Source organism: Gossypium arboreum, chromosome 13 (assembly GCF_025698485.1).
Source record: "Gossypium arboreum isolate Shixiya-1 chromosome 13, ASM2569848v2, whole genome shotgun sequence".
Taxonomy (NCBI): Eukaryota; Viridiplantae; Streptophyta; class Magnoliopsida; order Malvales; family Malvaceae; genus Gossypium; species Gossypium arboreum.
The window spans coordinates 37,023,572-37,167,750 of record NC_069082.1 but is presented as its reverse complement, the minus strand read 5'-3'; positions in this window follow the sequence as shown (position 1 = coordinate 37,167,750).

Genomic DNA, 144,179 nt, shown 5'->3' with positions numbered 1-144,179 from the left:
ACTCACATTTCCATATACATATTTTTTTCTAGAATTTTTGGTCGGGCCAATTAGTACAGTTTATTAGTTAAAGTCTCCCATGTGACAAGGGTCGACTACACTGACCTTCGCGCGTTACAACTTGAATATCTCTCTGTACAGGACTTCAATACTGATTCCGTTTGTTTCTATAGAAACTAGACTCAAATAGGAATCTATACATATATGGTATGACTCCTAATTATCCCTGGTTAATTTACAATGAATTTCCAAATTCGGAACAGGGGGTCCAGAAACCGTTCTGGCCCTGTCTCACAAAAACCTAAATATCTCTTAACATACAACTCATATGACCGTTTCGTTTCATCCATATGAAAGTAAATTCATCAAGGTTAATTTAAATAATTTATTCACTAATTTATTCCATTCCTGCTATTTTTAGTGATTTTTCACATCCACACCACTGCTGCTGACAGCATCTGTCTTTAAGGTAGACTTTACCTATTTCATAATTTCCATGATTCAATTGGCCCTTTTTGCATACATAGCACAAAGTGTGATCATGATTAACCATTCCAATGGCTAATCGTTTCAAAACAATTCCATACCTCATAATGGTCAACATACAAACGATTATAGTACTATGCTAGAAACGTATATAAGCCATTTTCGCATGGCTATCTAAGTTTACACAAAACTGAAAGGTACATGACCTACAACAAAAGGGTAGTCCTATACATGCCATTTCAAAGTTCAACCAAAATTTGTACCAAAAAGGGGGCTTTGATAGTGTGGATGACTTCGACTTCAATGATCCCGAATCCGATAGCTAATGAGCAAAATCTATAAAACAAAGAGCCAAAGCAACGGGGTAAGCATTTTAATGCTTAGTAAGTCTCAAGTAATGAAATCAGCTTTGACTAAAGTATTACATTCACATAGCTAAATGAATCACTTTAGTAATACACATTCTCATAATCATATACACACACAAGGTATCAACCTATCTAAGAGCCGAAAGTTCATTAGTCGATCGAACGAACACTATTTCAAACGAATCGACTTTTCCGATGCACATGTAAACATACCTTATCATATGGGTTTTTCGAGCGTATTAATTGAATTTATTACCGCACCAAAACGCTCACCTTCAAACCGAGCTTCTTGAATTTAGCGGATATAACCACAAGCACAATTGCCTTGGTCTTAACCCGGATTTTGTATCTTGCACAAATTGCCTTGGTCTTAGCCGGATATGACAACTTCATACGAATGCCTTGGTCTTAGCCGGATATAATCACTAGCATAAATGCCTTCGGGACTTAGCCCGGATATATTCACTAGCATAAATGCCTTCGGGACTTAGCCCGGGTATCATTCAAATGCTCATGTATACATATATCAATAATCACGACACATCTATATTTCATTTTCGTTACTAAGGCTCAAACACAAAATATTTATCAAACCTTTCCAATTTCGGCTCAATAGCCACACACAAAGAGCATGATTTCAATTAACTTTATAACTTAGTCCCTACGCACATTCGGCTGTCCGCCATAATATGACAAATCATTTCAATATAATTCAAGTAGGGTCATTACTCAAGACTTACTTGGACGTGGTCGGCGATTTAACGGCTACTCGACTACCTTTTCCTTCCCTTTATCGGATTTAGCTCCCTTTGCTCTTGAGCTTAATTTAACAAATAAATTGATTTAATCATTTGAGCATCGAAGAGGAATTCAAGGTACTTAGCCAATATATATACTCATTAGGCATCAAAGTCACATATGTACGAAATCATGAATCGAACTCAACACATTAGTTAATATTCCTCTTAGCGAATTTTCTAAGCCAAGAATAGGCATCAATATGCTTGCCTCTAACCGAATGCATGCACACCAATTCCCCTCATGTGGCGAATATGCATGTCCATGTTGAGGCCAATTATACACTTAATACCACACAAAACAGCATACATTTTACTAACTAACGATTCCATATTGTAACTCAATACGCATCAATCATTTACTTCATAACCAAACACCATCATATGTAATTATATGCCTTGAGATAGTATATATGTCATACCAATACATCATGTGCAAACATATATATATATATACATGCAAGAGCCGAATCATAAGGCTGATTATGACTATCTCATATATCTTCATTATGGCCAATGCTCCTTCTACACCATTTACCTTCACAAAGCATGAATTTCATCATCCAACTTACAAGCTTACAATGTCATGAAGTTTAAGCTCGTAGTATCTATCAAACTCTCACTCAAAATTGCTAAAAAGAATATTCAATAATCATTAATCCACCATCACATGCACCATTGCAAAGCTTCACTTTTAGCATGCAAATGACATCAACACAATCTCACCTTAGCCGAATATCATCTCCATGACATAGTAAGGATTTGAACCATGGCTAGTTAGAACTCAAGCTAACTACTAAAATATACATGAATCTCATGGCAAAACATCAAACTTACCTTAATAGTGACCTAGGATAGCCGAATGCTTCACTCCCTTCTTCCCTTTTTCCTTCAATTTTCGGCCAAAAGATGTTCAAGGATGAACACACACATTTCTTTTTCTTCTTTGTATTTTCTTCCTAGTTTTGGCTCAAAGAAAGGATGAACAAATTTTTTTTTCTTTCTTTTCCTTCAACTCACGGCAATGGGGGGATTACACCTTCTCTCCCTTTTTTTTTTTTTGAATTCTTTATTCCTCACCTTAGTTTAATTTTTCCTCCCATATTGCACCAACAAAACATGTCTATGACATGTTTTGCCCATCCTCCTTGTCATGGCCAGCCACCACTTATAAAAGGGGGTATTTGACATGCAAGACCATTGTTTTGCATGCATGCTTTAATTAGTCATCACACATTTCCTATCCTACTTTCAAAGTTCACTACTAGGTCCTTTTTAGTGAAATTCACATTTATGACCCTAAATCAAATCATCAAAAATGTCACACACAAATTAACACATATCATAGGCATCAAAATGAATATTAAATTATTTTATGCCTCGGTTTTGTGGTCCTGAAACCACTTCCCGACTAGGGTCAATTTTGGGCTGTCACACGGTGTTTGCTTGTCACCTATTTTAGGTTTCTTGGACTCAACTTTTTGCGTTTTCGGGACCGTCATCGAAGTCATCACACCGACTAGCAACTTTTTGGTATCTTCTTCTTAGATGGTCTAAGAGAACATTTCGGCATGTATAGGCTATTATGTTTGTTTGAACTTTGGTATGTAAAACTTTGGATAGCCATGCGAAAATGGCTTATATCGTTTTAGCATAGCACTATAATCGTTTGTATGTTGATCACTAAGAGGTATGGAAATGTTGGAAACGATTAGCCATTGGAAAGGTTAATCATGATTATACCTTGTGCTATGTATGCAAAAAGGGCTAATTGAATCATGGAAACTATGAAATAGGTAAAGTCTACCTTAAAGGCAGATGCTGACAGCAGCAGCGATGTGGATCTGAAAAATCACTAAAAATAATAGGAATGGAATTAAATAGTGAATAAATTATGTAAATTAACCTTGATGAATCTATTTTCATATGGAAGAAACGAAACGGTCATATGAGTTGTATGTTAAGAGATATTTGGGTTTTAGTGAAACAGGGCCAGAACGGTTTCTGGTTTCCCTGTTCCGACTTTGAAAATTCATTATAAATTAACCCGAGACATTTAGAAGTCATGCCATATATGTATAGATTCCTTTTTGAGTCTAATTTCTATAGAAACAAACAGAATCAGTATTGAATCCCTGTACAGGGAGATATCCAGGTCGTAATGCAGGAAGGTCAGTGTAGTCGTACCCTGGAACAGGGGAGAATTTAACTAATAAACTATACTAATTGGGCTGACCAAAAATTCTAGAAAAAAATTTGTAGATGGATATATGAGTCTAGTTTTAGGGAAAAATCACGAAACTGATTTTCGAGTTGTAGAACTCAAGATATGATTTTTAAGGTGACAGTGACACAGTTAGCCAGCTGTCTGGAAATTTTTTTTTATGAACGGTGAAATTAAGTGAACGAAGTCTGTTAACCCCTCGTGTCCAACCCCGGCGACGGTCTCGGGTACGGGGTGTTACAGCAAATATATACAAAATTTAATTGCTCCTTTAATGGAGATTTTTTATATTTAATTAGTATATTTCCAAAATTCCTCCATATTGAATGCCTATAATGCCTACGAATTCTTCAAAAAAAATTTACACTGTCAAACTCTCTGAAATCGAGTTATTTTGCTCTCAAAAATTCTTCTCTTTTCTTCTCAATATTTTCCAACATTCTGATAATAGAAGAAGGTTACGCTTGTTCATTGATCTCTGCAAAGGTGCTACTGCTTCAATCATCGTGTTGTTGTATCTTCGGAGACAATCGACCAACGTTTCTCCACAGTAAGAGTGGTCGAATCTGTCTTAAGAAAATTGTGTAAAACAGACCTCAACATCTACTAAAATCTGATTCTTTATTCGATTTCTGGTTTTCTAATCTTATTTATTGGTATTTTGTATTTGATATTTTAAATACAAACTATTTATTTTATTTTATTTTATATAAATAATTGTTTTATCCAACAATGGGCACATACAATTGAAATAACATCATTTCACCCTTGAGTTATGAATCAACCTCTTTAGAACTCTTAACTTCGCTGTTAAAAGACACCTTTAATGATCCGAGAAAAACAAGTCGCAAGGCATTCCTCAAACCAAATTGGAACTTCAATCACTAGACATATTCGCCAAATTTCTCTGGCTTCCAATATGCAAGCTAGATCCTTCACAATTAGTTCATCATTGCCATCCGTTTGCATACCCAACAGCTGCCCAATCTGCAACGTTTTCATCGCCTTTTTAAGATTACTTTTTTTTTTTCGATTTCTGAAGTCACTAACTAAAGTGACACATTAGCTACAAGACAACTCTCAACCTTCTTCTGCTCTTCACTTTTATCAACCTTAGACTTATGACCTTTCGATAACTTTTTCTTCTATTTTGTATTAACGACTTGCCCTTTCGGTTCGTTTAGGAGCTTCATCTTTCTAAATCTTCACGTTCCATTATTCGTCTCAATGTAGTTTGGGAAGAAGATGTCAAGATTATCCTTTCTACTCGTAGGAGACACAATCGTCCTAGCATCCTCATTCTCTACCAGTTTCCCCATCGACCCATTGCTATGGATCACAATATTACCCACATCCCGTAGCTCAGACCAGTTAACACCCAATAAAGGAACTGGACCCTTCACACCAGGCACATCTTCACTCCTCATTTAATCATGATCCATAACATAATCCATAGAGCTATCCACCAACTCCCCCTTATCATGAGTATGCCTATGTATATTTACTATTACATCTTCCACACCCTTCACTCTTAGCCAACTGAAGCCTCCCCTAGAATGCTATCCTCCTGACTAATAACGCCAAACCCATAAGTCTCATCATTAGCCTATCGTCTCTCATCAATTCTTATAAGCATCTTATTTTTCCCCGTGACAGCCGTGGATGAATAGTTGGTGAATGATTTTACCTTATAATTTCAAATATTTTTTCAAATGTTAAAGATTTGTTTCTAACTTGTTCTATCATGATGGTTTTGAGATTGAGAAGTGATGGCTAGCTATTACGCATTGGATCTTTGGACACTTTTGATGAATAGCTTAAGAAACTACTATCTTTTTAGTATGGGATTAAACCTATGAATTACTTCTATCATATCAAGCTTTTTGAGACTTTTGTACTTGGATATTTGGGAATTTCTTAAACAATAAGTATGAATATAGTGTTGCTGCACAAGAAGAATATGTATAGAAGTTTTCTAAACCTATAAATAGACGCAGTCTATACTCCTTATAATTATTAAAATTCAACATAGTGAATTTTTTTTTCTTCTACTCTTAGTTTTCTCCCAAAAGGGTTTTCACGTAAAATTTGTATGTTTTATTTTTCTCTTTTTTCTTTCTATTATCGACATTCTATTTTTACATATAGGTATATGGCAGATATTATACCCTAATCTCGAATTTAGAGGTTACAACTGCATAATCAACTTCATACCATCAACGGACTTATCACGTATTGTTAAACTAAATTGGTAAAAAAGGTGTTAGGAAACTTATTTGTGATGCATGACTGCTGAAAGGGCTAAGGAATGGGCGAGATGGGTTCCCATGGTCGAGCGGTGGTCATTCCTTGGCTAATTCAATCCCCTTGAAATAGTATATGGTTAGCGAACCCGATTGTATCTGCCACATTTGCCTAGCGATTCTAAGCTTGAAAGTGTAGATAGAAGCTTGGAAGCTCGTTAGGCAGCAATCAAATTGTTAAAGTTTCATCTTAATGGAGCCCAAAACTGGATAAAGTAGCAAGCAAACAAGGGCAGGACTGACAACAGACGCTTTGAAGTGGGAGATCTGGTCAATCTAAAAGTTACAGCCGTACAGACAAATATACTTGGTCAACAAATCCTGCCTTACACTTGATACGAGGTATTTCGGTTCATACAAAGATATCTGATACAGGCCTGTTCGGATTATGGGCTTAGGTACTTGAGTCCAAGCTGTTTTGGTTTTTTAAATTAAAACTTCATTAAGATTTCGAAATAAGAACAAAAAAGCAAATAGGAAAGGCAAACTAAACTCAAGCCTAAAGCCTTTCCACATTAGAACCTAGTTAAACATTGGCATTCAAGACAGGAAAAAGACATGTTCGGATAGTAACAAAAACAGACGGATTCACATGATCCAATGATGCCCGTGCAAGTGTATGGTGGACCCGGTTAGCAGTTGGTCGAACCCAGCAAAAAATAAGACTTTGAAAATGTATCTGCAAGCAATGACAGTCTTGGAGAAAAACCCCGAACTCAGACAAATTAAGAAAAGCCGTACGAAGCCCAATAAAAACCTCCATACAATCACCTTCGAGAATCACATGAGAGTAGCCTTCCGACTTGAGCCAAGAAAGAACCTCCCTCACCATAAACACTTCAGCTAGCGGAGTCCAAGTTGTTATTACTTGATAAGTAGGATTAGTTATGTAATTAATTTATGTTATTATTCTTAATTAGAGATGGGTTATGGTGTCACTGAAAAAGGGGAAAACATGCAAATTTAATTGTGGATATAATAATTTTAGGAACTGGATATCAGGTGAAAAATAATAATAATTTTAAGCCAGTCTTACCATACTTGTTCATCCATGTATAAACGCGAGGCTACATCTTCGAAATATGTCATTTGATAAATCCAAGGGTTAAGGTTTTGTTTCTCATTTTCAACATTTCTTTGGTATTTATAAGGATGAATTTGTAAGAACCTTTTTTAAATATAGAATTAAGGTATTTTTAATGTATGTTTTATTATTCATATAGATTAATCTTTTAAGAACTGTGATTACTCATTTAAATAATAATTTTTAAAAGTTTGTGACTCTTCCTTCAAATAAAAATATTTCTAAAATTTTAATTTCAGTTTTTTTTTAAATTCAGTACTTTTATTATTACACAATACTCTTTTTTTTCCTTCTTTTTATAAGTTACACCCTATACTTATCAGTAGTGGGGAAGAGAACTAAGAGTATGCAGGGCAAAAAAAAAAAAAAAAAAGCTTGTTATAATTATCATTGGATCTCGCATATTTCGCTTGATTTCCTCCTACGAAAATTAAAAATTAAATGTTACATTATCTCGAAAATCAATGTTGCATTGTTAATTTGATTCAAAATACTTTTCCTTTGTTCCAATATAGAAATGGTAAAAAAATAATTGAAGAAAAGCTAATTAAAAGAACAAGAAAAGCAAAGTTACATGCCTGATTGACTAAGATATTGCTTTCATATGAAATCACTATTGTGATTATTATTACATTCAGTTGGCATCAATTAACTACCTGTTTCATTAATATATTAATAGTTTCAACTTCATTGCATCGCGAACTCCTGCATTATTATTACATTCTTTTTGTTTCAGTTAACTACCTCTTTATTTAACATATTAGTCCACTCAAAATATATATTATATAGTAGTAGCGTCAGCTTCACGACATCAGATGCTTTATTTCCAAGTTTCTTGCATATGAATTTGTGATTTATTGGCATATTTCATTAAAATTTATTTTTAGATCATCTAAGCGGTGATGATAAGTCTACATGAAAAAGATTAATTAATATAAGTAATAAGTACAGTCGTATCTACATAAATCAGTAACAAATTTATTTTCTTCAAACAAAAACAATAAAAATAAATTAAAAATGAGTTTTATAAAATCAAAATTAAAATTAAACTAAAATCAATTTTAAATTGACAACTTAGATTGAAGAAAACAATTATTAAAAGATTTCAAAATATTAATGGGAAAAAACTCTAATCAGAGGTAAATCTCCGTTTGATTTATAAATTCGATCATCGACATAAATATTACTTCTATGTCTTTAATAAATTAATTCTAGTTGCTGACTCAGCGTAGGGTAACTAATCTCTCCTTACTTGTTTGGTAACCAAGAGACAGCTCGTTTGAAATTACTTCCTAACTAATAAATAATCTCAGTAACTCAACACCCAAGATTTAACTTACCAGCAGCATTAAGAATGTAAGAGGTCTAATTCTAACCAACAAACTCACCTCAGTGGGGTTCATTTAAGCTAGATCACACATCCACACTATATAAACTTAAACTATGACATAAATGAGTTATGCAGTTTGTCACTAATATTAGAAGAGATTAAACAATTACAGATTTAATTATTCCAATTGACATAACAATCATTCTAAGCTATTGACTACTTGTTAGACATTCAATAAGTCTGAGCAATTGTAATTAAAATAGAACATGCAGGAATATTAAAGAACAAAGAAGAATTAAAGCAATAAGTCTCACAAATTCATTAAAACAAAAATCACTAAAACCTTTGACTAGAAAATGGGAGTTTAGCAAGCCATAAAATCAAAAGAAGGCACAGTGAACAAAAAAAACTATTCGATCTCTAAATAGCCAACGGTCCTAATTCCCTCTCAAAATAAAGTATTTATAATATTTGTTCAACCCAAATTAGGTTACAGAAAGTTGAATTAGGTCGTAAAACTCTTAAATAACCAAAACACCCTTGAAATACAATCAAAGCATAGAATTTTGACGCAAAACAGAAGGAATCAACGTTGGAGCGCCAATATTGGTGCAGGGGTGCGCAACTTTTGGCGTTGGAGCGTCAGGTGACATGAGGGTTTCTATGAAGCTTGGCCACTTCTCACACTAGGGTGTTGGCTGAGGCGGGGGCATCACTACTCGCCCGCGAGGGCCTGAAAAGTTATGCCAGAGCTCCAAACTTCTCGTTTTCAGCTATGCCTTCCCTTGATTCTTTGTCTAATCCATCGATGGTCCCAAAACCTAAGCCTTAAGCTTTCATGAACCTATATCAAGTTCAAAAGCATCTAAATTAACAATTATCTAAAACTTCATAAAATAAAGGAAAACATTAAAATAGTAAATGAATACAATTGAGACTCGAAATAAATAATCTACACTACGATGCAATATTTCACCTAAGAATCATGGCAAATGCTAAAAATTTGGGTCCAAAATATGTACATTATGTGCACGTATTAGGCAACATTAAGATAGGTGGTACTTTTGCTACTTAGTTAAATATAAAATTATTTTTATCAAAATTAATAATTTAATTTAATCTTTATTAGTTTTTAATCTATCTATCTATAATTTATAAAAATACAAATTTTAAAAAAATTCAACTAATTAATACGATATTTGCTATTCATTATATAACTAAATTTGTCAATTTAAATATTTTTATTATTTATAAATAAAATTTTTGAGAGAATAAATGAAAATATTTGTTTAATAAATTCACTTGATAAAAGGATTCATAATAATCATATTTATAAATAAGAATTGTTATTTTATGTTTATATAATAATAAATAAAAGGTTACATTTTACATTGAACTACTTTATATTTAAATTATTATAATTTCATTAACTAAAATATTAATAGAAAATTATATTACTTTAGTTTTAAATAAAAATTTTATTATTTATATAATAAGTAATTTTGTGTTTCATATATAAGATGTTATAAATATTTTCTATAATCTAATCCAATGCAATACATTTTTCTATAATCAGTTTATTGAATATTAAGAAAATAAAACTGAAATTTGAATAGGGAGAGTAAAGTGTTTAATTTACAATATATCAATTTTTATAGTTTGTATAAATGCTTTTAACATTATATGTAACACTCAAACCCGACCTAGACATTATGACTGGATCTTGAGAAATTACACTAACTCGTTTAAAAACTTTCGATTTAATTAAATTTAGTGTGCGTTTCAAAAACATAAAATTCGGAAAAACTTTCACAAATATTCAGTAAAATTTAATTCCAAAATCACTTATCTCAAACCTAGAGTTTGAATTCGAAATAATGTGTTTTAAAAATATTAATGATGGCAAATCATTTCTAAAACTAAGTCAAACATTCATTAAAAACTATTTAATTATTTACATAAAAACACTTAAGTGATTATTTAATCTTTGTAGCAGAAATTTCTAGAGTGTTTGATTTTGAAAAACTAAATTTTTAGTTTGGTAAATCAAACAATTTTGCAGTTTAACATTAAAATACCAAAATCCAACAAACAACGCAAAAACCAAGGAGCAAAGCCCAAAACAAATTTAAAGTCCAAAAATATTAAAACATAAACCAACTTATGTATTTAACCGATAAAAAATTCTAGTTTCCGCACGCCATCCGGTCCTAAGTATGTAGTTCACCTGAAATTTATTAACAAATAAGTGAGCTAAAAGTCCAGTATGTCATTCAGCTCATAAAACAGAATTCCCTTATAACATACACAAACGTAAAAACCAACACAAAACTTTTTTTATAATGTTCACACATACAAATATCATATGAGAATGGCACAATACCAGAAGCATATATCAAGTCAGAATATCATATTTCCAGAACTTATATCATATCAAGACATCATATCATATCAGAACAAATTCTACCCCCATGCATTACACACCAATTCCATCCAACCAATCACACCAATAAGACTACATGAGTCCATCTATCCAATCACACTGCGTCATGATGGTATGCCACTTGTAATACCCTCAACCCATATCTGTCGCTAGAACAGAGTTATAGAGCATTACCGAAGTTTATAGAACAAATATAATTAATTCATGTCAGTTACTATTCATATCCGAATCCAATCATATTCAACCATAATGTCCCTTAAATGGACCCTCGAGGCCCAATTTATGCATTAGAAACAAGTTGGGACTAAATCAAAAATTCAAAAATTTTTTGCAAAATTTCAAAATTATTTTTAGATGCAGGGGACTCACGCCCGTGTGGGTAGGCCATGTGGCTTACACGGCCAAGTGACACACCCGTTTCTCAAGCCGTGTGGGCATTCGATGTGAGGTACATGACCGTGTCGTATCTCGTGCCTATACCCATGTTGTAACACCCCGTACCCGAGTCCGCTGCCGGAGTCGGACACGAGGGGTTAACGGCTTAAACCATTCACTTTCACAGTCCATTTTAAAAATTTTCCAGGCAGTTGGCTAACTGCGTCACTGTCACTTTAAAAATCATATCTTGAGTTCCAAGACTCGAAAACCAGTTTCGTAATTTTTCCCTGAAACTAGACTCATATATGCATCTACAAATTTTTTCTAGAATTATTGGTCAGGCCAATTAGTACAGTTTATTAGTTAAAGTCTCCCCTATTACAGGGTGTGACTACATTGACCTTCATACATTACGACCTGGATATCTCCCTGTACAGGGCTTCAATACTGATGTCGTTTGTTTCTATAGAAACTAGACTCAAAGAGGAATCTATACATATATGGCATGACTCCGAATTATCTCTGGTTAATTTACAATGAATTTCCAAAGTCGGAACAGGGAATCCAGAAACCGTTCTGGCCCTGTCTCACGAAAACTTAAATATCTCTTAACATACTGTTCATATGATCATTTCGTTACTTTCCTATGAAAATAGATTCACCAAGGTTCGACTACATAATTTATTCACTATTTAATTCCCTTTCTACTATTTTTAGTGATTTTTCACATTCACGTCACTGCTGCTACCAACATCTATTTTTAAGGTAAACTTTACCTATTTCATGATCCTCCATGGATCAACTAGAGTTTGTCATACATATACCAAAAGTGATCATGAATGACCATTCCCATGGCTAACCGTTACCAACATTTCCATACCTCTTGACAAACAACATACAAACAATTATAAAGCTATGATCAAAGTATATCTAAGCCATTTTCGCATGGCTATCCAAATTTACACAAAACTGAAGGGTACATGACCTACAACAAAAGGGTAGTCCTATACATTAACCAAGATATCCTCTCACTACTAGTCTATTCTATACATGCCATAAGATATTCCAAAACATAGCAGTACCAAACAAAGGATAGTGATAGTGTGACTAGTTCTTTGACGATCCCCGAGCACTGTAGCTTCCAAATGAGATCTATAAAACAGAGGAAACAAAGTACACGGAGTAAGCATTACAATGCTTAGTAAGTTTCAAGCAGTGTCAACAGATAACAATCAAGTTATAACATAGTTGTTCGTATTTTTATTTCACTCTTCCTTCGGTATACCACCCTTTATCCGAATATGCACATCTCATCATAATCATAGGAATAGTCTCATAGATTGCTCTCGTATACATCACATAACTACCTTATGGTTTAGTTTAAATCAAGCTCACATATAAACTTGGAGTACATACTGTTTAACCTTTCGCATTATGTATATTTATAAGCAATTCTTATTACGAAGTCTTACCCGGACATAATCTCCACACGTAGTCATCGGGTCTTACCGGTCATAATCTCCACACGTAGTCATCGGGTCTCACCGGAACATTTTCAAGTTTCATTTACATTTAATCACATGTTACAACATTCACATTAGCCATTCGGCTTTACCACATATGCATATCACACATATATTTTACATTAGCCATTAGGCCTTATCACATATATATACACTTTCACATTCACCACATCGGCCATTAGGCCTTATCACATATACATACACTTTCACATTCACCACATTGGCCATTAGGCCTTATTACATATACATACACTTTCACATTCATCACATCGGCCATTAGGCCTTATCACATATATACACTTTCACATTCATCACATTGGCCATACGGCCTTATCACACATATGCACTTTCACATTCATCACATTGGCCATTCGGCCTTATCACACATATATGTATATCATACATATTTCATATTTTTCCTGTACATCAATTTCAGCAATAGCTTATAAGCAACTCAAATAGTTTCATTGAAGTTTACAACAAAATCACATATTCACTACAAGCAGTTTTCCTGACCAACAGTCACTAAGTTGTTTATAACTGGAGCTACAAAACTGAAAATCAATTACCGTTAATTTTCCCCGAATGTAGACTCATGTATCTTTCACCCATAAAATTTTCAGAATTTTAGGTTTGGCCAATCAATACCAGATTTTTCTTAAAGTTTCCCCTGTTTCACTGTTTGACTAATCTGACCACTCTTCGCTACTGAATCAAATTTTTCATTGTACAGAATTCATAATGTGTTCTATTTGATTCCATTTGAAACTAGACTCATTAAGGAGTCTAAGCATATAAATCTTATCTTATAACCATTTTTGTACAAATTATAATGATTTTCCAAAAACAGAACAGGGGATTTTGGAGTCATTCCGACACTGTCCCGTACACTTTAAATATCTCTTTATAGGAAATTTCTTTGCTTCCACGGTCTCTTTTATAAGAAATTAGACCAACTAAGCTTCGATTACATATCTTGTTCAGCCTATAATTCCACACCAACAATTTATAGTGATTTTCTAAAATCACGTTACTGCTGCTGTCCAAAGCAAATTATTACAATTTGCTCTTAAATTTCCAAGTCCAAACACCTATGAACTTACCATTTGAGTTTAAGATATATCATGGCCACATCATATCTTATCAAATCAACTCATTATGTCCTATTATGATTGAATTTACTCAACGATTAATCGCTTAAAACTTACCTCGGAAGTGGTCGACGATTAGATGTCCACGGCTATTCGTTTACTTTCTCTTTTCCCCTATCCGACTTTGATCCTCTTTGCTCTTAAGCTTAAGTAAAACAATAGATTGCTTAAGTACTTAACTAATATTATTCACTTAATCACCATTCAAATTCAACTCAATCACAACACGGCCGAATACACACTTCTCCTACTTCCATTCTAAATAAAAGTTTATCGAGCTTCCATCTTCATTTAACTATGTACCATTTAGAACTATCAATACTTTACACCCTTTAACAAATTATAATCAATTGCCAAATGCATCTTTGACAATTTAAACCACACAACTCAATTTCTTACAATTTAAGCTTAGAAATTTCTATTCATGTAAATTTTAGCAACATGGAGTCCATTAAACACTCCAAAATTTCATTTGAACAACAATTGTTCAACCTTCTAGCAAAATTCCAATCTGGACAGCAAGCATTATTTTCTTTTATTTCAAGCATGCAGTAGACCAATTTCTCCACATTTTACAGCACATTCAAATCAGCATTTACATGCTGGAACAATTTGTTTTCAAGCTGAAATTTCCAGTAGTCGTTTATGCATTTAATTGTCAAATGGTTACGTCACTACTAACAATTGAAACTTAGTAAGATTAACATAATATTTTAGATATTAAACTCAATTTATCAACCCCTAATCGGCATGAAAATAGAACCATTAATTTGTTCAAATTTTGGACAGCATAACGAAGGCACAAAATTGGACGGTAGTAATTTTTTTTACAACTAATCTAAGAGCTTTTCTTTTCTACAACCCACATTCATGCCTTCCAACCACAATCCATCATCATTTTTCTTTAAAACAAAGTTAAAGATAGAGGAGAGCTTGGAAAACTTACCAACTTAGGATACAACTCCTAAACAAGCTAAATCCTTAGTTTCCTCCAACATGCAAGCTGTCTCCATTTTTCTTTTTGTTACAGCCCTCTTCTTCTTCTTCGATGGATTACCAAGTTACTTGAAATTTCAGCTACCTAACTAGCTAAAATCATAGTTTTTCCTCCTTCTTGCCATCTTCTAAGCTAAAAATTAAAGCAACCCAACTTTCTTCTCCCTCCCCCAAGTCACAACAATGGAGGAGCAAGGTGAGACAACTTTTTTTTTTTTTTTCATCACCCCTCTCTTTTCATTTCTTTAATACTAACCTCTTATTTTATTCTTTCTAACATAACACACTAACACAACATATTTCCAACATGTTTCCACCCATAGCATGGCCGGCCACTATGCTTAATTTTGGGTAATTTGCCATGCAAACCCATCTTTTTCACAACATGCATTATTAGGCCACTTTACAATTGCCTAGCACATTTCTAAATTTTCTCACATAAGTCCTATTTGATAAAATTCACTTACAATTAACAAAATTCAAACATGAAATTTTCACACATGCATATGTACATATAATGAGCAACAACTATAATGGTTAATTATTTTTATGACTCGGTTTTGTGGTCCCGAAACCACTTTCCGACTGGGGTCACTTTAGGGGTGTCACACATGTAACTCTCTGACTTGGGTCACTTGGCCAGCTACACGCCCGTGTGCTAAACCGTGTGGACAATTTTATTTTCAAAAATTAAGTGCAGGTTTTACATGGCCAAGACACACGCCCGTGTCTCTACCCGTCTGACCAATTCTGAGCATTTTGTGTCTCAATTTTTAATATGTAGGGGACACATGGCCAAACTACACGCCCATGCACATAGTTGTGTGTCACACATGATTGAGACACTCCCATGTGTCTATCCATATGGACGAAAATAAGCCCTTTTCCATGGCCACTTTTCTCATCCAAATTGTCTTCAACCTACATCAATACTTGCATATAAATACCAATCAATTCAAGACATTAAAACAAAGCCAACATTAACATTATGCATAATATATCATCACATGTATTTATGTATTCAAACTTGCCTTTTGTAAAACATATATTTTACCATATTTCAATCTAACCATACCAAGCACACATATATTAATCATTATATAACCTTATATATATACAGATAACACATACCATTACTACCCACTCCAATGGCTAGGTTACAAACAACCAATTATATGCCAACATTGGCCAAGATAGCTTATACATGCCATTATACCAAAATAAGTTGTTATTTATACCAAAACGAGCTGAAGGATTGTAACACCCCTAACCCGTAACCGTCGCTGGAATAGGTTAAAAGGCATTACCGAACTTATAACTCAAATCAAAACAATCATTTATCAAATGTCATCTCATTTCAATAATATCATTCATTCATATTCAATATTTACCCAAATCAAGCATACAAAGTCTTAATCATGTATTCGAGACTAAATCGTTAACATATTAAAACTTTCGAAACTTAGAAAAATTTCAACATTTCAAATGTCACACGCCCGTGTGAACAGGCCGTGTGCTTCACACGGCTAGTAAACACACCATGTCTTAGATCATGTAAAAATAGGGCATACATACTGACTTGTGTCACACGGCTGAGGACATGCTCGTGTGCCAGGCCATGGGAAAATTAGGGAGGTTATTGACTTGGGTCTGGGTCACACGGTCGACCACACGCCCATGTGCCAGCCCGTGTACCATACATGGCTAGTAGACATGCCCATGTGTCTAGGCCGTGTCAAACCTGTAGGGTGTACTGACTTTAATTCAAAAGGGTACCCCAAGGGACACACAGCCGTACAGCGTGATCGTGTGTCGCACTCGGCTGAGACACACACCCGTGTCCCTGCCCGTGTGGACAAAAATAGGCTATTTGCAAAGCCATTTTTCCACCTTAAAAACACAAGCATTTACAAGCATAATGACCACATTTTCTCAGCTCAATAGGCAGCCAAAATATTCATTTCAATACATGTAACACCCTGAACCCGAGACCGTTGCCGGTGTCGGACACGAGGGGTTAACAAGCCAAAACCACTTGTAGCACCGACCAACTTGACATTCCCAGGCAAGCTGGAAAACTGCGTCACTGTTGGCTTAAAAAGCATATCTCGAGTTACAAAACTCAGAAACTGATTCTGTAAATTTTCCCTGAATTTAGACTCATATATCCATCCCTGTATTTATTTCTAGAATTTTTGGTCGGGCCAATTGGTACAGTTTATTAGTTAAAGTCACCCATGTTACAGGGGTCGACTACACTGACCTTCGCGCGTTACAACTTGAATATCTCTCTGTACAGGGTTTAAATACTGATGCTGTTTATTTCTAATGAAACTAGACTCAAAAAGGAATCTTCACATATAAGGCATGACTTCTAATTCATTCTGGATAATTTATGGCAAATTTTCAAAGTCGCGACAGGGGACCCAGAAACTGTTCTGGCCCTGTCTCACGAGAACTTTAATAACTCTCGGTATACTGATCATATGATCGTTTCGTTACTTTCATATGAAAATAGACTCGTCAAGGTTCGATCACATAATTTATTCACTATTTAACACCATTCCTACAAATTTTGGTGATTTTCCCCATCCACGTCACTGCAGCTGGCAGCATCTGTTTTTAAGGTAGGCTTTACCTATATTGTAGTTCCCATGGATCAACTATAGTCTAGTCATACTTAGGTCCACATATGATCATATTTAGCCATTCCAATGGTTGATCATGTGACCAACACTCCCATTCCAATCCATAATCACATCATGAAACCATATATAATTACAAACCACAAATGGTCTAATTCCATACTCCACTATTACGAACCATTTTCGCATGGCCGTACACATATACAACACAAGTACTTAAAACAACCGAGGGTAGTCCTATACATGCCATATCCGAACTCAACTAAAGGAGTACCAAAAGGGGCTTTGATAGTGTGGTTGACTTCAACTTCTATGATCCCGAATCCGATCGCTAACGAGCAAAATCTATAAACAGAGAAACAAAGAAACGGAGTAAGCAATTTATGCTTAGTAAGTTTGAGCCATAATATACACACAACCAAAGCATAGCATTCAAGTAGCTAAACAATAATTCATATGCACAATTTCTCAAAGACATGCTTACTTCACAATCCCAACTCTTATTTTCATACACAAACAACGGCTTAGTTAAGGCCGATAGCTTGTTTATCATTGGGCGAATATTCATACGCACTTACTCATAGTGTGCAAAGCACACACAAAACATATCTTGTTGGGAATTTCACAAGTGCATTAACTGAAAATTTTCCAGCAGCTTATAAATTTCGAATCACATACCTTCGAGTTTAACCGGATATAGCTACTCGTTCAAACGCCTTGGACATAGCCCGGTTATGGTAACCCGCACAAATGCCTTCGGACTTAACCGGATATCACAACTCGCACAATTGCCTTGGGCTTAACCCGGATATCATAGCTCGCACAATTGCCTTGGGCTTAGCCCGATATCACAATCGCACAATTGCCTTGGGCTTAGCCCGATATCACTCGAACATTCATGCACATCTTTGTTTCATTTTCACAACAAAACTTTTATGCACAATTCACTTAACAAAAATATCATTTCGGCTCAATGGCCACATACAAAGGCACAATTTCGATTGCTTATTACTTCATTCAATCGAATCAAAATCTAAGTTTCGATACTCGAAAACTTACCTCGGATGTTGTCGAACGATTCGATGGCTATTCGACTACTTTTTCCTTCCCTTTATCGGATTTGGTCCCCTTGCTCTTGAGCTTAATTTAACAAATAATTTGATTCAATCATTTGAGTATCGAAAAGAAGAACTCAAGGCACTTAGCCCACATATATTCACTAGACATTAAAGTCACATAAGTACGAATTCATGAATCGACTCAACATACAAAGCCTTCAACATGCTTACTCATGGCGAACAACACAACCTCTTAGGTACTCATTCATGGCCGATTATGCATGTTGATGTTGAGGCCAATTACATGTTTAACACCACACATGAATGGCACACATTTTACTAGCTAATGCTTTACATATTGTAGCTCAATACTTATAATATAGCATCAAGCACTCATATGGCCGATTATACTTAGTCATTCTTGCACCAAATCAACAATAAATTCCAAGATTTTCACATCATATGTGTACTAGGCCGAATGTACTTGCAATTTCACAACCATTCTTCAACATTTTCTTCTTTAAACAAACATATTTATCACTTACTTCATAACCAAAACATCATGTGCAAACATATACACACATATAGGTGCAAGGCGAATCTCAAGGGGTTCATACCCATCCAAACACAAATTTTACCAATCAAGTAACAAGCATAAATCATGCTCATGAATGCACCATGGCGAATACATCACAACCATACCCTTTTAACTTTGGTCATGGTTAAACAAAGAATTCAATGTCCTACTCAAGAATACTAAAAAGAAATTTCAAGAGTAGTCAATCCTTCATTACATGCATCATCAACAAGCTTCACATTTAGCATGCAATGGCTTTGACACAATATCAACCTTGGCCAAACACCATTTTCATGGCATAACAAGGATTTGAATCATGGCTAACATGCACATCAAGTTAGCAACCAAAACAAACATGAATCTCATGACACAACCTCAAACATACCTTAATCTTGATGCAAGTATGACCAAATCTCCTTCTAGTTCTCTTCCAAGCCAAGCATGAAGCAAAACTCCTATCTTCTCCCTTAGTATTTTCGGCCAAGAAGGAAAGAACAAGGATGAACAATTTTTTTCTTGTTTTTCTTTCACATACACGGCAATGGGGGGGGGGAAATGCCACACTCACACACATTTTTTTTTCTCTTCTCTTCCCACAACTTAATTATTAAATCATTTCCCTCATCATCCATTAATAAAACATGTTTCAACATGTTTTCTTTGCCCATAACCCTTGTCATGGCCGGCCACTAAGCTTCCTTTTGGGGAAATTTGACATGCAAATCCCTTATTTTTGCATGCATGATTAACTAGTCATCACACATTTCCCCATCATACTTTCAAAGTTTACTACTAGGTCCTTTCTATTGAAATTCACCTTTATAACACTAAATCGAATCATCAAAAATGCCACACACAAATTAATACATATCATAGGCATCAAAATAAATTTTAAATTATTTTTATGCCTCGATTTTGTGGTCCCGAAACCACATCCCGACTAGGGTCAATTTTGGGCTATCACAACTCTCCCCCACTTAAGAAATTTTCGTCCCCGAAAATCTTACCGGTAAATAGGTTTGGTGTAACACCCCGAGCCCGAGACCATCGCCGGTGTCGGACGCGAGGGGTTGACGAGCTAAATCTTCTTAAAGTACCGACCAATTTGGCATTTCCAGACAGGCTGGAAAACTGCGTCACTGTCGCCTTAAAATCATATCTCGAGTTTCAAAACTCGAAAACTGATTCCGTAAATTTTCCTGAATTTAGACTCATATATCCTTCCATGGATTTATTTCTAGAATTTTGGTCAGGCCAATTGGTACAGTTTATTAGTTAAAGTCACCCATGTTACAGGGATCGACTGCTCTGACCTTCGCGTTACAACTTGAATATCTCTCTGTACAGGGCTTTAATACTGGTGCCGTTTGTTTCTAATGAAACTAGACTCAAAATGGAATCTTTAAATATAAGGCATGACTTCTAATTATTTCTGGATAATTTATAGAAAATTTTAAAGTCGCGACAGGGGACCCAGAAACCGTTCTGGCCCTGTCTCACAATAACTTTAATATCTCTTAACAAGTAACTCCTATGACCGTTTCGTTTCTTCCATATGAAAGTAGACTCATCAAGGTTCATTTACATAACTTATTCACTATTTAATACCATTCCTACAAATTTTGGTGATTTTTCAAAACCACACCACTGCTGCTGCCAGCATCTGTTTTCAAGGTAACCTTTACCTATTTCATGATTTCCACGATTCAATAGGCCCTTTTGCATACATAGCACAAGTGTGATCATGATTAACCATTCCAATGGCTAATCTTTTCAAAACCATTCCATACCCCATAATGATCATCATACAAACGATTATAGAATCATACTAACAACGTATCTAAGCCATTTTGCATGGCTATCCAAGCTTACATAAAACCGAAAGGTACATGACCTTCTACTGATGAGGGTAGTCCTATACATGCCATTTCAAAGTTCAACCAAAATTATACCCAAAATGGAGGCTTTGATAGTGTAGATGACTTCGACTTTAATAATCCCGAATCCGATCGCTAACGAGCAAAATCTATAAAACAGAGCCAAAGCAACGGGGTAAGCATTTTTATGCTTAGTAAGTCTCAAGCAATAAAATCAGCTTTAACTAAGGCATTACATTCACATAGCCAAATGAATCATTTCATTAATACACATTCACATAATCATACTTACTTCACACTTCATCATTGTATACTTTCACAAGATATCAACCAATTCAATAGCTGAAAATTCGTTAGTCGATTGAACGAGTGTTACTCAAACATATCGACTTTTCCAATGCACATATAAACATACCTTTTCCTTTGGGCTTTTCGAGCGTACTAATTAAATTTATTACAGCAACCAACGCTCACCTTCAGCCCAAGCTTCTTCGAATACACCGGATATAACCACATGCACGAATGCCTTGGTCTTAGCCCTGATAGAACGACTTGCACAAATGCCTTGGTATTAGCCCGATTTAACAACTTGCACGAATGCCTTGGTCTTAGCCCGGATGTGGTCACTAGCACAATGGCCTTGGGTCTTAACCCGGATATAATTACTAGCATAAATGTCTTCGGACTTAGCCGGATATCATTCAATTGCTCATGCACACACATACATCAATAATCATTACACATCCATGTTCCATTTTCGTTACTAAGGCTCAAACACAAACATATCACTTGCATAATCGCCGGGACTTAGCCCGGTATCATTCAAATACTCATACACACATAAGTCAATAATCATTACACATCCATATTTCATTTCACGTAATTCGAGTAGGGTCATTTCTTGAGGACTTACCTCGGATGTTGTCGAACGCAACCGACGGCTAATCGATCACTTTTTCCTTCCCTTATCCAATTGTGGCCCTCTAAGCTCTTGAGCTAATTCAAACAAATTCAATTCATTAAAGTCTCGCTTGCTAGCCTTGGCGAATACACATATCATTGACTCAACATCACATAACTAAGCACTTTAGTCAATTTTCTTTAATTACGCACACATTCGGCCTTAGCTCACAACAAGGTAGCCGATTACCTAAGTCAAGAATAGGCATCATTAAGCTTGCCTCTAACCGAATGCATGCACAATAATTCCCCCATGTGGCCGATTATATTTAGTCATACTTGCACAAAATCAACAATAAATTGCAAGATTTTCACATCATATGTGTACTAGGCCGATTGTACATGCAAATTTCACAACATTCTTCAACAAATTTCTTCTTTAAACAACATATTTATCACTTTCTTCATAATCAAAATATCATGTGCAATCATATATACACATATAGGTGCAAGGTCAATTTCAAGGTGTCCATAGCCATCCAAAACACAAATTTTACTAACATGCAAGAAGCATGAACCATGCTCACGAATGCATCATGGCGAATACATCACAATCATGCCCTTTCAACTTCAATCATGGTTAAACAAAAAGAAAACTCAATGTCTTACTCAAGATGGCTACAAAGAAATTTCAAGAGTAGAAAATCCATCATTGCATGCATCATTAGCAAGCTTCACATTTAGCATGCAATGGCTTTAACACAATAACAACTTTCGCCAAATACCATTCCCATGGCATAACAAGGATTTGAACCATGGCTAACATGAATATCAAGTTAGCAACTAAAACATGCATGAAACTCATAACACAACCTCATACATACCTTACTCTTGATGCAAGTTTAGCCAAATTTCCTTCTAGATCTCTTCTAAACAAAGAAAATGAAGCAAAAATCTCTTCTTCCTCTTAGTATTTTCGGCCAAAAAGGAGAGAACAAGGATGAACAAAATTTTTTTGTTTTCTTTCTTAGTTGCACGGCAATGGAGGGCATCCAGGCGCATCTTTTTTTTTTGTTCATTTCTTTAATGCTAATTCTTATTTTATTTCTTCATACATAACTCACTAACCAAACATGTTGGAAACATGTTTACCTTGCCCATCAACACCTACCTTGGCTGGCCACTATGCTTCTTTTGGGGAAATTTGACATACAAATCCCTTATTTTTGCATGCATAATCAACTAGTCATCCCACATCTTCCCATCATACTTTCAAAGTTTACTACTAGGCCCTTTCTAGTGAAATTCACATTTATAACACTAAATCAAATCATCAAAAATGTCACACACAATTTAACACATATCATAGGCATCAAAATAAATTTTAAATTATTTTTATGCCTCGGTTTTAATGGTCCCGAAACCACATTCCGACTAGGGTCAATTTTGGGCTGTCACAACTCTCCCCACTTAAGAAATTTTCGTCCCGAAAATCTTACCGGTAAATAGGGTTGGGTATCGCTCTTTCATAGAGTTCTCGGTTTCCCAAGTAGCTTCTTCTATCCCGTGTTTGAGCCATAACACTTTCACTAGCGGAACCCGCTTGTTTCGCAACTCTTTCACTTCACGTGATAGGATACGAATCGGTTCTTCCTCATAACTCATATTGGCTTGAATTTCAACCTCCGATGGACTAATCACGTGCGATGGATCAGATCTATAGCGTCGAAGCATCGAAACATGAAAGACATCGTGAATCCTTTCGAGTTCAGGGGGCAAAATTAGACGATATGCCACTGGACCGACTCGCTCGGATATCTCATATGGTCCAATGAACCTTGGGCTCAACTTGCCCTTACGGCCGAATCTGAGTATCTTTTTCCAAGGCGAAACCTTGAGAAACACTTTATCTCCCACGATACTCGATGTCCTTACGCTTCAGATCCGCGTCGACTTCGACGATCGGAGGCTATCTTCGACTTTCACGGATTACTTTCACTTTCTGCTCAAAGATCTCTAATCAAATCCACCCCGAAAATTTTGCTTTCACCTAGCTCAGTCCAAAACAATGGTGTATGGCATTTACGACCGTACAAAGCCTCGTAAGGTGCCATCCTAATACTTGATTGAAAACTATTGTTATAAGCGAATTCAATCAAAGGCAAATACCGTTCCCATGAACCATTGAAGTCGAGGATGCAACATCTCAACATATCCTCAAGTATCCGAATTATCCGCTCGGATTGACCATCGGTTTGGGGGTGAAAGGCGGTCTTTGAAATGCAACTTGGTACCCAAAGCTTCTTGCAACTTCTTCCAAAATCGCGAGGTAAATCTCGGATCTCTATCCACACGATAGAAATAGGCACCCGTGTAATCTCACAACTGAGAACGTACAATTCGGCTAATTTGTCCATTGAAAAATCCGTGCGTGCGGGGACAAAGTGAGCCGACTTAGTCAATCTATCTACAACAACCCAAATCGCATCCTTCTTACTCATCGACAATGGCGGTCCGGATCGAAGTCCATTGTGACTCGATCCCATTTCCACTCGGGTATCGTGATCACCAAGTAATCTCAAGGCACTTGATGTTCCGCTTTCACTTGTTGACATATTAAACACCTCGAAACAAAGTCTGAGATGTCTCGTTTCATACCATGCCACCAAAACCGACGTTTCAAATCGTTGTACATCTTCGTACTCCCGGGTGGATTGCCATTTGGCTACAATGGGCTTTGTTCGTAATTATCGGAATAAGTTTCAATTCTTTGGAACACACGACGACTTCGAACCTCAAACAATCGTCATCATCGATCCGAAACTCCGATTCCTTGTTCGAACACACTCGGCCGCTTTGCAACCAACTCATCGTCGACCTTCCGAGCCTCACAAATTTGATGTATCAATAATGGTTTGGCTTTCAATTCAGCTACTAACACGTTGTCGATCGAGCGGACAAGTGCACATTCATCGCTCAGAAGCGAATAATGATTTACGACTCAAGGCATCCGCAACCACATTCGCCTTTCCCGGTGATAGTCAATGACCAGCTCATAGTCCTTTAACGGCTCGAGCCAACGTCTTTGTCGCAGATTTAAGTCTCTTTGAGTCATCAAATATTTGAGACTTTTGTGATCCGAGTACACATGGCACCTCTCACCAAATAAGTAATGTCGCCAAATCTTTAAAGGCGAATCGATGGCGACCAATTCGAGATCATGGGTCGGATAATTTTTCTCATGTGGCTTTAATTGCCTCGACGCATAGGCCACAACTCGACCTTCTTGCATCAATACACAACCTAACCCAAGTAGGGAGGCGTCACTATAGATGACAAACTCTTTGCCAGATTCGGGTTGCACTTGAATTAAGGCTTCAGTTAAATAAGTTTTCAGTTGATCGAAACTCTTTTGACATTTCTCCGTCCATTCGAACTTAACATCCTTTTGGAGTAAGCCGTCATTGGCGTGGCTATCGTTGAGAAACCTTTACAAATCGTCGGTAATAACCAAGCAAGCCCCAAAAGCTCCGAACCTCGGTAATATTTCTCGAGGCTTCCAGCTTAAGTATGGCTGAAATTTTGTTCAGTCGACTCGAATGCCCGATGCGAGATATCACATGCCCCAAGCTAACCTCTCTTAACGAACTCACACTTGCTGAACTTAGCATATAATTGCTTATCCCGTAGAATTTGCAAAGCACTAACCTCGGTGTTCAAAGATGTTCGGTCTCATTTCTTGAATAGACCAAGATGTCATCAATGAATACGACTACGAACCGATCTAAATATGGTTTGAAGATCCGATTCATCAAATCCATAAATCTGGCGAGGGCATTAGTAAGTCCAAACGGCATCACTAGAAACTCGTAGTGACCATATCTCGCTCAAGGCGGTCTTGGAGTGCGTCCAGAATCTCGAATTCATGAATCGATAATAGCCCGATCTCAAATCTATTTTCGAGAACACTAAGGCTCCTTCAGTTGATCGAACAAGTCATCAATACGCTGATAACGGATATTTGTTCTTTATCGTCGCTTTATTAAGTCGACGATAGTCGATGCACAACCTCATGGTCCCATCCTTCTTTTCACAAACAACACCGGCGCACCCAAAGGCGAAAAACTTCGGCGGGCAAAACCTCTATCCACCAATTCTTGCAACCGAGCTTTCAACTCCTTTAATTCCGTCGATTGCCATACGATACGGAGCTATCGAAATTGGAGTGGTACCAGTACCAATTCAATGCCAAACTCTATTTCCCGAACAGGTGGTAAACCCAAATTCTTGTGGAAAACATCCGGGTATTCACAAACCACGCATCGATTCGGTTTCTTTTCGACTCCTTGTCATCGAGCACATACGCAAGGTACGCTTCGCACCTTTTCTTACATATTTCGGGCCAACATTGCGATATTACGGTGGCAACCCCTTTAAGTCCGTAGACTCAACCCGAATTATCTCGTTATTCGCGCACCTCAGATCGATAGTCTTGCTTTTGCAATTTACAACCGTATCGTGCTTGGTCAACCAATCCAAACCAAGAATAACGTCGAATTCATCGAACGGCAAAAGCATCAAGTCCGCCGGAGGGACTTTTCTTGCACACTTTGTTGACAAGCACGTAATGACCCAAGGGTTTGACACCGAATTACAAACTCAATAGACTCAATAGGCAAAGTCTTCTTGGATGCTAAGGTTTCACATATATAAGAATGAGTAGAACCAGGTCAATCAAAGCAATCACATTAGTATCGAAAAGAGTGAAAGTACGGTAATAACATCCGTAAGGCGGCATCCTCGGCGTGCGCATATGGCATAAGTCCTAGCAGAGTCTGAGCCTCGGGTCTCGTTGTAGCATCTCGACCCTCTCGACCGCCACTAGCATTGCCGCATTTACGGATGGCCTACCTCGGCGATGGTAGCACCGGGTTTCCACTTTGACTTACATTTTATTCAAGCAACCTCGGCGATCCTTGATAAAGTGGTCACCGATCCACACTTATAGCAGAGCGATCACGGAACCTCTGACTCCCGAATGCCATTTGCTACAATGCGAGACACTCCGCTCTCTCTCGGCGATCATTTCCACCATCAGCGATCGAAGTGACTCGTGTGGTCACAGGAGGTCGACCGCGATCTCGTCTAGAAAAGCCCGGCGCCTCTAGACCGCTCACATCATCTCGAAATCTCTTGATGCTGTTGAAGAGACTTTCCGAGGACCTTTTCGAATTCTCCGGTTCCCACATCAACTTTTGTTTCTCCTTCCTAAGCTCTTGACTTTACAAGCTCGCTCAACAAGTACTACTGAACTCTCGTATTTCGAGAATGCCAACGAACATCCTTATATCATCATTCAGCCCATCCTCGGCGTTTACATAATAGCTTGGACGAAATGCATTCTCGCGTCTGGCTAAGCCTCACAAATTTTCGTTCGTGATCGATGGCGACATAGAGCCTTGCTTAAGATCAAGAAATTCCTTTCGCTTCGGTCGATGAATCTCGGTGATATACTTTTTGAACTCGGTTTGAAAGAACTCCCAAGTCACTTGCTCTCTAGGCACCACAAGTCGAGTACTCCACCAATAGTAGGCGGAATCACGTAACAAGGAGATGGCACACTTTAAGCACTCATCGGTGTACAAGATAGCTCATCGAGCACCGGATAGTGTTGTCCAACCAAAATTCAGCTTGCTCGGCATCGTCATCATCCGTAGCTTTAAATTCAAGTGGCCCCATGTTTTCGAATCCTATCGATTGGGTGTTTACTTGACCTTATTTGGTCGATTCTGGGAGGTCTTGTAGGTCTTGGGGTTGCATTTGTCGGGAATGGAGGTTGTGGAGCAGTCGTGTTAGTTCGAATGTATTGGTTAAACCAATCATTCATCACACTATAAAAGGCTTGCCTAGCCTCATCATTCGGATTGCTGGCCATAGGTTGAGAGTCCGCGCGCTGTCCCTTCCATGGGAGCAGCGCCACACTCACCACATCATCGCTATTGCTCGGTTGGGATCGGGATCCATTGCTATAAACAAACACAAACTCAAATTGTCGAAATCACCACACTATCAATTCATCATTTAATGGCATGTATAGCTAGACCCCAAACATATCACGGTAGTCCTAGAATCGACTAAACCGTAGCTCGATACCAATAAATTGTAACACCCCGAGCCCGAGACCATCGCCGTGTCGGACGCGAGGGGTTGACGAGCTAAATCTTCTTAAAGTACCGACCAATTTGGCATTTCCAGACAGTGGAAAACTGCGTCCTTATCGCCTTAAAAATCATATCTCGAGTTTCAAAACTCAGAAACTGATTCCATAAATTTTCCCTGAATTTAGACTCATATATCCTTCCATGGATTTATTTATAGAATTTTTGGTCAGGCTAATTGGTACAGTTTATTAGTTAAATTCACCCATGTTACAGGGATCGACTGCTCTGACCTTCGCGCGTTACAACTTGAACATCTCTCTGTACAGGGCTTTAATACTGGTGCCGTTTGTTTCTAATGAAACTAGACTCAAAATGGAATCTTTACATATAAGGCATGACTTCTAATTATTTCTGGATAATTTATAGAAAATTTTTAAAGTCGCGACAGGGGACCCAGAAACCGTTCTGGCCCTGTCTCACAATAACTTTAATATCTCTTAACAAGTAACTCCTATGATCGTTTCGTTTCTTCCATATGAAAGTAGACTCATCAAGGTTCATTTACATAACTTATTCACTATTTAATACCATTCCTAAAAATTTTGGTGATTTTTCAAAACCACACCACTGCTGCTGCCAGCATCTGTTTTCAAGGTAACCTTTACCTATTTCATGATTTCCACGATTCAATAGGCCCTTTTTGCATACATAGCACAAGTGTGATCATGATTAACCATTCCAATGGCTAATCTTTTCAAAACCATTCCATACCCCATAATGATCATCATACAAATGATTATAGAATCATACTAACAACGTATCTAAGCCATTTTCGCATGGCTATCCAAGCTTACATAAAACCGAAAGGTACATGACCTTCTACAATAGGGTAGTCCTATACATGCCATGTGACAGCCCAAAATTGACCCTAGTCGGAAGGTGGTCTCGGGACCACAAAACCGAGGCATAAAAATAATTAAAAATTTATTTTGATGCCTATAATATGTGTGTGCTCATGTATGACATTTTATGATGATTGATTTAGTGTTATAAGGGTGAATTCCACAAGAAAGGACTTAGTAATGAACTTTGAAAGTATGATAGGAAATGTGTGATGACTAACTAAAGCATGCATGCAAAATAATGGACTTGCATGTCAAATTCCCCCTTTATAGGTGGTGGCGGCCATGACAAGGAGGATGGGCTAAACATGTCATGAAACATGTTTTGTTGGTGCATTAGGGTGAAATAATAAACAAAGGTGTATGGGTGATAAAAAATGAAAAAAAAAATGTGTGTGAGTGTGGTAATCCCCCATTGCCGTGAGTTGTAGAGAAGGAAAGAAAAAATTTTGTTCATCCTTTCTTTGAGCCAAAACTAAGGAAGAAAGAGGATTTTTGCTTCATGCTTGGTTTGGAAGAGATCTAGAAGGAGATTTGGCTAAGTTTGCATCAAGATTAAGGTATGTATGAGGTTGTGTTAGGAGTTTCATGCATGTTTTGGTTGCTAACTTGATGTGCATGTTAGCCATGGCTCAAATCTTTGTTAAGCCATGGAAATGGTATTTGGCCAAAGTTGTTATGGTGATAAAGCCATTGCATGCTAAGTGTGAAGCTTGATGATGATGCATGCAATGATGGATTGTCTACTCTTGAGTAAGATTTTGAGCTTTCTTTTGTTTTATCATGATTGAAGTTGAAAAGGAGCATGATTGTCATATTCGCCATGATGCATTCATGAGCATGGTTCATGCTTCTTGCATGTTAGTTAAAATTTGTGTTTTGGATGGCTATGGACACCTTGAAATTCGCCATGCTCATATATGTATATATATGTTTGCACATGATGTTTTGGTTATGAAGGAAGTGATGAATAAGTTTGTTTAAAGAAGAAGATGTTGAAGAATAATTGTGAAATTGTAAGCACATTCGGCCTAGCACACATATGGGTGCTTGATGCTATATTGTAAGTTTTGAGCTACAATATGCAAAGCATTAACTAGTAAAATGCATGCTGTTTTTGTGTGGTATTAAGTGCATAATTGGCCTCAACATGGACAAGTATATTCGGCCTTGGGTAGCCTATTGAAGGCCTTAGCTTTTCCTTGATGCTCGAATAAATTGCATTGAATTGCTTGATGTAGTATAAAATGTGCATGACCATTGTGTATTCAAGCTAAAGGGTGGCCATATGACCATTTAAATTCCTTGTCATATTCGCCATAAGCTAGCACAATGAGGTTTTGATAAATTGAATTTGTTTGAATTAGCTCAAGAGCTAAGAGGGCCACAATTGGACAAGGGAAGGAAAAAGTAATCGAATAGCCGTAAAAGCCGCTCGACAACATCCGAGGTAAGTCCTCAAGAAGTGACCTTACTTGAATTATGTGGAATGAAATATGGATGTATTGATTATTGATTTATGTGTATGAGTATTCGAATGATACCCGGCTAAGTCCCGGCGATTATGTTAGTGATTATAATTGTGTTTGAGCCTTAGTAACGAAAATAAATATGTATGTCCAATGATTATTGATGTATGTGTGCATGAGAAATTGAATGATATCCTGCTAAGCCCCAAGACAATTATGCTGGAAATTATAACCGGTTAAGACCGAAGGCAATTGTGCTAGTGGCTACATCCGGCTAAGACCAAGGCATTCGTGCGAAGTCATTCTATCCGGCTAAGACCAAGGCATTTGTGCAAATCATGATATCCGGGTTAAGTCCGTGAGGCCTTGGTGCGGTTACCATAACCGGCTATGTCCCAAGGCGATTGATCGAGTAGCGACATCCGGTTAAACTCCGGTATGTGATTTGAAAATTATAAGCTTGCTGGAAAATTTCAGCTAATGCACTTGTGAAATTTCCCAATGACAAGGTAAGTGCGGTGTGTGCTTTGCGCGCTAGGAGTAAGAGTGTGAATATCCGCTCCTATGATGGAACGAGTTATCGGCCTTAATGAAGCCGTTATTTGTGTATGAACATAAGAGTTGAGATGGTGAAGTAAGTATGATTATGTGAATGTGCATTAATGAAATGATGCATTTAACTATGTGAATGTATTGCTGTAATTAGAGTTGATTATATTCCTTGAGACTTACTAAGCATAAAAATGCTTACTCCGCTACTTTGGCTCTCGCTTTTCTAGATTTCGTCAAGCAATCGGATTTGAGATCGTTGAAGTCAAGTCATCCACACTATCAAGCCTCCATTTTGGTATAAATTTTGGTTGAACTTGAGATGGCATGTATAGGACTACCCCTTGTTTGTTAGATATGTTGTAATGTAAGTATGTACGGCCATGCGAAAATCGCTCGAAAGGGAAGCATGAACTTAGACTAATTGTGGGTTGTATGTATATATTTGGTGTCATGATGTGGCTATGGCTTGGAAATGGGAATGTTGGTCATATGATCAGCCATTGGCATGGTTAAAATGATCATATATGAACCTATGTATGGCAAGACTAGTTGAATCATGGAGACTACCAAATAGGTAAGTCCTACCTTAAAACAGATGCTGCCAGCTGCAGTGGCGTGAATGTGAAAAATCACCAAAATTCATAGGAATGGAATTAAATAGTGAATAAGCTATTTAAATGAACCTTGATGAGTCTATTTTCATATGGAAGAAACGAAATGGTCATAGGAGTTACAGGTTAAGAGATATTAAAGCTATTGTGAGACAGGGCCAGAATGGTTTCTGGGTTCCCTGTCGCAACTTTAAAATTCACTATAAATTATCCAAAAGAATTAGGAGACATACCTTATATGTACAGATTCCATTTTGAGTCTAATTTCATTAGAAAGAAACGAAACCAGCATTAAATCCCTGTACAGAGAGATATTCAAGTTATACCGCGCGAAGGTCAGAGCAGTCGATCCCTGTAACATAGGTAACTTTAACTAATAAACTGTACCAATTGGCCCGACCAAAAATCCTAGAAATAAATCCATGGATGGATATATGAGTCTAAATTCAGGGAAAATTTACGAAACCAGTTTCTGAGTTTTGAAACTCGAGATATGATTTTTAAGGCGACAGTGACGCAGTTTTCCAGCCTGACTGGAAATGTCAAATTGGTGGGCAAAAACATGTGAACTTGGCTTGTTAACCCCTCGGGTTTGGGGTGTTATAATTTTATTGGTATCAGAGCCACGGTTTAGTCGATTCTAGGACTACCGTGAGGTGTTTGGGGTCTAGCTATACATGCCATTAAATGATGAATCGATAGTGTGGTGATTTCTGACAATTTGACTTTGAGTTTGTTTATAGCAATGGATCCCGAACCCAACCGAGCAATAGCTGATGATGTGGAGAGTGTGGCGCCTACTCCCGCACAAGGGACAGCGCCATGACTCTCAACCTATGGCCAGCAATCCGAATGATGAGGCTAGGCAAGCCTTTTATAGTGTGATGAGCGAATGGTTTAATCAATACATTTGAACTAACACGGCTGTCCCACAACCTCCATTCCCGACAAATGCAACCCCAAGACCTACAATACCTCCGAGAATCGACCAAATAAGGTCAAGTAAGCCCCAGTCGATAGGATTCAAAACATGGGGCCACTGAATTTAAAGCTACGGATGATGATGATGCGAGCGAGCTGAATTTTGGTTGGACAACACTATCCGGTGCTCGATGAGCTATCTTGTACACCCGATGAGTGCTTAAAGTGTACCATCTCCTTGCTACGTGATTCCACCTACTATTGGTGGAGTACTCGACTTCATGGTACCTAGAGAGCAAGTGACTTGGGAATTCTTTCAAACCAAGTTCAAAAAAAAGTATATCGATCGAGATTCATTGACCAAAAGCGAAGGAATTTCTTGATCTTAAGCAAGGTTCTATGTCTACATCGACTATGAACGAAAATTCGTGAGGCTTAGCCGATACACGCGAGAATGCATTTCGTCAAAGCTATTATGTGTAAACGCCGAGGATAGGCTGAATGATGATATAAGGATGTTCGTTGGCATTCTCGAAATACGAGATCGTAGTACTTGTTGAGCGAGCTTGTAAAGTCGAAGAGCTTAGAAAGGAGAAACAAAAAGCTGATGTGGGAATTGGAGAATTCGAAGAGGTCCTCGGAAAGCCTCTTCAACAGCAATCAAGAGATTTCGAGATGATGTGAACCGGTCTAGAGGCGCTGGGCTTTTCTAGACGAGGACGCGATCGACCCCGTGACCACGAGTCACTTGATCGCCGATGGTGGAAATGATCGCCGAGAGAGGCGGAGTGTCAACATTGTGGCAAATGGCATTCGGGGAGCTGTTGGTTTCGTGATCGCTCCTGCTATAAGTGTGGATCGGCCGACCACTTTAGGAAGGATTGCCCGAGGATGCTTGAGCAGAATGTGAGTCGAGTGGAAACTCGGGTGCTACCATCGCTCGAGGTAGGCCACCTAGAAATATGGGCAATGTCGGTGGCGGTCGAGAGGATCTAGAGATGCTACCATCGATCCGAGGCTCGTGCTCTGCGAGGACTTATGCCATCGCGCACGCGAGGATCTGCCTCTCCGGATGTCATTACAGTGCTTTCACTCTTTTCAATACTAATGTGATTGCTTTGATTGACCCCGGTTCTACTCAATCTTATATATGTGAAACCTTAGCATCCAAAGAAGACTTTGCCCATTGAGTCTCATCGAGTTTGTAATTCGGTGTCAAACCCCTTAGGTCATTACGTGCTTGTCAACAAAGTGTGCAAGAAAAGTCCCCTAGTGTTCCGAGGTTCTTGTTTTCCGTGGACTTGATGCTTTTGCCGCTCGATGAGTTCGATGTTATTCTTGGTTTGGATTGGTTGACCATGCACGATGCAGCTTGTAAATTGCAAGAGCAAGACCATTGATTTGAGGTGCGAATAATAAAATAATTGGGTTGAGTCTACGGACTTAAAGGGGTTGCCACCGTAATATCGCCGATGTTGGCCCGTAAATATGTAAGAAAAGGTGTGAAGCGTACCTTGCGTGCGTGCTCGATGACAAGGAATCGAGAAGAAACCCGAATCGTGCCCGTGGTTTGTGAATACCGGATGTTTTCCCAAGAATTGCCGGGTTTACCACTGTCGGAAATAGAATTTGGCATCAAATTGGTACCGGTACCACTCCAATTTCGATAGCTCCGTGTCGTATGGCACCAACGGAATTAAAGGAGTTGAAAGTTCTGTTGCAAGAATTGGTGGATAGAGGTTTTGCTCGCCCGAGTTTTTCGCCTTGGGGTGCGCCAGTGTTGTTCGTGAAGAAGAAGGATGGAACCATGCTCATGAATGGTATGAAGCGAGACATCTCCGACTTTGTTTCGAGATGTTTAATATGTCAACAAGTGAAAGCGGAACATCAGGTGCCTTCAGGATTACTTCAGTCAATCACGATACCCGAGTGGAAATGGGATCGAGTCACAATGGACTTTGTATCCGGACTGCCATTGTCAGCAAGTAAGAAGGATGCGGTTTGGGTCGTGGTAGATCGATTGACTAAGTCGGCCCACTTTGTCCCCGCACGTACGGATTTTTCAATTGACAAATTAGCTGAATTGTACGTTTCTCAGATTGTGAGATTACATGGGGTGCCTATTTCCATCGTGTCGGATAGAGATCCGAGATTTACCTCGCGATTTTGGAAAAAGTTGCAAGAAGCTTTGGGTACCAAGTTGCATTTCAAGACCGCTTTTCACCCCCAAACCGATGGTCAATCCGGCGGATAATTCAGATACTTGAGGATATGTTAAGATGTTGCGTCCTCGAGTTTAGTGGTTTATGGGAACGGTATTTGCCGTTGATTGAATTCGCTTACAACAACAAATTTTCAATCAAGTATTAAGATGGCACCCTACGAGGCCTTGTACGGTCGTAAATGCCGTACACCATTGTTTTGGTGAGCTCGGTGAAAGCAAGATTTTCGGTGGATTTGATTAGGGATGCTGAATGAAAGTGAAAATAATCCGTGAAAGTTTGAAGATAGCCTCCGATCGTCGAAGTCGACGCGGACTGAAGCGTAAGGATATCGAGTATCGTGGGTGATAAAGTGTTTCTCAAGGTATCGCCTTGGAAAAAGATACTCGAGATTCTACCGTAAGGGCAAGTTGAGCCCGAGGTTCGTTGGGCCATATGAGATATCCGACCGAGTCAATCCAAAGGCATATCGTTTGATTTTGCCCCGAACTCGAAAAGGTTCACGATGTCTTTCACGTTTCGATGCTTGACGCTATAGATCCGATCCATCGCACGTGATTAGTCCATCGAAATTGAAATTCAAGCTAATATGAGTTATGAGGAAGAACCGATTCGTATCCTATCACGAGAAGTGAAAGAGTTGTGAAACAAGCGGGTTCGCTAGTAAAAGTGTTATGGCTCAAGCACGGGATAGAAGAAGCTACTTGGGAGACCGAGAACTCTATGAAAGAGCGATATCCAAACCTATTTACCGGTAAGATTTTCGGGGACGAAAATTTCTTAAGTGGGGGAGAGTTGTGACAGCCCAAAATTGACCCTAGTCGGAAGGTGGTCTCGGGACCACAAAACCGAGGCATAAAAATAATTAAAAATTTATTTTGATGCCTATAACATGTGTGTGCTCATGTGTGACATTTTATGATGATTGATTTAGTGTTATAAGGGTGAATTCCACAAGAAAGGACTTAGTAATGAACTTTGAAAGTATGATAGGGAAATGTGTGATGACTAATTAAAGCATGCATGCAAAATAATGGACTTGCATGTCAAATTCCCCTTTATAGGTGGTGGCGGCCATGACAAGGAGGATGGGCTAAACATGTCATGAAACATGTTTTGTTGGTGCATTAGGGTGAAATAATAAACAAAGGTGTATGGGTGATAAAAAATGAAAAAAAATGTGTGTGAGTGTGGTAATCCCCCATTGCCGTGAGTTGTAGAGAAGGAAAGAAAAAATTTTGTTCATCCTTTCTTTGAGCCAAAACTAAGGAAGAAGGAGGATTTTGCTTCATGCTTGGTTTGGAAGAGATCTAGAAGGAGATTTGGCTAAGTTTGCATCAAGATTAAGGTATGTATGAGGTTGTGTTAGGAGTTTCATGCATGTTTTGGTTGCTAACTTGATGTGCATGTTAGCCATGGCTCAAATCTTTGTTAAGCCATGGAAATGGTATTTGGCCAAAGTTGTTATGGTGATAAAGCCATTGCATGCTAAGTGTGAAGCTTGATGATGATGCATGCAATGATGGATTGTCTACTCTTGAGTAAGATTTTGAGCTTTCTTTTGTTTTATCATGATTGAAGTTGAAAAGGAGCATGATTGTCATATTCGCCATGATGCATTCATGAGCATGGTTCATGCTTCTTGCATGTTAGTTAAAATTTGTGTTTTGGATGGCTATGGACACCTTGAAATTCGCCATGCTCATATATGTGTATATATGTTTGCACATGATGTTTTGGTTATGAAGGAAGTGATGAATAAGTTTGTTTAAAGAAGAAGATGTTGAAGAATAATTGTGAAATTGTAAGCACATTATTACCTAGCACACATATGAGTGCTTGATGCTATATTGTAAGTTTTGAGCTACAATATGCAAAGCATTAACTAGTAAAATGCATGCTGTTTTTGTGTGGTATTAAGTGCATAATTGGCCTCAACATGGACAAGTATATTCGGCCTTGGGTAGCCTATTGAAGGCCTTAGCTTTTCCTTGATGCTCGAATAAATTGTATTGAATTGCTTGATGTAGTATAAAATATGCATGACCATTGTGTATTCAAGCTAAAGGGTGGCCATATGACCATTTAAATTCCTTGTCATATTCGCCATAAGCTAGCACAATGAGGTTTTGATAAATTGAATTTGTTTGAATTAGCTCAAGAGCTAAGAGGGCCACAATTGGACAAGGGAAGGAAAAAGTAATCGAATAGCCGAAGAGCCGTTCGACAACATCCGAGGTAAGTCCTCAAGAAGTGACCTTACTTGAATTATGTGGAATGAAATATGGATGTATTGATTATTGATTTATTTGTGTATGAGTATTCAATGATACCCGGGCTAAGTCCCAAGGCGATTATGTTAGTGATTATAATTGTGTTTGAGCCTTAGTAACGAAAATAAATATGTATGTCCAATGATTATTGATGTATGTGTACATGAGAAATTGAATGATATCCTGCTAAGCCCTCAAGACAATTATGCTGGAAATTATAACGGGTTAAGACCAAGGCAATTGTGCTAGTGGCTACATCCGGCTAAGACCAAAGGCATTCGTATGAAGTCATTCTATCCGGGCTAAGACCAAGGCATTTGTGCAAATCGTGATATCTCGGGTTAAGTCCCGTAGGCCTTGGTGCGGGTTACCATAACCGGGCTATGTCCCAAGGCGATTGATCGAGTAGCGACATCCGGTTAAACTCGAAGGTATGTGATTTGAAAATTATAAGCTTGCTGAAAAATTTCAGCTAATGCACTTGTGAAATTTCCCAATGACAAGGTAAGTGCGGTGTGTGCTTTGCGCGCTAGGAGTAAGAGCGTGTGAATATCCGCTCCTATGATGGAACGAGTTATCGGCCTTAATGAAGCCGTTATTTGTGTATGAACATAAGAGTTGGGATGGTGAAGTAAGTATGATTATGTGAATGTGCATTAATGAAATGATGCATTTAACTATGTGAATGTATTGCTGTAATTAGAGTTGATTATATTCCTTGAGACTTACTAAGCATAAAATGCTTACTCATTGCTTTGGCTCTCGGTTTTCTAGATTTCGCTCGATAGCAATCGGATTCGGGATCGTTGAAGTCGAAGTCATCCACACTATCAAGCCCCCATTTTGGTATAAATTCTTGGTTGAACTTGAAATGGCATGTATAGGACTACCCTTGTTGGTTTAAATATGTTATGATGTATATGTGTGCGGCCATGCGAAAATGGCTCGTAATAGTGAAGTATCAACTTAAACTATTTGCGGTTTGTATATATATATATGGTGTCATGATGTGACTATGAATTGGAAATGGGAATGTTGGTCACATGATCAGCCATTGGCATGGTTAAAATGATCATATGTGGACCTATGTAAGGCAAGACTAGTTGGTTCATGGAGACTACAAAATAGGTAAGACCTACCTTAAAAACAGATGCTGCCAGCTGCAGTAACGTGAATGTGAAAAATCACCAAAATTTGTAGGAATAGTATTAAATAGTGAATCAGCTATGTAAATGAACATTGATGAGTCTATTTTCATATGGAAGAAACGAAATGGTCATAGGAGTTACATGTTAAGAGATATTAAAGCTATTGTGAGACAGGGCCAGAACGGTTTCTGGGTTCCCTGTCGCAACTTTAAAAATTTACTATTAATTATCCAGAAAGAATTAGGAGACATACCTTATATGTAAAGATTCCATTTTGAGTCTAGTTTCATTAGAAATAAACGGCACCAGCATTAAAGCCCTGTACAGAGAGATATTCAAGTTATACCGCGCGAAGGTCAGAGCAGTCGATCCCTGTAACATGGGTGACTTTAACTAATAAACTGTACCAATTGCCCCGACCAAAAATTCTAGAAATAAATCCATGGATGGATATATGAGTCTAAATTCAGGGAAAATTTACGAAACCAGTTTCCAAGTTTTGAAACTCGAGATATGATTTTTAAGGCGACAGTGACGCAGTTTTTCCAGCCTGACTGGAAATGTCCAATGGATGGGCAAAACAAGTGAACTTGGCTTGCTAACCCCTCGTGTCCAACACCGGCGATGGTCTCGGGTTCTTGCATGTCAAATTCCCCCTTTTATAGGTGGTGGCCGGCCATGACAAGGGAGGATGGGCTAAACATGTCATGAAACATGTTTTGTTGGTGCATTAGGGTGAAATAATAAACAAAGGTGTATGGGTGATAAAAAATGAAAAAAAAAAATGTGTGTGTGTGGTAATCCCCCATTGCCGTGAGTTGTAGAGAAGGAAAGAAAAAATTTTGTTCATCCTTTCTTTGAGCCAAAACTAAGGAAGAAGGAGGATTTTGCTTCATGCTTGGTTTGGAAGAGATCTAGAAGGAGATTTGGCTAAGTTTGCATCAAGATTAAGGTATGTATGAGGTTGTGTTAGGAGTTTCATGCATGTTTTGGTTGCTAACTTGATGTGCATGTTAGCCATGGCTCAAATCTTTGTTAAGCCATGGTAATGGTATTTGGCCAAAGTTGTTATGGTGATAAAGCCATTGCATGCTAAGTGTGAAGCTTGATGATGATGCATGCAATGATGGATTGTCTACTCTTGAGTAAGATTTTGAGCTTTCTTTTGTTTTATCATGATTGAAGTTGAAAAGGAGCATGATTGTCATATTCGCCATGATGCATTCATGAGCATGGTTCATGCTTCTTGCATGTTAGTTAAAATTTGTGTTTTGGATGGCTATGGACACCTTGAAATTCGCCATGCTCATATATGTATATATATGTTTGCACATGATGTTTTGGTTATGAAGGAAGTGATGAATAAGTTTGTTTAAAGAAGAAGATGTTGAAGAATAATTGTGAAATTGTAAGCACATTCGCCTAGCACACATATGGGTGCTTGATGCTATATTGTAAGTTTTGAGCTACAATATGCAAAGCATTAACTAGTAAAATGCATGCTGTTTTGTGTGGTATTAAGTGCATAATTGGCCTCAACATGGACAAGTATATTCGCCTTGGGTAGCCTATTGAAGGCCTTAGCTTTTCCTTGATGCTCGAATAAATTGCATTGAATTGCTTGATGTAGTATAAAATGTGCATGACCATTGTGTATTCAAGCTAAAGGGTGGCCATATGACCATTTAAATTCCTTGTCATATTCGCCATAAGCTAGCACAATGAGGTTTTGATAAATTGAATTTGTTTGAATTAGCTCAAGAGCTAAGAGGGCCACAATTGGACAAGGGAAGGAAAAAGTAATCGAATAGCCGTAAAAGCCGTTCGACAACATCCGAGGTAAGTCCTCAAGAAGTGACCTTACTTGAATTATGTGGAATGAAATATGGATGTATTGATTATTGATTTATGTGTGTATGAGTATTCAATGATACCCGCTAAGTCCCAAAGGCGATTATGTTAGTGATTATAATTGTGTTTGAGCCTTAGTAACGAAAATAAATATGTATGTCCAATGATTATTGATGTATGTGTGCATGAGAAATTGAATGATATCCGGGCTAAGCCCGAAGACAATTATGCTGGAAATTATAACCGGGTTAAGACCGAAGGCAATTGTGCTAGTGGCTACATCCGGCTAAGACCAAGGCATTCGTGCGAAGTCATTCTATCCGGGCTAAGACCGAAGGCATTTGTGCAAATCGTGATATCCGGTTAAGTCCGTGAGGCCTTGGTGCGGGTTACCATAACCGGCTATGTCCCAAGGCGATTGATCGAGTAGCGACATCCGGTTAAACTCGAAGGTATGTGATTTGAAAATTATAAGCTTGCTGGAAAATTTCAGCTAATGCACTTGTGAAATTTCCCAATGACAAGGTAAGTGCGGTGTGTGCTTTATGCGCTAGGAGTAAGCGTGTGAATATCCGCCCTATGATGGAACGAGTTATCGGCCTTAATGAAGCCGTTATTTGTGTATGAACATAAGAGTTGAGATGGTGAAGTAAGTATGATTATGTGAATGTGCATTAATGAAATGATGCATTTAACTATGTGAATGTATTGCTGTAATTAGAGTTGATTATATTCCTTGAGACTTACTAAGCATAAAAATGCTTACTCGCTACTTTGGCTCTCGGTTTTCTAGATTTCGCTCAAGCAATCGGATTTGAGATCGTTGAAGTCAAGTCATCCACACTATCAAGCCTCCATTTTGGTATAAATTTTGGTTGAACTTGAGATGGCATGTATAGGACTACCCTTGTTTGTTAGATATGTTGTAATGTAAGTATGTACGGCCATGCGAAAATGGCTCGAAAAGGGAAGCATGAACTTAGACTAATTGTGGGTTGTATGTATATATTTGGTGTCATGATGTGGCTATGGCTTGAAATGGGAATGTTGGTCATATGATCAGCCATTGGCATGGTTAAAATGATCATATATGAACCTATGTATGGCAAGACTAGTTGAATCATGGAGACTACCAAATAGGTAAGTCCTACCTTAAAAACAGATGCTGCCAGCTGCAGTGGCGTGAATGTGAAAAATCACCAAAATTCATAGGAATGGAATTAAATAGTGAATAAGCTATTTAAATGAACCTTGATGAGTCTATTTTCATATGGAAGAAACGAAATGGTCATAGGAGTTACAGGTTAAGAGATATTAAAGCTATTGTGAGACAGGGCCAGAATGGTTTCTGGGTTCCCTGTCGCAACTTTAAAAATTCACTATAAATTATCCAAAAAGAATTAGGAGACATACCTTATATTTACAGATTCCATTTTGAGTCTAGTTTCATTAGAAATAAACGAAACCAGCATTAAATCCCTGTACAGAGAGATATTCAAGTTATACCGCGCGAAGGTCAGAGCAGTCGATCCCTGTAACATAGGTAACTTTAACTAATAAACTGTACCAATTGGCCCGACCAAAAATCCTAGAAATAAATCCATGGATGGATATATGAGTCTAAATTCAGGGAAAATTTACGAAACCAGTTTCCGAGTTTTGAAACTCGAGATATGATTTTTAAGGCGACAGTGACGCAGTTTTCCAGCCTGACTGGAAATGTCAAATTGGTGGGCAAAAACATGTGAACTTGGCTTGTTAACCCCTCGGGTCCGACACCGGCGATGGTCTCGGGTTTGGGGTGTTACATGCCATTTCAAAGTTCAACCAAAATTATACCCAAAATGGAGGCAATTGGTACAGTGTAGATGACTTCGACTTTAATGATCCCGAATCCGATCGCTAACGAGCAAAATCTATAAAACAGAGAGCCAAAGCAACGGGGTAAGCATTTTTATGCTTAGTAAGTCTCAAGCAATAAAATCAGCTTTAACTAAGGCATTACATTCACATAGCCAAATGAATCATTTCATTAATACACATTCACATAATCATACTTACTTCACACTTCATCATTGTATACTTTCACAAGATATCAACCAATTCAATAGCTGAAAATTCGTTAGTCGATTGAACGAGTGTTACTCAAACATATCGACTTTTCCAATGCACATATAAACATACCTTTTCCTTTGGGCTTTTCGGCGTACTAATTAAATTTATTACAGCAACCAACGCTCACCTTCAGCCCAAGCTTCTTGAATACACCGGATATAACCACATGCACGAATGCCTTGGTCTTAGCCCTGATAGAACGACTTGCACAAATGCCTTGGGTATTAGCCCGGATTTAACAACTTGCACGAATGCCTTGGTCTTAGCCCGGATGTGGTCACTAGCACAATGGCCTTGGTCTTAACCGGATATAATTACTAGCATAAATGTCTTGGGACTTAGCCGGATATCATTCAATTGCTCATGCACACACATACATCAATAATCATTACACATCCATGTTCCATTTTCGTTACTAAGGCTCAAACACAAACATATCACTTGCATAATCGCCTTGGGACTTAGCCCGGTATCATTCAAATACTCATACACACATAAATCAATAATCATTACACATCCATATTTCATTTCACATAATTCGAGTAGGGTCATTTCTTGAGGACTTACCTCGGATGTTGTCGAACGGCTTCGACGGCTAATCGATCACTTTTTCCTTCCCTTATCCAATTGTGGCCCTCTAAGCTCTTGAGCTAATTCAAACAAATTCAATTCATTAAAGTCTCGCCATAGCCTTGGCGAATACACATATCATTGACTCAACATCACATAACTAAGCACTTTAGTCAATTTTCTTTAATTACGCACACATTCTACTTAGCTCACAACAAGGTAGCCGATTACCTAAGTCAAGAAAAGGCATCATTAAGCTTGCCTCTAACCGAATGCATGCACAATAATTCCCCCATGTGGCCGATTATACTTAGTCATACTTGCACAAAATCAACAATAAATTGCAAGATTTTCACATCATATGTGTACTAGGCCGATTGTACATGCAAATTTCACAACATTCTTCAACAAATTTCTTCTTTAAACAACATATTTATCACTTTCTTCATAATCAAAATATCATGTGCAATCATATATACACATATAGGTGCAAGGCAATTTCAAGGTGTCCATAGCCATCCAAAACACAAATTTTACTAACATGCAAGAAGCATGAACCATGCTCATGAATGCATCATGGCCGAATACATCACAATCATGCCCCTTTCAACTTCAATCATGGTTAAACAAAAAGAAAACTCAATGTCTTACTCAAGATGGCTACAAAGAAATTTCAAGAGTAGAAAATCCATCATTGCATGCATCATTAGCAAGCTTCACATTTAGCATGCAATGGCTTTAACACAATAACAACTTTCGCCAAATACCATTCCCATGGCATAACAAGGATTTGAACCATGGCTAACATGAATATCAAGTTAGCAACTAAAACATGCATGAAACTCATAACACAACCTCATACATACCTTACTCTTGATGCAAGTTTAGCCAAATTTCCTTCTAGATCTCTTCTAAACAAAGAAAATGAAGCAAAAATCTCTTCTTCCTCTTAGTATTTTCGGCCAAAAAGGAGAGAACAAGGATGAACAAAATTTTTTGTTTTCTTTCTTAGTTGCACTAACAATGGGGGGCATCCATGCTCATCTTTTTTTTTTGTTCATTTCTTTAATGCTAATTCTTATTTTATTTCTTCATACATAACTCACTAACCAAACATGTTGGAAACATGTTTCCTTGCCCATCAACACCTACCTTGGCCGCCACTATGCTTCTTTTGGGGAAATTTGACATGCAAATCCCTTATTTTTGCATGCATGATCAACTAGTCATCCCACATCTTCCCATCATACTTTCAAAGTTTACTACTAGGCCCTTTCTAGTGAAATTCACATTTATAACACTAAATCAAATCATCAAAAATGTCACACACAATTTAACACATATCATAGGCATCAAAATAAATTTTAAATTATTTTTATGCCTCGGTTTTGTGGTCCCGAAACCACATTCCGACTAGGGTCAATTTTGGGCTGTCACATTTGGGTAACGCTCTTTCATAGAGCTCTTGGGTTCCCAAGTAGCTTCTTCCATCCCGTGTTTGAGCCATAACACTTTCACTAGTGGAACCCACTTGTTTCGCAACTCTTTCACTTCACGTGATAGGATACGAACCGGTTCTTCCTCATAACTCATATCGGATTGAATTTCAACCTCTGATAGACTAATTACGTGCGACGGATCAGATCTATAGCGTTGAAGCATCGAAACATGAAAGACATCGTGAATCTTTTCAAGTTCAGGGGGCAAAAATCAAACGATATGCAACTGGACCGACTCGCTCGGATATCTCATATGGCCCAATGAACCTCGGGCTCAACTTGCCCTTACGGCCGAATCTGAGTATCTTTTTCCAAGGTGAAACCTTGAGAAACACTTTATCTCCCACCTGATGCTCGATGTCTTTACGCTTCAGATCCGCGTACGAGTTAGAAGCTAAGTGAATTATGTAATTAAAGCTTAATGAGTCTAGTTTCAAATGAAATAAACGATAACATATTTTGAATTCTGTACAATGAGAAATTTGATTCGTAAAGAAGAGTGGTCAGATTAGTCAAACAGTGAAACATGAGAAACTTTGAGAAAAATCTGGTATTGATTGGTTAGACCAAAAATTATGAAAATTTTATGGATAGAAGATATATGAGTCTATTTTCAGGGAAAATTAACTGAACTTGATTTGGAGTTTTGTAGCTCCAGTTATAAATGATTTAGTGACTGTTGCTCAGGAAGACAGCTTGCAGTGAAATTTTGATTATGTGGTAAACATTGACAAAAAATTTGTTAATGAGTTGCTTATTGATTTCTTATAAGCTTACTATGATCTGTAGGTGTGGTTGGCCGAATATTGTAAGGGGTTAATATGTAGTTCGTGTTTGAATAGTTAGATTAACGTGTTAGTAATCCAATTGTAGGCAGTTCATGTGTGGATCTTGTCAAATATATCGTCAGCAAATGTGTGTGTAACTAACACCCTCTTATAGACTAGATCGGCAAAAGCCGAAAAGCCGATATTTTGAGATCTTGCGAGTGTGCTAATGCTCATGAGATTAATAGTTTGATGTATATGGTAAATTAAAGTGATAAGACTGCAGAGTGCGCGATTCCATGCATTTCGATGTTTTTGGGTTTAATGAGCCAAAAACGAGATAATGGGCCAACGGGCCCAAGTTGGTAAGAAAACGCGGTAAGTGTTTCTGATCGTACGTAAATGGCTATGTTATGTATGAAAACCTTAAGAATAGTGAAATTACTTGAACACCCCTATGTATGCAAAATTACCGTTATACCCCTAGGGTTATTTTTTTCTGAAAAGCATGATGTTTTGTTTCTGTATACGTATGCCATGACATATTGTTTCTGTTACATGGGGACATGGGTTATATTATGGAGGAAGCGTCCTGGTGGCTATGCCAGAAATATCTGATCTGGTGGCTCTACCACATATATCTGTTCTGGTGGCTCTGCCACGATTATCTATATCCGTGACTCACACATTATCTCGCTCTAATGACCATGCTGCAAATTCTGTGGTGTATAGCGGTTGGGTGGGTCGAGTTGTCTCCCCACACGGTGTAAGGTTGGTATGGGGGTGTATACAGTTTGATATGGTTGGGTTTGTAACACCCCGAACCCGAGACCATCGCCGGTGTCGGACACGAGGGGTTAACGAGACAAATCCTCTTAAAGTGCCGACCAATTTGGCCTTTCTAGACAGGCTGGAAAACTGCGTCACTGTCTCCTTAAAAATCATATCTCGAGTTTCAAAACTTGGAAACTGATTCCATAAATTTTCCCTAAATTTAGACTCATATATCCATCCATGGATTTATTTCTAGAATTTTTGGTCGGGCAAATTGGTACAGTTTATTAGTTAAAGTCACCCATGTTACAGGGGTCGACTACACTGACCTTCGCGCGTTACAACTTGAATATCTCTCTCTACAGGGCTTTAATACTGGTCCCGTTTGTTTCTAATGAAACTAGACTCAAAATGGAATCTTCACATATAAGGCATGACTTCTAATTCTTTCTGGATAATTTATAGTAAATTTTCAAAGTCGCGACAGGGGACCCAGAAACCGTCCTGGCCCTGTCTCACGAGAACATTAATATCTCTCGGTATACTGTTCATATGATCGTTTCGTTACTTTCATATGAAAATAGACTCGTCAAGGTTCGTTTAAATAACTTATTCACTATTTAATACCAATCCTACAAATTTTGGCGATTTTTCAAATCCGCACCACTGCTGCTGCCAGCATCTATTTTCAAGGTAAACTTTACCTATCTTGTGGTTTCCATGGGCCAACTAAAATTTTGACATACATAGGTCCACATATGATCATATTTAGCCATTCCAATGGCTGATCATGTAACCAACACTCTCATTCCAAACCATGATCACATCATGAAACCAAATATAATTACAAAGCACAAATGGTCAAATTCCATCCTCCACTTTTACGAACCATTTTCGCATGGCCGTACACATATACATCACAAGGAACTTAAAAACAATCGAGGGTAGTCCTATACATGCCATATCCAAAGTTCAACCAAAAGAGTACCAAAAAGGGGGTTTGATAGTGTGGATGACTTCACTTCAATGATCCCGAATCCGATCGCTAACAAGCAAAATCTATAAAACAGAGAAACAAAGGAACGGAGTAAGCAATTTATGCTTAGTAAGTTTCGAGCCATAATTTACACACAACCAAAGCATAGCATTCAAGTAGCTAAACAATAATTCATATGCACAATTTCTCAATGACATGCTTACTTCACAATCCCAACTCTTATATTCATATACAAATAACGGCTTAGTTAAGGCCGATAACTTGTTTATCATTGGAGCAAATATTCATACGCACTTACTCCTAGTGTGCAAAGCACACACAACACATACCTTGTTGTTGGGAATTTCACAAGTGCATTAACTGAAAATTTTCCAGCAAGCTTATAATTTTCAAATCACATACCTTCGAGTTTAACCGGATATAGCTACTGTTCAAACGCCGGGACATAGCCCGCTTATGGTAACCCGACAAATGCCTTCGGGACTTAACCCGGATATCACAACTCGCACAATTGCCTTGGGCTTAGCCCGATATCATAGCTCGCACCATTGCCTTGGGCTTAGCCCGATATCACAACTCGCACAATTGCCTTGGGCTTAGCCCTGATATCACAATTCGCACATTCATACACATCTTTGTTTCAATTTCATAACAAACTTTTATGCACAATTTACTTAATCAAGAATATCATTTCTACTCAATGGCCACATACAAGGGCACAATTTCGATTGCTTATTACTTCGTTCAATCGAATCAAAATCTAAGTTTCGATACTCAAAACTTACCTTGGAGATTATCGAGCGCTTCCAACGGCTATTCAATCACCTTTTCTTTTCCTTTATTGGAGCTAGTTCCCCTTTGCTCTTGAGCTTAATGTTAACAAATAAATTGATTTAATCGTTTTGAATATCAAAAGGGGAATCCAAGGTACTTAGCCTTTATAAGGCCGCACACACTTACATCCACATACTTAAGCTCAATAATTATAACATAGCATCAAGCACTCATATGGCCGATTATACTTAGTCATACTTGCACAAATCAACAATAAATTTCGAGATTTTCACACCATATAAGTACTAGGCGAATATACATGCAAGTTTCACAAACATTCTTCAACCATTTCTTCTTTAAACAAACATATTTATCATTTACTTCATAACCAAATCATCATGTGCAAACACATATACACATATAGGTGCAAGGTCAATTTCAAGGTGTTCATAACCATCCAAAACACAAATTTTAACTAACATGCAAGAAACATAAACCATGCTCATGAGCATGCCATGGCGAATACCTCACACACCATACTCCTTTTAAATTTTTGGTCATGGTTAAACAAAGGACTCAATGCCCTACTCAAGAATACTAAAAGAAATTTCAAGAGTAGTCAATCCATCATTACATGCATCATTAGCAAGCTTCACATTTAGCATGCAATGGCTTCAACACAATATCAACCTTGGCCAAATACCATTTCTATGGCATAACAAGGATTTGAACCATGGCTAGCATGAACATCAAGTTAGCAACTAAAACATGCATGAATCTCATGACACAACCTCATACATACCTTAATCTTGATGCAAGTATAGCCAATCTCCTTCTAGATCTCTTCTAAACCAAAAATGGAGCAAAAATCCTCCCTTTTCCTTAGTATTTTCGCCAAAGAAGTGAAAAATGGATGAACAAAATTTTTTTTCTTTCTTTCTCTACAACTCACGGCAAGGGGGGCATCCATGCTCATCTTTTTTTTTTTTTTTCTTTAATGCTAATTCTTATTTTATTTCTTCATACATAACTCACTAACCAAACATGTTGGAAACATGTTTCCTTGCCCATCAACACCTACCTTGGCCGGCCACTATGCTTCTTTTGGGAAATTTGACATGCAAATCCTTTATTTTTGCATGCATGATCAACTAGTCATCCCACATCTTCCCATCATACTTTCAAAGTTTACTACTAGGCCCTTTCTAGTGAAATTCACATTTATAACACTAAATCAAATCATCAAAAATGTCACACACAATTTAACACATATCATAGGCATCAAAATAAATTTTAAATTATTTTTATGCCTCGGTTTTGTGGTCCCGAAACCACATCTTGACTAGGGTCAATTTTGGGCTGTCACAACTCTCCCCCACTTAAGAAATTTTCGTCCCCGAAAATCTTACCGGTAAATAGGGTTGGGTATCGCTCTTTCATAGAGTTGTCGGTTTCCCAAGTAGCTTCTTCTATCCCGTGTTTGAGCCATAACACTTTCACTAGCGGAACCTGCTTGTTTTGCAACTCTTTCACTTCACGTGATAGGATACGAATCGGTTCTTCCTCATAACTCATATTGGATTGAATTTCAACCTCGATGGACTAATCACGCATGCGATGGATCAGATCTATAGCGTCGAAGCATCGAAACATGAAAGACATCGTGAATCTTTTCGAGTTCGGGGGCAAAATCAAACGATATGCAATCGACCGACTCGCTCGAATATCTCATATGGCCCAATGAACCTCGGGCTCAACTTGCCCTTACTACCGAATCTGAGTATCTTTTCCAAGGCGAAACCTTGGAAACACTTTATCCCCACCGATGCTCGATGTCTTTACGCTTCAGATCCGCGTCACGACTTCGACGGTCGAAGGCTATCTTCGAACTTTCACGGATTACTTTCACTTCATTCAAAGATCTCTAATCAAATCCACCCCAAAAATTTTGCTTTCACCGAGCTCACCAAAACAATGGTGTACGGCATTTACGAAACGTACAAAGCCTCATAGGGTGCCATCTTAATACTTGATTGAAAACTATTGTTGTAGCGAATTCAATCAAAGGCAAATACCGCTCCCATGAACCATCGAACTCGAGGATGCAACATCTCAACATATCCTCAAGTATTTGAATTATCCGCTCGGATTGACCATCGGTTTGGGGGTGAAAGGCGGTGCTGAAATGCAACTTGGTACCCAAAGCTTCTTGCAACTTCTTCCGTAATCGCGAGGTAAATCTCGAATCTCTATCCGACACGATGGAAATAGGCACCCGTGTAATCTCACAATCGAGAACGTACAATTCGGCTAGTTTGTCCATTGAAAAATCCGTGACGACGGGACAAAGTGAGCCGACTTAGTCAATCTATCTACCACGACCCAAACCGCATCCTTCTTACTCACGACAATGGCGGTCGGATGCAAAGTCCATTGTGACTCGATCCCATTTCCACTCGGGTATCGTGATCTGAAGTAATCCTGAAGGCACTTGATGTTCCGCTTTCACTTGTTGACATATTAAACATCTCGAAACAAAGTCGAGATGTCTCGTTTCATACCATGCCACCAAAACCGACGCTTTCAAATCGTTGTACATCTTCGTACTCCCGGTGGATTGCCATTCGGCTACAATGGGCTTCGTTCGAATTATCGAAATAAGTTCAATTCTTTGGAACACACCGACGACCCTGAACCTCAAACAATCATCATCATCGATCCAAACTCGGATTCCTTGTTCGAACACACTCAAATTGCTTTTGCAACCAACTCATCGTCGACTTTTTGAGCTTCACAAATTTGATGTATCAATAATGGTTTGGCTTTCAATTCAGCTACTAACACATTGTCGGATCGAACGGACAAGTGCACATTCATTGATCGTAAAGCTAATAATGATTTATGACTTAAGGCATTCGCAACCACATTCGCCTTTCCCGGGTGATAGTCAATGACCAGCTCATAATCCTTTAACAGCTCGAGCCAACGTCTTTGTCGCAGATTTAAGTCTCTTTGAGTCATCAAATATTTGAGACTTTTGTGATCCGAATACACATGGCACTTCTCACCAACTAAGTAATGTCGCCATATCTTTAAGGCGAATACGATGGCAGCCAATTCGAGATCATAGGTCGGATAATTTTTCTCATGTGGCTTTAATTGCCTCGACGCATAGGCCACAACTCGACCTTCTTGCATCAATACGCAACCTAACCCAAGTAGGGAGGCGTCACTATAGATGACAAACTCTTTGCCGATTCGGTTGCACTAGAATTGGGGCTTCATCAAATAAGTTTTCAGTTGATCGAAACTTTTCTCGACATTTCTCCGTCCATTCGAACTTAACATCCTTTTGGAGTAGCCGTCATTGGCGTGGCTATCGTTGAGAAACCTTTACAAATCGCGTCGGTAATAACCTAAGCCCCAAAAGCTCAAACCTCGGTAATATTTCTGAGGCTTCGATTAAGTATGGCTGAAATTTTGTTCTGCCCGACTCGAATACCCGTCGAGATACCACATGCCCCAAGAAGCTAACCTCTCTTAACCGAACTCACACTTGCTGAACTTTGCATATAATTGCTTATCCCGTAAAATTTGCAAAGACTAACCTCGGTGTTCAAAGATGTTCGGTCTCATTTCTTGAATAGACCAAGATGTCATCAATGAACACGACTACGAACCGATCCAAATATGGTCTGAAGATCCGATTCATCAAATCCATAAATACCGCAGGGGCATTAGTAAGCCCAAACGGCATCACTAGGAACTCGTAGTGACCATATCTCGTTCTGAAGGCAGTCTTGGGTACGTCCGAATCTCGAATTCGCAACTGATAATAGCCCGATCTCAAATCTATTTTCGAGAACACTGAGGCTCCCTTCAGTTGATCGAACAAATCGTCGATACGCGGTAACGGATATTTGTTCTTTATCGTCGCTTTATTAAGCTGACGATAGTCGATGCACAGCCTCATGGTTCCATCCTTCTTTTTCACAAACAACACTGGCGCACCCCAAGGTGAAAAACTCGGACGAGCAAAACCTCTATCCACCAATTCTTGCAACTGAGCTTTCAACTCCTTTAATTCCGTTGGTGCCATACGATACGGAGCTATCGAAATTGGAGTGGTACCAGGTACCAATTCGATGCCAAACTCTATTTCCCGAACAGGTGGTAAACCCGGCAATTCTTCAGGGAAAACATCCGGGTATTCACAAACCACTGGCACAGATTCGGGTTTCTTTTCTGACTCCTTGTCATCGAGCACATACGCAAGGTACGCTTCGCACCCTTTTCTTACATATTTCGACCAAGATTGCGATATTACGGTGGCAACCCTTTAAGTCCGTAGACTCAACCCGAATTATCTCGTTATTCGCGCACCTCAGATCGATAGTCTTGCTTTTGCAATTTACAATAGCATCGTGCATGGTCAACCAATCCAAACCAAGAATAACGTCGAATTCATCGAATGGTAAAAGCATCAAGTCCGCCGAAAAACAAGAACCTCGAAATACTAGGGGACTTTTCTTACACACTTTGTTGACAAGCACGTAATGACCCAAGGGGTTTGACACCCGAATTACAAACTCGATGAGACTCAATAGGCAAAGTCTTCTTTGGATGCTAAGGTTTCGCATATATAAGAATGAGTAGAACCGGGGTCAATCAAAGCAATCACATTAGTATCGAAAAGAGTGAAAGTACCAGTAATGACATCCGTGAGGCAAGATCCTCGCGTCTTGCGTATGGCATAAGTCCTAGCAGAGCACGAGCCTCGGGTCTTGTTGTAGCATCTCTCGACCCTCTCGACCGCCACTAGCATTGCTGTATTTGGATGGCCTACTTGACGAAAGGGTAGCACCCGGTTTCCACTCGACTTACATTTTGTTCAAGCAACCTCGGGCAATCCTTGATAAAGTGGTCGGTAGATCCACACTTATAGCGAGAGCGATCACGGAACCTCTGACTCCCGAATGCCATTTGCCACAATGTCGACACTCCATTCGGTTTCGACGATCATTCCCAACACCGAGACCGAAGTGCCTCGATACCCATTGTGGGTCGATCACGATCTCGTCTAAAAAGCCGAAGCGCCTCTAGACCGGCTCACATCTTCTCGAAATCTCTTGATGCTGTTGAAGAGACTTTCCGAGGACCTTTTCAAATTCTCCGGTTCCCACATCAACTTTTTGATTTTCCTTTCTAAGCTCTTCGGCTTTACAAGCTCGCTCAACAAGTACTACGAACTCTCGTATTTCGAGAATGCCAACAAACATCCTTATATCATCATTCAGCCCATCCTCGAAGCGTTTACACATAATAGCTTCGGACGAAACACATTCCCGAGCGTATCTACTGAGTCTAACAAATTTTCGCTCGTAGTCAGTAACGGACATAGAGCCTTGCTTAAGATCAAGAAATTCCTTTCGTTTTTGGTCGATGAATCTCTGACTGATATACTTCTTTCGGAACTCGGTTTGGAAAAACTCCCAAGTTACTTGCTCCCTAGGCACAACCGAAGTCAGAGTACTCCACCAATAGTAGGCGGAATCGCGTAGCAAGGAGATAGTACACTTTAAGCACTCATCGGGTGTACAAGATAGCTCATCGAGCACCCGGATAGTGTTGTCCAACCAAAATTCAGCTTGCTCGGCATCGTCGTCATCCGTAGCTTTAAATTCAATGGCCCCATGTTTTCGAATCCTGTCGACTGGGGGCTTACTTGACCTTATTTGGTCAGTTACTGGAGGTATTGTAGGTGCGGGGGTTGCGTTAGTCGGGAATGGAGGTTGTGGAACAGCCGTGTTAGTTCGAATGTATTGGTTGAACCAATCATTCATCACGCTATAAAAGGCTTGCCTAGCCTCATCATTCGGATTGCTGGCCATAGGTTGAGAGTCCGCCGCTGTCCCTTAGCGGGAGCAGGCGCCACACTCTCCACATCATCAGCTATTGCTCGGTTGGGATCGGGATCCATTGCTATAAACAAACACAAATTCAGAATGTCAGAAATCACCACACTATCAATTATCACTTAATGGCATGTATAGCTAGACCCCAAACATATCACGGTAGTCCTAGAATCGACTAAACCGTAGCTCTGATACCAATAAAATTGTAACACCCCGAACCCGAGACCATCGCCGGTGTCGGACACGAGGGGTTAACGAGACAAATCCTCTTAAAGTGCCGACCAATTTGGCCTTTCTAGACAGGCTGGAAAACTGCGTCACTGTCTCCTTAAAAATCATATCTCGAGTTTCAAAACTCGGAAACTGATTTTGTAAATTTTCCCTAAATTTAGACTCATATATCCATCCATGGATTTATTTCTAGAATTTTTGGTCGGGCAAATTAGTACAGTTTATTAGTTAAAGTCACCCATGTTACAGGGGTCGACTACACTGACCTTCGCGCGTTACAACTTGAATATCTCTCTCTACAGGGCTTTAATACTGGTCCCGTTTGTTTCTAATGAAACTAGACTCAAAATGGAATCTTCACATATAAGGCATGACTTCTAATTCTTTCTGGATAATTTATAGTAAATTTTCAAAGTCGCGACAGGGGACCCAGAAACCGTCCTGGCCCTGTCTCACGAGAACATTAATATCTCTCGGTATACTGTTCATATGATCATTTCGTTACTTTCATATGAAAATAGACTCGTCAAGGTTCGTTTACATAACTTATTCACTATTTAATACCAATCCTACAAATTTTGGCGATTTTTCAAATCCGCACCACTGCTGCTGCCAGCATCTATTTTCAAGGTAAACTTTACCTATCTTGTGGTTTCCATGGGCCAACTAAAATTTTGACATACATAGGTCCACATATGATCATATTTAGCCATTCCAATGGCTGATCATGTAACCAACACTCTCATTCCAAACCATAATCACATCATGAAACCAAATATAATTACAAAGCACAAATGGTCAAATTCCATCCTCCACTTTTACGAACCATTTTCGCATGGCCGTACACATATACATCACAAGGAACTTAAAAACAATCGAGGGTAGTCCTATACATGCCATATCCAAAGTTCAACCAAAAGAGTACCAAAAAGGGGGTTTGATAGTGTGGATGACTTCACTTCAATGATCCCGAATCCGATCGCTAACGAGCAAAATCTATAAAACAGAGAAACAAAGGAACGGAGTAAGCAATTTATGCTTAGTAAGTTTCGAGCCATAATTTACACACAACCAAAGCATAGTGTGACACCCCGAATGTGACCCTAGTCGGAGAGTGGTTTCGGGACCACGAAACCGAGTCACAAGAATAATTAAGTGTTATATTCCGTACTTATTGTATGTGGAATTGGTATGCGTAAATATTTCGTGTCTCGATTTTTATTAATTAGGTGCTAAATTATAAGAAAGGACTTAGTAGTGAACTTTGAAAGTACGATAGGGAAATAGGTGATGACTAATTAAAGCATGCATGCAAAATAATGGACTTGCATGTCAAATTCCCCCTTTCTACAAGTAATGGCCGGCCATGACAAAGAAATATGGGTCAAACATGTCATGAAACATGTTTTGTTGGGCATTAGGGAGAAATAGTAAACAAATAAGCATGGGTAAGAAAAGAATGAAAAAAAAATGTGTGTGAGAGTGGCATACCCCATTGCCGTGCAACCAAGAAGAGAGAAACAAAAAAAAAAATTTGTTCATGCTTGCTCTCTCCTTTTGGCGAAAATACTAAGAGGAAGAAGGGATTTTTTGCTTCATTTCCTTTGTTTAGAAGAGATCTAGAAGGTGATTTGGCTAAATTTGCATCAAGATTAAGGTATGTATGAGGTTGTGTTGGGAGTTTCATGCATGTTTTGGTTGCTAACTTGATGTGCATGTTAGCCATGGCTCAAATCTTTGGTATGCCATGGAAATGGTATTTGGCCAAAGTTGTTATAGTGATAAAGCCATTGCATGCTAAGTGTGAAGCTTGATGATGATGCATGCAATGATGGATTTTCTACTCATGAGTAAGATTTTGAGTTTTCTCTTTGTTTTATCATGATTAAAGTTGAAAAGGAGCATGATTGTCATACTTGGCCATGGTGCATTCTTGAGCATGATTCATGCTTCTTGCATGTTAGTTAAAAGTTTGTGTTTTGGATGGCTATGGACACCTTGAAAATTCGGCCATGCTCATATATGCATATATATGATTGCACATTATGTTTGGTTATGAACTAAGTGATGAATATATTGATTTAAAGAAGAAAATGTGGAAGAATGCTTGTGAAATTGCAAGCACAATTGCCTAGCACACATATAAGTGCTTGATGCTATATTATAAGTTTTGGGCCACAATGTGCAAAGCATAAATTAGTAGATTGCATGCTGTTTTGTGAGGTATTAAGTGCAAAATTGACCTCAACATGTACATGAATATTCGGCCTTGGGTAGCCTATTGAAGGCCTTAGCATTTCCTTGATGCTCAAATAAATTGTATTGAATTGCTTGATGTAGTATAAAATGTGCATGACCATTGTGTATTCAAGCTAAAGAGTGGCCATATGACCATTTAAAATCCTTGTCATATTCGGCCATAAGCAAGCACAATGAGGTTTTAATAAATTGAATTTGTTTGAATTAGCTCAAGAGCTAAGAGGGCCACAATTGGACAAGGGAAGGAAAAGGTGATCGAATAGCCGAAAAAGCCGTTCGACAACATCCGAGGTAAGTCCTCAAGAAGTGACCTTACTTGAATTATGTGAGATGAAATATGGATGTGTATGATTATTGATTATGTGTGTATGAGTATTTGAATTCCACCCGCTAAGTCCCAAGGCGAATATGCTAATGATATTAATTGCGTTTGAGCCTTAGTAACTAAAAATGAAATATGTATGTCCAATGATTATTGATGTATGTGTGCATGAGAAATTGAATGATATCCGGGCTAAGCCGAAGACAATTATGCTGAAATTATATCCGGTTAAGACCAAGGCAATTGTGCTAGTGGTTATATCCGGGCTAAGGCCGAAGGCATTCGTCTGAAGTTATTCTATCCGGGCTAAGACCAAGGCATTTGTGCACGTGATTATATCCGGTTATATTCGAAGAATCTTGGGCTGGAGGTGAGTGTTGGTTGCTGAAATGAATTTAATTAGTACACTCGGACAGCCCAAAGGATAAGGTACGTTATATGTGCATTGGAAAGTCGACGTGTTTGAGCAACATTCGCTCAATCGACTAATGAATTTCAGTTATTGAATTGATTGATGCTTTGCGAACTTATACAATGATGAAGTATGAAGTAAGAATGTGTATTAATGAAATGATGCATTTGGCTATGTGAATGTATTGCTGTAAATTATAGTTCATTATATTCCTTGAGACTTACTAAGCATAAAAATGCTTACCCGTTGCTTTGGCTCTTAGTTTTCTAGATTTCGCCGAGGCAATCGGATTTGGGATCGTTGAAGTCAAGTCATCCACACTATCAAGCCTCCATTTTGGTATAAATTTTGGTTGAACTTGAGATGGCATGTATAGGACTACCTCTTGTTTGTTAAATACGTTGTAATGTAAGTATGTATGGCCATGCGAAAATGGCTCGAAAAGGGAGCATGAACTTAGACTTATTGTGGGTTGTATGTATATATATTTGGGGTCATGATGTGGCTATGGTTTGGAAATGGGAATGTTGGTCATATGATCAGCCATTGGCATGGTTAAAATGATCATATATGAACCTATGTATGGCAAGATTAGTTGAATCATGGAGACTACCAAATAGGTAAGTCCTACCTTAAAACAGATGCTGCCAGCTGCAGTGGCGTGAATGTGAAAAATCACCATAATTCATAGGAATGGAATAAAATAGTGAATAAGCTATGTAAATGAACCTTGATGAGTCTATTTTCATATGGAAGAAACGAAACGGTCATAGGAGTTACAGGTTAAGAGATATTAAAGCTATTGTGAGACAGGGCCAGAATGGTTTCTGGGTTCCCTGTCGCAACTTTAAAATTCACTATAAATTATCCAAAAAGAATTAGGAGATATACCTTATATGTACAGATTCCATTTTGAGTCTAGTTTCATTAGAAACAAACGACACCAGCATTAAAGCCCTGTGCAGAGAGATATTCAAGTTATACCGCGCGAAGGTCAGAGCAGTCGATCCCTGTAACTTGGGTAACTTTAACTAATAAACTGTACCAATTGGCCCGACCAAAAATCCTAGAAATAAATCCATGGATGTATATATGAGTCTAAATTCAGGGAAAATTTACGAAACCAGTTTCCGAGTTTTGAAACTCGAGATATGATTTTAAGGCGACAGTGACGCAGTTTTCCAGCCTGACTGGAAATGTCAAATTGGTGGGCAAAAACATGTGAACTTGGTTTGTTAACCCTCGGGTCCGACACCGCGATGGTCTCGGGTTTGGGGTGTTACAATTTTATTGGTATCAGAGCCACGGTTTAGTCGATTCTAGGACTACCGTGATGTGTTTGGGGTCTAGCTATACATGCCATTAAATGATGAATCGATAGTGTGATGAATTCTGACAATTTGACTTCATGTTTGTTTATAGCAATGGATCCCAATCCCAACCGAAGCGATAGCTGATGATGTGGAGAGTGTGGCGCTGCTCGCGCAAGGGACAGCGCCATGGACTCTCAACCTATGGCCAGCAATCCTAATGACGAGGCTAAGCAAGCCTTTTATAGTGTGATGAACGAATGGTTTAATCAATACATTCGAACCAACACGGCTGTTCCACCACCTCCATTCCCGACGAATGCAACCCCCGCACCTACAATACCTCCGTGGTCGACCCAATAAGGTCGGGTAAGCCCCAATCGATAGGATTCAAAACATGGGGCCACTGAATTTAAGGCTACGGATGATGATGATGCCGGCGAGCTGAATTATGGTTAGATAACACTATCCGGTGCTTGATGAGCTATCCTGTACACCGATGAGTGCTTAAAGTGTACCATCTCCTTGCTACGCGAGTCCGCCTACTATTGGTGGAGTACTCGACTTCATGGTGCCTAGAGAGCAAGTGACTTGGGAATTCTTTCTAACCGAGTTCAAAAAGTATATCACGAGATTCATCGACCAAAAGCGGAGGAGTTCCTTGATCTTAAGCAAGGTTCTATGTCCGTTACCGACTCTGAACGAAAGTTTGTGAGGCTTAGCCGATCTGCGAGAATGCATTTCGTCCGGCTATTATGTGCAAACGCTTGAGGATGGGCTGAATGATGATATAAGGATGTTTGTTGGCATTCTCGAGATACGAGAGTTCGTAGTACTTGTTGAGCGAGCTTGTAAAGTCAAGAGCTTAGAAAGGAGAAACAAAAAGCTGATGTGGGATTGGAGAATTCGAAGAGGTCCTCGGAAAGTCTCTTCAACAAGCATCGAAGAGATTTGAGATGATGTGAGCAGTCTAGAGGCGTTTGGGATTTTCTAGACGAGGACGCGATCGACCCCTGTGACCACACGAGTCACCTCGATTGCTTGGTGGCGGAAATGATCGCCGAGAGGACGGAGTGTCCACATTGTGGCAAATGGCATTCGGGAGCTGTTGGTTTCGTGATCACTCTGCTATAAGTGTGTATCGGCCGACCATTTTATGAAGGATTGCCCGAGGATGCATGAGCAGAATGCAAGTCGAGTGCAAACCCGGTGCTACCATCGCTCGAGGTAGGCCACCTAGAAATATGGGCAATGTCGATGGCGGTCGAGAGGATCTAGAGATGCTACCATCGATCGAGGCTCGTGCTCTGCTAGGACTTATGCCATCTGCGCCGCCGAGGATCTTGCCTCTCCGGATGTTATTACCAGGTACTTTCACTCTTTTCAATACAAATGTAATTGCTTTGATTGACCTGGTTCTACTCATTCTTATATATGTGAAACCTTAGCATCCAAGAAGACTTTGCCCATTGAGTCTCATCGAGTTTGTAATTCGGTGTCAAACCCTTGGGTCATTACGTGCTTGTTAACAAAGTGTGCAAGAAAAGTCCCCTAGTGTTCCGAGGTTCTTGTTTTCCGTGGACTTAATGCTTTTGCCATTCGATGAGTTCGATGTTATTCTTGGTTTGGATTGGTTGACCATGCACGATGCGGTTGTAAATTGCAAGAGCAAGACTATCGATTTGAGGTGCGAATAATGAAATAATTCGGGTTGAGTCCACGGACTTAAAGGGGTTGCCACCGTAATATCGCCGATGTTGGCCCGAAATATGTAAGAAAAGGGTGCGGCGTACCTTGCGTACATACTCGATGACAAGGAATCGAGAAGAAACCCGAATCTGTGCTCGTGGTTTGTGAATACCGGATGTTTTCCCAGAAGAATTGCCGGTTTACCACTGCTCGAGAAATAGAATTTGGCATCGAATTGGTACCGGTACCACCCCAATTTCGATAGCTCCGTGTCGTATGGCACCAACGAATTGAAGGAGTTGAAAACTTCGGTTGCAAGAATTGGTGGATAGAGGTTTTGCTCGCCTGAGTTTTTCGCCTTGGGGTGCGCCGGTGTTGTTCGTGAAGAAGAAGGATGGAACCATGCGACTATGCATCGACTATCGTCGACAACAAAGCGACGATAAAGAACAAATATCCGTTGCCACGTATTGATGACTTGTTCGATCAATGAAGGGAGCCTCGGTGTTCTCGAAAATAGATTTGAGATCGGGCTACTATCAATTGCGAATCCGAGATTCGGCGTGCCCAAGACGCCTTGAGCGAGATATGGTCACTATGAGTTCTGGTGATGCCGTTTGGGCTCACTAATGCCCTACGGTATTTATGGATTTAATGAATCGAATCTTTAGACCATATTTGGATCGATTCGTAGTCGTGTTCATTGATGACATCTTGGTCTATTCAAGAAATGAGACCGAACATCTTGAACACCTGCGGTTAGTGCCGCAAATTTTACGGACAGACAATTATATGCTAAGTTCAAGCAAGTGTGAGTTCGGTTAAGAGAGGTAAGCTTCTTGGGTCATGTGGTATCAGCATCGGTATTCGAGTCGACCGAATAAAATTTCAGCCATACTAAATTGGAAGCCTCAGAAATATTCTTGAGGTTCAAGCTTTTGGGGCTTGCTTAGGTTACTCTTGACGATTTGTAAAGGCTTCTCAACGATAGCCACGCCGATGACGGCTACTCCAAAAGGATGTTAAGTTCAATGGACGAGAAATGCCAAAAAGCTTCGATCAATCGAAAACTTATTTGATGAAGCCCCAATTCTAGTGCAACCCGAGTCCCAAGGAGTTTGTCATCTATAGCGACGCCTCTCTACTTGGGTTAGGTTGCGTATTAATGCAAGAAGGTCGAGTTGTGGCCTATCGTCGAGGCAATTAAAGCCACATGAGAAAAATTATCCGACTCATGATCTCGAATTGGCGCCATCGTATTCGCCTTAAAGATTTGGCGACATTACTTATTTGGTGAAAGGTGCCATGTATACTCGGATCACAAAAGTCTCAGTATTTGATGACCCAACGAGACTTAAATCTGCGACAAAGACGTTGGCTCGAGCTGTTAAAGGATTATGAGCTGATCATTGACTATCACCGGAAAGGCGAATGTAGTTGCGGATGCCTTGAGTCGTAAATCGTTATTCACTTTACGACGATGAATGTGCACTTGTCTATCCGATCCGACAGGTGTGTTAGTGGCTGAAATGAAAGCCAAACCATTATTGACACACCAAATTCGAGAAGCTCGAAAGTCGATGACGAGTTGGTTGCAAAACGGCTGCGTGTGTTCAACAAGGACTCGGAGTTTCAAATCGACGATGACGATTGTTTGAGGTTCAAAAGTCGTCTGTGTCCCAAAGAATTGAACTCATTTCGATAATTCAATGAAGCCCATTGTAGCGAATGGCAATCCACCCGGGAGTACGAAGATGTACAATGATTTGAAACGTCGATTTTGGTGGCATGGTATGAAGCGAGACATCTCCGACTTTGTTTCAAGATGTTTAATATGTCAACAAGTGAAAGCGGAACATCGGTGCCTTGAGATTACTTCACCAATCACGATACCCGAGTGGAAATGGGATCGAGTCACAATGGACTTTGTATCCGACCGCCATTGTCGCAAGTAAGAAGGATGCGGTTTGGGTCGTGGTAGATCGATTGACTAAGTCGGCCCACTTTGTCCCCGTCGTCACGGATTTTTCAATGGACAAATTAGCGGAATTGTACGTTTCTCGATTGTGAAATTACACGGGTGCCTATTTCTATCGTGTCGGATAGAGATCCGAGATTTACCTCGCGGTTTTGGAAAAAGTTGCAAGAAGCTTTGGGTACCAAGTTGCATTTCAACGACCGCCTTTCACCCCAAACCGATGGTCAATCCGGCGGGTAATTCAGATACTTGAGGATATGTTAAGATGTTGCGTCCTCGAGTTTAGTGGTTCATGGGAGCGGTATTTGCCGTTGATTGAATTCGCTTACAACAACAACTTTCAATCGAGTATTAAGATGGCACCTACGAGGCTTTGTGCAGGCGTAAATGCCGTACACCATTGTTTTGGACCGAGCTTGGTGAAAGCAAGATTTTCGGTGGATTTGATTAGGGATGCCGAACGAAAAGTGAAAGTAATCCGTGAAAGTTTGAAGATAGCCTTCGATCGTCGAGTAAGTCGACGCGGATATGAAGCGTAAGGATATCGAGTATCAGGTGGGTGATAAAGTGTTCCTCAAGGTATCGCCTTGGAAAAAAATACTCAGGTTCGGCCGTAAGGGCAAGTTGAGCCCGAGGTTCATTGGGCCATATGAGATATCAGAGCGAGTCGGTCCAGTGGCATATCGTTTGATTTTGCCCCCTGAACTCAAAAAGGTTCACGATGTCTTCCACGTTTCGATGCTTCGACGTTATAGATCCGATCCATCGCACGTGATTAGTCCATCAGAAATTGAAATTCAAGCTAATATGAGTTATGAGGAAGAACCAATTCGTATCCTATCACGAGAAGTGAAAGAGTTGCGAAACAAGCGGGTTCCGCTAGTGAAAGTGTTATGGCTCAAGCACGGATAGAAGAAGCTACTTGGGAGACCGAGAACTCAATGAGAGAGCGATATCCGAACCTATTTACGGTAAGCTTTTCGGGACGAAAATCTCTTGAGTGGGGGAGAGTTGTGACACCCGAATGTGACCCTAGTCGGAGAGTGGTTTCGGACCACGAAACCGAGTCACAAGAATAATTAAGTGTTATATTCCGTACTTATTGTATGTGGAATTGGTATGCGTAAATATTTCGTGTCTCGATTTTTATTAATTAGGTGCTAAATTATAAGAAAGGACTTAGTAGTGAACTTTGAAAGTACGATAGGGAAATAGGTGATGACTAATTAAAGCATGCATGCAAAATAATGGACTTGCATGTCAAATTCCCCTTTCTACAAGTAATGGCCGCCATGACAAAGAATATGGGTCAAACATGTCATGAAACATGTTTTGTTGGGCATTAGGGAGAAATAGTAAACAAATAAGCATGGGTAAGAAAAGAATGAAAAAAAAAAAAAAATGTGTGTGAGAGAGTGGCATACCCCATTGCCGTGCAACCAAGAAGAGAGAAACAAAAAAAAAAAATTTGTTCATGCTTGCTCTCTCCCTTTTTGGCCGAAAATACTAAGAGGAAGAAGGGATTTTTTTGCTTCATTTCCTTTGTTTAGAAGAGATCTAGAAGGTGATTTGGCTAAATTTGCATCAAGATTAAGGTATGTATGAGGTTGTGTTGGGAGTTTCATGCATGTTTTGGTTGCTAACTTGATGTGCATGTTAGCCATGGCTCAAATCTTTGGTATGCCATGGAAATGGTATTTGGCCAAAGTTGTTATAGTGATAAAGCCATTGCATGCTAAGTGTGAAGCTTGATGATGATGCATGCAATGATGGATTTTCTACTCATGAGTAAGATTTTGAGTTTTCTCTTTGTTTTATCATGATTAAAGTTGAAAAGGAGCATGATTGTCATACTTGGCCATGGTGCATTCTTGAGCATGATTCATGCTTCTTGCATGTTAGTTAAAAGTTTGTGTTTTGGATGGCTATGGACACCTTGAAAATTCGCCATGCTCATATATGCATATATATGATTGCACATTATGTTTGGTTATGAACTAAGTGATGAATATATTGATTTAAAGAAGAAAATGTGGAAGAATGCTTGTGAAATTGCAAGCACAATTCGCCTAGCACACATATAAGTGCTTGATGCTATATTATAAGTTTTGGGCCACAATGTGCAAAGCATAAATTAGTAGATTGCATGCTGTTTTTGTGAGGTATTAAGTGCAAAATTGACCTCAACATGTACATGAATATTCGGCCTTGGGTAGCCTATTGAAGGCCTTAGCATTTCCTTGATGCTCAAATAAATTGTATTGAATTGCTTGATGTAGTATAAAATGTGCATGACCATTGTGTATTCAAGCTAAAGAGTGGCCATATGACCATTTAAAATCCTTGTCATATTCGCCATAAGCAAGCACAATGAGGTTTTAATAAATTGAATTTGTTTGAATTAGCTCAAGAGCTAAGAGGGCCACAATTGGACAAGGGAAGGAAAAGGTGATCGAATAGCGAAAAAGCCGTTCGACAACATCCGAGGTAAGTCCTCAAGAAGTGACCTTACTTGAATTATGTGAGATGAAATATGGATGTGTATGATTATTGATTATGTGTGTATGAGTATTTGAATTCCACCGGGCTAAGTCCCGAAGGCGAATATGCTAATGATATTAATTGCGTTTGAGCCTTAGTAACGAAAATGAAATATGTATGTCCAATGATTATTGATGTATGTGTGCATGAGAAATTGAATGATATCGGGCTAAGCCCAAGACAATTATGCTGGAAATTATATCCGGTTAAGACCGAAGGCAATTGTGCTAGTGGTTATATCCGGCTAAGGCCGAAGGCATTCGTATGAGTTATTCTATCCGGCTAAGACCAAGGCATTTGTGCACGTGATTATATCCGGTTATATTCGAAGAATCTTGGGCTGGAGGTGAGTGTTGGTTGCTGAAATGAATTTAATTAGTACACTCGGACAGCCCAAAGGATAAGGTACGTTATATGTGCATTGGAAAGTCGGCGTGTTTGAGCAACATTCGCTCAATCGACTAATGAATTTCAGTTATTGAATTGATTGATGCTTTGCGAACTTATACAATGATGAAGTATGAAGTAAGAATGTGTATTAATGAAATGATGCATTTGGCTATGTGAATGTATTGCTGTAAATTATAGTTCATTATATTCCTTGAGACTTACTAAGCATAAAAATGCTTACCCGTTGCTTTGGCTCTTAGTTTTCTAGATTTCGCTCGAGGCAATCGGATTTGGGATCGTTGAAGTCAAGTCATCCACACTATCAAGCCTCCATTTTGGTATAAATTTTGGTTGAACTTGAGATGGCATGTATAGGACTACCTCTTGTTTGTTAAATACGTTGTAATGTAAGTATGTATGGCCATGCGAAAATGGCTCGAAAGGGAGCATGAACTTAGACTTATTGTGGGTTGTATGTATATATATTTGGGGTCATGATGTGGCTATGGTTTGGAAATGGGAATGTTGGTCATATGATCAGCCATTGGCATGGTTAAAATGATCATATATGAACCTATGTATGGCAAGATTAGTTGAATCATGGAGACTACCAAATAGGTAAGTCCTACCTTAAAACAGATGCTGCCAGCTGCAGTGGCGTGAATGTGAAAATCACCATAATTCATAGGAATGGAATAAAATAGTGAATAAGCTATGTAAATGAACCTTGATGAGTCTATTTTCATATGGAAGAAACGAAACGGTCATAGGAGTTACAGGTTAAGAGATATTAAAGCTATTGTGAGACAGGGCCAGAATGGTTTCTGGGTTCCCTGTCGCAACTTTAAAATTCACTATAAATTATCCAAAAAGAATTAGGAGATATACCTTATATGTACAGATTCCATTTTGAGTCTAGTTTCATTAGAAACAAACGACACCAGCATTAAAGCCCTGTGCAGAGAGATATTCAAGTTATACCGCGCGAAGGTCAGAGCAGTCGATCCCTGTAACTTGGGTAACTTTAACTAATAAACTGTACCAATTGGCCCGACCAAAAATCCTAGAAATAAATCCATGGATGTATATATGAGTCTAAATTCAGGGAAAATTTACGAAACCAGTTTCCGAGTTTTGAAACTCGAGATATGATTTTTAAGGCGACAGTGACGCAGTTTTCCAGCCTGACTGGAAATGTCAAATTGGTGGGCAAAAACATGTGAACTTGGTTTGTTAACCCTCGGGTCCGACACCGGCGATGGTCTCGGGTTTGGGGTGTTACACATAGCATTCAAGTAGCTAAACAATAATTCATATGCACAATTTCTCAATGACATGCTTACTTCACAATCCCAACTCTTATATTCATATACAAATAACGGCTTAGTTAAGGCCGATACCTCGTTTATCATTGGAGCAAATATTCATACGCACTTACTCCTAGTGTGCAAAGCACACACAACACATACCTTGTTGTTGGGAATTTCACAAGTGCATTAACTGAAAATTTTCCAGCAAGCTTATAATTTTCAAATCACATACCTTCGAGTTTAACCGGATATAGCTACTGTTCAAACGCCGGGACATAGCCCGTTATGGTAACCCGCACAAATGCCTTCGGGACTTAACCGGATATCACAACTCGCACAATTGCCTTGGGCTTAGCCCGGATATCATAGCTCGCACCATTGCCTTGGGCTTAGCCCGATATCACAACTCGCACAATTGCCTTGGGCTTAGCCCGATATCACAATCGCACATTCATACACATCTTTGTTTCAATTTCATAACAAACTTTTATGCACAATTTACTTAATCAAGAATATCATTTCGGCTCAATGGCCACATACAAGGGCACAATTTCGATTGCTTATTACTTAGCTCAATCGAATCAAAATCTAAGTTTCGATACTCAAAACTTACCTTGGAGATTATCGGCGCTCCAACGGCTATTCAATCACCTTTTCTTTTCCTTTATTGGAGCTAGTTCCCTTTGCTCTTGAGCTTAATGTTAACAAATAAATTGATTTAATCGTTTTGAATATCAAAGGGAATCCAAGGTACTTAGCCTTTATAAGGCCGCATGCACTTACATCCACATACTTAAGCTCAATAATTATAACATAGCATCAAGCACTCATATGGCCGATTATACTTAGTCATACTTGCACAAATCAACAATAAATTTCGAGATTTTCACACCATATAAGTACTAGGCCGAATATACATGCAAGTTTCACAAACATTCTTCAACCATTTCTTCTTTAAACAAACATATTTATCATTTACTTCATAACCAAATCATCATGTGCAAACACATATACACATATAGGTGCAAGGCCGAATTTCAAGGTGTTCATAACCATCCAAAACACAAATTTTAACTAACATGCAAGAAACATAAACCATGCTCATGAGCATGCCATGGCCGAATACCTCACACACCATACTCCTTTTAAATTTTTGGTCATGGTTAAACAAAGGACTCAATGCCCTACTCAAGAATACTAAAAAGAAATTTCAAGAGTAGTCAATCCATCATTACATGCATCATTAGCAAGCTTCACATTTAGCATGCAATGGCTTCAACACAATATCAACCTTGGCCAAATACCATTTCTATGGCATAACAAGGATTTGAACCATGGCTAGCATGAACATCAAGTTAGCAACTAAAACATGCATGAATCTCATGACACAACCTCATACATACCTTAATCTTGATGCAAGTATAGCCAATCTCCTTCTAGATCTCTTCTAAACCAAAAAATGGAGCAAAAATCCTCCCTTTTTCCTTAGTATTTTCGGCCAAAGAAGTGAAAAATGGATGAACAAAATTTTTTTTCTTTCTTTCTCTACAACTCACGGCAAGGGGGGGCATCCATGCTCATCTTTTTTTTTTTGTTCATTTCTTTAATGCTAATTCTTATTTTATTTCTTCATACATAACTCACTAACCAAACATGTTGGAAACATGTTTCCCTTGCCCATCAACACCTACCTTGGCCGGCCACTATGCTTCTTTTGGGGAAATTTGACATGCAAATCCCTTATTTTTGCATGCATGATCAACTAGTCATCCCACATCTTCCCATCATACTTTCAAAGTTTACTACTAGGCCCATTTATAACACTAAATCAAATCATCAAAAATGTCACACACAATTTAACACATATCATAGGCATCAAAATAAATTTTAAATTATTTTTATGCCTCGGTTTTGTGGTCCCGAAACCACATCCCGACTAGGGTCAATTTTGGGCTGTCACATTTCTGCATAAACATGTAATATCTGTTCTGTTCTGTTATGGGCCTATGGGCTTTATTCTGAATTTATGTTCTGGGCTAAGGCAAACTTATTCTGTTTCTGTGGTTTGAGCTGATTTAGACTATGGTTGGGTTATTTTACACACTGAGTTTTCCCAAACTCACCCCTTATTTTTCATCCACGTAGGCAAACCCCAACCATAGTGGGCTTGGAGCTGTGAGGGAATTCGGAGTGGCCACACGTTCTGCAAATTCTTGTTTTCTTCCGGTTAATTGGGCATCTTTTCTTTTATTTTTATGATTTGGGTTTTAAGTTGTAATAAGGCCGCTTAATTATTTTTGATGGTTTTGATATGTTTTATTAAGATAGGTATTACTTATATTAACTGTTGGAACTGGATAGCTTTAGGGCACGTTTAAAAAAAAAACAGTAATTGATTTCAAAATAACACAACAACAAGCAAAGCTTCCGCAATGAAGATATTTTCCAAAATTAATCACTTTTCCTAAAAAGGACTTAATTAAATCGGTTTCCTAGAAATATACATGACGTTAAGGTGTGGCAATGGCGGTGTGCATGTCTAGGATTGGATCCAAGGAGCTTGGTATAGCAATCCGATGGACTCACCTTCTCTTTTTCGATTTCCTACCTGGTGCACAGCTTCCATTAACTTTAACCTATACTGAAATTATCTTTTAAAACACTTAGTAAGTTTTTCTAGATTAACAATATAAAATGTTTTGAACGCTTCGATGTGGCATGTCAGATTCGGCCATAACGTCTGGGCCGGGTTTGGGGTGTTACACAAGTAATTCACATAAATACCAAGAACATGGATGAGCTCATCATATAATAACTTATATATACATATGCTTTTCATATCATACTTCCATATTACATGTACATTTCCATGAAAAATCATTTCAAGTTCAGTTTAACTATGTCAGAACTTTATTCGTTGAATTTATTTGAAATATCGATGGATACGCTCATGTAATACACTTAAAGTGTACAAAACTAAAATTCCGTCAATTCATATCTAGGGGTAGCCATTAGGGCACATAATCAGAAAGCACTCTCTCGAGTCATATAACAGGATGCTTATGTGAGCCATGTAATAGGAAGCTTATCCGGGCTATAACAGGAAACTCATAAGAATTTAAAATAGGAAGCTCATTGAGCTTAACATGTAACTCTAAAGAGTTATTATCAAGAAGCTTCGGATAGCCATATAACTGGAAGTTTAAGTGAGCCATATTAGGATGCTCATAAAAAGCTGCGTTTTTCCGCAATATATGCAAGATCACAACCGATCATATAATAGGATGCTCACAAAGAGCTGTGGTAGTCTGCAACACATGTAGGATCACTACCAATTAGTATGCTCTCAGGAACCTTGTAACAGGAAGCTCGAGAGGGCTTATAACATGATGCTAGTAAGAGCTATAGTGTGTCCGCAACATATGCAGAACCACAACCAATACAGGAAAATCTTGTATCCATCGAATTTCCTTTATTCAAACGAAAATTAACACTTGTCAGACATTATCAGATATGTGATTTATGTTTATACATGGCAATCATACATTTCACAATCGTAACATTCAATTTAAACTTATAAACATACATTTTAGTTACACGAACTTACCTCGACACTTGTTCGTATTCGAGAATCTACTAATCTGATACCTTTTCTTTTCCTCGATCTGACTTCTTATTTGATCTTTCCGGATCTATATAAATGAACTTAATATAAATTTAATCCATTTCATACTTAATTTAACTCAATTCACATCCTAGGAAAAATTACCATTTTGCCCCTATACTTTCAATAAATGACAATTTTGTCCCAAGGCTCGGAAAATGAAATTCATACAATTTAATCCTTATTCCAAGCCTAACTAATTTTTACATATAACATTTACAGTCCATATATTTCATAAAAATAGAAATTTTCCATGAATTTTACATCCTTTCAATTTAGTCCAATTCACTTTACAAAAGTTGTTTATCTATCAACAACCTTTCAATTTCTACCATAAATTTCAAAATTTCAGCATGTACATCCATGGAAAATTTTAATACCTTGATAAATTTGCAAATTGATCCCCAAAAATAGATAGATTAGGTTGTTACAATCTTGGAAATGTAAAAATTACTAAAAACAGGACATGATTACTTACACAATTAAGCTTGCTTGAAGTTCTTTCTCTTAGCTAGGGTTTCTATAAAAGTAATTTGGGAAAGATGATGAAATAAGATGATATTAGGCTATTATCATCCTTATTTATTTCAATTTCCAGTTTAGTCCTTTTCTTTTTTTCTAATTTTCCATGGATGAATCATCATAAATATCTACTAACTTCTCTTAATGGTCTAATTACCATAAAATGACCTCAAATTTTGAATTCCATAGCTATTTGATACTTATAGCTACTAGAACTCAATTTTTGCATTTTATGCAGTTTGGTCATTTCCATAATTAAACATGTAATCGGTAAAGTTTTCTTATCAAAATTTTCATATAACATTCCTATATAATTAGACCATGCAATAATATTAAAATAAATTTTCTTTCTGACTCAAATTTGTGGTCTTGAAACCATTGTTCTGATTTTACTAAAAACGAGCTATTACACCACTCATAATGGTGTAGCTGAGCTGCGAAACATATATTGTGGTTTAACTGCCAAAATTGCAGTAATACTGCCTAAAAACACTTCCTCCATCATTAGAACCCACCCCAATGCTCATGCAAAATCATAATAACATACGTACATATCACATAATCGAATCAAATATCATATCAGAATAGATAAAAAAATACGGATGTCACACATGCTTTACAAAAATAGTCATGCTTTCAAAAATTATCTACACATATATTATAGATGTAACTCACATATCAAATGTATCAACACATATACCTCATTTCGGGGCTTTTTAAAGCAAAATGGACCCCACGGGGGTTTAATTATGAATTACAGATTAAATTGGCCCTAAATGAAAATTCCAAGAATATGGTTCACATGCTCTTATGGTTTGACAAGGCCCAGATGACCAACCCATGTGGCCCACACGGGCTACCTATCATGTCTGTGTGATTTGATATGCCAGTGTGTCCTACATGGCCTACCTGATTTGCCTGTGTAATCGTACACGCTTGTGTGTCGCCACACAGCCTAACACACCACCAGCCATACGACCGTGTGGCACACATGATTTACCACATGGCCAACCACACGATTGTGTGACGAAGAGCAGTTTTAAATTTTCCTTGGGTTTTTTCAGATTTTCTGGGTTTTTTGTGGTGGTTTTGAGTTAGAAACACACACCTAATTTAGTTTTGATGCTAACGTAACCATAAAATCTCCAGTACTTAAATCGTCATTCCAAAAAGAACTAATAAGTAAACCTTGTTCAACAAATCGTTGATTATATCAAATGCAAATGTCCCATTAACACAAACTGACGAATTCAGCCCTTAATAAAAAATTCATACACTTACCCTTGCGAAAACAGCAACCGACAGAAGTTAAATTCACTGAAGGATCCATCGAGTCATGATCTTTACCTAATCAATATTACAAAATACATATAACCTCAATAAATCAACAATAGAAAACACTCAAATAAACATATGAAGCATTTACCCACAATGAACTTACGAATCTAATTTCAAAATACTTACCACACAAAGTCAATATAGATTAATTGGTAAGAGAACAATGAAATAACATAAAAAAAATAGACATGAGGAAAGAAAAATAAAAGAAAGAAAGGAATGAAAGGTGAGGGAAACATGATACAAATAGTTGGTTTTGCAGAAATAAAAAAATAATATTATTAAATGGTAATACCAAACAAATCAATTTGATTTTAGAAACCTATCAGTTTTTTGCAAAGTCCAAACTAAACTCAACTACTAACACAAAACAACAAAATCATGGGACCTAAAAAATATATTTCCACTTTGTCTACACTGAGACTTAAACACAAGACCAAAGAGTAAACTAAAGTCTTACCACTGAACCAACAAGCTCATTCTTACTAATAGTTGAGTGAAATAAATTTATAAATCAAATGTTCAAATATAAGGATTTAGCAAAAATAGAAAAAATTCAAGGGAAGGATTCGAACCCAAAACCTCACACACACTACTCATATCTCTTAACCACTGAACCAGAATAAATTACTTACCATAATTTTCACAACCTTAGTTCAAAACAGGGCATGATCTTTGTTGGTTTTATTAACCCAATTTCTTTTAACCCGATTTTCGAGATGTGACATTATATTTGAATTATCAAAATAATTTATATATTTTAAGGTGAACTACACCCATGGTCACTCTAAAATAGGGTTGTCCTATTTTGGTCACTCTAAAAAAACATTTTTCTCAGTTTAGGCACTCTAAATAAAATAATTGTACAAATTAGTGAATATTGTTGAAATTTATGTTTCCTTCTAACAAGTTGTTGATATGAGCTATTAGCCCATTGAGTGATTGACATGTGACATTTTTTATTGACTTTTGACTAAAGTTTAGGGATCTCTTGATAATCAGCTCGAAACTTTTCCCCTTTCCCTTTTTCACCACTTCACTGCTTCTATCACCTTCATCCTTCACACATTTGTCCTAATACAAAAACCCAAAAAGAAGCAGCCAATCAATAATCATGTATCATGCTATCTCCATCAACATGCCTCAACCCACCATTTTCTCGACATTACCTTAAAACATTAATGGTTGAATTACTTGATAATATTATTAGCTAAGTTTGATGTCTTTGGGGAATGAGTTATTATTTATTTATATGTTGTATTGTTTCCCAATATTTGTTTTGTTAAATAATTGTCAAAGAGAAAGAATTGTTAGGGTAATTTTGATAGCTGTGATATCAAGCATTTACAATTACATTTGGCACTACTCAAGTTTTCATAACTTGCCTTATTTGGAATTGACAATATTTTGGAACAAAACATTTGGGCTATGACCTTAGATGATATTTTGGAAGTGTGTTGGACCATCAGTGAAGATCATTTAGAGAAACAAATCATTATGTATTGGATCGAATAAAATAAAACAAGTTGAACCCTCTAATTTAAGAAGATCGGATCGACTGAATAAATACTTATCTTGAATCTCTTTGAAATATACTAGCTTTTATTAGGACATTCTTAATGCTACTTTTTAGGGGATTGTTATTGTGATCATGATTGATCCTCATATTAGCAAGTCCCAAAAAATATTGCATAGATATTTCAAATGGAGTGTTTTAGCACTTAATTTTTTCAAGAGGAATAGATTTAGAGAGTGCAATTTGCAAGTGAAACAAATGAGTCACTTGGTTTTACAAGCTAAGTTTTTAGAGAGGAAATTTTGCAGAGAAAGATATAGACCTTTAGTGCAAAGGTGAGGTTGTTATACCAGTGTGTGATAGGACTTAAATCATCATTGTTTATACAAGGTTAAGATAGTGGATTTTCTATCTAGGTAAGACATCGCAGATGTAAGGAAAACTAATTGTATAAACAAATTTTTGTTTGTCTTTGTCTTTTCATAGTTATTCCTAGCGGTAATAACTACTCCTTATAGATCCTTACTTTGTTCTTACAATAATTGATTTCTTTCTTTAATACATAATCAAATAAGCAAGTCATTCTAAAATAAGCTTTATAGGCTTGTAATCCTTCATTCAATGTGAATACATGGAATCTAATAAGTAGAGATCTTCAATGATTAGACTTCTATAGGAATTGGATATCTTTATTTAATGTAACACAATCACACATAAAGTCTTTATATAAGATCATTACTTGATTATTATTCAACATGGTCCTATCTATAAAATAGTTTTTCAAAATCCTCAAAGTGATATACGAATTAAACTAAGATTTTTGGTTAAAAGTATGCCAACATATATCACAAGTTGCACAACCTTCCAAATGCACAGTGAGTGGCAGCTATCGTTGCATCTAAGATGTGCTATTGGCACTAATAAATGATAGTGCTAACAAATATGTTAATTTATGACTAGTATAAAGATATACATGCTACTCTAGTCAACATGATAGCTTTCCACTTATTGACTTACCCCGACTTGCTTAGCATCAGAGTATAGTTAGTGGGAAAGGAGGTTAACTTGACTAGATAATTGAAAGGTCTAGTTGATACCATTGAATCCTCGATTAGTAAGTACATAGATTTGAATAGCTGAATGAGGTAAATTAATTAACTGGATTAGGTGAAATTAGATTTTTAAGTTTAAAAATTTGATTGAGAAACTTAAAAGTTTTAATTGTTATTAGCTTAGATGCTTAGTTTAACTTCAATAATAACTAGAATTTTATTAAATAAAAATGAATTGTTGATACTTAGCAATATAGAAATTGATTTGTATGAGAACAATCTTATTCTATCACTTTATTACTTGTTTGACACGTTCACTTGCATAAACATATTTTAGTCATCAATAGCAAACGTGAAGGGCAAGGGCGAAGCCAAATCTTTTTTTTAATGAGGCTAAAATTAAATTCCTTCTATTGTTGGACATGTTGGTATATCACTAGTTTGACCTCTCTATCAACTAAAAAGCCTCATCTTAGCCTTATTAATAACAATACGGAGTAATTAATTTTATCCTTGTTCAAGCTTGTAAGGATATTGATTGAAACTTTCATCTTATATGGCCTTTTCCTTACCAACAAACGTATCCAACCTTTATTCTTTTGTTCTTTCATCTTCTTTCTTATTTGAAGCTTGTTATACATTAGTGATCACCAAATCGAATCCTAGAGAGGATCTGGGTTACCTACTTGTGACCCGAATAGGTCCCATCAAATGATTGAGCGTGAGGAAAATCACGGGAGGACAGCAGGGGGAGTTCATAGATGTAGCTCATAAGGTGAGCTTGCAGATCCAGCTCGCATGAACCAAATGAGGATCGCGATCCCAGTTCACCTATACCCATGGTGTTTGTAGAAGGGAGATCACGTGTCCTACAGGTAACCCAGAGTGAAGCACATGTCCAGCGGGCTTTAGTCAATCTTAGGAATAGAGAGGACAACATACACTGCAGGCGACCCAGTGTGAAACACATGTCTAGTAGGCCTAGAGCCCGTACGGAATGTCAATCTCAGAAATGATGGGGTTGAGACAAAACAGTGGCATCAAGTCGGGACCTGTGATAATATAAATACTCGAATGTTCCTATTGATAAGATACGAGACAAAATTACTCAACAATCAATGCGATGAGCGTGTGCAGACATCCGATCATCGAATTTCAACAAGTTTGATTTTATTTTGTCTAGTTTCAGAATAGAAATGGCTTACCCAAATGAGAATTTTCCCATCAATTTTTCATCAGAACAGGCCGGAGAGGCTCCGGCAGTCAGTACAATAAAACGAGTTTGTTTGTCCAGTAGTTCACCGGTAGACCATAGAACTTCGACAATCCAATTCATCAAGGAGTTTCTAGCCCTCTAGACCTAAATGTTCGAGGGAATGAGGGACCCGCGAGCTTATTTGATACAATATAATGACTACATAAATTACTAGGGGCATCAGTTGCAGCGAAGTGCAAGGCCTTTTCAACAACGCTCAGCAAAGGAATGATATTTATCCCTTCACCAGAGTTTGGTTAGGAGCTTCTCACAATTAGAGAAGATTTTTTTGGAAGATTTATGGCCCACTAACCCATTATGAGTACACACATGGGGTTAATGTTATAGTAGAGAGAGGGTGAGTCCCTCTAGGATTATGTGAAGAGGTTCCATGCAGTGACCCTCAACATGAAGAATTTAGAGAATCAATGGGCCATATATGCTTTTCTAATGGGAGTACATAATGGTCACGTGCCTTTATCGATAATAGGCCGCAAAGTTTAACTAACTTATATGAGCGACCCCACAAGTTTACGGAGGTGGAGGAAATCAAGAAGACGTCCTGTGGAACCTTTCAGAGAGAGGATATATAATCTAGGAATAGGGAAGGATCTCACAATAGATAAGGCCCTCTTGGCCAATCGTTGTGAGTGAGAAATGATAGGTCGCATAAAAATCAAGAAAAAGGTGATTCCCTTTAGGCCCCCAAAGGATCTCAACCAGAGCACACTAGGAGGTACATTTCCCATGGTAGGTTTGAATCTTATACCCCCTTGAATGCCACCTATACCTACATATTCATCCAAGTCAAGAGTCTTGGCATCTTACCCAAGGCATCTCCGATGAAGAGCACTATAAGAAGATTGAATTCAATGGATAGATGTGCGTTCCACGATGACATGGGGCACAAAATTGAGAATTGTTTCACACTAAAGGATGCTATAGAGAAGGCAATGTAAAATGGAAAGCTTGCGGAGTTCATGAATTAGAGTGGTTCCCAACAAGGTCAAGGCTCGTATAGGAATCCTAAGGGTAAATAGATTATTAAAGGTACCATTCATGTGATTGTTGGTACGCATGAAGAGTGGATAGGTTCCAATGTAAAGAGGAGGGCACACATGAGAAGTGTAATATTGGTCAGCGTTCCCAAGAGGTCACATCAATAGGAAAAGTGGAGTGTTGAATTCGGTAGTGATGATAAGGAATTGGTCCACGACAAAGAGGGTAATGATTCGATGGTTGTCTTATGGCAGTTGTAGGTTTCAAGGTTAAAAGGATACCTATAAATAGTGAGAGTGAAGTTAAGGTGTTATCTTAGCATGCGTACTAGAAGATGCCACTGAAAGAACAAACGTTGTCTAGGGCTAGTCCATTATATGGCTTTACGAACCATTCCATTGAGGTGAAGGGCTTGATCACTTTACCAGTTATCTTAGGGGATGACAAGCATACAATTTGGAGTATGTTCAGTTCTACATGGTAGACCACTCAATGGCGTACAATGCTATCTTCGGGTGACCAATAATAAGGATGGCAAAGAAGGTGGTCACAACATTCTACATAAAGATCAAGTTTCTAACAAGAACTAAGTTGGATTCTTGTACTCAGATTAGTGAACTACAAGGCAATGCCATATGTTGTCTATTAATCAAGCATGAGAACCTGTTGTCAAAAGACAAAGTTCATGGGGAGCTGTGTTACTAAACCAAGTCTTGAATTTAGATAGCTTGGATGTAATGGATGAGGAGAGAATGAAAAAACCCAAAGCTGCAGACATACCGAGCTTTGCAATTATTTTTGTGTTAGTAAGGAAAAAATATTAGAATCTCATCAGCATTGGCAGTGAAAGAAAAGAGCATGTTGGCCCGATGTTTAAAAAAGAATTCAAACGTCTTTGGTTGGTCAGCAGTGGATATGTCGGGGGTGGACCTCCAGGTAATAATCCACAATTTGAATGTTCTCCCAAAAAAAGTCAGTGAAGTAAAAGAAGAGGAAATTCATGCCGTAGGTGGTGGAAAAAGTAAGGCAAGAAGTAGCTAAATTGTTATCAGTAGGTTTCATCTGGTAGGGAGAGTATTCAAATTGGGTCTCGAATATGGTCATGGTGAAGAAAGCAAATGAAAAATGGAAAATCTACATTGATTTCACTAATCTCAACAAGGCATGCCCTAAAAATAGTTTTGCATTAACTTTGATTGACTGTTTTGTCGATGCTTCTGCATGCCATAAGTTTATTAGCTTCATGGATGCTTTCTCAAGCTATAATTAAATTCTTTTGGATCAAAGTGACAAGGAAAAGACGGCTTTCATCAGCGAATAGGGGCTTTTCCACTATTGGGTTATGCCTTTTGGCCTCAATAATGCGGAAGCAACCTATTAGAGATTAGTGAACAGAATATTCATAAGCCAAATAGGTCACAAGGTAAAGACTATGTGGATGACATGTTAGTAAAAAGCGAGTCAATGGGGAAACATGTGCGAAGCCTATCCGAGACATTTACAGTCGTAATGGCTCACAACATAAAGCTAAATCCTGATAAATGTGCCTTCGGTGTGTGAGGTACCAGGTTTTTAGGTTTCATGAGTAAACCCGGAAAAGATCTAGAGGATCTTGGAAATGTCTCCCCCCCAAACCGTAAAGGACATACAACACTTCACAGGCAAAGTAGTGACACTCAATAGATTCATCTCCAGAATGGCAGACAAGTGCCTCCCTTTCTTCAAAGCTTTGAGAACCACTTTGTCATGGAATGAGGAATGTCAATCAGCCTTTGAATAATTGAAGTTGTATGTTACCTCCCCTTAACTTTTAAAATCTCCTCAGGTAGGAGATGTAACATCCCAAATTAGGGTCTAGTCAGAATAGTGATTTCGGGACCACAAATGTAACATCCCGAATTAGGGTCTAGTCAGAACAATGGTTTTGCAACCACAAATTCGAGATAGAAATAATATTTTATGAATCTTATGAGGTTTATGTTATGAATACATGCTTGTGTGAAAGTTTCATGAAGAAATTTTATGCATAAAAAGTCTAATTGCATTTTAGGGACCAAACTGAATAAAGTGAAAAACTTGCATTCTAGAAGCTTTAAGCATGAAATCGAATTAGATATTGAATTAGAGGGTCCTAATTAGCAATTTGACCAATTTCTATAAGTTTGGACAAAAATGGACATGCATCGGAAAAATGTGAAAGAAAAACCCTAAGGGCATTTTGGTCATTTGGTAATTAAAAGAATAAAAAGGGAAAAATAAGTCAAAATTGGTGTCCATCTTCTTCCTTCATAGCCAAAATTTGCAAGACACCATAGATAGGGTTTGTTCAACATTTTCAAGCTTGATTGTAAGTGCATCCTAGTCCCGTTTTAAATGTTCTTTGCATTTTTTAAGTCCTTGAAGCATGATCTACCCATTTCTAGCTATATTTTGAGTTAGAGTTCATGTATAAAATTTGACCCATGTGTAACATGCCTGTATTTTGATGATTAATGGAGGAATATGAATGTTTGATGCATGATAAACATCTTTTACTAGGTGATTTCTAGAGAAAACACCTAAACAAGGGACTTTTTTGTAAAAGTGTAAACAAGAATAGTAATAACGTGAAATAAGAGAAAATATGGGCTGATATAAGCTTAGTAAAGGCTCAGCTAGGCTTGGGTAACCAAGAAAATGCATGCATTTCATTTCACCAGTCTAGGGACCAAAGTGCAAATATGTGAAAGTTTAGGGTCAAAATGTAAAATTTTAAAAGCATGATTTATGGACCCATTTAAACAATGTGAAGAATAAATAAGTTAAATTTGGCATTATAGATCAAGAAAAACATGAACCGGGACCTGATCAAGGAAAGAATAAAGTATATGACGATTAGGCTCGATTATCATTATTTTGTACCGAGGTAAGTACTTATGCAAATAATGTGGTGTTGTAGTATGTTTTAATGCTTTAATATATTGTAACAAATGTTTTATTGTAATTATGAGTTATATGCTTGCTGATTGTTATGAAAGCATGAATGTTATTATGGTTGTTATCCACGGCGTTACGAGCAAGTACGATGGAGATACTATATGCAAGTGAGGAAAAATCCCGTTTGAACCTTAGGAATAGTTTAGGATACAAGTGACATGTCACTAGGAACTAAAAAGTCCAAACTCGTTGAGTGGTCCAGGTTCGTGAGATATGTGGTATCTGACCTCGTTGAGAGGTCCGAGTTCATTGTGGATGCGAGCATCCGAGCTCATTGAGAGGTCCGAGCTCATAATGGATGCGATTCATGTAACATCCGAGCTCGTTGAGAGGTCAAAGTTCATTATGGATGTGTTACATGTTATGTGGTAGCCTCGGCTATGTTTGTAAATGTGGCACTTATGTGCAAAGTTTCTATGTGTCCAATAGTATTCCGAGTGTTCAACAGGTAATGTAATAAATGTAATGAGAGTCCCAAGGAGGACATATGAAAGAGGTATGGTTATGGATACTTTACGATGAGTACAGGTATGTATGCTAAACCTATGAGTAATACCTTAATAAAGATCGATTTATGATGAGCAAGTATATATGGCGTATGATGAGTAAGTAAAAAATTTTGAATGATGAATAGTCTTTATGTATATGTGGCTATGTTTCTGCATGTTAATTCCTTACTACCATTTCATATTATTTGTATGTGGACTTACTAAACTTTAATGCTTACTCCTTCTCTTTCCACCCTTTGTAGTTCTGCCAAGCTAGCTCAGGGATCGAAAGCTGTTGGAGTATTCGATCACACTATCAAAAGATTATTGGGTATAGTGAAATTATTATTTTGGGTATGGCATGTATAGGAAACTTGGTCATTTTGTGATATGTTTCATGCTATTTGGCTAAATTGTGAAGGCCCATGATAATGGTAATTCATTTTGTATTGGCCATGTGATATGGCTTATATTTGATCATTTGGGCTGTAATATAATTACCCATGCATGCATGCGCTAGTGTTTTGATGGTAGGATATGTTATTGCTTGGTGAGTGCATGATAATGACATGATGGGTTATTGGTCGATGAATGTATGGTAAAATACGAATTTGGTGCTAAAGGATAAAAGGGAGACCTAATAGTTTAAAATCACTACATGTATGAATACTAAAGTTGAAGTTATGGTAACAAGTTTAATAATACATGAAATTGGTGTGGAATGCCTTTAAATGGTACAAAAAATGAACGTGAAATAGATTGACATTATGAAGATGTGAGAGTGCCATAGTGAGGAATATTTGAGTGCCTAAATATGTCATGTTGCATGTTATTAAGTATGTTTCAATGTATGGGTGATTGTGCGTGACTATTGGTTTGGAAAATAGCCTTTAAATGGTCCACATGGGTAGACACATGGGCATGTGTCTGGACCGTGTGACCCATGGGCATGTTGAATGGCCGTGTGTCCCCTGCACCTGAACTTTCTAAGTCAGTATGCATGGTAGTTGTAACATCCCGAAATAGGGCCTAAACAGAATAATGGTTGCCAAACCACAAATCTGAGGTACAAAAAATTATTTTATTATTATCTTGAGGTTCATGATATGATTTCATGATTGTGTGAAAATTTCATGATGAAATTCTATGCATAAAGTGCTTAAGTTGAGATTAGGGACTAAATCGAATAATTTGCAAAACTTGCATTCTAGAAGTTTTTAGTATGAAATTGCTTTGGAATATTAATTAGGAGGGTTTAAATAACAATTTGACCAATTTCTAAGTTCATGGACAAAATAGGACATGGATGGAATTTTTGAAAGTTTAATAAGGAAGGGCATTTTGGTCATTTGGATATTAAATGAAATAAAAAGGGAAAAATAACACAAAATTCATCATCTTCTTCATTAGCATGAAATTTCAAGGGTTCTCCATAGCTAGGGTTTGTTTCAAGCTTTCAAGCTCCATAGTAAGTGATTCCAAGCCCCGTTTTTAATGTTCTTTACGTTTTCGGAGTCCCAGTAGCTCGATAAAGCTTATGCTAGCAATAATTCGACCTAGGGTTCATACTTGGAAAAATACCCATAGGTGAAATTTGTGTATTTTGGTGTTTTATGATAGAATATGAGGTTTTAAATTATGTTAGACAACTTGTGCTACTCGGTTTTAAGTGAAAACAAGTAAAAGGGCTTAATCGGTAAAAATACCTAATAGTCATAAGTACATGTTAGAGTGTGAATTTGATGTTGTCATAGAAGGGAAAAATGATCAGCATGTCATAAAACATAAGAAAATAGGATGAAGTTTAAATTACGAGACTTGGGGAAAAAGTGCAAATATGTTAAAGTTTAGGGGCAGAAATGTAATTTTGCCAAAGTTTGGGTCAAGGACTGTTTTGATCAATGTGAATATGAAATAAGTTAAATTTGCTATTATAGATCAAGAAGAGCAAAATTCGGGAGTAGATCGGGGAAAAGAAAAAGTAAAGGACTAAATTGTAAAGTTTAGTCACATTTTGAATCGAGGTATGTTTACAGTAAATAAATGCAATATTCTTTTATTTTACATTATTATTGTCAATTTCAGCATTTATATACTTATTTTCTTTGAATATTTAAAGTCAAATTAAAGGCGTAGTGACAGAGAAAAGCATTAGGAAGCCCGTTTGAACCTTAGGAATGTTAGGATATTGGGGTTGACGAGACGGAGACAGGATAGAAATGAGCCATGTAAGTCCATATCTGATATATGGCTTTGGAGACAGGAATGAGCCATGTAAGCCCATATTAGATATATATATATATATATATATGGCATTGGAGACAGGAATAATTCCTGTAAGTCCATGTCAAAAACATGGCATTGGCAGGATATTGATAGACAGGAACGACCCTAGTATCCTTAGTATTCCGAGTGGTTCAACAGGTCATTGTACACATTAATTTACAGTGAATTATTAGCAAAAGGGAAGGTAGATTATATTTATGAATAGTGAAAGGTCAGGTAAGAAAGAAGGTAAGTGAGTAAAGAAGAAGGTAGAAAATGAGAAGTAAAGAAAGTTTATGAGGCTAGGTGACATTATGTATAATTATTCATTATGTTAAATGTTGTAATTTATTTGCTTGTAAGCTTACTAAGCCTAGTGCTTACTCTCTTTATTTTCTTTTTCTTATAGTTTTTATCAAGCCACTCGGGGATCGAAGGAAACGTCAGAGACCCGATCACACTATCGAAGAAATCACATTGGTATAGTTAGACGTTTCATTTTGTGTATGGCATGTATAGGAACTTGGTTTCTTTTGATATGATATGATCAATGAATGATGTGTAAATACTTGCTAGTGATTAGCTAATAGAGTGGCTGATGATATACATGTTTAATAGTATGTATGATTAAGTAGTAACTATCACATGAAAACTAAGAAAAATGTGAAAGTAACTTAAAAACAGATTCAAGTATCAGAAATAACGGGATTTTGAAAAATCACAAGAAATTGTACAGACATGGGTTCATGGTGAATAATATATGAAATTAAAGCTCGCTGTGTCTATTTTTATATGGAATAAGCAAAATAGGTAAAGGTTTTTTATTTTATAGGGTATCTGAGTTTTGGTGAAATAGGGCCAAAGCGATTTCTGGATCCCCTGTTCCAACTTTAGAAATTCACCATAAATGTTAAAAACATAATTATGTGGTGTACTTTATATAGTTAGAATCCTTATTAAATCTAGTTTTAATAGAAACAAATGGTATAGTCATATTATTTTTGTACAGAGAGAAAAGTGGTTCGTAGTAAGTAGAGGCCGGTCAATTAATTCTAAAACAGGGTAACTTTAACTAATAAACTGTACTAATTGGCTAAGTCAAAAATTCTAGAAAAAAATTAGTAGAAATATATATGAGTCTAGTTTTAGGAAAGATTTACGGATCTTAAGTTTGAGTTTTGAAACTCGAGAAATGAATTTTTAAGCAACCATGATGCAGAAAAATAGTTTATTCCAATAATTAAAATAAGTGGTTTAGAGTTGTTTAAAAGGTAAGATAAGTTTAGTAACACCTCAAGCTTGACTCCGGTGACGGTTTCGGGCGTGGGGGTGTTACATTTATTGGTATCAGAGCAGGTTTAGTCAGTTCTAGGAACAGTTAGTGTAAAAGTCTAACTATACATGCCATACCTGTATTTTGATAGTGTGACGACTCCTGACGATTTTTAGATATTTTGTTTTATAGTAATGGATCCCAAGTGAGCTGGTGATGATGATGTAGAAAGTAATGCGCTTGCTCCTGAAGAAGGCGATGCCATCGAGAATAGGCGATGTGATTAATCAGGGAGGAGTGACTCGAGAAGCTCTCTTCCAAGTTTTGAATGATTTGTTTGTAGAATTCATTCGTACGAATCCAACAGTTAGACCTCCACCCCCTCATGATTCTCAGGCTACCCATGTAGCTCAAGCTCCCCTAGTCATAGGTACAGTCAAAAGAGAAAAGCCACCAGTTGATAGAATCAGGAAACAAGGTGCAGAAGAGTTTCGAGCAACAAAAGATGATAATGCAGAAAGAGCAGAATTTTGGTTGGAAAATACTATCAGAGTCTTTGACGAATTATCTTGTACACCCGAGGAATGTTTGAAATGTGTAGTATCACTTTTTAGAGACTCAGCCTACTACTGGTGGAAGACACCTGTATCAGTTATACCAAAGGAGAAGGTCACTTGGGATTTCTTTGAGGAGGAATTTCGTAAAAAGTACATCAGTCAGAGGTTTATTGACCAGAAGAGAAAGGAATTCCTGGAATTAAAACAAGGTAATATGACAGTGACCAATTATGAGATCGAATTTGTCAGGCTTAGTAAATATGCTCGAGAATGTGTGTCCACAGAGGCTATTATGTGTAAAAGGTTTGAGGATGGGTTAAATGATAATATCCGACTGTCAGTGGGTGTCCTAGAAATAAAAGAGTTCGCTATTTTAGTTGAGAGAGCCTGTAAGACAGAGGAGCTGTTAAAAACAAAAGGCAAAGTTGAGACAGAGACACAAGATACAAAGAAGAGATAGATGAGCAAGTCATTCCAGGCTACATCCAAAAGACCAAAGGAGTTTTCTACCAGATCTAGTTTCTCAACCGGGTATTCTAGTCAGAATAGAGGCAGCAGATTTAAGGATTCGAAGGCTCAGAACACCACGACTGCGAGTGTAGGTAATGTTGGATAGGGTAGATCTGGTGTTCACGGTGTGGTAGACTTCATTATGGTCCTTGTCGTGTAGGCGAAAATGTTTGTTATAAATGCGGTGCTCCAAATCATTTTGTACGAGAATGTCCAGAGGTGGCTAGTGGAGAGATAACACAGAGTGCTAGATCCAGAAATGCGCAGATCACCGAGGCAACAGGGAGTAGGAGAAAGTAACAGAGGTACCTCAAGAGATTCGGCTGTGAGACCAAATGTTAGAGCCCCTGCAAGGACTTGCTATTCGTGCACGCGAAGAGGCATCCTTCCCCGATGTGATTACAGGTATATTTTCTCTATATGATATTAATGTAGTTTGCTTTGATTGATCCGGGTTCAACTCATTCATATGTTTGCAAGAAATTGATGTCTAGTACAAGTATGCCTATAGAATCTACAGAATTTGTGATCAAAGTATCGAATCCATTAGGCAAGCATGTATTAGTAGATAAAGCAATTAAGGAACAAAAGTATTGCACTTGTGAAAGTACTATGGAATAGACATGGGGTAGACGAGGCTACATGGGAACCCGAAGAGGCTATGCGAAAACAGTACCCAAATCTCTTCATAGGTAAGATTTTCGAGGACGAAAATCCCTAAAGGGGGGAGAAATATAACATCCCGAAATAGGGCCTAAACGGAATAGTGGTTACGACACCACAAATTTGAGGAAGAAAAATTTATTTTTATTATTATTTTGAGGTTCATGATATGATTGCATGATTGTGTCAAAATTTCGTGATGAAATTCTATGCATAAAGTGCTTAAGTTGAGATTAAGGACTAAATCGAATAATTTGCAAAACTTGCATTCTAGAAGTTTTTAGTATGAAATTGCTTTGGAATATTAATTAGGAGGGTTTAAATAACAATTTGACCAATTTCTAAGTTCATGGACAAAATAAGACATGGATGGAATTTTTGAATGTTTAATAAAGAAGGGCATTTTGGTCATTTGGATATTAAATGAAATAAAAAGGGAAAAATAACACAAAATTCATCATCTTCTTCATTAGCATGAAATTTCAAGGGTTCTCCATAGCTAGGGTTTGTTTCAATCTTTCAAGCTCCATAGTAAGTAATTCCAAGCCCCGTTTTTAATGTTCTTCACGTTTTCGGAGTCCCGGTAGCTCGATAAAGCTTATGCTAGCAATAATTTAAGTTAGGGTTCATATTTGGAAAAATAATCATATGTGAAAAGTGTTTATTTTGATGTTTTATGATAGAATATGAGGTTTTAAATTATGTTAGACAACTTGTGCTACTCGGTTTTAAGTGAAAACAAGTAAAAGGGCTTAATCGGTAAAAATACCTAATAGTCATAAGTACATGTTAAAGTGTGAACTTGATATGTCATAGAAGGGAAAAATGATCAGCATGTCATAAAACATAAGAAAATAGGATGAAATTTAAATTACGAGCCTTGGGGCAAAAGTGCGAATATGTGAAAGTTTAAGGGAAAAAATGTAATTTTGCCAAAGTTTGGGTCAAGGACTGTTTTGATCAATGTGAATATTAAATAAGTTAAATTTGCTATTATAGATCAAGAAGAACGAAATTCGGGAGTAGATCGGGGAAAAGAAAAAGTAAAGGACTAAATTGTAAAGTTTAGTCACATTTTGTATCGAGGTAAGTTCTGATAAATAAATGCAATATTCTTTTATTTTACATTATTATTGTCAATTTCAGCATTTATATAATTTTTTTCTTTGAATATTTAAAGTCAAATTAAAGGCGAAGTGACAGAGAAAAAGCATTAGGAAGCCCCGTTTGAACCTTAGGAATGTTAGGATATTGGGGTTGACAAGACAGGACAGGACAGAAATGAGCCATGTAAGTCCATATCTGATATATGGCTTTGGAGACAGGAATGAGCCATGTAAGCCCATATTAGATATATATATATGGCATTGGAGACAGGAATAATTCATGTAAGTCCATGTCAAAAACATGGCATTGGCAGGATATTGATAGACAGGAATGACCCTAGTATCCTTAGTATTCCGAGTGGTTCAACGGGTCATTGTACACGGTAAATTACAGTGAATTATCAGCAAAAGGGAAGGTAGATTATATTTATGAATAGTGAAAGGTCAGGTAAGAAAGAAGGTAAGTGAGTAAAGAAGAAGGTAGAAAATGAGAAGTAAAGAAAGTTTATGAGGCTAGGTGACATTATGTATAATTATTCATTATGTTGAATGTTGTAATTTATTTGCTTGTAAGCTTACTAAGCCTAGTGCTTACTCTCTTTATTTTCTTTTTCTTATAGTTTTTATCAAGCCACTCGGGGATCGAAGGAAACGTCGGAGACCCGATCACACTATCGAAGAAATCACATTGGTATAGTTAGACGTTTTGTTTTGTGTATGGCATGTATAGGAACTTGGTTTCTTTTGATATGATATGATCAATGAATGATGTGTAAATACTTGCTAGTGATTAGCTAATAGAGTGGCTAATGATATACTTGTTTAATAGTATGTATGATTAAGTAGTAACTATCACATGAAAACTAAGAAAAATGTGAAAGTAACTTAAAAACAGATTCAAATATCAGAAATAACGGGATTTTGAAAAATCACAAGAAATTGTAGAGACAGGGGTTGATGGTTAATAATATTTGAAATTAAAGCTCGCTGTGTCTATTTTCATATGGAATAAGCAAAACAGGTAAAGGTTTTCTATTTTATAGGGTATCTGAGTTTTGGTGAAATAGGGCCAGAGCGATTTTTGGATCCCCTGTTCCAACTTTAGAAATTCACCATAAAATTTAAAAAACTAATTAGGTGGTGTACTTTATATGGTTAGAATCCTTATTGAATTTATTTTTAATAGAAACGAACGGTATAGTCATATTATTTTTGTACAGAGAGAAAAGTGGTTCGGAGTAAGTAGAGGCCAGTGCAGTCGAATTCTGAAACACCCCAACTTTAACTAATAAAGTGTACTAATTGGCTAAGTCAAAAATTCTAGAAATTAATTAGTAGAAATATATATGAGTCTAGTTTTAGGAAAAATTTACGGATCTTAATTTTGAGTTTTGAAACTCGAGAAATGAATTTTTAAGAAACCATGACGCAGAAAAATAGTTTATTCCTAAAATTAAAATAAGTGGTTTAGAGTTGTTTAAAAGGTAAGATAAGTTTAGTAACTCCTCAAGCTTGACTCCGGTGACGGTTTCGGGCGTGGAGGTGTTACATTTATTGGTATCAGAGCAGGTTTAGTCGGTTCTCAAAACAGTTAGTGTGAGTAAAAGTCTAGCTATACATGCCATACCTGTATTTTGATAGTGTGACGACTCTTGTCGATTTTTAGATATTTTGTTTTATAGTAATGGATCCCGACCGAGCTGGTGATGATGATGTAGAAAGTAATGCGCCTGCTCCCGTAGAAGGGCAGCGCCATCGAGAATAGGCGATGTGATTAATCAGGGAGGAGTGACTCGAGAAGCTCTCTTCCAAGCTTTGAATGATTTGTTTGCCGAGTTCGTTCGTACGAATCCAAAAGTTAGACCTCCACCCCCTCATGATTCTCAGGCTACCCATGTAGCTCAAGCTCCTCCGATCCAGTGCAGTGATAAGAGAAAAGCCACCATTGATAGAATCAGAAACAAGGGGCAAAAGAGTTCCGAGCAACAAAAGATGATGATGCAGAAAGAGCAAAATTTTGGATAGAAAATACTATCAGAGTCTTTGACGAATTATCTTGTACACTCGAGGAATGTATGAAATGTGTAGTATCACTTCTTAGAGACTCAGCTTACTACTGGTGGAAGACACTTGCATCATTTGTACCAAAGGAGAAGGTCACTTGGGATTTCTTTGAGGAGGAATTTCGTAAAAAGTACATCAGTCAGAGGTTTATTGACTAGAAGAGAAAGGAATTCCTGGAATTGAAACAAGGTAATATGACAGTGACCGATTATGAGCACGAATTTGTTAGGCTTAGTAAATATGCTCGAGAATGTGTGTCCACAGAGGCTATTATGTGTAAAAGGTTTGAGGATGGGTTAAATGATAATATCCGACTGTCAGTGGGTGTCCTAGAAATAAAAGAGTTCGCTATTTTAGTTGAGAGAGCCTGTAAGGCAGAGGAGCTGTTAAAAACAAAAGGCAAAGTTGAGACAAAGACACAAGATACAAAGAAGAGATAGATGAGCAAGTCATTCTAGGCTACATCCAAAAGACCAAAGGAGTTTTCTACCAGATCTAGTTTCTCAACCGGGTATTCTAGTCAGAATAGAGGCAACAGATTTAAGGATTCGAAGGCTCAGAACACCTCGACTGCGAGTGTAGGTAATGTTGGACAGGGTAGATCTGGTGTTCACGGTGTGGTAGACTTCATTATGGTCCTTGTCGTGTAGGCGAAAATGTTTGTTATAAATGCGGTGCTCCAAATCATTTTGTACGAGAATGTCCAGAGGTGGCTAGTTGAGAGATAACACAGAGTGCTAGATCCAGAAATGCTCCTACTAGAGGCAGATCACCGAGGCAACCGGGAGTAGGAGAAAGTAACAGAGGTACCTCAAGAGATTCGGCTTTGAGACCAGATGTTAGAGCCTCTGCAAGGACTTATGCTATTCGTGCACGCGAAGAGGTATCCTTCCCCGATGTGATTACAGGTATATTTTCTCTATATGATATTAATGTAGTTTGCTTTGATTGATCCGGGTTCAACTCATTCATATGTTTGCAAGAAATTGATGTGTAGGACAAGTATGCCTATAGACTCTACAGAATTTGTGATTAAAGTATCGAATCCATTAGGCAAGCATGTATTAGTAGATAAAGCAATTAAAGAACAAAAGTATGGCACTTGTGAAAGTACTATGGAATAGACATGGGGTAGATGAGGCTACATGGGAACCCGAAGAGGCTATCCGAAAACAGTACCCAAAACTCTTCATAGGTAATATTTTCGGGGACGAAAATCCCTAAAGGGGGGAGAAATGTAAATCCTGAAATAGGGCCTAAACGGAATAGTGGTTACGAAACCACAAATTCGAGGTAGAAAAATTTATTTTATTATTATTTTGAGGTTCATGATATGATTGCATGATTGTGTGAAAATTTCGTGATGAAATTCTATGCATAAAGTGCTTAAGTTGAGATTAGGGAAAGAATTTGTGATTTATAGTGATGCATCCTTGAATGGACTAGGTTGTGTCCTTATGCAGGAAGTTAAGGTAGTAGCTTATGCTTCGAGGGAACTGAAGCCCCATGAGAAGAATTATCATACTTATGATTTAGAATTAGCCACTATTGTATTTTCTTTGAAGATTTGGTAGCATTACCTATTCGGGGAGAAATGCCATGTCTATTCAGACCATAAAAGTCTTAAATATCTGATGACTCAAAAGGACTTGAACTTGAGGCAACAAAGATGGCTTGAATTGTTAAAAGATTATGAGCTTGTGATAGATTATCACCGCAGTAAAGTAAAATGTGGTTACCGATGCCTTGAGCAAAAAGTCTTTATTTGTTTTGAGAGCAATTAACGTATGGCTAGCCCTATTTCATGATGGTGCAATTCTAGCATAGTTAAAAGCTAGACCTACTTTTCTTCAACAGATTTGTGATGCTCAGGAAGCTGATAAGGAGTTGCAAGGTAAGAAAGCTCAGTGTGAATCGAGCAGTGAATCAGATTTCCCGAGAGATTCTGATGGTTGTCTAAAGTTTCGTGGAAGGATTTGTGCTCCAAAGAAAGCTGAGTTGATTAGGAATATTTTGCATTAGGCTCATAATGGAGGCATGTTAGTTCATCCGGTAGCACAAAAATGTACAATGATTTAAAGAAAATGTATTGATGGAATGACATGAAAAGAGATATATCTGAATTTCCATTGAGATGCTTGACTTACCAACAAGTAAAGGCCGAACACCAGGTACCTTCAGGTTTACTTCAGCCTATCTTAGTTCCTGAATGGAAATGGGACAGAATTACTATGGACTTTGTGACAGGCTTGTCGTTGACACCAAGAAAGAAAGATGTCGTATGGGTAGTGGTTGACAGATTGACTAAGTCAGCTCGTTTTATACTGATACGCTTTGATTATTCAATTTGTAAGTTAGCCGAGCTATATATTTCTGAGATTGTGAGACTTCATGGAGTACATTTATCGATTATTTCGGATAGGGATCTGAGGTTTACTTCGCGATTTTGGAAGAAATTATAAGAAGCTTTGGGTACAAAGATAAATTTTAGTACCATTTTTCATCCACAGACTGATGGACAATCCGAGAGAGAACTCAGACACTTGAAGATATGCTTAGATGTTGTGTTCTTTAATTCCAAGGTAGTTGGGAAAAGTCCCTACCTTTGGTTGAATTTGCCCATAACAATTGCTATCAGACGAGTTTAAAGATGACACCTTATGAAGCATTGTATGGACGTAAATGTCGTATGCCATTGTATTGGACTGAGCTCAAGGAGAATAAGATTCATGGGATAGATTTGATTAAGGAAACCGAGGAAAAGGTGAAAGTAATTCGTGATTGCTTGAAAGCGACGTCGGATAGACAAAAGTCGTATACAGATTTGAAAGGAAAGAAATTGAGTATCAGGTTGGTGATAAGGTATTGTTGAAAGTATCCCTATGGAAGATGGTTTTGAGATTCGATAGAAAAAGCAAGTTGAGTCCTCGTTTTATAGGACCGTATGAGGTTACTGAAAGGATAGGGCCTGTTGCTTATCGATTGGCTTTGCCAACTGAATTAGAAAAGATTCATGACTTGTTTCATGTGTCCATGTTATGCAAGTATAGATTTGAACCTTCACATGTGATTGTACCGATTGAATTTGAAATCAGACCAGACATGACTTATGGTGAGGAACCTATTAAGATTTTAGCTCGGGAAGTCAAGCAATTGCGAAACAAAAGTGTTGCTCTTGTAAAGGTTTTATGGCAAAGACATTGAGTTGAAGAGGCTACATGAGAGCCCAAGGAGGCTATGATGAAACAATACCCAAACCTTTTTACTGGTAAGATTTTTGGGGATGAAAATCCCTAAAAGGGGGGAGAGTTGTAACATCTTGAATTAGGGCCTAGTCAGAATAGTGGTGTTAAGACCACAAATCTGAGATAGAAATAATTATTTTATGAATCTTATGAGGTTTATGTTATGAATTCATGCTTTTGTGAAAGTTTCATGAAGAAATTTTATGCATAAAATGTCTAATTGCATTTAGGGACCAAATTGAATAAAGTGCAAAACTTGCATTCTAGAAGCTTTAAGCATGAAATCGCATTAGCTATTGAATTAGAGGGTCCTAATTAGCAATTTGACAAATTTTTAAAATTTTGGACAAAAATGGACATGCATAGAAAAATGTGAAAGAAAAACCCTAAAGGCACTTTGGTCATTTGGTAATTAAAAGAATAAAAAGGGAAAAATAAGTCAAAATTGGTGTCCATCTTCTTCCTTCATTGCTGGAATTTGCAAGACACCATAGCTAGGGTTTGTTCAACATTTTCAAGCTTGATTATAAGTGCACCCTAGCCCCGTTTTAAATGTTCTTTGCATTTTTGAAGTCCTTGAAGCATGATCTACCCATTTCTAACTTTATTTTGAGCTAGGGTTCATGTATAAAATTTGACCCATCTATAACATGCATGTATTTTGATGATTAATGGAGGAATATGAATGTTTGATGCATGATAAACATCTTTTACTAGGTAATTTTTAGTGAAAACACCTAAACAAGAGACTTGTTTGTAAAAGTGTAAACGAGAATAGTAATAACATGAAATAAGAGAAAATATGGGCTAATATAAGCTTAGTAAAGGCTTGGCTAGGCTTGGGTAACCAAGAAAATTCATGTATTTCATTTCATGAGTCTAGGGACCAAAGTGTAAATATGTGAAAGTTTAAGGTCAAAATATAAAATTTCAAAATTATGATTTATGGACCCATTTTAACAATGTGAATAATAAATAAGTTAAATTTGGCATTATAGATCAAGAAAAATATGAACCGGGACTTGATCGAGGAAAGAATAAAGTATACGACGATTAGGCTCGATTATCATTATTTTGTACCAAGGTAAGTACATATGCAAATAATGTGGTGTTTTAGTATGTTTTATTTCTTTAATATATTGTAATAAATGTTTTATTTTAATTATGAGTTATATGCTTGCTGATTGTTATGAAAGCATGAATGTTATTATGGTCGTTATCCACAACGTTACGAGCAGGTACAATGGAGATACTATAAGCAAGTGAGGAAAAATCTCGTTTGAACCTTAGGAATAGTTTAGGATACAAGTGACATGTCACTAGGAATTAAGAAGTCCGAACTCGTTGAGTGGTCCAGGTTCGTGAGATATGTGGCATTCGAGCTCGTTGAGAGGTCTAAGTTCATAATGGATGCGATTCATGTAACATCCGAGCTCGTTGAGAGGTCCGAGTTCATTATGGATGTGTTACATGTTATGTGGTAGCCTCGGCTACATTTGTAAATGTGGCACTTATGTGCAAGGTTTCCGTGTATCCAATAGTATTCCGAGTGTTTAACGGGTAATGTAATGAATGTAATGAGAGTCCCGAGGAGGACATATGAAAGAGATATGGTTATGGATAATTTACGATAAGTATAGGTATATACGCTAAACCTATGTGTAATACCTTAAAAAAGATTGATTTACGATGAGCAAGTATATATGGGCGTATGATGAGTAAGCAAAAAGGTTTGAATGCTGAATAGTCTTTATGTATATGTTACTATGTTTCTGCATGTTGATTCTTTACTACCATTTCATATTATTTGTTTGTAGACTTACTAAGCTTTAATGCTTACTCCATTCTCTTTCCACCCTTTGTAGTTTTGCCAAGCTAGCTTGGGGATCGGAAGCTGTCGGAGTATTCGATCACACTATCAAAAGACTATTGGGTATAGTGAAATTATTATTTTGGGTATCGCATGTATAGAAAACTTGGTCATTTTGTGATATGTTCCATGCTATTTGGCCAAATTGTGAAGGCCTGTGATAATGGTAATTCATTTTGTATTGGCCATGTGATATTGCTCATATTTGATCATTTGGGTTGTAATCTAATTACCCATGCATGCATGGGCTAGTGTTTCGATGGCAGGATATGTTATTGCTTGGTGAGTGCATGATAATGATGTGATAGGTTATTGATCAATGAATGTATGGTAAAGGACGAATCTGGTGCTAAAGGATAAGGAGTGACCTAATAGCTTAAAATGACTACATGCATGAATGCTAAATTTGAAGTTATGGTAACAAGTTTAATAATGCATGAAATTGGTGTGGAATGCCTTTAAATGGTACAACAAATGAACGTGAAATAGAATGACATTATGAAGATGTGAAAGTTCCATAGTGGGGAATATTTGAGTGCTTAAATATGTCATGTTGCATGTTATAAAGTATGTTTGAATGTATGGGTGATTGTGGGTGACTATTGGCTTGGAAAATAGTCTTTAAATGGTACACATGAGTAGACACATGGGCATGTGTATAGACCGTGTGTGATACATGGTCTACCCAATGGGCATGTTGAATGGTCATGTGTGTAACTACCTAATTTAGGGCCTAGTCAGAATAGTGGTCTCGGGACCACAAATCCGAAGTTGAATAAATTATTTTATTATTATTTTGGAGTCATTGCATGTTTATATAAGTGTATGAAAAATTTGGTTAGTTAATTTTGACGTTTGCGAGTTCCATTGCGAGAAAGGACTAAATCGCATAAAATGAAAAAGTCCTAATTTGATAGCTAAAAGTGTCAAATAGCTAGAGAATAAAAATTGAAGGTCTTTAAAGGGCAATTAGACCCTATTGTGGTATCTTGGCCGGCCATAGATTTTCCGTGTATCCAATAGTATTCCGAGTGTTTAATGGGTAATGTAATTGTAGTAGCCTATTTCTGCCTGGGTCTGTAATTAAATGAATAAGTAAAAAAAAACATAAATTAAAAATAATAAAGTTTATACAGTCCATGTACAAAGCCCAAAATTCATTTACAGCCCATTACCCGTTTACATTTGACTCAAATACCTAAATCCTATGCCCGGTTACAACCCGATAGCCCATACCCAATTACACTTAAGCCCATTAACCCGTTACATCCCTGACCCAACTCAGTGAAGCCCAAGAGGCCCAAACCACAAGCCAAGGACGGAAGACCTAGGGTTTCAGAAACCCTAGGCGCCACAATCAATGTGTCGGTTCGTTCGTTCCAGCTACTGCCATTAATGCCATGATTCCAGGCTTCGAATCATGCCGTGATCGACGCCTGAATCAACACTGGTGCCATTGTCAGTGCCGTTCATTACTAGCCTCCTCGCTGGTATCTGGAAAAGAAGAAGAAACCACAGCAGAAAAGGAAAACAGATAGGGAAAAGAAATCAAAGATATCTTTCTAAATGTAAATGATTCATAGAAGGCTATAAAAGCCTCATTCACAAATCTGTACAAAGGACCGATTTTTTTTTTTGGAGAATATAAAAAGATATGCACACATATATTCACAAAAAAGAAGAAGCAGTTGGTTACTTAAAAAGGTGATTTTGTTATATCTTGTTCTTCTCTGTTCAACGCACATAAACCATTTTAAAAAAAAAAACAGTAAAGTTTAAAAGGAAGAGGATATTACCCGAGATTTGCTAAGAAGAACGGAGGCTTTTAGCCTTCCAACCGTCACATACGGTGGCACGTACAGCGCGTGGGCACTCGTGGTACAGTGGCCTGAGGTCGGAGGCCAAGGCCGGAGGGCTCCTATTTCTCCTCATTAAGAGGATTTTTTTAAAGATTTTTTTTTAAAACCCAGGTTTCAAAATGAATTTTAAGTTAAAATTTGGCTTATATAGCCCTAACGAAACGGTGCCGTTTTGGTTTAACTCAATAAGCACAAAACGGCGTCGTATCAATATTGAAGATCCGCGCGTTGACCCGTGATCCGGGGAGGATCCGCATGTTTTTGAAAACGGGCTAATTGCCCAATTAGTCCTTTCGTATTTTTAATCTTCATAATTTCATTTTATTTTTATTTTTAATTTGACCTTAATCTTTTATAGTTGTTTCAATTCAATCCCAGTGGTCATTAAACTCCATTCTGAGGAACGATGTCGTTTCTTGGGATAAGGGCTAATTGCCCAATGAGTCCCTCTGGTTTAATGCGCTTTTCAATTAGGCCCAATTTTTTATTTATTTTGTAATTAATCTTAAATTCTTTAATTAAATTCAATTTTAATCTTTTTATAAATATTCAATTTATTTTAAATACCTTATATATTATTTATTTTATAAATATTAGTTATATAAAATAATGTATATTATTTTATTATATATTTTACTTATAAATTATATTTTATTATATATATTATTTTTATTTTTATAAATTATGTATTATTATTCATTAATTGTGTAAATTTTATTAAATAATAGTATATATTATCCTTATTTATATGGTAGTATTTTTATTTCATTATATTTTATTTATATTTTATTACATATCATATTTTATTATATATTATACCTTACATTACTTTTATTTCATTATAAAATATATACTACTTTATCACTCATTAATTATATAGGTTTTTTTATTTTATTATTAAATAAATATGTGTAATATTAATATTTAGTACATTATTTTGTTAATATATTAAGTTATTATACCTATAATATGGTTCATATATATATTGTAATCATTTTAAAAAAATTCCTTTATTATTTTCATATTGTTCTAAAATTTATGAATATCTTTATTTTTTATTTAATTTATATGTCTATAATTTGCTTATTTACTTTTTGTTATTGTTTAGTAGGTTAAAATTTTTATAGAATATTTGTTATTGTTTTACATATTTGCATGAGAATTAATCATTTATGTTGATTTAAGGTACATTTGCATGAGGTTGTTATATATATTATACAATTTATATCATTGAATTCATTATGATCTCGTTGTATTTCTCATGTAATGACAATGCATGTATATATATGTTATCTATGACCATACATAAAATGATAATGTATCTTGTGTAATTTATGCCATTATTCATTTTTTTATATTATATTTGCATGGATTGTTAAAGAAGATATTATGTAGGATAGCTTATTTAAATATTGACCCTTTGTAAAATGATAAATGCATTATCACTTTAAAGAATTTTTATATCTCATTCGATCCAAAAAGAATTTTAAAAAAATAAGGCAATGTTTTTGGTAATTAGGAATTCGGGAAGTAGTACCCTAACATGCTGGGTTACGATTTCCCGTTTGTCTAAATGCCTAAAATATCCTTCTAAATAAGTTTTGAAAATCACAAGATGATTTTAGTTACGAAAGTTTAAGAATATCGTGTTCAATCATGCTGGATATGATATTTATATCCTTTCGAAACAAAGGAATCTTGATTCTTTTAACTCAAATTATTACGATTTTAAAAGAGATCTTATTTCTAAATTCATTCAAACTCTTGACATTAAGACAAAATTATTCAATTTGGTACCAATTTTGGGCGTTACGAGGGTGCCAATCCTTCCTCGTACGTAACCGACTCCCAAACCTATTTTCTCGTAATTTCGTAGACCAAAATGTTTTATAAAGTGATCCAATCACACTTTAAAAGGTTGGTGGCAACTCCCGTTTTCATTTTTTAAAGTCGTACCCCGTTTTTCAAACCCCGTTAATAAAATGGTATCGACAGCTTGGCGACTCCATTGGGGACTTATAAGAGAGTCAAGCCAAGAAATTGATTTTTTGTGTCTTAATGTCAAAAGTTTGAAAATTTTAAAAGATTGATCATTTTACAAGTGTTTGCTGCACGTGTTGATTTCGCACATTGCATTTGCATGACCGTTGGTCACACCTTTAAGTGGGAGTAAGAAACTAAGCTTTCGTGAGGTTTTCACCTCCGCATGAGTTAGTGGATTACTTTCGGGATACTGTACCTATGTCTTCGTCAGATTTTCATCTCTGCATGGTCATAGGGAAATGTGTTCTCCTGAACTGAACTTGGTCTATATGAGCCTATAATGGGTGAGGACCAAGGAATCTGCTGGTTCAGGTACCCTTGCTTTAGAACAAAAACTCTTATAGTGAACTTTAAGTGCTTACCCTAGGGAAAATAGTGATAGCCTTTAGTAAGCTACCTTTGTAAGTACTTGTTTATCATTTCTTATATATATGATACTGACCTATTTTATTTTGCTATCATTGCATGTCATTCAACATTCAAAGATATCGATTCACGGTTCAATTTCTGAGTTACAAAGTTTTGTAATGGGGAACGAATATCTTGATAAAGTGGAGGACAATCCCTCTGTCTGTACCTGGTCAGAGAAAACCCAGTTAGAAAAAGGAGATAGTGTCACTGAGGGGTATACATCAGAGTTATGGGACTTCACCATATTAATTCGGACGAGAATGAGTTTGAGGAGTTGAGAGACATTTGGGCCTGTGATGCCCTAAAGTGACCCTAGTCGGAAAGCGGTTTGGGACCGCTAAACCGAAGTCACCAAATTATTTGGATGTGATATTTATGGTCTAAAATATGTGAATATGAATGTGCGAAAATTTTAAGCTTGATTTAGTAAATTGCATGTGAATTTAGTCAAAAGGACTTGTGTGACACTTTTGAAATGTGATAGGCTAATCTCTGAGGATCTAATAGTGCATGTAGTCAAAAGGAGGACTTGCATGTCAATTTTCCACCCCTAAAATGTAGTGGCCGCCATGAGCATGGGTGGACAAAGTGTTATAGCTAAAAACATGTCATAAACATGTTGGGACAATGCATTATGTAAAGGATAATAAAATAAAGAGCATGGGCAAAGTGTGTGTTTGTCCCCCCCCTTTTGCCGTGAGTGGGAGGAAAGAAAACAAAAAAAAAATGAAAAAAATGTTCATTCTTGAACATCCTTGGCCGAATGTTGGAGAAAGAAAGAAGAAGTATGCTTTGATAATTTCAGCAAGATAGCAAGCTAAAAATCCAAGGTATGTGCATTGGGTCATAGAGAAAATTGAATCAAAAATTGGTTGATCTTTGTCCTCCATTGCCGTAGCCTAAAGGGAGGGAGAGGAAAGTTTGGTTGCTTTGATTTTTGGCTTAGAAGATGGCTAGAATGAGGTATGTATTGAATGATTCTTGAAAATCTATGCATGTTTGAGATGATTAGTTCAAACTCTACTCATCCCATAGATGTGTTTTGGTTTTGGTTTGATAATGATGTTAATGATGGTGAGTTTCGGTCATGCAATGCTTGAAATTGTAAGTATGATTTATGGTATAATTTGTGTGATGGAATGGTCTTGAGAGTTGGCTTGATTAAATGGGTAAAATGCTAAGTGTTTTAAAGATAATGATGGTTATAAGCTGTTTTATGATTTGATAATGGTGATTAAATCTTGTAGTTAAGTGTTTAGATATATATATATATATTAATAATGAATTTAGTTGTACTAGCTATGTGAGAAATGTGCAATGCTATAGGTATTTGATTATTAGATATGGTTATTTTAAGTTGATTTGTGATGGTATGATTGCATTGATGAAGTGGTGGGAAGAATTAGCTATTATGCTTGATACTAATGCCGAAAATGAGAATGTTGTACTTGAAAATGTAGGTGAACATGACAAGTGTATTCGGCTTAGGGCCTAGAGGATATGAAAAATTGGTATTCATTTTTGATTGTGTGTGTATGACCATGGATAATTGGCTGCACAAATATTATGAATACATAATGTATGATAAGTTTATTAAGTTACAAAACATTATACATGATCGGCTAATGTAAATTATTTGAGTAAAGTATATCTTGATGGTACATTTCGGCTAGTATAAAATGTATATGGATGTCGTATGACTATGTTTAATTTGGGAAGTAAATTGTTTGATCTAGCTCAAGAGCCTAGAGGATCAAAGTTGGATAAGGAAAGAAAGAGGTGATCGAATAGCCGTCAGTAATCGTTCGGCAACTTCCGAGGTAAGTTTTAAGCGATTAACCGTTGAGTAAATTTAATCATAATAGGACATAATGAGTTGATTTGATAAGATATGATGTGGCCATGATATGTCTTAAACCCAAATGGTAAGTTCATAAGTGTTTGGACTTGGAAAGTTAAGAGTAAATTGTAATAAACTGCTTGGACAGCAGCAGTAATGTGATTTTAGAAAATCACTATAAATTGTTGGTGTGGAATTATAGGCTGAATAAAATATGTAATCAAAGCTTAGTTGGTCTAGTTTCTTATAAAAGAGACCGTGGAAGCAAAGAAATTTCCTATAAAGAGATATTTAATGTTGTGCGGGACAGTGTCGGAATGACTCCGAAATCCCCTGTTCTGTTTTTGGAAAATCATTATAATTTGTACAAAAATGGTTATAAGATAAGATTTATATGCTTAGACTCCTTCATGAGTCTAGTTTCAAATGGAATCAAATAGAACACATTATGAATTCTGTGCAATGAAAAATTCGATTCGTAGCGAAGAGTGGTCAGATTAGTCAAATAGTGAAAAAGGGGAAACTTTAAGAAAAATCTGGTATTGATTGGCCAAACCTAAAATTCTGAAAATTTTATGGGTGAAAGATACATGAGTCTACATTCGGGGAAAATTAACGGCAATTGAGTTTGAGTTTTGTAGCTCCAGTTATAAACAACTTAGTGACTGTTGGTCAGAAAAAAACTGCTTGTAGTGAATATGTGATTTTGTTGTAAACTTTGATGAAACTATTTGAGTTGCTTATAAGCTATTGCTGAAATTGATGTACAAGAAAAAAATATGAAATATGTATGATATACATATATGTGTGATAAGGCCGAATGGCCGATGTGATGAATGTGAAAGTGTATGTATATGTGATAAGGCCTAATGGCCGATGTGGTGAATGTGAAAGTGTATGTATATGTGATAAGGCCTAATGGCTAATGCAAAATATATGTGTGATATGCATATGTGGTAAAGCCGAATGGCTAATGTGAATGTTGTAACATGTGATTAAATGTACATGAAACTTGGAATATGTTCCGGGTGAGACCCGATGACTACGTGTGGAGATTATGACCGGGTAAGACCCGATGACTACGTGTGGAGATTATGACCGGGTAAGACCCGATGACTACGTGTGGAGATTATGTCCGGGTAAGACTTCTTTTATAAGAATTGCTTATAAAAATACGCAATGCGAAAGGTTAAACAGGTATGTACTCCAAGTTTATATGTGAGCTTGATTCAAAGTAAACCATAAGGTAGTTATGTGATGTATCGAGAGCAATCTATGAGACTATTCCTATGATTATGATGAGATGTGCATATTTGGATAAAGGGGTGGTATGCCCAAGGAAGAGTAAAATAAAATACGAACAACTATGTTATAACTTGATTGTTATCTGTTGACACTTGCTTGAAACTTACTAAGCATTGTAATGCTTACTCCGTGTACTTTGTTTCCTCTGTTTTATAGATCTCATTTGGAAGCTACTGGGCTCGGGGATCGTCAACAACTAGTCACACTATCGCTACCCACTGTTTGGTACTGCTATGTTTTGGAATATCTTATGGCATGTATAGAATAGACTAGTAGTGAGAGGATATCTTGGTTAATGTATAGGACTACCCTTTTGTTGTAGGTCATGTACCCTTCGGTTTTGTGTAAATTTGGATAGCCATGCGAAAATGGCTTAGATATACTTTGATCATAGCATTATAATCGTTGTATGTTGTTTGTCAAGAGGTATGGAAATGTTGGTAACGGTTATCCATGGAATGGTCATTCATGATCACTTTTGGTATATGTATGACAAACTCTATTGATCCATGGAGGATCATGAAATAGGTAAAGTTTACCTTAAAATAGATGCTGGTAACAGCAGTGACGTGAATGTGAAAATCACTAAAAATAGTATAAAGGGAATTAAATAGTGAATAAATTATTTATCGAACCTTGATGAATCTATTTTCATAGGAAAGTAACGAAACGATCATACAAACAGTATGTTAAGAGATATTTAAGTTTTCGTGAGACAGGGCCAGAACGGTTTCTGGATTCCCTGTTCCGAATTTGGAAATTCATTGTAAATTAACCAGAGATAATTAGGAGTCATGCCATATATGTATAGATTCCTCTTTGAGTCTAGTTTCTATAGAAACAAACGGCATCAGTATTGAAGCCCTGTACAGGGAGATATCCAGTTCGTAATGCACGAAGGTCAGTGTAGTCGATCCCTGCAACAGGGGAGACTTTAACTAATAAACTGTACTAATTGGCCTGAGCAATAATTCTAGAAAAAATTTTGTAGATGCATATATGAGTCTAGTTTCAGGGAAAAATTACGAAACTGGTTTTCGAGTTTTGGAACTCAAAATATGATTTTTAAAGTGACAGTGATGCAGTAGCCAACTGCCTGGAAAATTTTTAAAATGGACTGTGGAAGTGAATGGTTTAAGCCGTTAACTCCTCGTGTCCGATTCCGGCAGCGGACTCGGGTACGGGGCGTTACAGGCCCAATAGGATAACGAGGCTAAGCAGCTTTTCTGTCAGAATTATGGAGATCTTCCCTATTTGTTAGATGTCAAAGTAGATAGACACTTGTTTCGAGCTATGGTACAGTTCTGGAACCCTGCTTATAGTTGCTTTACATTTGGTGATGTAGATCTTGTACCTACTTTGGAGGAGTATACGATTTTACTGCGTTGCCCGAGGATTCAAGGTCACAAGGCTTATGTTAGGCCTGCTAGTCTTCCAACTTTTGCAAAGAAGTTGGTGATGATTACTGGGATGAGTGAGCAGTGGGCTGTAGCTCGTGTACAGCAAAAGGGTGATAGTAAGTGCGTTCCATGGGCTATTTTGAGGGATTTGATATCGACACATCTAGACGTAAAGAAAAGGATCGACGTCCTGGCTTTGAGCATTTACGACATGGTGATTTTCCCAAAGGAGTTAAGGCACATAAATGAGGCAGTTGCGGATTTGTTCGATCGTTTCGGTAAGCAGAATACACCAGTACCAGCAATCCTAGCTGAGACATTTAGATCTTTGAGTGCATGTCAGAGGGCCGGCGTGGGTAGATTCATTGGATGTGCACAATTGCTGTTGGTTTGGTTCCACAGTCATTTTTGGAAGCTTGATAAGGTTCCTTGCCGAGTATTCTTTGAGGGTTATTCTCCCTTAAAAGAAGTAGTAGACGTGCCTAGGAGAGATGACATTTCAAAGGAGAGGTGGATAGACATTCTTCAGAATCTTCGAGAGGAAGATGTTATATGGAAGGCTCCTTGGTTGGTTCCTAGTGAAGTCCTTTACCGCTGTGGCAGTTTTGATTACGTCCCTCTGCCAGGAATTTGGGAAGTTGTTGTATATGCACCATTGCTTATTCTAAGGCAATATCGAGCGAGGCAGTTCATACCGGCTACACAGGGTTTAGCTCAGAGTGATTTCTCTTATAGAGAAGATCACTATAAGAAGAGGATGCAGAGATTTCTGAGGCTTGGAAGAAGCCTTTCTGTATGAAGATCTTGACCGAAGGTTCGACGTCAACCCTTGAGTATAAATGATGGTTTAGTAGGAGAGTCAATGATAATGTCCCTAGGCCGATTTTGGGGGTGGCTCGATCATTAGAGGAGAGCTTACGAGTGATTCCATCAGAGTTGGAGGTTATGAAGCAAGAGTTCGAGAGAAATAATTTAGATCTTGAAAAGAGGATTGAGAAGGTCGAAGAGGAAAAAATGTGCTTGAGTCTCAACGTTGATGTTAAAAAGATGGAAGTCGAGAAGGTGAAAAAGGAAAAGAGAAAGATCGAGGAAGATCGAGATGATTTAAAGAAGCACTACAATAAGGCTCAGGTAACGTTGAAAAGGGTCGGATTAGGAGATCTTCAGAGCAGTGGCAGCAAGAGATTCAGGACGAAAGAGCCAAGGCTGAGTATTGGGAGAAAAAGTTCCAAGAGATGCAGTCGCGTAATCAGGCCCTAGAGAAGGAAAATCAAGAATTAAAAACTAAGGTGGCTGAACTTGAAGGATCTCTTCATCATCATCGAAGTTGTAACTCTGCGATCGAGTTAAAGACAAGCTTGAATAAGATCGAGGAAATGAAGCATGATATTAGAGGGTTGGAAGCAGCACTACAGGACTGTACGCTACGGATTGAGCAGTTCGAGGCAAGAGAAGAACAGTGGAAGGGAGAACTTCACCATCTTCAGGATCAAGTTGGAAATAGGAATTATCTCATGGGAGAAGCCTTAGTTCAGATTCGAGAGGTCGCTGAACACTTGCAGGATTTGGCGGTACAAGCTAAAACGCTGAGTATAATGTATGAGTCATCGTCAGACAGAGGACGAGAGTTAGCATTGTTATTAGATAGGGTTAAGACTCTAGGCGTACGGGTGAAAGCGTATTTGTAATCCGTTTTATGAAAATATTTTTGTTCCTTAAATAACGTTTTCTAAAATGAAAATTGAATCAGAATCGACATCTTTTTGCATTCATGCATTTGCATTTCATAGCATCTCATTGCATCATATGTATTTGAGTTTATAGAAAGACTCTAATTAGTTAAAATTATTAGGGAGAAAGAGAGTAAGAGAAAGAAAAAGAAAATCTGGAAGCAACACATCCTTACGGTACACGCGCTAAGTCAAAGAATATGGACCAAAGATTTGAACAGTTACAGAAGGACATGCAGGACCAATTGCAAGAGCAATTGGAAAAAATGCAAAATGACATGAGGGAGCAAATGTTGGAGGCTCAAAAGAACATGATGGCTGAGATGGCTCAACTACTGAGGGCCACTGATAAGGGAAAGGCTCCCATGAAAATTACTGGTGAGGATGGTGAGGATCATCCTCCAGGTTTCACCCCACCCTATGTGCCTACACCAACTGAGGCATTTCCTAAGAGGCCGTCTGTCTCTATAAGGCCTCAACAAGGGTCGATCGATGCTAGGATCCTCATAAATTTCCCAACTGGGTCGGGATTTAATTTGGGCGACAATCCCGCAAATCCTATCATTCCTAACTTAGACATGGCTAAAAAAGAGGATTTTAGAACTGAGGCTACAAGACAGTTAGAAGAACGTTGCAAATGGTTGGAGGAAAAATTCAAGGCTTTAGAGAATGCTGATGGGCATTATAGAGTTGATGCCAAAGATCTAAGCTTGGTCCCAGACTTGGTGCTTCCTCACAAATTCAAGATGCCAGAATTTGAGAAATACAATGGGACTACTTGCCCAGAAGCCCACATTAAGATGTTCTGTAAGAGGATGACTGGGTACGTGAATAATGATCAACTGTTTCCAAGATAGTTTAATTGGAGCAGCAGCCAAGTGGTATAATCAACTGAGCCAGGCCAGAATAAGTTCATGGATGGATCTTGCACAGATCTTCATGCATCAGTACAATCATGTGACTGACATGACTCCCGATAAGATCATGCTGCAAAACATGGAGAAAAAGCCTAACGAAAATTTTAGGCAATATGCATAGAGATAAAGAGAGATGGCAATACAAGTTCAACCACCGTTGTTGGAAAAGGAGACTACCATGTTGTTCATCAACACTCTAAAGGCTCCATTCATCACTCACATGATTAAGAGCACCACTAAAAGCTTCACGGATATAGTCATGGCGGGAGAGATGATCTAGAACGCCATAAGGGGTTGCAAAATCGAGGGGGAAGCGAGTAAACGATCGACTCCAAGGAGAAAGGATAGTGAAGTGAATAGCACAAGCACCTTCAACACGAAGGCAATCACAGTTGTTCAACCTAAAACAGCTGCGGTTGAGCAACAGAGTTCTGAAAGGTAGGAATCGGGTACAAGGAAGAATTCTGAAAGGATGCAGTTCACACCTATCCCCGTGACGTATCGTGAACTTTATCAAAGCTTATACGATGCACATGCTATTTCTCCTTTTCACTTAAAACCACTGCAGCCCCTATATCCCAAATGGTATGACGCAAACGTCAAATGCGAATACCATACTGGAATACAGGGACATTCGATTGAAAACTGTATAGGTTTTAAGAAGGCCATAGAGAGGCTTATTAAGATAAGGGTAGTGAAGTTCGAAAATACCCAAAATACTGAAAACCCATTGCCAAATCATGGCGATCAAGGAGTGAACGCCATTGGCAAAGCCAGTGAGAAGAGAATGAAGGAAAATGTTGCTAAGGTAAGGATGCCTATGAATGTGATTTGGGAGGAGATGATGAAGAAAGGTATGTTAACCTCTAAAAATGAGAGAAGAGAAACAAGGAACTATGGTAAGTTCTATGAGAAAGAAGGACATGAAGTTCAAGATTGTGAAAAATTCAAGGCCTTGGTGCAAGGCTTTATGGACAACAAAGAACTATAAATTTTTAAAGGTAGCTCTTGTGAAAAACAAGTATGTGTGCTGGAGGATAAACAGAAAGGAACTAGTCAGCCAAGGATTATTATTTCCCTGCTGGGGAATAATGAAGTGGGCGCACAAACGGAGCCTAAGGTCATTATCCATAAGCCTACACCTTTCCCTTATAAGGATAGCAAGAGGGTACTGTGGAGCTATGACTGTAGTGTGACAGTGCCGGAGGAGGAGAATATAGCCAGTACTCTAAAGATGTACAAGTTGAGGGTTCCCGTACACGGAGTGGGAAGCGGTATGATACAGTGGGTGTCAAAGAGGAGCCCACAAAATTAAAGAATGTTAGTGTGGAGAAGGAGGAAGAGGCTGAAGTGCCTGTTAAGGAGCCAGAAAACGAGGAAGAGGCTGAGGCTGAGGAATTTTTAAAGTTCCTTAAGCATAGCGAGTATAGTGTGGTCAAGCAGTTGCGTAGGCAGCCGGCTCACATATCAGTATTGCCTCTACTTCTGAGTTCTGAGGTGCATCAAAATGCATTGCTAAGGGTGCTCAACGAAACATATGTCACCCATGACATATCTGTTAACAAGCTGGACCAGTTGGTGAATAACATAAGTGTGGATAATTTCATCTACTTTAATGATGATGAAATCCCACCAGGGGGCAGGGGGTCAACAAAGGCCTTGCACATCACCATTCGATGCAAGGGGTACACAATCCCAAGCGTGCTCGTCGATAATGGATCGGCTTTGAATGTTCTACCATTGTGTACATTGAACAGATTACCCATTGATGGTTCTCACATGAAGACATGTCAAAATATGGTAAGAGCCTTCGACGGTACAGAAAGGAAGGTGATAGGAAGGATTGACATCCCCTTGGAAATTGGGCCGAGTATATACGAAGTAGACTTCTTGGTGATGGATATCAAGCCCTCCTACAATTACTTATTAGGAAGGCCATGGATACATTCAGCGGGAGCGGTGCCCTCATCGTTGCACCAAAAATTAAAGTTAGTGACGGATAGATGGTTAGTAACCATCAATACGGAGGAGGACATTATAGCTACAGTCACTAGCAAGGCCCCTTATGTTGAGACGAACGAAGAGTTTATTGAGTGTTCCTTTCGCTCTTTAGAATTTGTGAATGCAACCTTTATTTCAAAAGGGAGTGAGCCACCGGTGCCAAAGATAGCAAGAGCCACGAGGATGGCTCTACAAATGATGGTGGGAAAGGGAGCCTTACCAGGAAGAGGGTTAGGAAAATACCTACAAGGAGGAACTCAAATCCCAGAACTGAAAGAGAAGAGAAATCGCTTTGGTTTGGGCTTCAAGCCAGATTATAAGCAAAGGAGGAAGGAAGTTGAGAAGCGCCAAGAGGGAAGAAGGGTGCGCCATAATGGAAGAGAAGTGGAGTGGGAGTCGATGACATTCCCTCCACTATCCCAAACCTTCATATCGAGAGGGTTACTTATAGAAGAAAGTCATCAGGTTAATGCTATACACGACGAAGGATCAGAGCAAGGAAACCTTGAGGGCATTCTCCCTTACAAACCGGGAAGCTTTCTGAACAATTGGACTCTGGAGGAACTTCCTGTAGTCTTTAGGAATTTTTCAGAGTAATTTTCAAAACATTCTTGTTACTCTAGGGCCTAGGAGTAATAGGATTACATTTGGTGGATGGGCTTACAATCATCTATTATTTTTTTAATAAAACATGACTTTTATCAATTTGAACGAGTATTGTTTTTTTTTATCAACCAATATTCCGTTAAAATTCTGCAATTCTTATACTTTCATTCATAGCACATAAATAATCATTCTTAAATTAATTCATTCTTTGTACATTCTTTACACTTCACAGGTCCCTAGATATCAATGACATGAGCACTGATATTACAAATCCTAATTTCTCTCACGAGCAAGACATGTGTTTAGAGGAATCTCAGGATTTTGAGGATGTCCAGGATTGTGATGGGTCTCTGGATCTGTTGAGGATGGTAAAACAGGAGGAGAAACAAATCATGCCCCATGAGAAAGAGGCAATAGAGAATGTAGCCCTAGAGGAAGGGAAAGAGGTGAAAATCGGCACACATATTGCTGAGGACACAAGGCAAGGACTGATTGAGTTACTACGTGAGTTTAAGGATAACTTCGCATCGTCCTATCAAGATATGCCAGGGTTAAATACTGATATCGTGGTGCATTGTCTTCCAATAAGACAAGATTGTAAACCAATCCAACAGAAGTTGCGAAGAATGAGACCAGATATCATATTGAAGATAAAGGACGAAGTCAAGAAGCAGTTTGATGCAGGATTCTTACAAGAGGTGAAGTACTCTGAATGGGTAGCTAACATTGTACCAGTCCCTAAGAAGGATGGGAAGGTACGAATGTGCGTTGATTACAGAGATCTGAACAAAGCTAGCCCAAAAGATAATTTCCCTCTACAACACATAGACACTTTGGTAGACAACACAGCGGGATATTCGTTGTTCTCCTTCATGGATGGTTTCTCGAGGTACAACCAGATCAAGATGCATCCAGAAGACATGGATAAAACCACCTTCATAACATTGTGGGGCACCTTTTGTTACAAAGTAATGCTGTTTGAATTGAAGAATATAGGGGAAACATACCAACGGGCTATGGTGAACCTATTCCATGATATGATGCACAAAGAAATTGAGGTGTATGTTGATGATATGATTGCCAAATCTCGAACGGAGGAGGAACATATTGAAATTTTAAGGAAGCTGTTCCTGAGATTATGGAAGTTTCAGTGAAAACTTAATCCAGCAAAGTGCACTTTTGGAGCTAGGTCGGGGAAATTACTAGGCTTTGTGGTCAGTGAAAAGGGAATAGAAGTTGACTTAGACAAAGTTAGAGCCATACGAGATTTGCCTCCACCACGTACTCAGAAGGAAGTTCGGGGTTTTCTTGGAAGGTTGAATTATAATGCTCGGTTTATTTCACAATTAACTGAGAAATGTGATCCTATATTTCGCCTCCTTAGAAAACACAACCAAGGTACTTGGAATGAGGAATGCCAGAATGCTTTTGATAAGGTTAAGCAATACTTGTTAAATGTTCCAGTGTTATCTCCGCCTAGTCCAGATAGACCATTAATTCTGTACTTATCAGTGTTTAGTAATTCTATGGGATGTGTGCTTGGTCAACATGACGAGTCGAAAAGAAAGAAGGCAATATACTACCTCAACAAGAAATTCACAGAGTGTGAGATGAGATATTCGCCAATTGAGAAATTGTGTTGTGCTTTAATCTGGACGACTTGAAGGTTAAGACAGTACATGCTATATCATACTACTTGACTTATTTCAAAAGTTGATCCTTTGAAGTATATGATAGAGCCAATAGCTTTGAATGGGAGAATGGCAAGATGGCAAAAATTGCTCTCAGAGTTCGATATAGTCTATGTAAGTCAAAAAGCTATAAAAGGAAGTGCAATAACAGAATTTTTGGCTATCAAAGTTCTAAAAGATTATGAGCCATTAAACTTTAACTTCCCTAATGAGGAGTTGATGTATGTGGCAACTATTGAAGAACATCCATGGAAGATGAACTTCGACGGCGCATCCAATGCGGTGGGAAATGGAATTGGGGCAGTCTTGGTATCCCTAAATGGTGATTATTATCCATTCACATACAAGTTGGATTTTGATTGCACAAACAATATGGCTGAGTATAAAGCGTGCATCATGGGACTTCGAGTGGCTATAGAGCGAAGAATAAGAACCTTGGAAGTATATGGAGACTCTGCGTTGGTAATTTACCAGCTTAGAGGTGAATGAGAGACAAGGGATCCTAAATTGATCAATTACCGAAAGGTAGTTTTGGGGTTACTTGAGGAGTTTGATGGCATCACTTTCAATTATATCCCACGAGATGAAAACCAGATGGCAGATGCTCTAGCAACCTTGGCTTCAATGATTAAAGTGAATAAAGAGAAGGAGATGAGACCCATTCAGATGAGTATCTTTGAGGCTCCAGCTTGTTGTTGTAACATTGAGGAAGAAGAAAAGGATGATAATCCTTGGTATCAGGATATATTGCGATATGTGAGAGATCGTAAATACCCAGAACAGGCAACTGAAAACGATAAGCGAACTTTAAGGAGATTAGCCTGTGACTACATTTTGAATAGGGATGTCTTGTACAAAAGAAGAAAGGACCAAGTATTGTTGAGATGCATTGATGCTGTGGAAGCTAAGTTAATCTGGGAAGAAGTTCACAAGGGTGTTTGTGGGACGCACGCTAATGGTTTCACGATGGCTAGACAAATCATGAGGTTTGGATATTATTGGTCTACTATGAAAGGGGATTGTATCAACTACGCTAAGAAATGCCATAAATGTCAGATTTATGGAGACAAGATTCATGTACCACCTTCACTTCTACACGTTATGACTTCTCCATGGCCTTTTTCCATGTGGGGCATGGATGCCATTAGGCCAATATCACCAAAAGCTTCAAATGGGCATCGTTTTATCTTTGTGGTCATTGATTACTTCACGAAGTAGGTAGAGGTTGCTTCTTATGCGAATGTTACTAAGTCGACTGCGAGTCAATTCTTGAAGAAAGAGATCATTTGTCGGTATGGGATGCCTGAAAGGATCATATCAGATAATGCATTAAACTTGAACAACAGAACGATAGCAGAAGTTTGCAGTTAGTTCAAGATTAAGCATTATAATTCATCTCCATATCGCCCAAAGATGAATGGGGCAGTGGAAGCTACTAACAAAAACATCAAGAAGATAATGGGGAAAATGACTGAAACCTACAGAGATTGGCATGAGAAATTACCATTTACACTCTTAGCCTACCGAACGTCCGTCAGAATCTCTACTGGGGCAACTCCTTTCTCGTTGGTTTATGGGATGGAAGTAGTGTACCCATTGAAGTGGAAATATCGTATCTCTGAGTCTTGTCAGAGATAAAGTTGGATGAAGCTGAATGGATACAATCGCGATATGATCAGTTGAACTTGATTGAGGAAAAGAGGTTAAGGGACATTCGTCATGGTCAAATGTATCAGAAGCGAATGATGCGAACTTATGACAAGATAGTGCGACCAAGAGAATTCCACGAGGGGGATCTTGTGCTGAAAAAATCCTTCCCATTCAGAAGGACTTTAGAGGAAAATGGATGCCAAATTGGGAAGGGCCGTATGTCGTAAAGAAGGCCTTCTCTGGAGGTGCATTGATCTTAACAGAAATGGATTGGAAGAGTTTACCCAATCCAGTGAATTCAGACTCAGTCAAAAAGTATTTTGTCTAAAGGAGAGAGAATTCAAGGTGAAAACCCGCAAAGGGCGCCTTGAGTTTTTGAAAAAAAATGGAGAGGACAAGGTGAAAACCCTCAAAGGGCGCCTTGTGACCAAAGGGGTTTTGAGTTGAAAACCCGAAAGGGCAGCTCAAATTTTGAAGAGCACACGGTAATCTTGCTATATCTGATTCAACAAAGAGTGAAGCGCGTTGCATATCGAGGCATCAACAAAGTACTTTGGGTCTTTTAAACACATGTTGAACTTAAGAAAGCCTTCATGGAGCTGGTAAACAGATGCTCAAGTAGCGATATCTAGGGCATCTAACTTTTTTCCTGGTTGCTATCTTTAGATTCTCTTTCTTCTCAAAGATAGGCTATCAGATTAATTTCCTTTGTATTTTTGAAAAATTCATTCAAATCTAATTATTCTCAAGATTAAATTCATCTTCCATTATTCTTAAAGTATGTTGCATTAAAATAATGATAGATGAACTAAATAATTTTCACAAATGAAGTTTTGCTCATTACTCTAGAAATTTCTAGATAATACAAGAAACTAAAATAGAACAATTATTCGAGGAATTCATGAAAGTGAGGTTTGAAAGAACTCAAGGAAATTCTTTCTTTAGTCCAAAATGATTGGACAAATCAAACGATTCAATCCTAAAAGAGGATCATCATACAAACATTTTTGGTGGGTCATAGCATTTGAAGAATGGTACAAACCCACAGGCTGAGTAAGAATGATACTTCGAGAGAAATAAGGATAAACTTCGATGAAGGAATGAGTGGTGACGTCTGGAATAGGGGTCATATTCATAAACATTTTGCATTATAACAGGTTTAATTAGGAGCATTTGACTCACTTCGATCATAGCATCCTAATCATTTGGCATGAACTTATACACATTATACAGGTTATGTCCTTCAAGGGGTAATGAAGATTGATGCACCTTAACTCCCCAAGCAGTAAGGTAACAGGCTAAAGCATAGCAGACTTAGCTTTCATGTGTTTACGCTAAAGCAGATCTAAGATTATTTGGCATCTCTGTATTGTCAGAGAGCAGATTGAATATAGCAGATTTGGCATCTCTGTATTGTTAGAGAGCAAATAAAAGATAGCAGATCTGACATTCGGATGTTTTCACATCGAAGCAGATCCAAGATAACAGATTTGACTTCTCCATATTCGACAGAGATCAGATCGGAGACATAGCAGATCTAACCTTCAGATGTTTCTACATCGATGTAGATCCAAGATGATTTGGCATCCTTACGTTTATAAGGAGCAGATCGAAGACATAGTAGATTTGGCTTTCACGTGTTTACGCTAAAGCAGACCGAAGATGATTTGGCATCTCTGTATTGTTAGAGAGCAAATTGAAGATAGCAGATTTGGCATCTCTGTATTGTCAGAGAGCAGATCGAAGATAGCAGATCTGACCTTCAGATGTTTTCACATCGAAGAAGATATAAGATAATAGATTTGGCATCTCCATATCCGACGGAGAGCAGATCGAAGACATAGCAGATCTAACCTTCGGATGTTTCTACATCGAAGTAGATCCAAGATGATTTGACATCCTTGCGTTTATAAGGAGTAGATCGAAGACATAGCAGATTTGGCTTTCACATGTTTACGCTGAAGCAAATCTAAGATGATTTGGTATCTCTGTATTGTCAGAGATCAGATCGAAGATAGCAAATTTGGCATTTCTGTATTGTCAGAGAGCAGATCGAAGATAACATATTTGGCATCTCCATATTCGACGGAGAGTAGATCGAAGACATAGCAGATCTAACCTTTGGATGTTTTCACATCGAAGTAGATCCAAGATGATTTGGCATCCTTGCGTTTACAAGGAGCAGATTGAAGATATAGCTGATTAGGCTTTCACGCGTTTACGTTGAAGAAGATCCAAGATTTGGCGTCTCTGTATTATCAGAGAGCATATCGAAGATATCAACATGGCGTCCCTGAGGTTGCAAGGAGCAGGGTGAAGATGGCAGATATTTCATTCCTGAAGTTACGATGAAGCAAATTGAAGCTATCATATTTATGGTCCAATACTTCTGAAGTTGCAAATAGGTTGAAGGCCATTTGAAGAAAGATCTCAAGGTTGGGCCAGACCAGGCAAAATGGGTCCTTTTATGGTCTTTGCTCTATTACCATTACAGGACAATGAGCAAAGAGGGGCAGCTGTAGTAGCCAATTTTTGCTCGGGCCTATAATTAAATGAATAAGTAAAAAAACAAAAAAAACATAAATTAAAAATAATAAAGTTTACACAATCCATGTACAAAGGCCAAAATTCATTTACAACCCATTACCCGTTTACATTTGACCCAAATACCTAAACACTATGCCCGGTTACAACCCGATAGCCCATACCCAGTTTTACTTAAACCCATTAACCCGTTACATCCCTGACCCAACTCAGTGAAGCCCAAGAGGCCCAAACCACAAGCCAAGGACGGAAGACCTAGGGTTTTAGAAACCCTAGGCGCCGCAATCAATGTGTCAGTTTGTCTCGCGTCGTTTCAGCTACCGCCATCAATGCCATGATTCTAGGCTTCGAATCATGACATGATCGACGCCCTAATCAACGTTGGTACCGTTGTCAGTGCCGTTCATTACTGGCCTCCTCGTTGGTATCTGCAAAAGAAGAAGAAACCACAGCAGAAAAGGAAAACAGATAGGGAAAAGAAATCAAAGATTTCTTTCTAAATGTAAACGATTCATAGAAGGCTATAAAAGCCTCTTCACAAATTTGTACAAAGGATCGATTTTTTTGAAGAATATAAAAAGATATACACACATATATTCACAAAAAAGAAGAAGCAGTTGGTTACTTAAAAAGGTGATTTTGTGATATCTTGTTCTTCTCTGTTCAACGCACATAAACCATTTAAAAAAAAAACAGTAAAGTTTAAAAGGGAGAGGATATTACCCGAGATTTGCTGAGAAGAACGGAGGCTTTTAGCTTTCCAACCGTCACATTGGGCGGCTCGTACAGTGCGTGGGCACTCGTGGTACAGTGGCCTGAAGCCAGAGGGCTCCCATTTCTCCTCATTCAGACGATTTTTTTAAAGATTTTTTTTAAAACCCAGGTTTCAAAATGAATTTTAAGTTAAAATTTGGCTTATATAGCCCTAACGAAACGGTGCTGTTTTGGTTTAACTCAATAAGCACAAAACGGCGTCGTATCAATGCTGAGGATCCGCGAATTGACCCGTGATCCGGGAGGATCCGCGTGTTTTTGAAAACGGGCTAATTGCCCAATTAGTCCTTTTGTATTTTTAATCTTCAGAATTTCATTTTATTTTTATTTTTAATTCGACCTTAATCTTTTAAAGTTGTTTCAATTCAATCCCAGTGGTCATTAAACTCCATTCTAAGGAATGATGTCGTTTCTTGGGATAAGGGCTAATTGCCCAGTGAGTCCTTCTGGTTTAATACGCTTTTCAATTAGGCCCAATTTTTTATTTATTTTGTAATTAATCTTAAATTCTTTAATTAAATTCAATTTTAATATTTTCATAAATATTTAATTTATTTTAAATACCTTATATATTATTTATTTTTATAAATATTAGTTATATAAAATAATGTATATTATTTTTATTATATATTTTACTTATAAATTATATTTTATTATATATATTATTTTTATTTTTATAAATTATGTATTATTATTCATTAATTGTGTAAATTTTATTAAAACATAGCATATATTATCCTTATTTATATGATAGTATTTTTATTTCATTATATTTTATTTATATTTTATTACATATCATATTTTATTATATATTATACCTTACATTACTTTTATTTCATTATAAAATATATACTACTTTATCACTCATTAATTATATATGTTTTTTTATTTTATTATTAAATAAATATATGTAATATTAATATTTAGTACATTATTTTGTTAATATATTAAGTTATTATACCCTATAATATGGTTTATGTATATATAGTAATCATTTAAAAAAAGAATTTTCCTTTATCATTTTCATATTGTTCTAAAATTTATGAATATCTTTATTCTTTTATTTAATTTATATGTCTATAATTTGCTTATTTACTTTTTGTTATTGTTTAGTAGGTTAAAATTTTTATAGAATATTTGTTATTGCTTTTACATATTTGCATGAGAATTAATCATTTATGTTGATTTAAGGTACATTTGCATGAGGTTGTTATATATATTATACAATTTATATCATTGAATTCATTATGCTCTATGTTGTATTTCGCATGTAATGACAATGCATGTATATATATGTTATCTATGACCATACATAAAATGATAACGTATCTTGTGTAATTTATGCCATTATTCATTTTTTATATTATATTTGCATGGATTGTTAAAGAAGATATTATGTAGGTTAGCTTATTTAAATATTGACCCTTTGTAAAATGATAAATGCATTATCACTTTAAAGAATTTTTATATTTCATTCGATCCAAAAAGAATTTTAAAAAAATAAGGCAATGTTTTTGGTAATTAGAATTCAGGAAGTAGTACCCTAACATGCTGGGTTGCGATTTCCCGTTTGTCTAAATGCCTAAAATATCCTTCTAAATAAGTTTTGAAAATAACAAGATGATTTTAGTTACGAAAGTTTAAGAATATCGTGTTCAATCATGCTGGATATGATATTTATATCCTTTCGAAACAAAGGAATCTTGATTCTTTTAACTCAAATTATTACGATTTTAAAAGAGATCTTATTTCTAAATTCATTCAAACTCTTGACATTAAGACAAAATTATTCAATTTGGTACCAATTTTGGGCGTTACGAGGGTGCCAATTCTTCCTCGTACGTAATCGACTCCCAAACCTATTTTCTCGTAATTTCGTAGACCAAAACGTTTTATAAAGTGATCCAATCACACTTTAAAAGGTTGGTGGCGACTCCCGTTTTCATTTTTTAAAGTCGTACCCCGTTTTTCAAACCCCATTAATAAAATGGTTTCGACAGTATTGAATGAATGTAACGTGTGACCTTATTTGCTTGATGACGTCATAGTCAAAGAGTTACACGGGTTGAGGACACTTGTATCACTAGGGCTATGCTCCCCCTCAGGAATAGAAAACTCATATGCAAAATGAGGAATTTCAATCCCCTGCACATGCAAACTCCGTCTCATCTCTTCATACTTTGTGGTGTAGGGAAAAACTTTAGCCTTGAGGGGGGGTTTTGAAGCACGTTCCCATGGTTGGCAACGGGACAATAATCTGTCTTTGGCTCCTCTCATTCTAGGTATATTTGACAAAGAAAAGAAAAGAAAAAGGAAAAGAAAAAAATTTTACCGTAAGAAAGATCTTCAGTTGATTCCGATTTTAAGAGTGAATAACTGTAAATCTTAGGGCTCCAAAAAACCCTTCTTTGAAAGAAAAATTCCCCACACTTTGACGGTTCAGATAACCAAAAAGTTCCAATGATTAGATACGTGCGAACATGATCCGTCCGTGCACATGGCGAAGCATATATCATATTCCAACTACTGACATGTATCCCACAAGCTACAATAAATGCGAAATGATAGTCCGAAGAAGTGCAACTTTATAACACTCCTTAGGCATTGTAACATCCCAAAATAGGGCCTAAACGGAATAGTAGTTGTGAAACCACGAATCTGAGGTCAAAACAAATTTATTTCAATTAATTTTTAAGGTTTATTCATTGATTAAATAATTGTGTGAAAATTTCGTGAAGAAATTTTATGTATAAGTGCCTAATTTGATTATTAGGACTAAATTGTAAAATTAGCAAAATGTGTGTTCTAGATAATAAAGGGGATTTAATTGAAATGGATTCTTAAAGTGGAGGTCCTTATTTAGAGTTAGACCATTATTTAAGTTTGGACCAAAATGGGCAAGAATAGGACAAATTTGAAAGAAAAGCCTTTAAGGGTATTTTGGTCATTTAGTAATTAAATGAATTAAAAAGGGAAAATAAAGCCAAAATTGATCCATCTTCTTCATGGAGGCCAAATATAGCATGAGGGAAGCCATGGTTATGGTTTTCAAGGTTTCCAAGCTCAATAGTAAGTCTGTTCTAGCCTCGTTTTTAATGTTCTTTACGTTTTTGGAGTCTTGGTAACTTGATTTAGCTTATTCTAGCAATAATTCATGCTAGGGTTCATATTTGGAAAAATATCAAAAGGTTAAATGTGTTTAATTTGATGTCTTATGGTAGAATATGAAGCTTGAAATTATATTAAACAACTTTTACAAAGCGATTTTAAGTGAAAAAGAGTAAAACGACATAATCGGTAAAAATACCTAATGTTCATAAGTACATGATAGAGTGGGAATTTGATGTTTCCATAGAAGGGAAAAATTTTCAGCTTGTCATAAAACATAATAAAAATGGATAAATATTAATTTCTGAGCCTAGGGGCAAAATCGTAATTCTGCAAAAGTTTAGGGGCAAAATTGTAACTTTGCCAAAGTTTGAGTTAGGGAATGTTTTGAATAGTACATTAATTAAATAAGTGAAATATGATGTTTTAGATCTCGGAAAGTGAGATTTGGACCTAGAACGGCAGAAAAATTGAAAATCGAGAAAGTTGGTAAAATGGTCGTTTTGGTATCGAGGTAAGTTCGTATGTTTAATAAGCATTTAATTATGCATATTTGAATGATAAATTGATATTCTGGTCATAAATACTTTATTATTGTGTTTCAGATATAATGATTAATGTTCGATAATAATTTGATATTGGAAAGAGAACTTGTATAATTTATATGTAAGATCATATTTTGTATTATGGCTTTGTATGATAACAAGAAAGTATTGACTAGCATAGTTTGATGAGAATAAGTTAAGTTGATGATATGATGAGATTGAGAATGTAAGTATGTAAGTTGAGTAGCATTTTATTATTATGCAATTATTGTTATTAGTATTGTTATTATTGAGTTATGCGACTAACCTTGAGAATTTGAGCAAGTATGTTTCAGCTATGACTTGACAAGGCATTGATATCTCAAAGTCCATGGTTGTACCATGGCAATTAAGGAAAAATTGACGGAAAAGTCCATGTTCATAACATGGCATTTAAGGAGGAATTGACGGTTAAGGATACCATGTAAGACCATGTCAAGACATGGCATTGGTAAGGCAAGGATCCCGTGTAAGACCATGTCAAGACATGGCATCGGTATTGATTAAGGACTCCATGTAAAACCACATCAAGATGTGGCATTGAAACTAAGACAAGGATACCATGTAAGACCATGTTTGGAACATGGCATTTGGTAAGATAAGGATATCATGTAAGACCATGCCAAGGCATGGCATTGATAAGTTCTATATGTAGCACCCAAAACCTGGCCCAGACGTTATGACCGGATCCGACATGCCACATTGAAGCATTCAAAACATTTTATATTGTTGATCCAGAAAAACTTACTTAGTGTTTTAAAAGATAATTTCATTATAGGTTAAAGTGAATGGAAGCATGCACCGGTAGGAAACCTAGGAAAGAGGAGGTGAGTCCATCGAGTCGCTTAAGTACCAAACTCCCTTCGGATCCAATCCTAGACATGCAAACCACCATTGCCATACCTTAACATCATGTATATTTCTAGGAAACCGATTTGATTAAGTCTTTTTTAGGAAAAGTGATTAATTTTGGAAAATATCTTCATTGCGAAGCTTTGCTTGTTTTCGTGTTATTTTGAAAACAATTCTTGCTTTTTGAAAACGCGCCCTAAAGCTATCCAATTTCAACAGTTAAATATAAATATTACCTATCTTAATAAAACATATAAATACCATCAAAAATAAATAAGCGGCCTTATTACATTTAAAAGCCCAAAACCTCAAACGTAATTAAAAGGATGTCCAGTTCACCAGAAGAAAATCAAACTTTCAGAACGGGTGGGCACTCTAAATTCCCTCACAGCTCTAAGCCCACTATGGTTGGGGATTTCCTGCATGGATGAAAATAAAAGGGGTGAGTTTGGGGAAACTCAGTGTGTAAGGAAAACCCATTCAAAGCCCAAGTCAGCTCAAGCCCATTGGGCCTAAGCCCATTCAGGTAACAGTGGTACTGGGCCAAAGCCCTTTTCAGATTACAATAAACCGGGCCTTAGCCCTTATTCAGATAATGATATGGCCCATAGGCCCATTTCAAAATACATGCAACATCGGTAAACATATGCAAGCCCATTTGGGAGACTACTCAACCCACCAACCACTACACTACATCCGTACCACCCATACACTCCATGTGGGAATAGCTCAACCCACCCATTAACACTCCACAGCTTGCATCCTTGCTTTGCTCGATTAACGATAAATTGAGGCAAAGCCTCCAGTACGTGGACAAGCCACTTTCAGTACTTCCTCCATCAATATCCCAATCCCATGCATCAGATAATAATAACATGGCATGCAGTAAATAACAACAGTCACACATGCATTTAGGTCAATTTAACCCTAAGGGTATTTCGGTAATTTATCTACTAGGGGTAAAACTGTAAATTTTTCACTTTTAATGGTATTTCAGTAATTTATCTATTTTAGGGTTTTTCATGCATATTCCTACTTTTCAAGTACTAACAGAATCACGTACCGAGGGTTCTTACCGAATTGGGCCCGTTGGCCCATCATTCCAATTTTGGCCCATTAAGCCCAAAAATATCGAGGGCACAGAAATCATGCACTTTGCAGTCCAAATTTTATAGCTTACCACAAACATTAATCGATTTACCTCACGAGCGTTCGCACACTCGCAAATCTACAAAATACCGGATTTTGACATTTCAGCTTTTTGACTTTTGTCGATCCAGACTAAGAAAGAGGGTGTTAGTTACACACCTGTTTGCGACGATATACTGACGAGATCCACACACGAACTGCCTACAATTGGATTACTAACACATTAATCTAACTATTCAAATACGAACTATGTATTAACCCCTTACAATATTCGGCCAACCACACCTACAGATCATAGTAAGCTTACAAGAAATCAATAAGCAACTCATTAACAAATTTTTGTCAATGTTTACCACATAGTCATAATCTCACTGCAAGCTGTTTTCCTGAACAATAGTCACTAAATCATTTATAACTGGAGCTACGAAACTCCAAATCAAGTTTCGTTAATTTTACCTGAAAATAGACTCATATATTTTCTATCCATAAAATTTTCAGAACTTTTGGTTTAGCCAATCAATACCAGATTTTTCTTAAAGTTTCCCATGTTTCACTGTTTAACTAATCTGACCACTCTTCATTTCGAATCAAATTTCTCATTGTACAGAATTCAAAATATGTTCTCGTTTATTCCATTTGAAACTAGACTCATTAATCTTTAATTAAATAATTTATGAAGCTTCTAACTCATCTCCCACAATTTATGGTGATTTTCCAAAGTCACGTTACTGCTGCTGTCCCAAACAGATTTATTACCAAATCACTCTTTCACACCTAACTTGCATGCTTGTTATTTAAACATGTATATCACCAATCAATCATCACATATCTATGATTTTACTTAAGTATAATCTCTATTTCATCATTTTAAAGCACAACATGTTAGCTGATTTTTCCCTTTAACATCTAAGGCACATGCATGCTCATTTGTTTGGCTCAACTTCACCTATCTTCCATTTTTCATCAAAAGAACATGAAACAACAACCATTTCCTTCATTTTAATTCATGACTAAATGCTCACAACACAACTAAAAACCAAAATATGCTTCAAGAGTTAAGGTGGAATCAAGAAGAACTCATGAACATCAAGATAGAAGCAAACTACCATGAACTTACCTTTAATTTTCTTCCCCAAGTGACCGAACATTCAAGAGCTTTCTCCTCTCCTTTCTCTTCTCTAACTTTAGGCTATGATGAACAAAGATGTACAAAACTTTGTTCTTTTCACCCCTTTTTCTTTTAATAAAATTTCATATTTCATCCATTTAATTCTTTAATACAAAAGACATGAAATGCCCATCATGGAACATTTACCTAAACCATTATCATGGAACATTTACCTAACCCATTATCATGAAATATTTACCTAATCCATTATCATGGAACATTTACCTAACCCATTATCAATTTGTACCATGAATTATGGATATCAAGTTCTCATATTGTCTACAACAACATGATAGCTGGCCACTTTATGTAAAATGGGAGGTTTGTCATGCAAATCCTCCTATTTTGCACTCTTATTTATTTGGCCACTTCAATTTAGCCTATAGCATTTTCAAACATTTTCACATAGGTCCTATTTCATAATTTCACTCCCTTTTTCTTATGGAACAAAAATTAACTAAAATTACCGGGTTCTATCTTAGGCTTGGGCCTTCTAGAGGCCCACTAACATAATTAAACCTATGCCAACATTCACAGAATTCCCGAAAATTGGGGCGTTACAACTCTACCCTCCTTAAAGAAATTTCGTCCTCAAAATTTACCTGATCCAAACAGATGAGGGTATTATTGTTGCATCGTCTCTTCTGGCTTCCAAACTCAGAAGTTTCCCCTTCCTTAACTTGTTGAAAACGAGCGACCAAAGACTCATCGTTTAACTGTTTTTCCTTAATCGATCCACCAGTTTGGCCTCACTTGCAACTCAGCCAATGACTTCTATCATCATCTGACTCGAGACGAGCAAACATTGCTCTCGGATCGAATCTGATTCTACGACTTAGGGCATCGGCTACCACATTAGCCTTGCCTGGTGATACTCGATCGAATAGTCATAATCCTTAAGAAACTCAATCCATCTCATTTGCCTAAGGTTCAGCTCCTTCTGAGTCAACAAATACTTAAGACCCTTGTGGTCTATGTATATAATACACATCTCCCCGTACAAGTAATGTCTCCAAATCTTAAGTGCAAATATCACTACCGCCAACTCCAAATCATGAGTAAGATAGTTCCCTTCGTAAGGTTTAAGCTGTCGTGATGCATATGTAACCACCTTACCCTCCTGCATTAACACGCAGCCCAAGCCTACATGTGATGCGTCACTGAACACAGTAAAATCCTTCCCAGACCCTGGCTGAATTAACACAGGTGCTTCAGTCAGAACTTTCTTCAACTTCTCAAAAGCCTCTTGCTGGGTCTCAGTCCATACAAACGGTGCCCCTTTCCTTATGAGTTTTGTCAGAGGTGATGCCATCACAGAAAAACCTTCCACAAACCTTCTGTAGTATCCTGCCAACCCTAGGAAACTTCGAATTTCCGACACCGTCCTAGGTGGCTTCCACTCCAAAATTGCTTCAATTTTCTGAGGGTTTACCTTAATCACCTCAGCAGTTACCTCCCTCAACCAGAATTCACACTTGCTGAACTTTGCAAAGAGTTCCTTCTCCCTTAACACTTGCAGCACTATACGGAGATGCTCATCATGTTTCGCTTCAATTTGAATATACGGGATATCGTCAATAAAGACGACTACTGAACCGATCCAAACATGGTTGGAACACACGATTCATCAGATCCATAAACGCTACAGAGGCGTTAAATCATCAAATGGCATAACCGAAACTCGTAATGACCATACCGAGTCACGAATGCCGTCTTATGGATATCTACCTCTTTGACCCTTAACTGATGATATCCAGATCGAAGGTCGATCTTGGAGAATACAGAAGCTCCTCTAAGCTGGTCGAACAGATTGTCAATCCTTGGCAGTGGATACTTATTCTTAATCGTCAGTTTGTTCAACTGGTGATAATCAATGCACATCCGTATTACCATCCTTCTTTTTCACGAATAGCACCGGTACTTCCCATGGAGACACGCTTGGCCTAATAAAGACCCTATCCAACAACTCTTGAATTTGAGCCTTTAACTCCACTAACTCCTTCGGTGCCATCCTATACGGTGCAATGGACACGAGCGCCGTTCCAGGCAACAAATCTATTCCAAACTCAACTTCTCGGTTCGGAGGCAATCCTGGAAGCTCCTCCGGAAAAACATCTTGGAACTCCTTTACGGTCCTAACCTTATCCACTATCAGTCCCTCCTCTTTCGACTGACTTACAAATGCCAAATAGGCCTCACAACCTTTCCGAATCCACTTTTCAGCCCTTAATGCCGACACCACATTGGACAAATAATCCCTTCACTCACCTATCACCATAACCTCCTCATCATTTGTGGTCCTTAACACCATTCGTTTAGCAGCACAATCCAGGGTCGCTTTATGCTTAACAAGCCAGTCCATTCCCAAAATGAGATCAAGCTCTCCGAACGGTAACTCCATCAGATCTCCAGGGAAAATCCTACCTTGAGTTTCTAAGGGTACATCCCTATACAGTTTGTCTACCCTAACCAAGTAACCCAAAGGACTTAGTACAGATACCCCACTCACAATCTCCTCAGAGTAGTCCAAGTTGTCCATAATCCGTTCTGTGGCCTCCAATCAATATTCTGCCACATTCGAGGCGATACCAGACACACCCCTGAAGATCTCCGCTCCGTTGGCCCGAAGTCGTTCAGAAATAGATCCCCGAACTCCATTACCTGCACTTGCCCCAGCAACCCTTTCCAGAACACGAAGCATTACCTGTGACAGAGCGTCATCCCCGGCACCACGATCATGAGACTCCACTTTCGTTGCCGATGGTACCGGTGCATCTGCCGCCGGCATATGTCCCAAAGACAAAGATACCGCTCGAGCACTTCCTCGGCTCCGTCCACGGCCTCTTGTACTCATATCGTATTATCTTGATTACGAATTTTTATGCATCAATTAATATTCCAGTGTTTATTACAGATGTTTTATGAATCAGACAGTAGTTCAGAGTTTGTTTTCACAGAATCGAAGTCTAGCTACAGTTTCAGTCTCTTATCAGATTTTCTTATGGTTTCAATACCATCCTATCTAGAGTATCCTAGCAGGATTTCAGTACAGACAGATAAGTTAGAAAAATATTCAGAAGAGTTTAGAGTAATACTTACAGACTTGAGCCGGAGATTCGGAATGTCACCTTCTAAAGATCTAAATTTTGAAATCGAGTTTTTCGCATTCTTTATAAAATTTTCATTTTCAAAAATCTTTGTTTTTGTAAACCCATTCCACAGCCGAGTTGTTGCAACCTAGGCTCTGATACCACTAAATGTAGCACCCAAAACCCGGCACAGACGTTATGACCGGATCCGACATGCCACATCAAGCGTTCAAAACATTTTATATTGTTGATCCGAAAAACTTACTTAGTGTTTTAAAAGATAATTTCATTATAGGTTAAAGTGAATGGAAGTCATGCACCGTGCACTAAACCGGAAAAGAGGAGGTGAGTCCATCGGACCGCTTAAGTACCAAACTCCTTGGATCCAATCCTAGACATGCAAACCACCATTGCCATACCTTAACGTCATGTATATTTCTAGGAAACCGATTTGATTAAGTCTTTTTAGGAAAAGTGATTAATTTTGGAAAATATCTTCATTGCGGAAGCTTTGCTTGTTTTCGTGTTATTTTGAAAACAATTCTTTTTTTTGAAAGCGCCCTAAAGCTATCCAATTTCAACAGTTAAAATAAATATTACCTATCTTAATAAAACATATAAAACCATCAAAATAAATAAGCAGCCTTATTACATTTAAAAGCCCAAAACCTCAAACGTAATTAAAAGGATGTCCAGTTCACGAAGAAAATCAAACTTTCAGAACGGGTGGACACTCCAAATTCCCTCACAGCTCTAAGCCCACTATGGTTGGGGATTTCCTGCATGGATGAAAATAAAAGGGGTGAGTTTGGGGAAACTCAGTGTGTAAGGAAAACCCATTCAAAGCCCAAGTCAGCTCAAGCCCATTGGGCCTAAGCCCATTCAGTATAACAGTGTCTGGGCCAAAGCCCTTTTCAGATTACAATAAAGCGGGCCTTAGCCCTTATTCAGATAACAATATGGCCCATAGGCCCATTTCAAAATACATGCAACATCAAGTAAACATATGCAAGCCCATTTGGGAGACTACTCAACCCACCAACCACTACACTCCACCGTACCAGCCATACACTCCATGTGGGGAATAGCTCAACCCACCCAAATTTAACACTCCACATTCGACCTTGTTTGCTCGATTATCAAATAAATTGAGGCAAAGCCTCCGATCGTGGACAAGCCACTTTCAAGATTTCCTCGTCAATATCCCAATCCCATGCATCGATAATAATAACATGGCATGCAATAAATAACAACATCACACATGCATTTAGGTCAATTTAACCCTAAGGGTATTTCGGTAATTTATCTACTAGGGGTAAAACTGTAAATTTTCCACTTTTAATGGTATTTCAGTAATTTATCTATTTTAGGGTTTTCATGCATATTCCTACTTTTCAAGTACTAACGAATCACGTCATCGAGGGTTCTTACCGAATTGGGCCGATTGGCCCATCATTCCAATTTGGCCCATTAAGCCCAAAAATATCGAGGCACGAAATCATGCACTTTGCGGTCAAATTTTGTAGCTTACCAAAATATTAATCGATTTACCTCACGGCGTTCTTTCGCAAATCTACAAAATACCGGTTTTCGACATTTCGCTTTTTGACTTTTGCCGATCCGGACTAAGAAAGAGGGTGTTAGTTACACACCTGTTTGCGACGATATGCTGACGAGATCCACACACGAACTGCCTACAATTGGATTACTAACACATTAATCTAACTATTCAAATACGAACAATGTATTAACCCCTTACAATATTCGGCCAACCACACCTACAGATCATAGTAAGCTTATAAGAAATCAATAAGCAACCTATTAACAAATTTTTGTCAATGTTTACCACATAATCATAATCTCACTGCAAGCTGTTTTCCTGAACAATAGTCACTAAATAATTTATAACTGGAGCAACGAAACTCCAAATCAAGTGTTGTTAATTTTACCTGAAAATAGACTCATATATCTTCCACCCATAAAATTTTCAGAATTTTTGGTTTAGCCAATCAATACCAGATTTTTCTTAAAGTTTCCCATGTTTCACTATTTAACTAATCTGTCCACTCTTCATTTCGAATCAAATTTCTCATTGTACAGAATTCAAAATATGGTTTCGTTTATTCCATTTGAAACTAGACTCATTAAGCTTTAATTACATAATTTATGCAGCTTCTAACTCATCTCCCACAATTTATGGTGATTTTCCAAAGTCACGTTACTGCTACTGTCCCAAGCAGATTTATTACCAAATCACTCTTTCACACCTAACTTGCATGCTTGTTATGTAAACATGTATATCACCAATCAATCATCACATATCTATGATTTTACTTAAGTATAATCTCCATTTCATCATTTTAAAGCATAACATGTTACCTGATTTTTCCCTTTAACATCTAAGGCACATGCATGCTCATTTGTTTGGCTCAACTTCACCTATCTTCCATTTTTCATCAAAAGAACATGAAACAACAACCATTTCCTTCATTTTAATCCATGACTAAATGATCACAACACAACTAAAAACCAAAATATGCTTCAAGAGTTAAGGTAGAATCAAGAAGAACTCATGAACATCAAGATAGAAGCAAACTACCATGAACTTACCTTTAATTTTCTTCCCCAAGTGACCGAACATTCAAGAGCTTTCTCCTCTCCTTTCTCTTCTCTAACTTTAGGCTATGATGAACAAAGATGGACAAAACTTTGTTCTTTTCACCCCTTTTTCTTTTAATAAAATTTCATATTTCATCCATTTAATTCTCTAATACAAAAGACATGAAATGCCCATCATGAAACATTTACCTAAACCATTATCATGGAACATTTACCTAACCCATTATCATGAAATATTTACCTAATCCATTATCATGGAAATTTACCTAACCCATTATCAATTTGTACCATGAATTATGGATATCAAGTGCTCATATTGTCTACAACAACATGATGGCTGGACACTTCATGTAAAATGAGAGGTTTGTCATGCAAATCCTCCTATTTTGCACTCCTATTTATTTGGCCACTTCAATTTAGCCTATAGCATTTTCAAACATTTTCACATAGGTCCTATTTCATAATTTCACTCCCTTTTTCTTATGGAACAAAAATTAACTAAAATTACCGGGTTCTATCTTAGGCTTGGGCCTTCTAGAGGCCCACTAACATAATTAAACCTATGCCAACATTCACAGAATTCCCGAAAATTGGGGCGTTACACTATAAGGCAAGGAAATCATGTAAGACTGTGACAACCCGAATTAGGGCCTAATCGGAATAGTGGTTTCGTGACCACAAATCCGAGATAAAAATAATTGTTTTATAAATATTTTGGGGTTTATGACATGATTGTGTGAAAATTTCGTGATGAAATTCTATGCCTAAAGTGTTTAAATTGAAAGTAGGGACTAAATCGAATAAGTTGCAAAATTTGCATACTAGAAATTTTTAGTATGAAATTGTTTTGAAATATTTATTAGGAGGTCTTAAATAGCAATTCTACCAATTTTAAGTTCATGGACAAATTTAGGACATGGAAGGAATTTTGGAAAGTTTAGTAGTAAGGGTATTTTAGTCATTTTGATATTAAATGAAATAAAATGGGAAAAATAACACAAAATAGTCATCTTCCCCATTTAGTTGCTGCGAAACTTCACTCTCTCCATAGCTAGGGATTCTTCAACTTTCAAGCTCCATAGTAAGTGATTCTAAGCCCGCTTTTAATGTTCTTTACGTTTTTGGAATCCGGAAGCTCGATTAAGCTTATGCTAGTAATAATTTAACCTAGGGTTCATATTTGGAAAAATACCCATAGGTGAAATTTGTGTATTTTGATGTTTTATGATAGAATATGAGGTTTTAAATTGTGTTAAATAATTTGTGCTACTCGGTTTTAAGTGAAAAGCGAGTAAAAGCAGCATAATCGGTAAAAATACCTAATGTTCATAACTATATGATAGAGTGGAATTTGATGTTGTTGTAGAAGAGAAAATGTTCAGCATATCATAAAACATAAGAATAAGGGCTGAAATTAAATTCCGAGCCTAAGGGCAAAATTGTAATTTTGTAAAAGTTAGGGGCAAAATGTAATTTTTCTACAATGTGATTTTTGGATTGAAATAAATAGTATGAGTATTAAATGAGCTAAATGTGTTATTATAGATCAAGAAAGGCGCTGAACCGACCTCGAGCGGGGAAAGAAAAGTTTTGGACTAAATTGCAAAATTTCCATATTTTGCACCAAGGTAAGTTGTATGTAAATATTACAATAATTTCATGTACATTCTTATATTTCAGCCTATTATATAAATATACTAGCTGATGTTAAAATATAAATTGACTATGGGAAGAATGGAAATAAATACAGAGAGAGAGATCCGGTTGAACATTGGAGAGATCGAATGAAATAGAGGGCGTAGCTAGGTCACATGTATGATGCTGAGTGCACATCATGTGTACAAGAAAGCTACGAGACACCCTGTAGTAGCTAGGTCACATCGTGATACGAGATGTATCCCATGTAGACAAGAGAGCTACGTGAAAGATAAATGTAGCTAGGTCGCATGCGTGATTCCAAGTGAAGGACACCATGTAGACAAGAGAGCTACGTGAAAGATATATGTAGCTAGGTGCATGCGTGATTCCAAGTGAAGGACACCATGTAGACAAGAGAGCTACTGAGACAAATCGGCTAGGTCGCATGAGTGGTACTAAGTGTTCCCCATGTGTACAAGAGAGCCGAACTAAATGAAGTATGATGGTGGGGTGTGTGTTTGAAACCGTTAAATATCGAGGATTGATCCGAATTGTTCAACGGGATGGTTTTGTGGTGACATTGTGGTTTGGACCTACACTTATAGTGAATGAAATATGGTGAAAATGAATTGTGGCATATACATATATACGATAAAATGAGGTTAGCATAAAGAATGTGTGAAAGAGTGAAATTAGTATTAAAACTGTTTTTAGATGGCAGCAGTGACGTGATTTTGAAAAATCACCAAAAATAGGAGTAATATAATTAGAGGTTGAATGAGATGTGAAATTAAAGCTTAATGAGTCTACTTTCATATAAAAGAAGCAGGGAAAGCAAAAGAATTCTATATTTTGAGATATTTACAATTGTAACTGACTTGCTCAGGATGAATACGTGATCCCCTGTTTCCAATTTGAAAAATCATTAAAAATTGTACAAAGCAAACTAAGAAATATAGTTTACATGCCTAAATTCCTTATTGAGACTAGTTTTAAATACAACAGACTTCAGGGTTGTTTGAGTTATGTACTGAGAGAAATTCAATTCGTAGTGGACAGAGGTCAGGCCAGTCGAGCTGTGCAACAGGGAAACTTTAACTAATAAACTGTACTAATCTTCTGAACCAAAAATTATAAAAAAATTTAGCAAGAAGCTTTATGAGTCTAGATTCAGGAAATTTTACGGATATGAATTTCGAGTTTTGTAACTCGAGTTATGATTTATTTAGTGAATATGACACAGCAGAGACAGCTTAATCGAAGTGGAATAAGTAGTGAAGTTAAAGTAGACATACTTGAATTGTTGTGTAAACATGTTAGATTCTTAAATTAGTATTTACATACTACTTACTAAGCTATAAGCTTACTTCGTTTTCTCTCTTTTGTCTTATAGTGTTCTCCGGCTTGCTCAGAGTCAAGGATCGTGAAGATCTACCCGCACTATCATACTTTGGGGTATTTGAACTAAATGTTTTGAATTATGGCATGTATAGTAGGCAAAAATTATTTTGTTATGTGTCATATTTGTCTAGGTTTAAAATATTAGTTACAGTACTCGACCAGTTACTTTGTACAAGCCATAAAAGTTGGCTAATATTGTTCAAGATATATGTTATACGATGCATTATCAAATGGGATGACATATTTCTATCTTGGTATATGTTATGTTTTGGTAATACCTTGTATCCTGTTCCGGCGACGGTAACGGGTAAGGGGTGTTACAAAGACCATGTCAAGACATGGCATTGATGAGTTACTATAAGGAAAAGGTCCCATGTAAGACCATGCCAAGGCATGGCATTGGTGAGTTCACAAGGCAAGGATACCACGTAAGACCATGTCAAGACATGGGAATGGTATGTTCAAAAAGGAAAAGGTTCCCGAGTAATCCAAAGAGTAAGTCAAAGAAACGACAATGTGAGAACATGAAGAAAGAGTACAGGTATGCATTTAAGGCTTATTTAATATTGAGATTGTAAGTAATTGAGATTATCAAGTATTAAGTAAGTGATAAGTTTTCAGTTATGCTTGTGACACTTTAAGACATGATTGGCAATATGCCTATATTATGAAAGAGTACTCATGTGTTAAGTGAGATGTTGCAGGTATGTAAGCAAGCTATTAAGTAAGCTGGCTTTTGTATTCTGAGCCTTTGGTAAGGTTATCGATGAGTAAGATGGGAAAGTAAGAACTAAACATTATTTAAGCAAATTGTGACAGCATAGTAGTAAGCTAAATTGATTGCTAATGCTTATTATTTTACATGTGAACTTCTAAGCTTTATAAGCTTACTTCTTTCACTTTCCCATGTTTCAGAGTACTTAAAAGCAAGCTCGGGTTGGAGGTCATCGGAGATCACTTCACACTATCAACTATCAAGTTACCAAATGGGTATCTTCGTTTACAAACGTTCTAATTTATGGCATGTATAGGGACTTAGCCATTTTGTGTGTATGTCCTTATGATATGGCTAAATAATGGTATGTAAATATTTGATAATGATTAGATATTGAAATGGCTAATGAAGAACATGTTTCGTTGTTATGTATGCCTAAATAGTAGTTAATACAAAGAAATCATGAAAAAGTGAAATTAGCATTAAAATAGTATTGAACAGCAGCAGTGATGTGAACTTGAAAAATCACCAAAATAGTAGAAATGGAATTAGGTGATGAGTGAGATATAAAATTAAAGCTTACTGAGTCTATTTTCATATGAAAGAAACAGAGTAAGCAAAAGAAGTTTATATTAAGAGATATTTTAATTTTAGTGAGACAGGGTCAGAGTGATTTCTAAATCTCCTATTTTGACTTTGTAAATTCACTTAAAATCGTAAAAAAAGAATTAGGAGTTATAGTTTATATTTCTAGATTACTTAGTGAATCTACTTTCAAGAAAAAGAAACGTTATTGCTATTTGAATTCTGTACAGAGAGAAAATTGATTCGTAGTAAGGAGAGGTCAGAGTAGTCGAATAGCGCAACAGGAAAAATTTTAACTGATAAACTGTACTAATTGGCATAACCAAAAATTCTGGAAAAAAATTAGTAAGAAGATATATGAGTCTAGTTTCAGGGAAAATTCATGAATTTAAATTTTAAGTTTTGTGACTCGAGTTATGATTTATTTAGTGACTATGATGCAGGTGGGCAGTTTTATAAGGAATAATGAAATAAATTGTTTTGATTTGTCTAAGTATTTGGAAAATTTTTAATGTTCCCGGTTTGGTCCCGAATCGTTTCAATTGCATGTTTTAGAGTCTCGAGGGCCTTTTTTGGGACATATTGAATGAATGTAAATAAATTAATTTTAAAAGCAAATTTTATGCCCCAAGTTAGTAAGTTAAGTCAAGTAACGCCTCATGCTCGACTCCGGCGACGGTCTTGGGTAAGGGGTATTACAGGCGCAATAAGGGGACTATTGTTATACATCAGTGATCACTAACTCGAGTCTTAGAAAGGATCTTGGTAACCTACCTATGACCTGAATAGGTCCCACCAAATGATTGAGTGCGAGGCAAACCGCGAGAGGACAATAGGGGGAGTTCGCAGATCTAACTCATAAGGTGAGTTCGCGGATCTAGCTTGCATGAACCAAATGAAGATCGTGACCCTAATCCACAAATACCCAAGGTGCTCGTAGAAGGGAGATCACGTGTTTTGCAGGCAACTCAGAGTGAAACACGTGTCCAACAGTCCTGCTCAAAATGTCAGTCTCAGGAACAGAGAGGACCACATACATTACAGGTGACCCAGGGCGAAACACGTGTCCAGCAAGCGTAGAGCCCGCTCAAAATATCAATCCCAAAAACAATAGGATCAAGACAAAATAGTAAGGTCAAATTGTAAGTTGTGATAATATAAATACCCGAATACTCCTATCGATAAGATACAAGATACAATTACTCAACAAATCTTTTTGTTTATTATTGATTTTCTTTGCTTTCACATCGGTTGTTTTAACCGCAACAAAATTGCCTACAACTTTCATTTAGCCTCCAAATATAAAACATGGCAAAAAACAAGATATTCGGTCAATTCAAAATTCAGCATCTTTTTATATATTTGGAATCAAATCAAAATGAAATCACCACTAATACTAAAATAATCTCAATATTTATTTAATCTCTACCCATCTTTAAAATATTCAATGTTGTGGAATTCCAACCAAAAATTATTATTCTTCAAGGTCTTGGTCTTTCTATATTATTATTTTCGGCCACGTGTGACGTCATTTTTAGTTAGATTACTCTACCTAACCAACTACTTTTGACCCAAAAGTTTTTCGCTGTTACGCTTTCTAAAATGAAGTACATATATTTTAAACCAACACTTAATATGATTGATTCTTATGCTCATATTCAAGTAATATTTAGAGTTATTTGTTAATACATCCACCAGTATCACATTAAAATTTTTGTACTCTTCAGTAAATTTAAAATTTAATTAATGTATTTTTATTTTTAAAATTTAATCGTTTTACTTTCAAATTTTAATATTCAAGTTCAGTTTTTAATACAATTAATTTAAATTTTAAATTTTAAAATATGCAAAATAAAATTAAATACTTGAAAATTAAAATATAAAAACTAAATTTAAAAATTTGTGAAAAGCCTAGACACATAAAATATTTTTAACTTTTTCCCTTCTGTTGTCAATCCTTCCCACGAATCGCTCAACTAATATCTACAATGTATCATTTTGTCTTAAAATTTTGTTCAAAGAAATGGTTAAAATTTTATTCTCGCTAAAAATTTAAAGAATGGAATTCCAATCAATAGGGCTGAACCCGAAGAGAAATTTGTTAGGATAAAGAATTTTACGAAACAAATATCTCATTTTATCTTATATCACATTCCAGTTATTTAAAGTTGTTAATTTTATGTCATACATATTGTATATGACTTTAGGTATTTATTCTTAAAATATATATTCTTTTATGAAATGAGAATCGATATAATTTATAATAAAAGTTTATTAATTTTGTAAAATAATTGATAGAATAAAAATTATTTTAAAAGTAATGAAAATTAAAAAATTAGAAAACAATCAATAATAAAATATTAAGTAATTAAATAAAAAACTTGTTATTCCAATGTAAGTAAAATTTTACCTACAAAAAATATTACTCTAATATTTGATTGCCTTTAACATAATATTTCACAGCACAATGGTAAATAACATTCACAATTATGTAAATATTATTAAAATCAAATAAAAGTAATTAGTTATTAAATAGTAATAATAACTAAACATCTCAAATAATAATGAAAATCATACTCTCTTTTTTTGTGATAGAAACAAAACCTATTAAATAATGTTCTTTTAATGTTCTTTGAATATATATATATATATATCACAATTGTGGTTCAAATCTAGGCTATGGAGGATGAACACCTAAAAATATTTCATAACTTGGCGTTCTTTGCTAATGCTTATAGTTATAGTTATGGGTGAGCAAAACTCTATTTAATTCAAGAAAATCGGAAAAAAATTCAATTTTGAGTTAATCGAATTGAGTTATTCTATTTTTTTCGAGTCAACTCGAATAAGTAATTCGAGTTTCAAGTTCGAGTCGAGTTGAATTTTACAATTCGAATAACTCGAATAATTCAAATAACAAATTGGTGTAAAAACCCCTTTGGTCCCTATCAGTTTTGAAAATGAGCAAATTTCTCTCTCTCGACAAAAGTACAAAATAAATTTTAAAATTTAAAATATTTACAAAAATCCCAAAAATAATTTAAATTATAAAAATTTAAAATATATAAAGAATATATAAGGAAAGTTAAAAATTTAAAAATGTTCTAAAATAATAATTTTGGGGCTTGAATAAGTTAATTAACGATTCAAGTTCATCATATTAAAGTATCTTATTTGTTTCTTATTTTTCTTTGAAAAAGTTTTCAAATATATATGCTTTCAAATTTATGTGTTGTAATATAGAATTGGTTATATTGTAACAAGATTTTAATTTAACATGTTTAATTTTTAAATTTAATTCGAATAATTTCACTCTATTCAAATCGAATCAACTCAAATTTCATTTCACTCGATTTGATTCGAAAAAAATTCAAATCAAGTTCAAATGATAAAATAGGACGGTCAACTCGATTAACTCAATTTTTTTACTCGATTCGATCAAATGCTCACCCCTCGTTATAGTAATAAATATTAGTTTTAATTAGTATATAACTTTTTTTTTGGTGAAAAAAACAAAGTTACAACTTAAGAAAGCCTAAGAAGCTCTAAGAGCTTTGTCATTTTGAAAAACTGTAGCCATAAAATTAGAAGATGCTTCAAAAACTTGGAGGGTGTCTGCCCAAAGAGACTGATCTTTGCTAATTAATCTGCAATTAAATTATGCTCCCTAGGAACATACTTAACATCCCATTGGCATTCAGAAAGCATAAGACGTTTAACTCTTCTAAGCAAGGTAATGCCGGAATCCTCTATTTCTTCCATAGACAAAAGCCTTACCACTTCAAGATTATCCATCTGAATCTTGACTTTCTTATAACCTTTTCTTAATAAAACGAGAATTCCATCAAGGATACCCCAAAGTTCAACCTCCAAAGGTGAACATCTGCCCAAATAATGGTTGTACCCCAATATCCAATTACCAACCCAATCACGAACCACACCTCTTGTTGAAGCATTTTCAGACTCTCTAGTGACTACTCCATCAGAAAATAAATGAACCCAATTTTCTTCACAATTATGACTTATTACTGGATTGGATGTAATAGATTTGCCTCCAAATAAAAAGGGTTCAAAATGTTGTGCCCAATTGGTCGAAGCTTTAATAATCTCATAAGCCGTCTAGTTGATGTTTTGGAAAATGAACAAATTCCTATTCTTCAAAATCTTCCAAGCGACTATCCCAAATAAGCATGACCAAGTGATTCCCCTATCCTGCACCTTATCATGACAACAAAGATTAAAGAAAATCAAGTTTGAAAAGAATTAGAAAAAACCTAGAAATCTTCTCTGTAGGGACAATAAGCATCCAAGCTTCCTTAGTTATCAAACAATCACGGAGAACATGCAAGAGATTCTCAGAGTCATGACCACATAAAGGACATTCACTATTTTGTCCAAGCCCTCTCCTAGCCCGTTCAGAATTAGTAAGAAGCCTCTGTTTCACTGTAAGCCAAAGAAAGAGACGAACTCTCTGTGGACCTTGATATTTCCAAATGGACTTCCAAGCATCATCATTAGGACTCTAGGAATTTTCCTTTAAATTCCAATAAGCGCTTCGGATAGAAAAAGATCCTGAACCAGAACGAGCCCAAATGATCCTATCTACTCCCCTAGCTGGGTGAGGAGGGGCAATACTAATTATGCGCTGAATGATAACCTCGGGCAGCCAAACACTAAACAGATCCACATTTCAAGAACCATCAGGGAGCACCCAATCCCTTAAGGTTCTATCCAAATTAAGTCTAGAATAAGTCGTAACATAAGAAGAAAAAGGGCCAACATCAGGAACCCAAGGATCTTTCCATCCTCGGATTATGGATTCATCCCCTACGGACCAAATGAGATTCTCACAAAAAATGGGCCACACATTAGAAAGGGAACGCCAAAGGTGAGAGCAGTTACTTCTCTGAATAGAATCAGGAATCTGGCTCTTCTAACCATATTTCGACCTAAGAACACGAACCCATAAAGCATTCTTTCTGGAGACGAGGTTAAACCCAATTTTCATAAGAAAAGTGTTGTTCTAATCTTGAAGATGCCGAAACCCAATACCTCCACGAGCTCTAGGCTGACAAATGGACTCCCAACCTACCAAAGCAATCTTATGATGTCCAATAGAACCTCCCCAGATAAATTGTCTTATAATCTTTTCAATCTCCTCACAAACCCCTTTTGGAACTAATAAAGACTGCATAAAATAAATTGGGATAACTAGGAGAACTGATTGAGCAAGTGTGACACATCCCACAAAAGAGAGTTTCCTGGCTTCCTAATTATGCAGTTTACCCCTCACTTTTCAACCACAAAATTCAGGGTACTTTTAGTAACTCGATTGTGAAGTAGAGGCACCCCCAAATAAGTCCCTAAATTAAAAACCTCCTGAAAACCAAATAGCTGACTAATCTGATCACGTGAGCTATTATCAACACCTTTGGAAAAATACATATTTCTCTTCCTTGCATTGATCTTATGCCCTGAAAAGTTGTAAAATATCTTGAGGATTTCTTTTAACAAAAGGGCTTGATCCATCTCCGCTTTGCTAAAAATGACGAGATCATCAGCAAAAAAGAGATGAGATAAAGCCGGTCCTGACCTTGAAAGCCGAATTGGATTCTACCTCCTAACTGTGATTTCAGAATGAATTAAGTGCCCTAAGCACTCCATACAAAGAACGGAAAGGTAGGGCGATAGGGGACATCCCTGTCTGATCCTTCTCATCGGCTTAAAAGACTGAAACGGAACTCTATTCCATAAAATTTGCATAGTAGATGAAGAAATGATGCCCATAATAACCTTTCTAAGAAACTTGGGGATCCCTGTAGCAACAAGGGATAATCAATAAGCTTCCAGCTAATCTTGTCATAGGCTTTCTCCAAATCCAACTTAATTGCCATCCAATTTCTGCCTGCTTTCCTACTACGCATTGAATGTATGACTTCTTGAGCAATAATAATATTGTCAGAAATGTTGCGGCCAGTGATAAACCCTACTTGCTCGGATGTTATGTAATTAGGAAACACCACTTTGAATCTGTTAGCGATCACCTTCATCACCAACTTATACATTACTAACAGAGACTAATTGGCCAGAATTCACTGAAATCCTCCAGACGATCCTTCTTAGGAATAAGCATAATTAACGTGTTGTTAAAGTCTTCCTCAATTTAATTGCTAGCAAATATTCCCTGAACCCACTCACAAACCGCCCCTCCAACTAAGTCCCACTGATTTTGGAAGAAAAGTGCATGATACATATCACTATCGAGAGCCTTCAATGGGGCCATGTCAAAAGGGCCCTCTTTATCTCATCATTCAAAATAGACTTATTGAGGAAATTAATGTCTTGCTATGTGATATGAGGAAAAATATTCAAGGGAGGTGTACTCATGGGATTAGGGATCTCTCCATACAAGTTCTCAAAAAATCTGCCTACCTCATCACTGAGAATACCCTGATCCGAACACCACTCCCCACTACTTATGCATAAAGCCATAATACGATTAAATTTCTTCTTTTGTATCATGCGACTATAAAAGTACTTGGTATTGCGATCTCTGAATTGTAGCCAATCACACCTAGCCTTTTGCCTCCATAAAAATTCTTCATGATTCAGCACAATTTCCAGTTCATCACGAATCTCCATCTCCACTTCAGCAAGCCTACTAGAAAAAGACCAGTCCATGGCCTTTTGAATGCTCCCAAGCGATCTCATAATTTGTCTCTTCTAGGATCCTATGAATCCATAAATGGACCTGTTCCAATCCTTAACATGTGAGGTAAATTCAGATAAAGAAGTAGCCATATTACCTGAATAACTCTATTTGTCAGAGACCAAATCTTTAAAATTCACATGCTTTGTCCATCCTGCGAGAAAACGAAACGGTCTCCTTTTCAGTAAACTGAGCGCAGTATTAGTTTTAATAAGAATTGGTCTATGATCCGACTTGATGCGCAGAAGATGATACACTATAGTATGGATTCAAAGTCTAATTAAGTGATAATACTCTTACATTTGTAATGAGAACATTATTAATAAATTAAACTAATTAAAATTTTATATTAATAATTTGTTGTGAATGTAATTTTATATTTCAAGATTTAATATAATTGTTATTAATAAAATAATAATTATTATTATTATATTATATTATTGATTTTATATATTTAAAAATATAAGAAGCATAGACAATATATGTAATAGTCGGTTTTTCAAAGGCGATTGGAAATGATGGTTTCAAAATCTCATATCTAATGTTAAAGTTTATAAATATAATTAGTTTATATTTACGAGGTTAATACAAAGGTCAATTAAAGTTTGATCCTTTAATTTTGTCAATTGGATAGTTAATTAAGGTATAAGGACTAAATTATAAAATGGTAAAAGTTTTAATCGCTACAAATTTTTAATTAATTAAAGGACCAATTAAGCAATTGGACCTTTTTTAAATGTTAAAACACAGTGGATGAAGTAAAAATCCACTCACTTTGATTGAACATGCTTAAGGTTTTAATTAATTAAGTTTAATAAAATTAAACATGATTAAATTTTTTTAATTAAAGTATAAAGTTAAAAACAATGAAATTGTCAGCTTAATTTCATCTTCTCCACCGAACCTTCAAGAAAAACAAAAAGGGAAAAACTTTTTCAAACTTTCGATTATATATTGGTAAGTACAATTAAGTCATTTTCTTGTAATATTTACATTTTTGAGTTCCTAAGGAGCTTGATTTATCTAGCTTGCATTAAATGCTTGATGAAATTGGTGTTAATTTGTTAGATTTTAAATTTAGGAATAAAAAAGGACTAGTATGTAAAGTTTAATTGCTAATTTTTAAACATAGGGACTAAAGTGTATAAATTTTAAAATTGATGTTAATTTTCTGTAACTAATGATAATAGAGGGTTATAGAAGGATGAAATTGACATCAATTTCAAAATCAAAGCTCAAATTTGAAAGTTATAACAATTTCAATTTTAGAGACTAAATCGAATAAAATGTAAAACTTTAGGGAATATCGAAAAGTAAAATTAAAATGTCATATGCATATAGTAAGGTGATATAAGGTATTTGGAATAGATAAATTGAAATGAATTATCGTATAGATCAGGATTTGAATCAATTGGAAGATAATCAAGCAAAAGACAAAATTATGGATTAGTCTTTGACGTCTTGTTTGTTGTTGTTTTTGCCAAGTAAGTTCATATGGAACTTACTATGTTATTTGTGTTATGTTTCAATTATATTCTAATATCTATTAGTTTAAGTTAATTGTAATTTAATAATGTTGGTATGTAAAGTACTAAATCGTAAAGTATGGAAATTATGTTTATATTGAATAGATGTAATGTATTAAATGAGTGTGAAATTGTTACATGATTGAACGTTGTGTATATGATGATGTTACAAGGTTTAAAATGTTATGGATTGCTATTCAAAATTCGAAAAGCGTGTATGTGACAACAGGGTTTGAATTGATACAATAACAGTAACTGTGCTCGTGTGAACTTAGTAAATGATTAGGATACAAATGGATTGACATTATTAAAAAGGAAAATGGGTGTTTAATAAGGTATTAATACAATGGCTTGAGATCTTGTAACACCTTAAAAATCTCAAAATCCTGAATTTTCTTTTTCTTGGTTCGAATAAAAAAATGTGTTGGGTATATTCGGTTAAGCAGGTAATAGTAGATCTTGGATAAGGTTTAAGTTCGAACTTAGGGGAAAAGAAAATTATGTGTTAGTTGTTAAAAGGACCTTGTTGGCAAGTAGTTGGGCTTTTAAATAAAGATAGGAGAAAATGACATCAAAAATCCCTATGGATGAGTAGCTAAGTGACGCCACTTAGGGTGTAGGGAGGTGCCGTTACTGGCTAGCAAGGGATCCAAGGTTCGAATCCTAGCTTAGTATTTTTAGGAGTTTAATTTTGGGACTTCTAGAAGGTTGGAAGTGGCGTGAAGATGGACTCTAAGGGGAGTGTTTAGTAGAAAAATTTGAGGAAAGGATCAAGGGGTTATCAGGGAGAAAAATGAGGAGATGAGAAGTGAAGAGCAAGTGGAGCCGAATTGGGAACTTGGGCTTGAGGAATTCGGCTATAGGGACTATAAATAGGTGCCAGGTGGGAGGTTGTCAGGCTAATGCCAAATTTCCCTTCACCCTGTTGGCGAAAACCCTCTTCCCTAAAAGTCAAAAACCCTCTGTTTCTCTTTTTTCTTCCCTGTGCCGATTTCCATTCTTCCTCTACTTCATTTCTAACTTTTCTTTCTTTTTTCTTGGAGCCGAATAACCCTCTTTTGCCATACAAAATCGCAAAGGGCCGAACACCTCTTTAGCCCAATACCCTTGGTGCAACTATTACTCCTCCTTCAGTCAAATCTAGTGTAAGTGTTTGTTCTCCCAATCAGTTTTGCTAAGAATCTATTACGTTGTTCTTCCCTCACTCTTTCTAATCAACTTTGGTAGGGAATTAGTATCGGATCTCGGGTTTTAGCTCTCTGCCGAATTGCTCCTTAGGTGTTTTATGGTTTCGGTAAGTATTTCTCCCTTAATGGCTAAGGTTGGCCAAATGGTCTTAATTTAGATAAAGGGGTGAATTATGTTGTATGCGAGTTCCCTATTATTTGGTTTTAATAAGTAAGATTAATGAAGATCTAGGGAGTACGTGATTAAGGAAAAGCTATTAGGGATTGATGTTCAAGGTAAGGTTAAGGTGAGGTTTCGGTTTTTGGTAAAGTTATGTATTAAACATGCAATTAATTGAAGGGTGATATTGATTGTAGGCTTGGGGTTAAGGAGATCGTAGCATGCTTGCTTACCAGGTGTGTACTTACACCGCACACACAAGTACATTGGCAAAAGCCGAAATGCCAAAAAGCCGAAATACTGAAAAGCAGAAAGTTTGGCTACGGTAGTCTTGCAAGTGCGCAAACACTCGTAAGGGGGAGATAGATAGGTTGCCTGAGGCCCATGGGCGATTCCATGAACTTGGGTTGTGAATAGGCCAAATGGGCCGAAATGGGCTAAATGGGCCGGATGGGCTGTTGGGCCCATAATAGGCAAAATTTGATAAGTGATGCTATGTGATAGAAAATCTGTGTGTGAGCATGGATATAATATGATTTGGGCCGGCTGGGCCATATAAATGAGATTGGGCCTGATGGGTCATATGAACGTGAATTGGGTCGGATGGGCCATATATGCATGTGTGTAGGGGTTTTGGAACTAGTATATGATGACTACATAAAACTTAATTAAATTATTATGCCCGTGGACAAGTCATAGGGTTAAGGTGTGGCAATGAATATATGCATGTCTAGGATTGGATCTAGGGAGAGCTTGGTACTTAAGTGGTCTTAATAACCCACCTCCTCTTCTCTGGAATCCTAGCTGGTGCTTAGTATTCGTTCATCTTAACTCACGGGATTTGTTACGGGCCAAGGTAAGTAAAACTGTAATAAGGAAAAATTTATCGAAATCCCCCTAAGGGTGAAAATGACCAAAATACCCTTATGTGTTGAACGTAAGTTTTATGAATGTGACATGCATATCTGCTACATACATATAATATTCTGCTTAGGTTGCATATGGGATGGGAAATATGGAACGGAGGAAGTACAAGAGGATCGCATGGTTGCTTGACAATCGTGGATCCACCGACGGCTTTTAAGCCCAATAAGTGAATGAAGGTAGTTTCGCAACCGAGCTACCATGAATGTGTATCGGTTGAGTGGGTCGATATTTATATCCCCACATGATGTGTCGGGGGACGAAACCGGTGTGTAGTGGATGGAATATTGGGATGGGATCGCATTGCATTGCATTGCATGTTTGATGTATAGTGTTTGTTGAATGCTTGTTACTCGTCGAGGGTTCTACACACTGAGTTTGCAAAAACTCACCCCCCTCTTTTATTTTATTTTCAGGTGATGTTCAGTAGAAGGTTTGATATTTGGAGGGACTCAAGGTGGCTGGCTAGCAAGACAACATGGACTTGTGTTTTATTTTTTTTAGAAGCATATGAGATTCTATTTTATTAAGTACTTTTCAGTCCAGATTGTAATAAGGCTTCCTTTTTATTATTATTGGGTTTATTATTTTTATACGATGTAATTATGAGAGGTTAAACATGGTTTCTTAAATTATAGTATATTATTGTACGTTTCCACAACTAAATTTTTATGATAAGTTCTCTTAAATCAATTGTTTTAAACAAAGCTTTCGCAACTGGAAAGAGAGTTTTCATAAGTTAACTAAGGTTTCATCTCTTGAGGAAGGGTTTTAAATTAAAACAAGGTTTTCGCTAAAACACTTTAATGTGACGCGCTAGATTCGGCTATAGCATCTGGTCCGGGTCTGGGGTGTTACAATTAGTGGTATCAGAGCCCTGTTGCAAAACGCGGGCTATGAAGTGGGACTTATTACTTGATTTCTTTTTGGTTTTTAAAAAAAATTGATTGAATTACAATGTTTTGGAAAAGGGGAAGTCTTGCTGAGTGACACACCGAGTCTCCGATGTCGAACCAAGTAAGTTCTCTTATTCTTAAACTTGTTTAAATTGTTATACAGTAGATAGTTAGAGGGCTATTCTAGACGATTATGTAGAATGAAACTGAAGCTCGTAGGATCTTGAAACTGTAGAGGATTTTTGAAAACAATATTCTCTTTAAATACTTTCATAAAACATCGGGTTAATTATTGACACTAACTAAAACTTCATGAAATTTTTAATCCAGAAAATATGTTAAACTATGATGAGTGCTAGAAGAGGCGCGAGAGGCTGTGGTCGAGGCCGCGGAAGTGCTAGGGCTGAATCGTCGACATCAGGCCATGTGCCCAATGTTGGAGTAGAAGAGGCTCCGGCCTCACCGTGGCTAATAATAGATAGTACGATCGGGCCGCGGGGGATGATGCATTGTCGTAGCCAATGCTAAGGATTTTGGAGAGAGTCGCTGGGCCCAGTAATGGCATGGGAAATCGAGGGTCCATTCCGGAGTGACTCTGATCAAATGGGGCTAAGGTTTTCAAGGGCGTGGCTGGTGTGGCTCCTAACGTGGCTGAATATTGGTTGGAGGCCACTGAAAGGATAATGGAGGATCTGGACTGTTCACCTGAGCAAAAGCTGAAAGGAGCAGTGTCACTGCTAAGGGAAGAAGCTTACCAGTGGTGGCTGACAGTGAAAGAGGGCACTCAACCTGAGCAGGTCACTTGGGAGTTCTTCAAAGCTACATTCCAAGGGAAGTATGTGGGTGCAAGCTATGTGGATGCTAGAAGGAAGGAGTTACTGAACTTGACCCAAGGAAACAAATCGGGGGCAAAGTATGAAGCGGAGTTTTTATGCCTTAGTAGGTATGCAAGAGTAATGGTGGCAACAGACTATGAGCGTTGCGTTAGGCTTGAGGATGGACTTAGAGATAGCCTCGGGGTACTGATAGCTCTACAAAGGGAGAGAGTTTTCTCGGAGTTGGTGGAGAAAGAAAAGATAGTGGAGGAGGTTAAGTGCACTGAGTACTTAAATCGGGAAAAAGAAAGAGGTAGGAATAAAAGGGAGGCTGAGACTCTTGGCGTTGGACAGAAGCCTAGGGCTAGGGCCAGAGTTAATGGGCCAGTTAAAGCAGGGCCCCCTGCTGCTAATCCTGGGGTGCCACCTTGTGCTGATTGTGGGAGAAGCCATAGAGGCGAGTGTTGGAAGAGAATAGGAGCTTGTTTCACTTGTGGGTCTATGAAGCATAGGATCAAGGATTGCCCCCGAATTCTAGGTCAGGTGCCAGTAGTGGGTCAAGGTGGTGCTCAGCCACCAAGGGGTGGTCAGTTGACACCCCCTGTGGGTATGTAATATCCTGAATTAGGGCTTAATCGAAATAGTGGTTTCGTGACCACAAATCCAAGATAGAAATAATTATTTTACAATGATTTTGATGTTTATGATATGATTGCATGATTGTGTGAAACTTTTGTGATGAAATTCTATGCCTAAAGTGCTTAAATTGAAAGTAGGGACTAAATCGAATAAGTTGCAAAACTTGCATTCTAGAAGT